This window comes from Phascolarctos cinereus, unplaced genomic scaffold, assembly GCF_003287225.1.
Source record: "Phascolarctos cinereus isolate Bilbo 61053 unplaced genomic scaffold, phaCin_HiC Scaffold_7;HRSCAF=346, whole genome shotgun sequence".
NCBI lineage: Eukaryota > Metazoa > Chordata > Mammalia > Diprotodontia > Phascolarctidae > Phascolarctos > Phascolarctos cinereus.
The window spans coordinates 122400882-122545060 of NW_027556180.1; the positions used below are offsets into that span (position 1 = coordinate 122400882).

At 36.0% G+C, this 144179-nt stretch overlaps 1 protein-coding gene and 1 pseudogene across 1 annotated transcript; one reads left to right on the forward strand and one right to left on the reverse strand.

Moving 5' to 3' along the window:
* Window positions 1-233: 233 nt before the first annotated feature.
* On the reverse strand, window positions 234-96498 carry LOC144454746 (E3 ubiquitin-protein ligase MYCBP2-like). Its single transcript, XM_078147205.1, has 13 exons — window positions 96095-96498; window positions 60813-60888; window positions 46161-46376; window positions 27831-27984; window positions 23613-23809; window positions 23160-23402; window positions 22802-22873; window positions 21354-21450; window positions 17971-18044; window positions 11929-12067; window positions 7076-7152; window positions 1900-2104; window positions 234-593 (listed from the first exon to the last, which is right to left on the reverse strand). Exons 1-13 carry the CDS (start codon window positions 96406-96408, stop codon window positions 391-393), a joined length of 2067 nt encoding a protein of 688 aa, XP_078003331.1. The 5' UTR covers window positions 96409-96498; the 3' UTR covers window positions 234-390.
* A 34190-nt stretch (window positions 96499-130688) lies between these two features.
* On the forward strand, window positions 130689-131868 carry LOC110198786 (mitochondrial fission regulator 1-like; annotated as a pseudogene).
* Window positions 131869-144179: the final 12311 nt, after the last annotated feature.

Genomic DNA, 144179 nt, shown 5'->3' on the forward strand with positions numbered 1-144179 from the left:
AAGACCAAAATGAAGAGTGAAATTAAAGTAGGAATGACATGTTAGTTTACTACAGATAATATGATTTTCACAGTGTACAATAAAATGGCTCATAAATGATAACACCTAACATTTATAAAGATCTTTAAGATATTTCAAAGTGCTTTACAAATATTACTGCACTAGATTCTCACCACAACCCTGGAGGTAGGTGCTATTATTACCCCCATTTTACAGGTAATAAAAGTGAAAGCATATAGAGGTTAAGTGATTTACCCAAGGTCACACAGATAACTGTTTGAGGCAGGATGTGAACTCAGATCTTCTGAATTCCAAGTCCTGCACTCCAATCACCGCACCACTTACTAGCCTCTGTATAGGCATTTTCCCACATTTTCTAATAGCATGTCCTCACATTTGTGCTATGTAACTTTTAAATGTTAACTTACTTGAACTGTCAGAATAAATGGCATCTTTCCCAAACATGTAGAGCTCTCCATCTTTAGATATGACAGAACTACTTCCATTATTGCATGCTGTATACACCACAATTTTTCCTTCCATTTTAATTATTTTTTTAGGCTTGTATGGTTTGGATTGCCGTCTGCTTTTAGCTTAAAAAAATAGGCAAATAAAGTAATTTAATGTGCAAAAAGAATCTATCTTGCAAATGAAACCAAGTATACACTATTAAAATCATTAATTAAAACACACTTTATTTTTACACTTACAATCAAAGCTAAGTCTAATATAGAGAAGGGGAAAGAAGAAAGAAAAAAAACCATATATATAGTGCCTACTATATGCCAGCCACTGTGTTAAGTGCTTTACAAATATTATCTCATTTGATTTTCACAACCCTGCAAGGTAGGTGTTATTGTCCTCTCCATTTTAAGATGAAGGAACTGAGGCAGAGAGGTTAAGAAACTTGAACAGGGTCATGTAGCTAGTAAGTAAGTAAGGCCCAGTGCTCCATCCATAGTACCACCTCACTGGCCCACAAGTACACAGGGCTATCGACTGACAGCTGGATGGGGACATTACCAGGTACCTAGTCCATCATTTCACAGAATAAAAAATTGGGTCCAGAGCCATGAAGAGATTCGCCAATGGTCACCCAAGTAGTATAATGAAAGAAATGGAATCTGATTCCAGGTCCTCCAACTCTGAGCAATGTGCACACTGAATCCTCATAAATACTTCAGAACGGACAGGACAGAGACAGGTAACAGGCCTGTGATTTCATCAGCACAAAGAGCTCCCCGATAAGGAAACTGCCTCTACCAACACATGTCAGTACCTGCTCTGTAACAGTCTTAGAGAGTTTCCCAAGGCATTGATGGGTTAAGGCACTTGCCCAGGGTCACAGAGTCAGTTCATGACAGAGGCAGGACTTTGGAGGTCTCCTAGCTACAGAAGCCTAAGACAAACTATCATTTTAGAATGTCTTCATCAATTACAATTCTTTGATGAACATAAAAGTTATACGTACTTTTTTATAGCTAGGCAAAAATATAAGCTTTTATACCACAAGCTTATCAAACAAATAAAGAGTAAGATATAAAGTATATCTACTAGGTTTAAGAATAATTTTATAAAAAATGAAAAATAATTTCAATTTAAAATAAAAATATGTCTAATAATTTAAAAATGTTTTTCTTTAGATCATTTATATATTTTATCTTCAATAATGTCATATTTAAAAAGCAAACCTTCCTGCTAAAATATCTGATATTTTAGGCATTATAGTGATTATGAATTTTTCTATTTTACAGCATTTTACAAATCAATAAAAAGAACAAGTAAATACAATCCTAATGAGATAGTAAACTTGTTATGTTAATAACAATTCATGGAATTAATACATTCTTTGATAAAATTAATTTCATTCTATTTCCACAGTTAACTAAGGCGACTTACTTGACTCTCCATCTTCTCCTTTACTGGCAGATCCTGTGAAGAATATGCTTCCATCCTCTGCAACTAATAGAGCATGGGAACCATCATGGCCAACTGAAAACTGAACTATCTTTGGAGATTTAGTAATCGGCAGCTCAACCCATTTTCCTGCTGAAGGCCCACCTTGTTTGATTCCTAAGCTCTGGTACTTGCCTGTGTAATATACCTTGGGAGAAAGGGATTACATTATTTAGGAATACCTCTTAGGATGCGAAATAGAACAAAAGCTATATAATAATCATAAATTAGGTTTAAGTCAATCAACCAGATTTTATGCTCTTTTAAGAAAGGAAAAACAGTCAAAAAACCCCACTAACTTCATAAATAAAACTATATGTAGTAAAAGTAATCAAAAGTATTATTTCTGTTAGATTGTCATGAAGTATATTAAAGAAGAATGTGTGTGTGTGTGTGTGTGTGCATGTGTAAATTCAAAAGAATAAACATTATCTATATTTTATTAAGGCCACACTTTCTATTTTCAAAAATACACCAAAAATCTTAACAGTGAAACATTTATAAAATTCTGAATCTGAAAAGCCCTCGTTTTCAAATTGGCTTTATTATATTATTCATTCTCATTTTCCAAATTATATATATCTAAAATGCAGACCCCATGGAACAAGAGAATGAGCAAAAGAAACCATAAGTCCTTATGGTTCTTAAAGAACTAAACTCCACAGGATAGAAGCATACATTATGGCTTTAAAGAAGTCCTAATATGATTCTCAGGCAGCTAGCTGGTTCAGTGGATAGAATGGAGGACTTGGAATCAGGAAATCCTGAATTCAAATTTGGCCTCAGACACTATTGTGTGAACTTGGGCAATTCACTTAAACTCTCTGTACATCAGTTTGCCCACCTGTAAAATGGGAAAAATAATAGCACCTATCTCCCAGGGTTGTTGTGAGGATATAAGATATTTGTAAAGCTCTTTGCAAACCTTAATGTGACATGAAAATGCTAGCTATTATATTATCTAAAGACTTTCCCATAAACTATAAAAGGTCTTGACCATTTTGAATCATGTCTTCTTTGGTTCTGCTTCCCCTTTCCACTCCATAAGTATGGGTGTACGATCTCCAAGTTTCTTCAGGTTTTATATCTCCATGCTTCAAAGTTCATTTCTATGCAGAGGGCTCCAAACCTTTCATTCCATCCCTGAACTCTTTTATGAGCTCCAGTTCTATATTCCCAACTATCTACTAGAACTCTGTATCAGGGTATCTTGCTCACACTTTAAATTCAACATGCCCAAAAGTAAACTCACTCTTTATCACCCCTAAACTTACACCTCTGAACTAACTTAGCCATTGTTTTTAGTGGTACCTCCATTTACCCAGCCACCCAACCTCAAACTCTGGAGCAATTTTTGACTCCTCCATTCCCTTGCCTCCCCACAGCCTATCTAGCCTATCAGCTGGCCAAGTTCCTTCAGTATTGTTCCACCTAACTTCCTTCCCTCCTATACTACCAGACTAGTCTGGGTTCTCATTACTGTCAATATAGAGTAGTTTCATGGCCTCTTAAAATGGACACTGCCTCTATTCTTACTCCTTTCCACACTGTCTTTCACCTACTGCTAAAATAATTTTCCTAATAAGCAGATCTGATAACATCTTTTTTATTACTTAAAAACTTTCAGGGGCAGCTAGGTGGTACAGTGGATAGAGAAACAGCCCTGCATTCAGGAGGACCTGAGTTCAAATTCGGCCTCAGACACATAACACTTATTAGCTGTGTGACCCTGGGCAAGTCACTTAACCCCATTGCCTAGCCAAAATCCCTCCCCCAAAAAATAATAATTAAAAAAAAACCCCTTTCATTGACTATTTACTGAACAAAAATACACAATCATGTAGTATTCAAAGTTCAATACTAGTCCAACCTTCCATTCTAGGCTCATTTCACGCTATTCTTGGTGCACCTCATGTTCTAGACAACTCATACTATGTTCTCATGTATTTCCCAACTGGAACTACTTCTCCTCCAATCTAGTATCTACCTGGAAAAATTTTTCATTCTTTTCTTTTAAGGGTTAGGTACCTATTCTGGTCTCCCCAAATCTCTAATTCCAGTCTATGTGACCACTTTTAGGCACTGAATCATATTTTAATTTATATTATAATTTGTAGTGTAATTATCTTATTTCTCCTACGTCTTAAGAACTAGGGTCTGTCCTAAGTCCCTTTCTATCTCCATACCCTCTTAGTGATCTCATCTACTTCTCAAGGTTAGTTATAATCTCTATGTGATTGCTATCTGTATCTATATACATCTATATAAGTCTCAAATCTTATCTAGCCTTACTTCCTTTCTCCTTGAATCCAGTCTTTTATCACAGAATGGCTGCTATATATCTCCTAATTAGGTGATGTTGGACATATACATTCTGACTTTCAAGTTCACCTGTAAAATGGAAATAATATTTGTACTCACTATTTCATAGAGCTATGGTGAGAGAAGCACTTTGTATACTTGAAAATGCTACAGAAATATGCAAAAGAAATAGTATGTTGTAGTTTAAGCCTTAATAGCTTAAAACTACACTAAGACTTCTGAAACAGATTATGTTGTTTGGACACAGAGGAACTGAGTTCAAATAGCAGCCCTGACTTTTATTACCTACATGACCTTGAGCAAATTATTTCTCTAATCTAGGCCTTAGTTTTATCACCTGTAAAATAAGGGAGTTTAACTAGAAAAGTCTTTTCCAACTCAAAATCTATGATTCTATCATCTCCACATGCTTGCCCCAACATTTCAAACTCAACCTAACCAAAATAGAGCTCTTTATCTTCTACCCTAAACCTATCTGTTCTCCAAATTTATCAATTTCTGATGAAGACACCATAATCCAACTTTTCAGCCACCCAAATTTTCATGTTAAGAGTCACTTTTGATTTCTCCTTCCCCCTGCATTCCTTATATCTCATTGACTATAGTCAATCCATTGTCAAGTTTTGTTATTTATACCTTTTCAACATCTCTTATATCTATCCTCTATCTTATATTATCCTAGTTCAGGCTATCACTTTTTACATGTAGTAAAAAAGTCTCCTAATAATTGGTTTGCCTATGTTGAAATAGTTGTAGTATGATATATTAAATAGAGATAGGCCTTGGAGGCAGGAAAAATACCTGCGTTCAAATCCTATTTCTGGGACCCCAGGCAAGCCACAACATCTCAACGCTCTAGGAAACTCTCTAAGACTCTGATGTACAGGGAAAGATGCGGAGCTGCACTGGTGAAGTGTCCTCATATAGGAGTTCAATTTATCACTGAAATTACAGGTTTCGTCCCTATCCCTATTTCTAGTCACTCCCCTCTCCAAACAGAGCTGCTAAAATAATCTTTAATGCATAGGACTGATAACATCATTCCTCTGCAGAAAATCTTCGGAGCTTCTTGACATTGCTTACATAAACTACAAGCTCCTGAGTGTGATACTTAAAGACCTCCACAATGTGGCTCCCACACACCCTTCTACACTTATTTTATATACTTTCTTTCATGCACTCTATGTTCTGGTCAAACTGGCCTACTAAGATGTTTTCAGATACCAGCATTCCATCTTACATCTCCACATCCTTGTAAAGCTCATCCCTTATAACTAGAATTCACCTGCCATTCATTACTCTGAATCTCTGTCTTTCTCTAAGCCACATCCCCATGCTACACACTTAGTAATTGTCCCTACCTAAATTGTTACTGTTTTTTCCATCTCTTCTGTGTACAAATATACTTATCTGTAAAAAACCCCTTCCAATGGAATGTAAGCTCCAGGAAGAGCACAGACAATCTTTACTTTGCATCCTTGGATTCCAAGATAGTGACATCTACATAATATGTGCTTATTGAACTGAATTTTTTAATCTCTGTATCCTCAGACTAGTAAAATAACTTTCTTGTAAGGACTTAATAATAAAGATTTAATTTATTATTAGATGGCAAACTCCATGACGGCAGGAACCTAATTTTATCTAACCTATGTTTCTTCCCTTTTGTCTGCCATATTTCTTTGCATGCAGTAAATGTTTAGAACATTTTAAAAATGAACATACATGTAGAAGCAAATATTTCTTCATATGATGATCTCTAGAATTATTTCCATCGTGGTGTGAACTATTAAAAATAAGCTTTAGTGATTTTTTAAGGTTTGCATTTATGTGGAAATTACAATTTGCAAGGAGCTTTCCTTTTAAACCCTGTGAAGTAGGCAGCAGGATCATAATCCTCATTTTGCAGATGAAGAAACAGATGCTGAGATATTACTTTCTCCTATTCTATCTACTATTACTTTCCAAGCAGCAAAGCCAGAACTCAGAACATCCAAGTCTTCACTGTCCTTTTCACTAGAACAATAATTTTCCACTCTAGCATGGCCCCCTCTCTATAAACGATTACAGATTGAATTATAATTTGAAAACACTTACTCCTAGTCTTCCCTTCCCATACACCTATAGCTATATATTCCTGAACAAGACATGAAGTAGACTGGTCCATTATTATCACTATTTTGTAAAATATTAATGCAAGAAAAGTAATTTATCTAATAATACCAAGATTTTTTAAAAAACATTAAAACTAGAACCCAGATCTCCTAACTCATGCCCTTCTGTTCTCGCCACCATATGATCATATTTCTTAACACAACCATATAGGATTATGACAACCACTACACATTATCATATACATATGTTATATGTTTTATATATACATATAGTCAAAAAACTAATCTTGTTTTGGAACATGGTCTATAGCAAGCCCAATGGAACAAATTTCTATTGCATTTCATAAATCTAGCATTTTGTGATAGGCACATTTTTTTCACAAGTACAACTACAAAACTCTTGTTTTTTTGCATTTCAGAATATTTCAATAGGCTTTAAAGTGGTGAACGCTCATTTTAAAACAAAAAAAAGTAAAACTGAATATCCATTCATTACTTTATAACCCATATTTCACATTAATGAATAGTAACCATGTAAAAAATATTCTGAAAAGCAAAGACTGAAAAGATATGTATACTACTTCAAATTATGCAGTAATCAATAACTGTTAAAGAATACATTCATTCCTTAAAGCAGCTAAATAAATGTCACTGTTTTGTTGATTTCCAAATAAATAATGTACCTTTCCACTAGCAGTTTTCATAAGTGCAAACTCACGTCCTGCACCCAATACAGCTGACTCCTCATCAAATCCTGTACCTTTAAATTAAAAATTTTAAATTAATATATGCACAAATAATATAATCACTTACGATTGTAAGTGTGCCTTTGCTTCTAATAAATAGGTCACATTTATGGTATGTCATAAATAGGAAAAAAAAAGATATGAAAGAAAACATCATGCTATATATGATACTTGTACTTTAGCTAAGACTTAGGGGTAGGGAACTGCAGCCTCGAGGCCACATGTGGCCTTCTAGGTCCTTGGGTGTGGCCTTTTGACTGAATCCAAGTTTTACAGAACAAATCCTTTTATTAAGAGGATTTGTTCTGTGAAGTTTAGATTCAGTCACAGCACCACGCTTGAAGACATAGAGGGCCACACGTGGCCTTGATGCCACAGGTTCCCAATCCTGAAGTAATTACATAAAAATAGCTTTAACTTTAGAAAAATCCATTTTTGTAATACCAGTCATGATTAAACTAATCACAAATTTCAGCACTTTTAGAAATTTGTAAGTGAATCTTTACTTGAAAAATTCTCCTATGAATAAAGAGTAGGCTTTTTAATCCACATAACTAAAACATACAAAACAAATCAATAATTATGTTTTATCAAAGTAAAAAAAAAATTAATTCAAAAGGGTATGGCTTATATTGCATCTCAAGTCACCAAATCGGGGCCCTGTTAGCCAGGACAGGCAGGCAAATCCAAATTCCCAGCATACAGAAGACATTTTGCTTGAGAAATCTTTCTGAGGAAAAAGTAGCGCATTACTTCTTACTGATAATGCACAAGTTCTAAATTAAGAGACTGAGCCTAGAAGATACTCTGTGACTAAGTTAAATTGTTGGTTGACTTGTAGATGTTAAGAGACTTTCATTCTAGATTTTTTAAAAATAACGTTAGAAAATCCTGTGGCTGTGAAAATCTCAAAAATCAATTCAAGTAAGGAAATGCTTCTGGACATTATCTAGTTGCTATGCCTTTGTCTCCAAATCAAACTCTTTTTAAAGATATCCTTAGTGTTCCCTATATTCTCACTCCATAATTCATTCTAGTAGTAAATTTTCTTTTGTAAATTCTGCTATACTTCCAACTTAAGTAAGCTTTCTTTTGTGATAGAATTTAAATTAACTGTCTTTTGTACCAGTCCCAATATAAACAGTAGTTCTACTGTGCCACAGAGAGTAATTTCAATGTAGAAAGAATGCCCAGAAATACACAATACAAAACGTAAATAAAACCCATGACTTCAAATGTCTGAGTAAATGCTGAAAGTAAGAGTAGTAGACAAAAATGAAATTGACTAGTCGAGAGAGACAAATTTGACCTAGTCATCATTGAAATTTGGTGCATAAATATGGCTCTAGAAGTATACATACACCTGTTCAAAAGGAACAGATCTTCAGGACTGAGGGCTGAGCAGAGTTTAATGTTAAGGAAAGAATTTCAAGTGAGGAAATTCAGGAACCAGAAGTAGTAAGTACAATGGAAAGATTTTGGAAAAAGATCAAGATAAGATACTATGCAATTGCCATTAGAACACAGACCTAAACAATTACCTAGAGCTGAGAAGTTAAGAAAAGGAATCACAGCCTAGCACAGAGGCAAGCTATGATAATGATGATACCTTTCAATCCAAGGGACATCTGTGAAAGCACTTTTCCTCACAAAAAACAGAGCAATTAATGTAATTCCTTTACTTTCCTTAGTGACAAATATATCCTTTAAAGGTAGAGGAAGCAATTAGGGGAACTTCCATTCGGGATTATCATCAAAAAGAAAGAACTGATTGCTGTGTGTAGAAACACTTCCCCCTCCCCTCTTAAAGGGTAAGAATTTGCATTAGAAAAGGGGAAACTCAGGCACAGTCTGATATGTGCCTTAGAATTTAAAAAAGGGTAAGTTCTATAAACATCACAGTTTTTACCAAAAGGACAAGCAGAAAAACAAAGATATTTAAAAAAAAAAAAAAGAAAATGGGAAGCTCTCAAGAGTTAAATTCTAAAGACTCAAAAAAAAATTAAATGATAATAGTGGGAGTTGGGTAAAAAAGAATAACTTTAACAAATCAGTTTTTTCAATGTACAACAAAACAGAAACAATGGCAGATTAAAAAAAAATGAATATAAATTCACAGCATAGCCCTTTTAAAATTGTTCAAGACAGGTAAAAATGAGATAAAGCTGGCAAGGAAAGGTGATAAAAAGGTTTAAAAAAAGTCACATGAGAAAAAAAAGGAGGCTTAAAGAAAGGACAGACTATTCTCTGGATGGATGCAATGATACTGAAAATGAAGAATAGACAGGACTGTTTAACTCTTATGTTCCTTATTTTCTCTACTAAAGCAAAAGGTCTTTGGAGTCGAAAGAACAAAATAATTAGGATTTAGGATTCACGATAAGTAGGAATATAGTAAGACTACTTAACTGCCTTTGATAATTTCTACTCTACTATCTTAGCATACTGAAAGAACTCGCAGACAGGCTGTTGAACCCTTTTCACTGTTACAGGACTGGAGAGAGGAATGTGGACCCAATTTTCAAATAAGGGAAAAGAATGGTTTCTGCATAATACAAGTCAGTAAGCTTGACTTCAATTCCTGAACAAATTTCTATAATATATTGTTAAAGGGAGAGTTAGTGAACATTTAGAAAGGGAATTGGTGATGACCAAGTGCTAGTATGGCTTCATTATGGGCAGGAACTTTCATTTTTATCTTTGTATCACCAACATTTTGCACGGTTCTTGACATACAGCTGAGTAGCTAAATTACATAGTGGACAGAACACCAGGTCTGGAATCAGGAAGCCCTGAGTTCAAATCTGGCCTCAGACATTTACAGTGTGACCCTGGACAAGTCACTTAACTCTGTTTGCCTCAGCTTCCTTATCTGTGAAAAATGAGCTGGAGAAGGAAAAAAACCTCTCCAGTATCTTTGCTAAGAAAACCTCAAATAGGGTCATGAAGAGCCAGACATGACTGAAAAAGAAATTTTTATAAGTGCCAGATGATAGACTGATCGAGAATAGACTGTGCCAGGACGAATTACACTTCCTTTTCTTTCTGAAAGGTTACTAGACTGATAGATGACAGGAATGCATTAGATATAGCTTACCTAGATTTTAGCAAAAAATTAAGAAAAAAATCTCCTATGTCATTCTTGTAGACAAGAAGCTGAGATGCTGGCTAAAAAGTTAAATGGACTATAAATTGGTTACATGGCAAAACACAATGAATAGTTATTTATAGTTCTATGACAACTTGGAAGAAAGTAAGTGGAGTGTCCCCAAGGATCTATGAATCTAATAATGATGTTTAATTTTATTATCAATGTCTTGGATAGATATGAATGAAATGCTAATCAAATCTGTGGATTACACAAAACTATAGCTAATAGCTGATTTTAGCTAAAATGCTGAATTATAATATCAGGATCTGAAAATATTTTGTAAGCTAAAACATTGGGTTGATGATAATAAGATGAAATTTAATAGAGATAAATGCAAATTCTTCCAATTCTGTTAAAAAAAATTGACTGCAAGTATAAGATGTGGGTATGGGGAATGGTCAAGCAACCATCAGTCTGAAAAATATCTGTACAGATGAACAGATGGGCAGTGACACAGAAACTACACACACACATATATATATATATCTATATATCTATATATATATATATATCCAAAATATGATCTGGCAAGCCAACGTATCCAACGTAATCTTAGGACAGAGGCTTAGTCCTCAAAGTTTGGAAAAAGCTAGTCCTGCTATACCATGTCCTATTCAGACCACATCTGGAGGAATGTATTCAGTTTTGGGTGCCACATTTTAGGAAGGACACTGATAGACTGGAAAACATTCAGAAGAGGGGAAAGTAGAATAGTAAAAGGTTCATAACATACAAGTAATGTCTGAAGAAACTTGGGATGTTTCACTTGGAAGAGTGAGAAAATTTAGGGAAACATAACAGCTGTCTTCAAGTATATGAAGGATTGTCATATGGAGGAAAAAAAAATGAAACTTGTTCAGTTTGGTTCCATAGGGAAGAATTAGAAGCAATGTGTTGAATATGCAAAAGAAGAATATTTTAAGGCTTAATGTCAGGAAAAACATCCTTTCAATTTGACTGATTCAAAAGTTCAATGGGATGCCTTGGGAAATATTGAGGTCTGCTAACTAGAGATAAAGATAGAGGATAGAGGAACATATATAAAAAGTGATATCACAAATAAGGAGCAACAACGTGGCACAGTAGATAAGTGTACTGGACCTGGAATCAGGAAGACCTGAGTTCAAATCCAGCTTCAGACCCTTACTAGCTATGTGACCCTGGGCAAGTAACTTAACCACTGTTTGCCTCGGTTTTCTCATCTGTAAAATGGGGATAATAATAGCCCCTACCTCCCAGGCTTATTGTGAGGATCAAATCAGATTATAATTGTAAAGTGCTTAGCACAGTGCCTGGCACATAGTAAGAGATAAATAAAGTTAGCTATTACAAATATATTATTAATTCTTATGGGATAAAATATAGATGGTATTTTTGTTCTGATATAAGGCTAATTGCCATCTAGGCCACTTCCAAATTTTAGCGTCTGTGACTACAGAACTTATACAGATTTTACATATGAAAACCCTTACATGCCTTACTCTTAGGCACATGTAAATCCTAGATTTCATTTCTGGCTACAGAATTATCCCCAAAATATCAAACTGCAGGGCTGTGAACATTTTAAAATGTTTTAAAAGAGAAGGCAGTATTAAGAATCAAAGTAGCTGGCAGAGTGATCTTCATTGCACAATCTTACTTATAATGTGCAAATCTTTCTCCAGATCAAACAAGGAGATGCCGCAAGCATGTAAACATTTTCTGGCAAGTTTGAGCTGCAATTCTTGCTGAAGTACAGGTTCAGTGCTTGTTGCAAATATTCTAACGACGAAGCCATCCTAAACAAAACAGAGTATTCAGAGTATTAAATACTGTATAATTAGTCATAAATTCATCTGGATAAAATGTCTGTTTGGCCTAACAACTCAAATGGAATTTTAAAAAGGGAAAACTATGAATCACACTGGAATTTCAATAAAAAGCTGGCCTTAGAGTAAATGCTTCATGACCACATTTTAAAGGTGAAAGCAAATTTCAAAAGGTTTCTCTTGGTACTTCTAATAATTAATTTACTTGGAAAAAGTTCAAATTAAAATTGCTTTGTAAGTTCTATAGTATGAGGGAGAGGATACTTTAGGCTCTTGTACCAGATTTAGCTTTCGGCTTAGAATCATCATTCCCTTTAGAAAGTATACAAAATCAAATATTTGTTGATTGTCCTTACCTCTGTAAGATAAAGATATATGGATACAATTTTATACAAATCTTAAAAATAATTTCAATATTAAAGACATAGGCTCAAATAGGCTGATAAATACTCTTAGGTGCAATAAGCAGATAACACTTTGTAAATTCCTAGTGAACAATTTTGACAGTAAGGAAGAATGAATGAATGAGCATTTATTAATCAATTACCATACGCCAGACACTGTGTTAGGGACTGGGGATGCAAAGAGTTTTAAAAGTATACTAAATTAAATATTTGCTGACTGTCCTTAGTCCTCTAACACAGATATATGGATATGATTTTATACATCTCTTAAAAATAATTTCACTGTTCAATGTTAAAGACATAGTCCCAAATGACTGAAATACACTCTTAGAGGCAATGAACAGAACACAGTTTATAAATTCCTGTGACAGTAAGAAAGAATGAATGAATGAATGAGCATTTATCATTCATTGATTATGTGCCAAGCACTATGCTAGGGACAGAGGATGAAAAGAGAAAAGTAATACAGGGCATATGGAAAAGCCTCATGCAGTGTTGTACTGAACTTCCAAAAGAATATTTTATGGAGCTAGAAAAATAATAATGAAAGTCACATAGAAGAACAAAGGTCAAGAACTGAAAAAGTAATAATGAAAAAAAGGGGGAAGGAAATAGGTTTAAGCAGTAATCATTAAATGTTTTGGTACTGGTTAAAAAAATAAGAGGTCGTTCAGTGAAATAGATTAGGTACACAACATACAGAAGTAAAAAAAAAAACAACACAGCAGCATAGAATTTGATTCTAGCTACTCGGGGAAGGACTCACTATTTGACAACTCCTAGGAAAGCTGGACATCGGTTTGGCAGAAGTCAGATTTACACTAATGCCTCCTGTCACCTACCATTGGAGCTATAAGCTCCAATGATAGATGACTGAGATATAAAGTCACGTCATAAACAAATTAGAAGACCAAGAGAGAAATTACTTGTCAGATTTATGGGTATAGAAAAAGATCATGAATAAACAGAGAGCATCACACAAAATAAAGACAATTTTGATTATATAAAATTAAGCAAGTTTGCACAAATCTAATGTAGTAAAAATTGGAAGGGGAATAGGAAAAAATCTTTGTAACAAGTTTCTCTGATAATAGTCTCATTTCCAAGACATATAAAGAATAGATTCAAGTTCATAAGACTAAATAAAAATATCTGTAAGACTAAGAGTATTGTTTTTTATGAAAAGGTAGTTCTCTAGGGAAGAAACCCAAGCTATCAACAATCATGACAACATTCCAAATTATTAATTCAAGAAATGCTGTAAATCACTAAAAATTAGAGAAATGCAAATTAAAGTAACTTTCTGGTGCTACTTCACACCTATCAAACTAGCAACAATAACAAAAGAAAAGATGACAAATGTGGGAAGATCTGGCTACACTATGCACTACTGTTAAAACTAGGAAATAGTCCTGCCATTCTAGAAAGCAATTTGGAACTCCATACCCTGAACATAACCAAACTGTGTATACCCTTTAACACAGCTATACCAATACTAGGCCAAGCCTCAAAGAAATTTATAAAAAAAAGCATATACACAAATATAGTTATAGTAACTCTTTCTGGTAACTAAAATTGGAAACTAAAGGGGTGTCCTACTAGGGAATACAAATTGTGGTACACAATGTAACAGAAGGTCATCATGACAATGATGAAATGAACAATTTTAGAGCAAACTCAGAAGACTTTTATGAACTGATATAGAATGAAGGGAGCAGAATTAGAACAATTTATTACATTGATAACATAACAGAGAAAATCAACTTTGAGAGACTTTAAAACTCTTATCAGTGCAGTGATAAACCACAAGTCCAAAAGAATAAAGACGATACACTCTACTAACTTCCTCAGAGAGATTTTGATAGACTTTACATACATAAAGAGACAGACATTTTCCAACATGGTTAATGGGGGGAATTAGTTTTGCCAGACTACAATAACATATCTTGAGGGATTTGGTTTTTGGGTGGTGCAGTGGATAGAATACTGGGTCTGGAGTCAGGAAGACCTGAGTTCAGATATGGTTTCTGATGCTTACTGTTGACCCTGGGCAATTCATTTAACCTTGGTCTGCCTTAATTTCCTCAAATGTAAAACTGAGATAAAAACAGTAACTACCTTACAGGCTGTTAGCATAAAATGAGATATTTATAAAATACTTAGAACAGTGCTAAGTAGTAGGCGCTATATAAATATAAATGCTTCTCCCTCTTCATCAAGTCTATTTTTTAATTTGTTCAATGGGAAGTGAGATGGAAGTGACAGGAGGGAGAAATATACATACATACATATACACACACACACACACACACATATACACATATATAACACGTATATACATATATACACATATATAACACGTATATACATATATACACATATATACATATATATATATATTTTTTTTAATGTTAGTTAAAAAAAAATTTAAATAGAAACAAAAGCTAAGGCCTGATGGTCCTTTAGGTACATGAGTTATATTGCAAAAGCCAGGGACTGAAAGACAATAGAACAGTAGATGTTAAGTTCCAGTGGTCCAAAGGGAGTAAAAGGGTAGATGGTAGTATCTGACAGGGTCTCATTTAATGGAAGGACTGTAGTTGATGATTCTTTGTTTAACCAAATGATATTAATAGCATTGTCACTGATCAATGATTACTAGAAAAGGGGTAGTAGCCCTGAGTGTCAGAGAAGTTGGCAACTGTGGTGGAGATAGAGTAAAGTTTGAAAAGCACTATTTTAAATGAATGGGCAAGAAATGTTGTTGCCTTTTTCCCTTTGTCTATTTCTTTTGTGATCCTGAGGTTTTCTTGTATGATTTTTTTCCTTTCTTTCCTAACTCTTTCTCACTCATTTATTCTCTTGCTTTCATGTTTCCCTCCTTACTCCACATTCATTTCCTCCTTACTATAATAGTAAAAGGGTTAAATTTGGAATCAAAGCAACCCTGGTTTGAATGCCAGAGGTGCTATGTACTGGACTTGTACTTATTTCCTCAGCTGTAAAAATTTAAGTCTCTTCTAGCTTTAAAGCCTATGAACCTAACTTACTTTCTCTCTGTTATTTTTCTTTACCTTTTAGTTACCTTAAAATGAAAGCATAAAAAGTCATAAATTCAGAGATAAAGGGGACCTTAGACATAATCCAGTCTAATGCCTCATTTTACAGTGAGTATGAGTCCCAGGGTAATTACCTGTCCACAGTTTCACAGACAACACAGCCAACTACATTTTTTGAAAGGGATTTAACACCTTATAAAAGCTAAATCTACAGGATAGCATGTGGTTAGTTTCACTGAGTAGAAATTACATTGGATTTTGTGTCAGAGGACTTGGTTTAAAATCCTAGCTTTGTTACTATCTATCTACCTAGCCTTGGGCAAGTCAATCTCACTGGGCCTCAGCTTCCTCTTCTATAAATTGAGGGGTACCTGAACTACATGATGTGAGGTCCCTCCCAGCTCTAAATTCACAATTCCACAATCCAACTGTAAAGGCAGAAATGATAATAACACTATATTACCATAAGCAAGGTTCTCTAGTAAACTACCACAGCTATACATTCTTGATCAATAGTAGCCATTATCTATTGTAACCTTAGAGGAAGAGACAACAGGTAGCATGTGCCAAGTGGGTCAAACCACGACCTCTACCTACCAATCCTAATGAAGATAGCCAAAAGCTTTGAGAAAAATACTATCCCCTGACCAGCAGCCCTGCTTCCAGTTCAGGCCACATAACATCAATGATGGGAGCAATCACTGTGCAAAAGAAGACCCATCTTCATCACTACCACCAATGCCAACCATTGATTAACTGCCATTGATGTGAAGATAAGCCCAGGAGCCCAAAGAATGCCAGTGCCCTCCAAACAACCATCCGTGCTTCTTGTCCAGTCCCACAACCATCCTCCTAGGAAGGCAAACTGGCAATTGCTTCTGTTGGTGCCCCAGCCCCTCACTCTTCTACCACCATAGCTAATAAAGACATAGAAAAAATGGTGGCAGTTTCTGAGGAGAAAAGAGGGCATATAGCAAAGCTTGTGAAGACAGAAATGACAGAACTTGAAAATCAATTGGACAGGCAATCAGAGAGAGTGAGGATGATCTCTATGTTTCAAGCATGGGTGAATGGGAGGATGACATCAATAGAGAAGTTAGGAAGAGGCGAGGGTTTTGGGGGGAAAGAAAATGAGTTCAGATTTGGACATGTTCAGTTTAAGATGTTTATGGGACTTCTATTCAAGATGTCAGTCACTTAGAGATGAGAGACCAGAGGTCAGCAAAGAGCTTAGGGCTGGACAATAAGATCTGAGAGTTATTTTGCAGAGTGATGATAATTGAAACTATGGGAGCTGATAAGATCACCTAGTAAAATAGTATAGAAGGAGAAGAGAAGATCTAGGACATTTCATTCATTCATTTTTCTCTCATATAACAGAAAATACACCAGAACATCACTATAACACATTTCTTACAGTCTATATTACAAATCACATTGTAAGAATGTTTTATCTTTTAGTACTTTAATTATAAACCCCCTTGCATGCAGTCCAAGAAATACCAATCCCCCACCAAATGTATTCTATAATGAAAACAACAAATATAATGAGTTCCATGGTATAGTTTTCTGAAAACCAAACTTGGTTAGATATGGTACTGAACAATATAATTAACCTTAAAAAAAAAACAAAACTAAACCTATGATTTGAATGGTGTAAGTAACTCCTAATGAAGTGCTCCCTCTACCAATGCAAAATGGTACCTCCTTTGCAACTCATAGTCTCAGAGACATTCCTGGAGTCATTAAAGAAGCTATATGACTTGCCCAGGCTCACACAGCCAGTATATATATCAAAAGTTGAACTTGAAACCTGACTCCTCAGCTCTGAATCCATTATGCTGCACTACCTATTATGTACTCATTTTTTTGTGCCTAATAGGGCTGCATCAAAACTTTTAATACATATTTTTAAAGGAAGTGAAATTTTTTCAAACACTTCTTACAAAGTAAAAGTACCTTCACATCATTATGATATCTTTTAGTTTCTTACAAATGTAAAAAATTTTAATGAAACAAATCTAAATAGCTAACATCGTTGCTAAACAACTATATGACAGAAAAATATCATCAATGATCCAGTTAATGATGTCATTAAGACAAGTACTGAGTTCTTCTAAGAACAGTGCTATATTTTCATTTTTCCATTTACATAATTTCAGTATTCTGCAAAGTTCTATTTACAATTCATGGCTCACATTTTGAAGATAGTTTGCTAAGAATGAAGATATTATAGGTAATTTTGGAATATAACAAAAATAACTGGCATGTGTAGCCAAACATGAGACATTAATCTTTTTTCTACAATGCTTTTTCCAACTAATTCAAGCTTAGACCACATATTTTTGTGTAGAGGCTAACCACCATTTTCCCTTGCAAAAATGCTATTTAATTATACAAAATTACTTACATCTCTTGAAGCAGCTATCTGATTAATATATTCTCCATCAGTGAATAAAATATTCTGTCCTTCTGTGTGGCAATCTGTACAGAAGGAATAAAAAATAATTATAACACAAAGACACAACCCAGAAAGGACCTTACTCCTCTGATGATGTCACAATGGGAGTTCTCCAAGGAATAAGTATATGTTTTAACTCAAAGGAGATTGAAATTTATAATAAAGAATTCAAAATAATTAAGACAAACTAAATAATTCATTTAATAATTCTACCTATAAATTTTTGTGGTCTTAAAAGTATTTCTTCAGTCCTTAATACTCAAAGATCTCAGTGTCAACCTAACTCCAAAATTAATTCTTATTAGGTACAGTATGGTAGTATTCATGCATCATAACGAACAAGCAATAATTTTGATTATCATTGCAATACAACCACATGCGATGTTGGCAACAATCTACCCTTTCACAGACACCACTGTGGTTGGTGCCATTGAAAAATACTGATGGACTTAAAGCTTTTTTGTAATTGGGGTCTATTATTGTCCAATTACAGATATCCCTTGTTTTATATATATACACATTTCAAAATCCAGTGACACTTCAAATCTCTACATATATTCATATTGGCATTCTATACCCTGAAGTTCAGATTTTCTTTGAATCATTTCTTATATTTTCCAGCACTGTCCAGAATCCAGGATTCTTCATTGGGAGTATGTGCTCTGCTTTTGTTTATTTATAATTTACTATTAAAAACAAGCTTCTATCATATTTTATCAGTAGTGTCCCTATCTAACATATGAATAACTGGAGTTTTAACCCTATATTTTAAAAATATGCTACATATCAAGTTTGCTTCTATAACAAGGGATACCTGCATTATAGAAGCACCAATGGGATCTGTATTAGTGATTGTTGTTGAGTAACACAGACCACAAGAAAATTTAGCTTCTAAACAGACAGTATTCTTTTGGAAAAACAAATTTCAGCAAGCATAAAGAACACACACACACACACACACACACACACACACACACACACACACACACAGTCTCTCTCTCTCTCTCTCTGTCTCTCAAAAATAACTGCTGACAACTGTACTATCTCTCCATTAATCACTGTAAAAACAGAATATTCCATTTCTAGCTTCACCTGAATCAAAGAAACACACAATTCCTTTCTTGGAATGCAGTAAAGGACCCCAAACAAGCTGAATTACTATATATTTTTGCCCAGGAGCTAGCATACTTCCTTATCATAAATATGCAAAACACAGGCAGACCCTTACCCAAACAGAGAATTTCAGTGATCACAAACTGGAAATAGAAACTGGGAGACAAGGCCCACTGGAAGCCCAAGAGACTTGATAATCAAAGAGAGGAGAAATCGAAAGAAAGAGTTCCTATTCCACTGTACAGAATACAAAGAAGTACAAGAAAGATGCTTCTCAAGCTCTAAGCAGTAAGATTTTAAACTAAAAAGCAAAGAAGAAAAACTCATTATTTCAGAAACAAGCAGGGACAAGGAATGGAGTGGCGCAGGAAAGCAGCTCAATGGTCTGAGGCAGCCCATCATCAGACATGGACAATAAAAGGACACGGGGACACGTAATATTAAAGCTGTTCCTGGATACAAAGAATAAAGTGTCAATATGGTTAGAGCTTTACACACTAAAATAAAACCAGAACAAACACTACAGAATGTTGAGGAACCATTCTTTTAATTATGGCATTTTCTGGCCATCTAAAAGGCCAAAAACATTTCTAGAAAATACAGGCTACAAGTGGCTGCATGAAGCTCAGTTAATATCCATTTTTAACAGGTAGTTCGCCAGCCGTAATCCTAAGTGAATTCTTCTATTTCTTGATTAGAAATCTAAAGATTACAGGCATCCCTGGTGCCAATTCCCACTTTTCCCCACCAAAAAACCTGACACTATCCAAAGAGGAGTTGAAGTGAAAGTATCAGAAAAATGAAAGCAGCAAGCTTCTTCTTAGGTTTGAAAGGCTGAGTCTTCTTTCCAACAGTTTCAAATTTTTCTTTTGTCCTTCTTAAAAAAGTGTAAGACAAGATGGATTTATTTTCCAAGAATGTTTCTAGAAGCTTCTATCAGTGCATAAGAAACAGAAGAATGGGGATTTCACTCCCCCCTCCACCACCACAGATTTTGTTCCATTCTTCCCCCTAAATATTATACACGCATATGAAATATGAGGATTTAAAGCAACCCCTTTATCTTACATAACACAAAATATAATGCAGAAGAATTTACAATTAATAACTGGATTATTCATCTTTATTTTCAGACAGCAAAATGATGAGGACAATTCTGGGAGGTTTTCAAACAGATAAGCAGTCATTCAAAAAGGAGACTTACAGACAGTAAAAATGTATAGTCAAAGGACTTAGGATGAAAGGAACCTTTCAATTTTATCTGAAATTGAATAGTAATTATCCAAAATAGATAGTTGTTCTCTATTATAGAGAGCAACTAACTATATGAAACAGGCTGGGTCTCAGTTGCCTTATGTATAAATGGAAAATAATCTTCCAAGATATCATTCAAATTAACCAATCAATATAAATATTTTTGAAATTTAAAACAGCATATAATAATCAGAACAGTTATTACATGTAGTAACAGGAAATAAAATGTAACAAAAAGCATAGGGAAAAGTAGGTTCACAATGTATTCAAAATATAAATGTCACTTCACAGATAAAGATATAAATTCATATAGTACTAATAATTAAAATTTATGGTAAAATGACCAATAGCAAAAATTTATGGTAAAATGAATCAAGTCCCTGAAAGTCAGCTTGATAGACTAAGTTTTCTTTTTTAAAATGACTGTATGAAATAGGTTTTAAAAAATTAAAAGCCTGGCATACATTTAACATTAATTTGTGGTTCCAAAAGCATTTTTAAAAGGAAAAAAAATCAAAATACCATTTGTCAAATCAGGTTTTCCAATAAAATCTTATTGTTAAAATAAAAATAAAGGCAGAAGGTGATTTGCCCAAGATTACATGGCAATCACTAATACACTACTAGTAAGAATTTCATAATATAAATTCAAATATTAAACCTCTCTTATTTCAACAGTTTAAATATTTTTGTTAAAACATCAGGTTTTAGAAAAAGAATAATTTAATATAAATTTTAATTAAAAAGCAATAACTTATATGTAGCATTATACATATGCAATATATACGTTTGAGTTAAATATATCAAATTTACAAACTCTTATCTTTATTCAGGCTGAAATAGTCCTGGAACCCCGTTTCAAGCATATTTTTTGCTAACGCTTCCTCATTTATATGACTAAACAATCTAATCCACAAATTTTTTATAAATCACTTGCTAAGATATAATACACCAGAATAACATACCTGGCAATGTTACAGTACCATCTTGTTCCAATGTTTCAGGATTTATTCTTATGGCTGTCATGCCGTGATTATTCATATCTCTATATAACAAATAACCCTGATAATAACAAAACATTTTAGGGGTTATAAAATATTTTTCACTTCTAAAGTATCTTGTTTTACGATTATATAGAACCATACTATATTCTCTGAAGATTATGATAAATAGATATTAGTTATATTTATCAATACATATCTATAGCTATTAAATACACACAAAAGAACATATATACATTTTAATAATGGGATAGATGCTATACTATTTAGTTATATACTTAATCATTTGAACCCGTGAGTGAAGAGGTACTTTTACTTGGCAAAGAGACACAAATTATGTCCAAGATTACCTTGGGTAATTTTAAAATAAATAAGCATACAAATTAGCATTATAATTTAACAACTATTTTGAGAAAAAGTGATTCAACAAATTATAAGAGACCATTTAAAAGAGTGAATAAAGCCATGGTTCTAGTTATAGTCATCATTAAACTAGTCATCTTGAAAAATAAGTTATATTCCCTAAAAGGAACTTTTTAGAAAATGTAAAGCATATTTAGAATGTTTCCCAGTAGAATATAAATTCTTTGGGGGTTACTTGTATCTCAACTTTCAGGGCAGATAATAATTATTCAATTCAAATTTCAAAGGAGATCCTGTTTTGGATTTTTAAAAAGATTTTATCCCAAATTTGGTAAAGTCAGATTATAGCTCCTTCTGGGGCATTATTTTTTATAAATAATTCTATTGAGAATGAAAAACTGCTATGAATGATTATTTAGATTGATTGTTAATTGCACAATAGATTCGAAACTAATGAGTTCACTGGGAAATCAATATAATCAGATACTTTAAAAGTATGTATTATATGTTGCTTTACTATATTTGAAAAAAGTAAACTTTCTGAGGATGCAATTAAAACCGATAAAGAATATGCAATAATGGCTTCCCACAATTCTCTTTTCAATAAATTTAATAATATCTAATTCACAAAACTGCTTGTTATGGACACTATTACTTTCACATAATTTATTCAAGTTGTTATTAGGTAATTCTTCTTTTAAACTGATTTTTATTTATAAATAATGCCAAAAGGAGTTTATTCTTCCTTCCCTGATACATACATATAAACTTTCTTCCCTTTAAAAATGCTTACAAAACAAAGAAAATATTAAGTGGAACAGAATGTTTGCTGTACTTTTACTTCAGAATTTCATAGCTGACAAAAACAACAATTAGATATAGTACTTTTTTTTTCTTTTCCTATACTGGGAAAGTGAGTATGTGTGATTTGTAACCAATAAGAGCCATACTTCTTTAAAAAAAGGAAGTATTTTTTTCATTCTTAATATATGTGAACAATAAGCTTCTAAGATTAAAAAAAGTTTGTCTTGTTTTAGACATTGTCCTACCTGAGCATAACCTAACCAAGACTTCTTTTCTTTTCTGTTTTTGATGCGGGATGTAGAATTGTATATATGACCCTGTAAGATAACAAAAGTTAGTCTAATAATTGTTAAAAAGGCAGTTCCATATGTTATCACTTAATCATCTAGAAATATTATAAAGACTATAGTTAGCTGAAAACAAATGAACAAAACAAGAATACAAAAAAAGGAAAACATTTAGCATTGAATTTTAATTAGTAGGTTTTTTTTTAAAATCACTCATCATTACTACTAGATTAAAAGGTATTTTAAAAGTCAAGCAAGTCACAAAAAAATATGAAGAATCTTCTATTGTGGATTTTAACTACAAAGAGTATATTACCCTCACTGTTCCACTGTATCCAGAGCCAATTTTGTATAATCCATCCTTGCATAACAGATAGAGGAAAAAACCATCATTCTGAAGTAGGCATTGGTCATCTTCATCTACAGAAATTTCTTTCAAAGGCCACTTGTGCATCAATGCTGCCTTTTTAATTCCATTACTAAACCAGTCCTGAATTTGAATTTTGCCCACCAAAACAGCTTGTACGCTCCTTTGGAGAGAGTTTAGAATTGTTGGCACCTATGTGGGTACAAAATTACATTACGTGACTTCAAATACATAACATAGATAAGGCAATTATTAAAACACAGCATTTTAGAAATATGAAAATGATTCATCATACATAATTTTGCGTAAGTTAGTGACTTAAAACAACTCAAAAGGCAAGAAAAGTAAGAAATCTAAAGCAGATAGTGTTTAAATATCAAAGTGAAAATACGTATGAAATACCTGAATAGTTTGGCAAGCATGGCTGCCATTGTTAGTGAGGATAGCAGATATAGCCTGAAGAGTTCTTCCTGTTTCCCCCCAGGAAGCTACCAGGCTAAATAGACAAGCACAAGAAAGTGCAGTCAGGGACTGTCCTGTACTATCACTCATTCCAGTACTTCGAACAGTAATTTCCAAAAGGAGCTGGAAAAGAGACTCTGTGGATAAAATAAAATTCTATTAAATTAGCACAGGTAAAATACATTTTACACATACTAACACAATTTCCTCCCCTTTACTCTTCTTTCCCAAAAGTCTATTTGAACAGAACTAAAAAGAACATTAAAGACTATCTTTGGTTTAGCTCGCTCATTTTAAATGTAAGTAAAATGAAACTTATAGCATCTATGAAACTTGCTTAAAAAGTCACTTAAAACAGAGTTATCAATTCACTTAAGGAAGAATTGAATCATGCAAGAAGTAAGCACAGATTTCATTTTACATTAATGGTTTCTCTTATAAAGTTGATGTAAAAAAAATTCAGTGGAGCCATAACTTTGTATGTACTTGTTTGCAAATCTTTAACATAACAAATAAAAGTTATGTAATTACTGTGATGCTAACATAGTGAAGCACAAACTGGCAAGATAATAAGTTTTTATTTTTATCACACAGCTTTGTTTTATTACTAATATCCCACCTATTTTTTGCATATTATTTTAAAAATCTTTTCAGCATACCTTTCCATGGCACTTTTCTATCCAAAACAGCCCTGCCAGACAAGGCAGGAATCGTTATCTTTAGATAAAGAAACTAGAGGTTAAGTAAATTTAAGACCTAGACATTAAGTAATTTGTCTGAGGTCTCAGGGTCAGAGAATTTTAGAATTTTAGAGGTAGATGGGGCCTCAGAGGTTATCTAGTCAAACCCTCATCTCAAAACTAATCCATTTGCTACTATGTTCCTTATGTAACAAACCAAAAAACACAAGTCTCTACTTGGAGCATCCAGGTTCTGCATGAAGACCTCTAATAATAAAGAATTTACCACTTCTCAAGAGCCCAGGCAGATATAGACTTCAGTACTACAGCATCTCTTGGTGAATGGCAAAATGTCATTCATTCACCCAGAACAGTAGTTCTCAAAGTGTGGTTGAAGAGCCCCTAGGGAACTTCAGGGAGTTCATGAGGTCAAAACTATTTTCATAATAAGATGTTTTAATTTCTAAATATTGCTCTTGGGGGTAGTGGTGGTGGTATTCCAATGGTTTGGAATACTAATCTTTGGGCATTATAGTTACCCATTAATGAAAAGTACAATAAAATTACTGAAAAACAGTGCTAAACAATTCAGGGAAGAGGAAAAATATGTCAAAAAGAAAACGCTGATAAAAGAACCTGAAAATTTTAAAAAACTTAATAAAATCTATCAATACAGCAAACTCATAAGTATGTGAGATGGATTTTGGAAGTTTTTTCTTGGTCCCGGCCTGTGATTTCATTGGAATAGGGAATTTCCAGTGAAGAAAATTCCTCTACAAAGGCAGAACAGCAATTGCTCTACAAGTTATAATATTAGCAAGTTGCCTGGGGCACTGAAAGATTGAGTGACTTGGATAATATCACACAGCTATTTACATGTTAGAGACTGGACCAAAATCTCAGTTGTTCTAACTTTGAGGCCAGCTCTCTACTACACCATGCTGCAACTCTGTAAGATATCAGAAGGGAAGAAATAAAGTGATTAATGAAAAACAATGGTTTTTTAATTTCTCTTCTTTCCTATAACTATTATCTGACAAATCACTTGGCAGGCAACAATGTCCTATTAACCATGTTCTTAAAATAGCACATTTCAATCCTTTCAGATGTTTCTGGTAACATAAAAATTCTTTTTAAAAAAGTTTATTTTTTATGTGGCATACAAAATTTAAATATCAAGGTATTAGTCCCACATGTAATAAAATATATATTCCATCAAATCATCTGGACTAGAAGGAAAACAACTGTACTTCACAATTAACTTGTATGTATAATGTTTAGTCAGAGAAGGAAGGTGAAAGGATTGCATTCATTTATTTATTCAACATGTAAGTGCCTAATATATATAAAATACTGTGTCAGGTGCTCAGGAAGACATGACAATTGAGAGCCTGTTCCTCCTTCAGCTTAAAACCTTGTCAGTAAGACATAAAAATAACTGCAACAATAAAACAGACTTTAGATAAAAGAAAGTTGCAAAATACTATGAGAGTTTCAAAGAAGGAAAGATCACTTCTAACTTGGGGATTGGGGTATGGATTATAGTGGAGATCTGGGAAGACTTCATTCAGAAAGCAGCATTTGAACATGCAAAAGATACACAGATTTTAAGTTAGATATGGGGTAGGAAAGTATAAGTAACAATGTGAGCCAAAGAAAAGACAGTAGTGAATGCCAAGAGGTCCAATTTGGCTGGAAAGTAAAACACACAAAGAATACTAATATAATTTTGCAAAGATAGGCTGGAGATACATTGTGGAGGGGCTTGAATGCCATACTTAAGGGATTCAAAATCTATTTGGTGGGCAACATGGAGTCACTTAAAGGTTTGAGGAAGCAGAGTAACCTGATCAGATATGTAAATAAAGAAGATAACAACTGAGATTTACACAGTGCTCTAAAATCTTCATAATGCTTTATATATTATCTCATTTGACCTTCAAAGCATCCCTGAGGAACAAGTACTACAGCTATTTTGATACCAGCGTAATAGATGAAACTACTAAGGCTCAGCGAGTTAGTCAGTGTTAGTAGCAGGATCTGAACCTGGGGTTTCTTGACTCAAAATCTTATACTCTGTCCCCAGTGCTATGCTGCCCTCTTACAGTGGTGTAAAGGGAAATAACCCTGAAGGAAGAGACTGCTGAAATGAGGTGTGAAGTCCAGGTATGAGATAGTAAATTACAATAGCTATAGTGGGGGAAGAAAGGGACAGCTGCAAGGGAAACTGTATTGGCAGGTGGACATGGATAACTGAATGGATGAGGAAAGGCAAAGAAGAGGAGTCAAAGATGAATCTGATCTGGGAGAAGAATAAACAGAATTTACAACACAAGTGAAACATTACTCAGTGCAATTAACTTTATTAAGCATGCTAATAGTGAACTACTTTTTTCAAGGCCTCATGCTTCTCTCTCTGTGACATTTATATTATATGTCTTGCATGTAATAAGTGACTGACAATGTCAACAGCAAGAGAAAACCATCTTTTCAGAAGCTGTGCTTCCGTTTATGCTTCCATTCTATTTGGTGTATATACCAAATTGTTTTAGGCTTGATTACAGAAATGCCTACTGACTGATTCTTTGGTATAAAATCACAGGATCACAGATTTGATTTGGTGCTAGAAAGAGACTTAAGAAATTATCCAGTCCTTCCCTTTCATTTTATAGATGAGAAAACTTAGCATTAATTAAACGTCTACAGTGTTCTAGGTACTGAGGACACAGAACAGAAACAAAGCAGTTCCTGACTTTAAGTAGCTTATACTCTACTGGGAGAAAAACATGCACAAGGGTAGACAAAAATGAAATGTACACACAATTATTTCAGGGTGGAAGAGCATTAGCAACTGAGGGGACTTGGATAGGCTTTGGGTACAAGAGGGCACTTGAGTTGAGCCTCATTGGAAGCTGGAGATTCTCAGATTTGCCCAGGGTCACAAAGATAATAAGTAATAGAGGCAGAATTTGAATCTAGGTCCTCTGACTCCAAATCCAACACTGTTTCTATGTGATATATTTGTGTATCATCCTAGTCCCTCACTCTTCCTTCTCTTTAAATTTTTAAAAATCATCTCACTCCATCACACTAGTGCTAGCCAGAGTCAGGGAGGGGGGAAGGGATGTCAAATTTTGCATAAATCTCATTTTATTGCTGTTAATAGTTCTGGTTTTAAAAAAAAGTTTTGATGAGAAAAGTTCAAATATTAATAACCAAGACAAGTTTCCTGAGTTATATGTGGATATTTATATTATTTTTAGCAACTATTATCACTATAAAGAAACATTTTCTATAACTAAATTGTGACTCCTAAATAGCACTTAAGTGACAATAATGAAAGAAGAAAGTCTTTAAGCCTTTTTTTAAATCTGCTTCATCACATCAATCAGAGATGACATTTTACACTATGTTGTATGCTTATTTAGAGCAAATGCTTAGTTAAATAAATCACCCATCAACAAGTATGAGATCTTACCGAGGACCTCGGGTGGCTCTGACTGGAGGCCTTCTGGCTGCTGACCCTGCAACACATTAAGCAGAGCTTGCAGACTCCTAAGACACAGGGATGGATGAGAAAACCGCGTCTCTTTGATCAACTCAAAAACTTCACAAAGTCCAACTTCAATGATCTAATTGAGATAAAAATATATATAAGATACAGAAAGTTATAATAAGCCTGCAAATAAAATATTTCTTGAATAATTTATGTGGTACAAGCATTTCCTTAACAGAATATCTGGTGGCAAGGTACTGAGACCAGTAAAAAGCAGCAATTCAAGTTCAAGGCTGAGGAAATCTCTCACTTTTGTTGTATGGTAGGAACCAAACCAGGAAGCCACTCACAATAGCTGTCACGGTTTTTGGGTTTTTTTTTTTTAACAAAAATTGCATTTATCCATTAATTTTTTTTAATCTGTGGGCTGTATTTTACAAATTTTACCTACAATGCAATAACAAGTGATAATGCTACTAACTGCCAGTTGTGACCAAAACCCAAGACTATATAGAGACAGAGATATGTATGTAGGTATACAGTCATATATGTATCACTATATGTATATACATGTGTGAATGTTTATATAGAGAGAGAGAGTGAAAAAATAACTAGGAGTCACCTTTGGCAACTCTCTCATGATAGTTTTTTAAGGATGATGGACCATGATGATTCTACTTTAGAAAATGTTCACCTGAATATTCCATGGGAATTTTATTCCAGTCATTCATTCATCTTTGGGACTTGGACAAATCTACTTTGTATTCTAATTTTAACAAGGACATTTATGAGTAGGCTGGGATCATTATTATTTGACAATTCTTATGCTTCCAAAGGTGCTTCTGTACAACAACAAAAATATACATTTGCACAGTGATTTAATGTTTACTAAGAACAGCATTCTTTAAGGTAGGTGGTACAGGTATTATATGCTCATTTTACAGATGAAAGAACTGAGGTTCAAAAGGGTGACATGTCATGAGTCATGCACTTAAGCAGCAGAATTAGGATTCAAACCCCGGTGTTTCCTGATTCAAGTTCAGAGCAAGTCCTACTCTGCCATGCTACCTACAAAGGTGATCAGAACCTTAAAAACTAAATATAGTGGTCCCCAGATTGGAAAAATAATAATCCTCATTTTAATTTCCTCTATTTTGTCTGAAAATTGCATCCAAACTATATTACTGAAAAGTGCTGTACTACAGAAAAGTTATGATACCGCCCTACCAATTCTATTAGTTAGAACCAGTATTTCCAGTGGTTCTGTGGAACCACACATATATTTTCATCTGAAACCACATCCATAAGAATTTCAATCCTGTTCCAAGGCCACAATCTCTAGGATCAAAGAATGGTAGATTTAGTAGTCATGACAGTAAACTACAGTTTAGTAGCTTCTGACAGTAGCTTCATGAAGTAGTTTTTTTTAAAGAGCACATACTCTGAGTCACAAACTAAAAAGAGAAAGACACAGCTAACATCTTCGATTCCCTTAATAACATTGTGGTTCTATAAACTTAATTATATTTTCTTCCTGTTCCTTTTCTTGGAGGGAACAAATTCTTCAAGTTTCCTACCTAAATTTACTTCTTTGGGGTTTCAACAATCCTTATTAATGTGAATGTTCCAGGATTTGGTAAGCAAGATAACAATCACCCTATTCATACTGTTCATGAATTACACAGACTTCAATATTATGCTCATTTAATACTAATCTTTAATGACTATGCTAATATGTCTCTAATATTTTTAGCAGCTTTTTTCTTGTTTTTTTTTAATGCTTTATTTGAAATATGCAAGGATCAGGGCTGCATCAAGTATTCAAGGTGAGAATGTACTAGTTTTGTAGAATTTGTCTGCAATGATGCCCAGCCTTTTGATGGCCTTTATTTATGTATTTTTTTGAGTGGGGAAGGGGTGAGGTAATCTTATACCTCCCTACCTGAAGCCAATCTTCCTTCAGTTCCATCTCGTAACTTTGGGTTTTCACTGCCTAAAAAATTTCAGGGTAATTTGCTAATTTAAAGACTTCAATATGTATTCCCTCACCCAGGATTAATTCATAAAATGTGAAATAAAGCCAGTTCCAACTCTAGCAATCCCTTGGCAATGTGTTCTATCTCTCAAAAAAAATTTTTATCTGTTAATAAATCTCTGATAGATCATAAAAAACTCATTCCAATTCTATGGAGATGGGAAAAAATAAGTCGGGGTAGAGAATGAGATGCACGCTGCCTAGAAAAATTCATTTTGAATGCTGCTCCTAATAGTGCATATGGCTTATGAAGGCAGCATGGTGTAGTCCTTATGAAGGCAGAAATGACATGACTGGACAGGTGACTGGATGGGAAAGGGTGAGAGGGAGGAAATGAGGACAACACCAAGGGATGCCTGTGTGAATGGGAAGATTGGTAGTGCTCTTAGAGTAATAGAGATTTTAGGAAAAGGGAAAAGTTTTAAGGAAAAGATCAGTTCAGCTTTGGACATTTTGAATTTAAAATGTCTGTGGGACATCTTGTTCAAGATATTCAACAGGCAGTTAGAAATGTAAGAATGGAGTTCAGGAGCAAGGCCAGGGCTGAATAAGTAGATCTGAGAGTCATCCACATACAAATAATAACTGAAATGGGAGCTGATGTGATCACCAAGTGAAACTGTGCATAAGGAAGATACAAGGACCCAGGATAGAGCCTTAGGGGCCAATCGCAGTTGGTGGAGGTGACCTAGTTGAAGATTCAGCAAAGCGCACTGAGAAGCAGTAGTCATAGGAAAGAAGAGAACTAGGAAAAAAGTGGTGTCATGAAAACCTAGAGAAGATAATGATCGGCTGTGTCAAAAGCTTCAGAGAGGTCAAGAAGTATTGACAAAAGGTCATTCAATCTGGCAATTAAAAGATCAGTGGTAACTTTGGAGAGAGCAGTTTCATTTGAATGAGTTAGAAGCCAACTTCCAAAGAGTAGAAGAGAGTAACAGGAAAGGATGCAGAGGCAATGACTGCAAGTCTGCCCAGATAATTCTAGTGGCCCGTTATTGCTACAGTCAATGGCAGGTTTGATCCTCCTTATCTATTTCCTTCTTTTGTCAAAACAATCTATAGCTATAGTTCCTTAACAATATTTCTGTTTCTCCTTCCACTGGTCCAGACCAGAGGTTCCCAAACTTATTTGGCCTCCCGCCTCCCTTTCAAAAAAAAAAATTACTCAGCGACTCCCTGCAAATCTACTTTTTTAAACCCTTTAACAGTTTTTTCTTAAAATTTGCATCAATTCAAAAAATAGAAAATATTTTAAAATGACACCTTAAATTTAATAATGTATTGTAAATTTGTGGGCTTTTTCTACATTGAAATTTTGATGGTGCTATTTTGTGTCATGTAACCGAACAGTATCATATTGTAAACAAGTCATTACGTGCACATATTCCTGCTGGTGCATGCTGGATTTCCCTACAATGCATGACAATGTGCACTTGTCAACACTTGCTTATTAAGACCTGTCAGTGGATTTGACCACTGATTGGTTATAACTTGCATTTTGTGTGTTTATTTGAAAAATAATGCAATCACTATGACTTCAACTCTGTTACACAACAGATGAAACATGTATGAATCAAAATTTTTTCTTCTTCTCTTCTTTCCTTATGCTTCCTTCTACCACCCCTTATTTACATTCAAAGCCCCCAATTGTACCCAAGGCTACTACCACCCCCCTGGATCATTCCAGCACCTCCCAGGGGGAGGTATCACCCACTTTGGGAACCTATGGTCCAGACCCAAATGATTTCCTATATCATTCTCCTCTCCCTCCAACCTTTGATTCATGTGTTTTTTTTCTCACAAGGCTATATCTTATTAATATGTAATTCTATACCTCTGCTCCATTTTATCTATTCGGTTTCCTTCTGTAAAACACATACCTGTTCCTTCCATAGCTATATTTCATTCATAACATATAGTTGCCACCTAACAATCCCAGGAGGTCCCATCAGGTTGAATTTGACACCTTGTAGTAAGATACCCAGTATACTTTATTACCTGTACTTGGTGTACTTGTGTACAGACAGCTGGGGACATAGGTTTTGCTGCTGGATCTTTTCTTAGATTCTAGCTCCTGTAAATTACTTGTCTTTTCTGCTGATACTCTACTACTCTCTTGGCTTCCTTTCTTTTCCTCTTCTCTACTTTTTACCTCTTGTCACCTGAAACCCAACTGTACCTATGATTCTGCTTACCATCCCTGTGACTCCCTGAAAAGAAATTCCCTTCTTTGGCCATTCCTTTACATGTGTGCTATAGGTTTCACCCTGCTGGAATTTAAGCTCCTTGAGGGCAAGGATTGTCTCACTTTTGTATCTGTATCTTTAGCACTTAGTATATTACGTAGTTAATGCTTTTTCATGCATTCATATATTCCTTTTCATAAAATCCTTTTGTCAAAATGACAAACGGTGACTTTAGTATACTCTTAACAAAGAATAACCAACCATTACTACTCATCTATCTTTTCTGCCTCAATTACTGCATGACCTTTCTTCTGGTAGCACCTTTAGAACAACATCGTTATCACTTGAAGCAGGAGGAAGAGAAAGGGGAGAAGGGGAAGGGAAGAAAAGGAAGAATAGCATTATTAAGTACCTACTATGTGCCAGGCACTATGCTAAATGCTTTACAAATATTACTTCATTCTACATGCACAACAACCTTGAGAGACAGGCATGATTATTATCTATCATTTCACAGTTAAGGAAACTAAGGAAGGCAGAAATTAGGCAACCTCCCCAATGTCACATGCTATTAAATGTCTGAGACCATATGTGAATTCAGAATTCTTCCTGTCTCCAGACCCAGCACTGCACCACCTAGCTGTTTCACAATAAACTCCTTCCTTAGAGGTTGTCTTTCCAACTTCGCACTCTTTAGGGCAGGGGTTTCTAACCTGGAGTCTGTGAACTTTTTAAAAAATACTTTTGATAACAGTATTTCGATGTAATTTGTTTGCTTTGAAAATCTATTACAATATTCTGAGAAGGGGTTAATAAACTTTACATGACTATCAAATAGGTCCATTAAACAAAAACAGTTAAGAAACCTGGCTCTCAAAGGCTCAAACATTTTTTTTTCAGTTTTGTCCAATCTTCATGACCCCATTTTCAGTTTTCTTGGCAGAGATACTTGAGTACTTTGCCATTTCCTTCTCCAGATGATGTTACAGATAAGGAAACTGAGGCAAACAAGGTTAAGTGACTTGCCCAGGGTCACACTGTTAGTAAGTGTCTGAGGATGTATTTAAACTCAGGAAGATGAGTCTTCCTAACTCCAGGCCTAGCACTCTATCCACTGTGATGCTTAGCTGCCCTTCAAACATTTTAAGTAACATCAAATATTAAATGGGTTCATCTTCTATCTTTCATCCTCCTGTTTGAGGTTATCATTACCACATGCATCTCTGGATAATTTTTATTCTTTATTTTCTTGCTGAAATACTTCTATTAGGAAACATCATTCTTGTTAACTTTAAATAGAGAATTGTTACTCCATCCCTTTCACTTTCTTAACCAGATAGGGAAATCAACGTACACTTTGTGTTATATATCGCTGTCAGAAACATGAACAATACTTTATTTGCAGTTCACTGAAAAAGTCTCTAGGCTTTCCAAACATAATGGAAGTCAAATCCTCATTCTTCTATCCTTGCATTAGAACAAATCAAGCTGTGTGGAAGTCTCTTCTATCCTGGAAGCTGCAGATTAAATAGGACATTAAGAAGCTAGAGTACTTCCAAATAAGGGTGGGAACTCAGAAAAGTACTTGGAAAAATGTCACATAAAATCATAGAATTTTAAATAGGAAAGGTCAGAAGCCATCAGGCCCAACTGCCTCATTTCACAGACGAGGAAATGAGACTAGGAGAGGCTAAGTGTATATGCTGATTAATGGTAGAACTAGGACCTGATCTCCAATTATCTAAGCCCTGTGTGCTTTTTACCTTTCCATAATGTCTACAAGTACATAAAGACTATATAGGAACCGGTAACATTTAGCCTGGAAAAGGGAAGACTCTGCTTCATTCACTAGGTCCTAACCCTTTGCACCAAAAGACCAATTAAAAGGAACACTTCCAAGCCACTGTCCCTCAAAGCACTCACTGACAAAGTCCCCTGGTTTCAGTGATATCCCCTCTTTCTGATATCCGAGTAAACTCTGCACCATATTCAAGAAGCCCCAATGATTCTCCAGGTGAATTAGAAATTCGACAACATGGGCCCAAGTATTTTCTCTGACATTTACTGGTCATGATTCTTTACAAGTGAGTTAACCTCTTAAAGCTTTGGCTTTTTCATTTTTTAAATGGGAATAATAATACTTAATAAAATGGGAAAAATAGTAATGTTATCTGTCAGCACTGACAAAGATGAAATAATGCATGGAAAGCACTTTGTAAAATAAGTTCTATATGAATTTTTTTTCAATTAAAAAAAAAAGATTTGTTCCTGGCTTGAAAAGTAATACTTGAGTACTCTATAGGCTTGTCTCATTCCCAGTTTGTACCTGATTGGCCATACCATATATAAGTCTTTATTTCATTCATTAAATTGTCCTTTAATTTTCTCAAAGATGACATTTTCTTTAGTCCTTTTGGTTTTACCACTAAACATGATGGATGGGGTTTGGTTGGTTGATAATTGTTAGGGATAAGCAAATGCACTTGTGTTTTTTTCTTGCCCTCAAATGCCTGTATTTTTAGTTTGTTTTGTTTTTTTCAGAGATGTGTAATTTATTCTGGTATATTTTAAAAGCCTCTAGTCTTCCTGTGGGTTATTGACTTTACAACTGTCTTTAAATTTTGGTCAGTTAATTTTTGTAGAACTTAATATCTGAATTTGAAGGATGAATTTCTTTGGCACATGTTCTTCAAAAAGAATACAGAATTTACCCGTGTTGTTATTATTCTCAAATAGTAACTCACACACAGACAAAATGGCCCTCTTTGAAGAGGACCCACAGCACACACCTTTTACTCTCTACTTCCAACCCCCCCTTTCCCTCTATCATAATTTAGCTACACTCCTAAAAAGAGAGCTAGAGAATATATCTTTAGTTTGTAGTGGCTAAAGGGTGCTAAACAAAACAGAGATACCATTTTTCTTGACAAAGCTACCCTAAGATGGGTAGTTACCAAGTTAAAAGAATTTAAATAGCAGAACATGAAGCAAATTGGCAGGAACTGAGTATTAGGTATGTTTTTCCTCATGTAGAATAAGTGACTTGGAGGTTTGAAGTAAGACAGAGAATTAAAGGATAATTTGATGCTTGTTGCTATATGGCTGAGAATCCTACTTTTCTTCTCAAACATGTACTTCTGCTCTCCCTGATATTTGATTTTCACATGACGATACCATTTCCAAACTTATTTTAAACTCAATTACCACTCTCTATTGGAAGATTCAAGGCTGAAATAAATTACCAAAACCATCCTAAGATAAATAGTTGTAAAAATATACTTTCTTTCCTAATATCCTCAAATCACATATTACTCTCCTTCAATCGGAGAACCTGAAAGCTAAAAAAAAGAACAGAAGAAACCTGCTACTGGGTACACCTGCCCTTTCTCACTATGAAAATTCAGGTTCTTCACCTCTGGGAGTATGACAGAAGTTATCCAGTCCTCAATGAAGTCAAGAGTAAGTTCAGAAAAAAATAGGGTATCTGTGATTCCATAATGAAAGAGGTAACATACTACTGTACTGAAAGAACTAACTGCTATTAGAATTTAGTTTCTGGAATGAACCTATCCTCAGATCACAGCATAAGGTATGATATTAGGTCTTATCAACTTAGATCAGGATCAATGATTGAATGGAGATCAGGATCAATGACTGAATGGTGCAACTATTGGGATCATATAACAAGCTTTAGCTGGAACAATCAAAAGGCAGTTAGAAGTTTTTCTCAAATTGGACAGCTTACATGTGGCACATTACCTAAGTGCTAAAAAAGATCTTTAGCCTAGAAGGAGATATAAGGAACTCAGTATGGCATAAACATAACTAGGAAGAATTGTTATAAGGTACCAGACATAGGGTACCTGGATTTACTACTGCTACTGCTGCTGCTACTACTACCACCACCACCACCACCGCTGCCACCACCTACCTTTACATAGCGCTTTAAGATTTACAAAGCACTTTACCAATATCTCACTTTATCCTCACAACAACCCTAGAAGGTAGGTACTCTTACTATTCCTTTTACAGATGAGGAAATCGAGGCAGACAGTGACTAAATGACTTGACCAAGGTCATACAACTATTGCCTCAGGTCTCAGTGTCTTCTAGGCACTAGGTGCAGTGCTTTATCCACTAAACCCTTAGCTGTCTGCCTGATTTCAATAAAGATGTGACAAAAATCCTTTTTCTAGTAAATATTTCTAGCAGCACACTAACATTTCAATGAGCTACTATGTAATAGAAAATTTTTAAAAAGCTCACAGGCTGGAACAATGGGCAAAAATCTAAAAGATGGAATTTAAGAGGAATACATGTATACTGTACACTTGAGTTCTGTACACTTGAGTTCAAGACAATCAACTTAGCAAGCACAATATGCTAAAGGAATGGGTAAACAAACATCTGGGGTTTTAGTGGGATATAAACTCTACATGAGTCCACAGTGTGACATGATAATCAAATCATATCAGAGAATATAATAAAAGATGTATAGAGAGAAGTCATTGCCTTGCTGTACTGCTCATACCATACTGCAGTATTGTTTCAGTTCAGACTGCCAAATTTTAAGAAAGGTCAATGACAAGATGAAATGCAGACCATGACCAGGATGGTGAAAGTCCTGACAGGAGACCTTGACAGGATGATTCAATTCAATGCACACAAAACACACATTAGTGCGTATTTTGACCAAGATACCACGCTAGGTGCTGAGGCCACACAGACAAAACACAAAACACCTCTGTCAACAAAGAGCTTACACTCTAGTAAAAAGATAAACCCTTCCCACAAATAAATAAATAGAGAAAATAATTTGAGGACGGAGGGGCACTAATACCTGGCAAGATAGCAAAATGCTTTGTATAAGTGGTAGTACCTGTGCTGAGCCTTGAAGATAAGGAATTTTAAGTGGTAAATTTAAAAAGAGTAGACCCTAAGAATGGAGACAGCCTTTGTAAAGGCAAAGAAATAAAAGATGAAATGCTGAACCTTAGGAACAAGTAACAAGTCTTGTTTAGGGGGAAGACAGAGATTGCATGAATAAGAGAAATTCTAGAAATGAAGGCAAGATTGAGAGTGTAGGTGATTTTAAATGCCAATCAGTCAACTAGCACTTATTAAGTATCTACTATATGTGAGGCACTGTGCTAAGTACTGCCAGGCTAAAGAGTTTGTGTTTTATCCTAGAGGCAATAGGAAGCCATTAAAAGCATTAAAGCAAAGGATTGACAAATCCTTGGGAAGATTACTTTAGCAGCTGTGTGAAGAATAAATTGAAAAGTGGAGAAATTGAAGTAGTGAAACCATTAAAGAAAATATTACAACAATGGAGATGAGAAGTATAAAGGTCCTGAACTAAAGTACTATCTCTGAACAAGGGAAGAAAAATTCAAGAGATGCCATGGCAGCAGAATCCAAGAAATGTAGGAGTGATAAGACACTGATATGAAGCAGGGGAAAGAGTCAAGAATAAAATCAATAAGCATTTACTAAGGACCTATGATGTGCCAGTAACTGAAGATGCAAAAACAAAAATAAACCCTTAAGGAGTTTACATTATAACAAGAAAATGAGTAAAACATTTTTGTATATAAGCATATATAAAACACATACAAAGTAACGTTAAAGGAAATGCCTTAGGACTTGAAAAGACCAGAAAAGGCCTCATGTAAAAGGTGGCACTTCAGCAGAATCTTAAAAGAAACCAGGAATTCTGAGAGGTGGACAAGAAGGAGTATATTCCAGACTTGGAAAATACAGTGCAAAGACATGGAGGTGGAAGACGGAAGTCATGTCAGGGACAGCAAGAAGGCCAGTTTGGGTGGGCTACAGAGTGCATGGAGAATAGTACACAATAAAGATGGAAAGGTTAGATGGGACCAAATTATGGAATTGTAAAGGTCAAACAGGAGCTAAGATGTTATCCTAGAGATGATCAGGTGTACTTTAGGAAAAACATTTTTGTCACTGTATGGAGAGTAGAGATGAGGCAGGGAAACCAATTAGGAGGCTACTTTTAACAGTATTGGGGGGGCATCTAGGTGGCACAGTGGATAGAGCACTGGCCCTGAAGTCAGGAGGACCTGAGTTCAAATCTGACCTCACACCAGACACTTGACACTTACTAGCTGTGTGACCCTGGGCAAGTCACTTAACCCCAATTGCCTAAAACTTAAAATAAAAATTTTTTTTAAAAAACAGTATTGGCGAAAAATAAGAAGAGCCTGAATCAGGGTATTGTCTGGGAATGGAGAGAAGAGGACAGATTTAAGAGATGTTATGAAGGAGAATCACCAACAACTAACTGGATATGTTGAAGAAGAGTGAGGAGGCAAGTGGGAGAGGATCTAGTAGGATGCCTTTGGATACCCATGAGTAAAAACACTTGATCACTATGCAGCTAGAAAGGGAGGAGGGCTATTATTCCATCTTTTCCTATGTTGTATCACTAAGAGAGGGAGACAAAACATAGACATGTGGTGGTCAAGAAAGGAAAAGTCTAAGGAGCCCCAAATATGATATGTTGAATGACAGGACAGTCAGTTAACACCTTTCCAGGAACACTGGTAGTATGGTAGTACTGATTTGATTACTGAACCCAGAAAAAGAAGTAGAAATCAGGAGGGGTGGAGAAACACATGTGGGTGGATGGGATATGAAGCATGCTTTGGTGGTCTGTATAGTGGTGGCCAGCCAGTATAGTGGGTTAGTAGAGTTTGTACTAGCTAGCTCATTCACTCACCAATTAAGACAGCTTGGGGTAGGATGGGAGTTCTGAAGATATGTAGATTAAGTTTCCAGTGGCTAGGGACATTTTTCTGGCAGTCTGGTCCCAGGCTGCCATTTCAGGTATGGGGAAGCAGTGTAATGGCACAGCAAATGGCAAGCTGGCTGGGATGTGTGAGGGAGTCTACACCTTTGCAAAAAGAAACTAATTCACAGGAATTAGGATATTCCAGATTTAAAGATGGAAGGGCTCTCTGATATTGTCTGACCTTATCTTTTTTAATTTCTGAAACAAATGGATATATGTTCAAATACAAGTTGCTGGACTTGTATATCTGATTTTGTAAGAGTTAAGTATGAGTTATTTTTTCCCCATCAGAATGTGAGTTCCTTGAGGGCAAGGGCTGTTTTACTTGTTTTCACTTGCATACCCAGCAATTAACACAGTGCCTGGCATATAGTAAGCACTTAATAAATGTACTATATATCTATCTACAAAGCACTGTGCTACTTTCTAAAAGAGAAAAATGAACAGCGGTTCACATTCTACTAAGGAAACACAACATGTATACAAACAGAGGATGAAAAGAAGATGAGAGAGATTTGGGGGGGGAGGTAAAGAAAGAGAGACAGACAGACAGACAGAGAGAATTAACAACTGGGGATAGCAAAGTCTTTACACAGTAGGTAGAACCTAAACCTAAGTTGATCCTGAAGAAAAAAGCATTCTAAGGCACAGAAACAAGGAGGGAAGAAACACTTGCAAATTAACCCTAGAAAATACTCACTTGGAGTATGGAATGTATGGAAATACATGATAAGAAAAGAAAAAAAGGCAACTAGGTGCAAGAACTGAGCACCAATACATAATAGCAGCAACTGGGAAAGAAAATTAATTACAGATTGTGTGACTCTTAACTCAGGCAATCATGTAGAGTCAGGGGTCAAGACATTAGTTATAGATCAGTGAAAGTCAAACACCTGGGTTTATGGATGAATGTTCTTTCACAAATTGCAAATGAAGGAGGTGGTGCAACAGGAATGCGACTAAAGTTCCCAAGTCCTAAATCTTGCCCTCAGGAGCTACAAAGAAAGTCTAATTAATTAAACTTGTAGATATGACTGCAATACTTGTATTTTTAAAAAGCTATTATCTCCCCTACCTCCCTCATCTCTTGTTCTCTCTTTTCCAGACTGAAAAGCCCCTACCATTTTTCTAAAACACTTTTTGAGATCCTTTACCAACTTCTTGATGGGTTCCAATTTGTCTATGATCTCTTAAAATATGGCACCCAGGATGAAATAATCAACAAGCACTTATTAAGCATCTACTATGAGTTAGGCAATGGGAACGCAAAAAAAAGAAGAAAAAGAAACAAATCAAACACAGTGACTCAATTAATTAAGACTTGTACCACACAGATGCAAAATTAGATATATAAGGTTCAAATACTTGGTTTCCAAAGAAAAAAATTAAATAAATATTTGGATAAATATTATTCTTAAGAATTAATTCCCTCGGGGCAGCTAGGTGGTGCAGTAGATAGAACACCGGCCCTGGAGTCAGGAAGGCCTGAGTTCAAATCAAGCCTCAGTAACACTTACTAGCTGTGTGACTCTGGGCACATCACTTACCCCAATTGCCTCACCAAAAAAAAAAAAATAAATAAAAAAGAGAATTAATTCCCTCATATACAGAAGGAAAATATACATGAGAATTCACTAGAGACCCTCTAGGGGCATTATCCAGATGAAAAAGGCAATAATCCTAGCAGGATAGTAGATGAAATGCTAAAACAGGCACCAGATAATTTGGGTACTATTTCTAGCTCTTTAAGTTCCTAAATACATAAATGGAGAAGTCAATATTGATTGTTTTGAACACTTGCTTTAGCCAATCTTTAAATGAAAACACATTCAATTGAAGTCAGGCATTTCCTTGCCACAAGATGATATTTGTGGAAATGTTATTTACATATTTCATCATGGCGGTGCCTTAAAATGACCAGATTGATAATGACTTCTTTACATGCAACTGTAGTTTCCATATGAGTTCCAATGAGTTCAGTGTCTGCATAGTCTGCCTTCCCACACCAACTTCTTCTCTCATTCCAGGGGACGTTGACAAGTATTTTAACTTTCTAGTTCCTTAGTCTACTCATCTCCCATTACCCATTCCTCCACTCCACCTCAGCTATGCAAAGGGATGGCCATAACCTCGATGCTGCCATACCTACAAATGTTCAATTTCAAGAACTTTTCATTTTATTTGTTTGAGAAAGCAAGGGAAATAAAGCATTTATTAAGCACCTTACTGTGATTCAGGAACTGCACTAAGCATTTTACAAATATCATCTCATTTGATCTCATAATAATCTCACAATAAGGTAGTTGTTATTATGATCCCAATTTTATAGATGAGGAAAGTGGGGCAAAGGTTAAGTGACTCATCCAGGGTTACACAACTAGTAAGTGCCTGAGGCTGAATTTGAACTCAGGTCTTTCTGACTTTATCTCATTATAGTCTTTTATCTTATCTTTTACTCTCTCCCTAATCTCACTCCTCAAACTCTTCATATTCACCATGCCTTCCAATCCCTCTATCCCTCAGTACTATCTCATGCTAGCAACTTCATTCTGGGTATACTTAATCCCCTTTCCAATCTTGAGCCCTTGATGAATTATTTCAACTCTATACCATCCTCTACTCTTGAACCCCTTGTTTCACTGCTGACCATGACTTGCCAAATTCTAATCCTAGATTACTCCCTATAATCTACCACTTTCACTCTTCCTCACATGTTCCTCAACTGACTTGGAAGAAATCACAAAACTTCTAAATCCACTTCAGATTTATGCTACCTAATCTCAACTGGGCCCTCACGATAAGGCAATCCTACTACTCCTGCCTAATTGACTTTTTATTTACCACTTGCTAAAGCTGTTCTTCCAAACTTTTATTTTCTCCTTCATTCACCAGTATCACTGTACCCCCAACACTCTGTATTGAGGACTTTATACATTCTTTTGCTCCCTCCCAAAAGTAAAGCCAATTGCTAACAGCTCCTCCTTCTTACCTCTTCATGTCATATCTTCGTGAGATCATCCCTCACTATTTCTTCCTTCACTCCAGTCTCTGATGAGATAAACCCATCTGCCAGAAGAGACCAACATCTGTATACGTTTCCATGGTCCCATCTCTTCCTATATTTGCCAGCAGACTGCCTCTACCACTTTCCACCATCCCCTGTCTCTCTTTTTACTTCTATCTACTTGCTCATTCCCTGTCACTAAAAGCACGGCCAAGTCTCCCCTATCCTGAAAAAATGCTTGTAAATTGTACCAGGCTAGACAAATATTATCCTTTTTCTTCGCTTTTTCAAAGTTAAACTCCTTGAAAAAAAAACTGTCTACAAATGGTGTTCTGACTTTTTCTTTTGGTCTCTGTAATCTGACTTCTGACCTTACCATTCAACTGAAACTATCCTCCCGAAAGCTACCAAACTCATTGTCAAAGTAAATGGCCTCATCTTTCCTGACCTCTCTGCAGCATTTGACACTGTTGATCATTTCCTTCTTTTGAATGCTCTCTCCTCCCTGGGTTTTTTGTGATTCTGCTCCCTCCTGGTTCTCCTCCTACCCACCTAACTGCTCCTTGTCAGTCTATTTTCTTGGATCTTTATCCATTACATAATTACCAAGGTTCTCTCTTGGCCCTTCTTCTCTTTTCTCTCTATACTCTGTCACTTGATGATGTCATCAACTTCCATGGATTAAATTATTTTTGTACAAATGATTTTCATATTTATACAGCCCTAGCCTGTCTCCCAATTCGCAGTCCCCCATTACCAACTATCTGTCAGATATTTCAAAGCGAATCGCCAGAGACATCACAAACTCATTATGTCCAAAACAAAACCTAACATCTTTCTCCTTCAATCACTCTACCTCCTAATTTCCGGGGGCACCTAGGTGGTGCATTGGATAGAGCACTCAACCTAGAGTCAAGAAAACCTAAATCCAGGAGGCAACACTGCAAGGGGCCCCAGGCAGATAAACACCCTGCAGCACCCATCTAAAAGGAGCTGAAGAAAGGTAAAGGAAAGGAAAAGCAGGAACCTAGAATTGCCTGAAAGTTCCTGCCTTGCTGATTCCAGCCCAACAAAAGGTAAGCTGCCAAAACCCTACAACCTCCAATTGCCAACATAAGAGGCCCCAGCACACAAAGCCAGTGACCAAGACCTAGGCTCCCAACACAAGAAGCTTGGGTCAGTGCCCTCTGTTCCCTACCAGGAGAGCTCAATCTCTTTAAAGGCCAGGGAATAAAGAAACCATGAGCAAAAAGAAACGTACCATGGATTCATATTATGAGAAGAGTGAAGATCAAGACAGAAATTCTGAAAAGGATAACATTGTCAACAAACCCACAACTGCAATGTCAAAAGGGAATATGAACTGGTCTGAAGCCCAAAAAGCCTTTTTAGAAGAGCTCAAGAAGGATTTTAAAAGTCTAATGAGAGAGGTAGAAGAGTCCTTCAAAAATACAATTGGCCAATTGGAAAAAAAAAACACCGAAGAAAACAAGTGCCTAAAAAACACAATTGGCAAAGTGGGAAAAAAGTACACTGAAGAAAACAAATCCCTTAAAAATACAATTGGCCAATTGAAGAAGGAGGTACAAAAACTAACAGAAGAAAACAATGTGTTAAAAACTAGAATTGGACAAATGGAAACTAATGACTCTATGAGAGAGCAAGAATCAGTCAAACAGAAACAAAAAAATTAAAACATGGATTAAAACATAAAATACCTCATAGGTAAAACAAATGACCTGGAAAATCGATCCAGGACAGACAATTTAAAAATCACTGGACTACCTGAAAATCACAATGAATGAAAGAGCCTGGACAGTATCTTTCATGAAATCATAAAGGAAAACTGCCTGAAGTCCTAGAACCAGAAGGAAAATAACCATAGAAAGAATACCAGTCACCACCTGAAAGAGATCCCAAATTGACAACACCAAAATATAATAGCAAAATTCCAAAATTACCAGATGAAAGAGAAGTGCTGCAAGGAGCCAGAAAGAAACAATTTAAATATCATGGAACCACAGTCAGATTACACAGGACCTTGCAGCTTCTACATTAAAAGACCACAGGGCATGGAACATGATATTCCTAAGGCAAAGGAGCTTGATTGCAGCCAAGGATCAACTACCCAGCAAAAATGAGCATGATTTTTCAAGGGAGGAGATGGATATTCAGTGAAATAGGGGACTTCCAAACCTTCCTCATAAAAAGACCAGAGCTCAACAAAAAATTTGATCTTCAATCCAAGATTCAAGAAGACATGAAAAGGTAAATGGGACAGAAAGATACAAAATGTTGATAATAAGGGCAGACTGTTTACATCCCTACAAGGGAAGATGACACTTGCAACTCTTGAGAACTGTATTATTACTACACCATGTTAAAGGAGTATACATAAAGGGGGTGGATATTAGTTGACTTTGATGTAATGATAAAAAAAATCTAATCAAGTGGGTTAAATGGATCCAAGTAAGTGGATTAGTCTGATCTTAGAAAATGTACTGAGAAAGGAGGAGGCAGACAGGGGTAAATCACATTACAGGAAAAGACAGAAAATCCTATTACAGCAGAGGGAAAGAAGGGAGATGTGTGAGCATTGTTTGAACCTTGCTCTCATCAGATTTGGCTCAAGAAGGGAATAATATAATCAGTTAGGTATGAAATCTAACTTGTCCTATAGGCAGTAGGAGGGAAAAGGGGAAAGAAAAGGGAGGGGAGATAGAAGGGAGGGAAGAAGCAGTAAGGGCAAAGGGGAAGAAAAGGGAAAGGGATAATAGAAGAGAGGAAGACTGAAAGAGGCAGTGGTCAAAAGCAAAACACCAGTGAGGGCTGGGAAGGAAAAAGGAGAAATAAAAGCATAAACGGGGGAAAAGGATGGAGAAAAAGACACAGATAACTGTGAAAGTTGAATCGCTATTTTCTTTTTCCCCTCTTCTGTTGAGTTTTGTTTCCTCTTTCTGATGGTTCTTCCTATTGGTTTTAACTTTTACTTATAACTTCACTAATGTGAAAATATGTTTAATAGGAATGTAAATGTATAGCCTATATCAGATTTCATGACATCTTGGAGAGGGTGGTGGGGAGCAAGGGGAAGAAAAATTTTAAACTCAAAAGCATATGGAAGTGATTGTTGATAAATCAAAATAAATTAATAATAATAAAAAAAAAGAAAACCTAAATCCAGTGTCTGACATATACTAGCTGTGTGACCCTGGTCAAATGACTTAACCTCTATTTGCCTATTAACCTCTATTTGATCAACTGTAAATGGGGATAATAACACCTTGCAAGGTTGTTCTCAGGATCAAATGAGATACTATTTGTAAAAATCCTGAACACAGTGAATGGAAAATAGTAAGTGCTATATAAATGCTTGTTCCCTCCTGAACTTCCCTAGTACTGTAAAAAGTACCACCATTCTCCTAGTCACCCAAGCTCACAACCTTGATGTCACCCTGGATTCCTCATATGTCCCCACCACACAGTCAATTATTTGTCAGATTGTTAAGTTTCTTTCTCTTTAATTCTCTTGCATAAATCATATTTTCTCCACTTGCCCAGCCATCACCCTACTTCAGGCTCTCAATACCTCTTACTTTGACTACTGGAAGAGCCTTAGAATGGATCTCTCTGTCCTGATTCTAGCCCTACTGAAATCCAACCCCTTCCAAAGTGACTTCCCTAAAGCATTAGTCTGATTATGTCATTTCCTTGCTCAATAATCTCAAATGGCTTGTAATTATGCCTACGATCAAATATAAAGTCCTATGTTTGGCATCAAAGTCTTTCACAACCTGGCCCCTTCTTATCTAATTAGTCTTCTTCAATTGCCAAGGAGTATTCCATACCACATAAAATTAAGTATTCATTATCATCACCGTTTCCAGAATGCTTCAATATCTGCATATCTACTACTTTGCAGTTTGCCTAACAGTTTTACTTGAAAAGAATAACCACACATATCTAATTTCTGTGTGGCAGCCATCTGCCTTTCCTGTTTATTCCCAGGAATCCAAACCTTTATATGGTCTATTCTGTTAAAGGTACTAAAGCTACCAGGAACTCAGATGAAGAAAATAAAGACACATAAGTAATCTGTAAAGGAAATAATTTCTCACAACTTCCTGATTCTGTCTTATCCATTAACCAGCTTATAATTCAAGGCTACATGTATTACAAAGGTGAGAGCTGACTTTACTGAAACGAAATAAACTCATCCATGTCACAGTAAATCAGGTATGTGTTCTGCAAAGTGATTAAGGTGGCTTACCTTGGGAAGCTTGACAGGTGGCTCTCTAGGTTCTTCTTCTTCGTCACTGTCTGAGTCACCGCTCTGCACAGAGCTCTTGGATGCAGCAGCCAGAGATGTTTCCTTCTTCTGCCACTCCAGAACACAATGGCGTACGTTGCAATAAACGTTGAAAGCAGATGGATTGCTATGCAGCTTGATATCTGGTATGACAATTGCATTCTCTAAGTTTTCAGACTGAAATACAAAGAAAGTATTTTTCAGTTTTTACAAATGACTCATTTTTGTTTGCCATAAAAAAAATTTAGACTACTAGCTCTCCAAACAGCTCAGTACCCACAACACTAAATTTGGTAGAGGCAACATGAAGGAGGGCCATGGTGTCAGACTGCCCTCTGCACACTGATTTAGAAAACAACAAACTAACATCATCTATGTTGTAAGGTGTTTTTTATTTATTTTGTTAAACATTCCCCAACAACATTTTAGCCACAGAGGCAAGTTGGACACCTCTGCTGTAAGGGATAAAAAGCCAGACTTAGAATCAGGAAGCTCTGGCTTCAAGGCCTGCCTCTAACAGACTAGAGAGGTGACTCTACATAGTTATTTGCCTCTCAGTGCCCCAAATAATTCTCTAAAATTTGAAAGCTTCAGATGCCAATGCATACTGGCAGAGAGAGTTATCTCACATAAGTGAAGTCACAGATTCAATAAATAGAAAGGTAGATGAATGAATATTATACGGTATATTTTAGAAAATGGTTCTTTTCTCTCAGAGATGATGTTGCATATCTTGCTAAATAAAATATAATCAAATGAACAATTTAAGATATGTCTATAATGTGAAATTAAACAAATTTAATGTCCATTTTTAGCATGTTTTACCCCACAGACATACCAACTAGTATCATCTGGTTTCTTAATTTCAGAATACCCTTAAGCACACTGTGTGTTTCCTACAAGGAAGACAGCAACAAAAAAATCAGCAATTAAATAACAGACTGAAAAAGAGAGATGAACTGAAAATAACAGAGGCCCGGAGACAAGAGGGTTGTGAGATGTGTGTATATATGTGTGTATGCTCGCATGTATAACCAAAAGATAGACAACACATCAGTGTCTCTCTCCTAACTCAGGTAGTCTGATCCTTATATGACAGATACACATAATGTCTATTGCTAGGCCTGTATTTAAAGTCTTTCTACCTTGGAAAGACCTATCAGAGTTTAACGTGGTAGACATATAATATGCGGGAATAGAAGAAAGAATAAAACACGGACGTACAGGAAAGAAAAGAGAAAGGCAGAGTCTTGGAAACAAATAATGTAGAACCAAAGAAAGACAGAAAGGATGATCAATACTGAATGAAACAGAGAGAATACTTTGTGTTCAATACTGTAAAAAATACAGGATTATACATTTTTAGAGCCAGAAGGGGCCTTCCAGATGATGAATGGAGCCACTTTGTTTTATAGATGAGGAAGCTGATGGCCAGAGGAGTTAAACAATTTGACCAATATCACAGTATGTAGGAGGACAAAAAAGATTTTTAAAAATCAGGTCTCTTAGCTTTCAATTCATTACAAAGGGAAGAAAAGACCCCAGTCCTGAGGTCTCTTGTTTATTTTCCCTTCAAATCAACATACATATTCTAAACAAGGGAGCAGCAACCTTTCAAAAGTAGTGTACCAGAAATCTGAAAGTAGAAAAGGCTAGTGAAGACAGTAGGTAACAACTTTCAAAAAGAGAAAGAAGGACAAGATAGCAATAAGAATTTGTCAAAAGCCTTCAAAAGTGGCAGATATCCTATTTTCACACTGCCCTGGAATCTCTAAAATTTTTTTTTCATTATAGCCACCAAAGAGACATTTGAAATGACAAAAATGTTCATATTATCAGAGCTCAAGCAGGTACAACTGCTGTCTTTAATCTTGTTTAACACTAGAAGGCCCAGAATGTAAGAATACCTCAAACGACTAAGGTACATTAATTGATGCAGAGAATTTTTTTTAAATTTTATTAATTTATTTTGATTTATCAACAATCACTTCCACATGCTTTTGAGTTGAAAATTTTTCTCCCCTTCCTTCCCCCCATCCTCCCCAAGACGCACAATCTGATATAGGCTTTACATTCACATACCCATTAAACACATTTTCACATTAGTGAAGTTGTAAGTAAAAATTAAAACCAATAGGAGGAACCATCACAAAGATGAAACAAAACTCAACAGAAGGTAAAATAAGTGATTCAACTTCCATAGTTCTTTCTTTGGATGTGGACAGCATTTTCCATCCCAAGGCCACTGGAGATGTCTTGGATCCTCATAATGCTGAGAAGGATTCAGTTTAACAATATTAGTCATCACATAACATTTCTGTTATTGTGTACAAAGTCCTCTTGGTTCTGCTCGCTTCACTCAGCATCAGACCATATAAGTCTTCCCAGGTTTTTCCAAAGTTAGACTGTTCATCATTTCTTACAGCACAATACTATTCCATTACATTCATATACCACAACTTGTTCAGCCATTCCCCAACTGATGGGCATCCTCTCAATTTCCAATTCTTTGCCACCACAAAAAGAGCTGCTATGAATATTTTTGTACATGTGGGTCCTTTTCCCATTTGTTTGATCTTTTATATAGCCCTAGAAGTGCTATTGCTGGATCAAAGGGTATGCACATTTTTGTAGCCCTTTGGGCATAGTTCCAAATTGTTCTCCAAAATGGTTGGATCATTTCACAACTCCACCAACAATGTATTAGTGTTCCAATTTTCCCACATCTCTCCAACATTTATCATTTTCCTGTTTTGTCATGTTGGCCAATCTGATAGGTGTGATGTGGTACCTCAGAGTTGTTTTGATTTGCATTTCTCTAATCAATAATGATTTAGAGCATTTTTTCATATGACTATAGATGGCTTTAATTTCTTCATCTGAGAACTGTCTGTTCATATCCTTTGACCATTTATCAATGGGGAATGGCTTGTGTTCTTATCAATTTGTCTTAATTCTCTATATATTTTAGAGATGAGGCCTTTATCAGAGAGACTGGTTGTCAAAATTCTTTCCCAGTTTTCTACCTTCCTTCTAATCTTAGTTGCATTGGCTTTGTTTGTGCAAAAACTTTTCAATTTAATGTAATCAAAATTATCCATTTTGCTTTTCATAACGTTCTCTATCTCCTGTTTGGTCATGAATTCTTCTGTTCTCCATAGATCTGATAGGTAAACTATTCCTTGTTCTCCCAGTTTACTTATGGTATCAGCCTTTATATCTAAGTCTGAACCCATTTTGACTTTATTTTGGTATATGGTGTGAGATTTGGGTCTATGCCTAGTTTCTGCCATAGTCTTTTCCAGTTTTCCCAGCAGTTTTTTTCAAAGAGTGGGTTCTTATCCCAGAAGCTGGGGTCTTTGGGTTTATCAAATAATAGATTACTATAGTCACTGATTACTGTGTCTTGCATATTTAACCTATTCCACTGATCCATCTCCCTATTTCTTAGCCAGTACCAAGCAGTTTTGATGATTGCTGCTTCATAATACAATTTAAGATCTGGAATTGCTAGGCCACCTTCCCCTGCATTTCTTTTCATTAGTTCCTTTGGTATTCTGGACTTTTAGTTTTTCCAAATGAATCTTGTTATTATTTTTTCTAACTCTATAAAATAATTTTTGGTAGTTTGATTGGTATGGCACTGAATAAGTAAATTAGCTTAGGTAGGATTGTCATTTTTATTATATTAGCTGGCCTACCCATGAGCAACTGATTTTTCCAATTATTTAGATCTGATTTTATTTGTGTGAAAAGTGTTTTGTAATTGTGTTCATAGAGTTCCTGGGTTTGTTTCGGAGGTAGACTCCTAAATATTTTATAATGTCTACAGTAAGTTTAAATGGGATTTCTCTTTCTATCTCTTGCTGTTGGGCTTTGTTGGTAATATATAGAAATGCTGATGATTTATGTGGGTTTATTTTATAGCCTGCAACTTTGCTAAAGTTGTTTATTATTTCAAGTAGTTTTTTACTTGATTCTCTAGGATTCTCTAAGTATATCATCATGTCATCTGCAAAGAGTGATAGCTTTGTTTCTTCTTTGCCTATTCTAATGCCTTCAATTTCTTTTTCTTCTCTTATTGCTAAAGCTAAGGTTTCCAGTACAATATTGAATAACAGTGGTGATAATGGACATCCTTGTTTCACCCCGATCTTATTGGAAATGCTTCTCTGTCCCCATTACATATAATGCTTGCTGAAGGTTTTAGATAATGCTATTTATTATTTTAAGGAAGACTCCATTTATACCTATGCTTTCTAGTGTTTTTAATAGGAATGGTGTTGTATTTTATCAAAAGCTTTTTCTGCATCTATTGAGATGATCATGTGGTTTCTGTTGGTTTTGTTGTTGATATGCTCAATGATGCTGATAGTTTTCCTAATATTGAACCAACCCTGCATTCCTGGTATAAATCCTACCTGGTCATAGTGTATTATTCTTGTGATAAGTTTGCAATCTACTTGCTAGTATTTTGTTTAAAATTTTTGCATCTATATTCATTAGAGAAATTGGTCTATTTTTCTTTCTCTATTTTGACTCTTCCTGGTTTAGGTATCAACACCATATTTGTATCATAAAAAGAATTTGGTAAGACTCCTTCTTCACCTATTTTCCCAAATAGTCTATAGTATTGGAATTAATTGTTCTTTAAATGTTTGATAGAATTGCATGTAAATCCATCTGGCCCTGGAGATTTTTTCCTAGGGAGTTCATCAATGGCTTGTTCAATTTCTTTTTCTGAGATGGGGTTATTTAAGTATTTTACTTCCTCTTGTTAATCTGGGCAATTTATATTTTTGTAAATATGTATCCATTTCACTAAGATTGTCAAATTTGTTGGCATATAGTTGGGCAAAATAATTCCTAATTATTGTTTTAATTTCCTCTTCCTTGGTGGTAGCTTCACCCTTTTCATTCTTGATACTAGTAATTTGGTTTTCTTCTTTCTTTTTTTTAATTAAATTAACCAAAGGTTTATCTATTTTATTGTTTTTTTCATAAAACCAGCTCTTAGTTTTATTTATTAGTTCAATAGTTTTCTTAATTTCAATTTTATTAATTTTTCCTTTGGTTTTCAATATTTCTAATTTGGTGTTTAGTTGAGGATTTTTAATTTGTTCTTTTTCTAGTTTTTTTAGTTGTATGCCCAATTCATTAATCTCCTCTTTTTCTATTTTATTTATGTAAGCATTTAGAGATATAAAACTTCCCCTAAGAACTGCTTTGCTGCATCCCATAGGTTTTGGTATGTTGTCTCATTATTGTCATTCTCTTGAATGAAATTATTGATTGTTTCTATGATTTGTTGTTTGACCCAATCATTTTTTAGGATTAGATTATTTAGTTTCCAATTATTTTTTAGTCTATCTTTCCATGGCCCTTTATTACATATAATTTTTATTGCATCATGATCTGAAAAGGATGCATTTAATATTTCTGCCTTTCTGCATTGGATTGTGAGGTTTTTATGCCCTAGTACATGGTCAATTTTTGTGTATGTGCCATGTACTGCGAGAAAAAAGTATATTCCTTTCTATCCCCATTCAGTTTTCTCCAGAGGTCTATCATACCTAACTTTTCTAATGTTCTATTCACCTCCTTAACTTCTTTCTTGTTTATTTTGTGGTTAGACTTATCTAGTGCAAGAGGGGAGGTTCAGGTCCCCCACTAGTATAGTTTTGCTGTCTATTTCTTCCTGTAACTCCCTGAACTTCTCCTGTAAGAATTTGGATGCTATACCATTTGGTGCATATATGTTTAGTAATGATATTACTTCATTGTCTATGGTGCCTTTTAGCAGGATGTAGTTTCCTTCCTTATCTCTTTTGATTAGATCTATTTTTGCTTTTGCTTTGTCTGAGATCAGGATTGCTACCCCTGCTTTTTTACTTCAGCTGAGCATAATATATTCTGCTCCAGCCTTTTACCTTTACCCTGTATGTGTCACTCTTTTTCAAATGTGTTTCCTGTAAACAACATATTGTAGGATTATGGTTTTTAATCCATTCTGCAATCCGTTTCCTTTTATGGGAGAGTTCATCCCATTCACATTCACAGTTATGATTACTATCTGTGTCTTTTTCTCCATCCTTTCCCCCCATTTATGCTTTTCTTTCTCCTTTTTCCTTTCCCCCTTCACTAGTGTTTTGCTTTTGACCACCACCTCCTTCAGTCCCTTCCCCCTTTTATTATCCCTTTCCCTTTTCTTCCCCTTTAGTCTTACTGCTTCTTCCCTCCCTTCTTTCCCCCCTCCCTTTTCTTTCCCCTTTTCCCTCCTACTGCCTATAGGGCAAGTTAGATTTCTATACCTAACTGATTATATTATGCCCTTCTTGAGCCAAATCTGATGAGAGTAAGGTTCAAACAATGCTCCCCCCCTTCTTTCCCTCTGCTGTAATAGGATTTTGTGTCTTTTCCTGTAATGTAATTTACCCTTGTCTGCCTCCTCCTTTCTCAGTACATTTTCTAAGATCAGATTGATCCACTTATTTGGATCCATTTAACCCACTTGATTAGATTTTTTTTTATCATTACATCAAAGTCAACTAATATCCACCCTCTTTATGTATACTCCTTTAACAAGGTGTAATAACAATACAGTTCTCAAGGGTTGCAAGTCTCATATTCCCTTGTAGGGGTTTAAACAGCCCCCCCTTATTAACAACATATTGTATCCTTCTGTCCCATTTACCTTTTTAAGTCCTTCTTGAGTCCTGTACTTGAAGATCAAATTTTTTGTTGAGCTCTGGTCTTTTTATCAGGAAAGTTTGGAAGTCTCCTATTTCATTGAATATCCACCTCCTCCCTTGAAAAATGATGCTCATTTTTGCTGGGTAATTGATCCTTGGCTGCATTCCAAGCTCCTTTGCCTTAGGAATATCATGTTCCATGCCCTGGTCTTTTAATGTAGAAGCTGCAAGGTCCTGTGTAATCCTGACTGTGGTTCCATGATATTTAAATTTTTCTTTCTGGCTGCTTGCAGCACCTTCTCTTTCATCTGGTAATTTTGGAATTTTGCTATTATATTCCTTGGTGTTGTCAATTTGGGATCTCTTTCAGGTGGTGATCGTGGATTCTTTCTATGGTTATTTTCCCTTCTGGTTCTAGGACTTCAGGGCAGTTTTCCTTTATGATTTCCTGAAAGATACTGTCCAGGCTCTTTTTTCATCATGATTTTCAGGTAGTCCAATAATTTTTAAATTGTCTCTCCTGAGTCGATTTTCCAGGTCGGTTGTTTTACTGATGAGGTATTTTACATTTTCATCATTTTTTCATTTTTTTGTTTCTGTTTGACTGATTCTTGCTCTCTCATAGAGAAATTAGTTTCCATTTGTCCAATTCTAGTTTTTAACAGATTGTTTTCTTCTGTTAGTTTTTGTACTTCCTTCTTCAACTGGCCAATTGTGTTTTTAGGGACTTGTTTCTTCAGTGTACTCTTCTGTTAGTTTTTGTCCTTCCTTCTTCAATTGGCCAATTGTGTTTTTTAGGGACTTGTTTTCTTCAGTGTATTTTTTTTCCAATTGGCCAATTGTATTTTTGAAGGACTCTTCTACCTCTCTCATTTGACTATTAAAATCCTTCTTGAGCTCTTCTAAGAAGGCTTTTTGGGCTTCAGACCAGTTCATATTCCCTTTTGTTGTTGCAGATGTGGGTTTGTTGACAATGTTGTCCTCTTCAGAATTTCTGTCTTGATCTTCACTCTTCTCATAATATGAATCTATGGTACTTTTTTTTACTCATGGTGTTTCTTTATTCCCTGGCCTTTTATTCCCTGGCTGGAACAGACTCTCCTGCTGGGGAACAGAGGGTACTGACCCAAGCTTCTTGTGTTGGGAGCCTAGGTCTTGGTCACTGGCTTTGCTGGGGGCCTCTTATGCTGGCAATTGGAGGCTGTAGGTTTCTGGCAGCTTACCTTGTTGGGCTGGAATCAGCAAGGCTGGAACTTTCAGGCAATTCTAGGTTGCCTGCTTTTCCTTTCCTTTAGCTTTCTTCAGCTCCTTTTAGATGGGTGCTGCAGGGTGTTTATCTGCCTGGGGCCCCTGCAGTGTTGTCTCCCTGCTAATGCACTGGAGATTCCTTTGCGTGAGTGCCGAGGCACCTGGTGGTTTTCTGAGCTGGTTTCCACCGGTTCCCCCCCCCACTGAGGCACTCGGAGGTCCAGGTGTTGGTGTTTGCCTGCTCCACCACCTGGGCTTCAGGATTTCTTCACAATTGGAGGCTGCAGGGCGTCAGCTCACCTGGTGTTGGGTTGCAATCAGCAAGGCTGGGGCTTTAGGAAGCCTTTAGGTTGTTTTCTTCACCTCCTTTCAGATGAATGCCACACAAGGTACTTATCTGCCTGGGGCCCCTTATAGTTCTGCCTCCCTTATTTTTGCTGAGGTACTGGGAGACCTGTTTGCTGGGCTGCTGCACTGCTGCTCCCTGTCTTTCTTCTAGTTCAGGTGTTCTAGGGTTTTTTTTTCTGGGGTGATATTTTCTGGGTTTTCAGAGGTTGATAGGGGAGAGTGAGAGTGACTACCATTTCACTCCGCCATCTTGGCTCCCGGAACGAACTCGAGAATTTTTTTATTCATAAAGAAAATAAAGTAATGATTGCAGGATCAAAATTTTTATTTCAAAATAAAAGTATACCACTTTTGTATCAATTAATACCCAATAAAAAGAAAAATGAAAAAGTAATAAGTATTGAGTAAGACACAAACAGGAAAAACCCTTTACCTCAGAAACACCTAAAGTATTGTTTTGTTTTTGCAAGTCTAGGAAAGGTATATGGGAAAAATTTTGTTGCTATAAAATACCCCAGTGTACAATGGGTTAGGTTATTCTGAAGAGCAGCCTACGTTCTGTGCATAGTAGTGCATAAAGCATTTCTTAAAATGTCACAGAAAGTCACACTATAGGTGCTTAATTTATCGCCTGACACCAGCAAAGTGATTTTATTATGCTAATGAAAAAGTCAACTGGAATATCATGATTACTTCACAGAATAGGACCACTTCCATAAAGTAAGTTAGGTAAATGCCACAAGGTTAGGTTAGAATGTTGACAAAACTGGGGGTAAGGGAGACAAAGAGACCTTTAGTGGGTTTTCCTTCACTAGCAGTCTTCAAAATATTATCATAATCATTCCTGTCCAGAATATGTCATAATTATCCATATCCTTTGAGGCAGTTAGATGAAACAATGGATAGAGCACAGGACCTGGAGTCAGACTTGAATTTAAATAGTGGCTTGGAAACTTTGTACCCATGTGACCCCGGTCAAGTCAATAAACCTGTTCTCAGTATCCCCATCTGTAAAATGGGGATAAAATAATAGGACCTACCTTTCAGGATTGTTGTGAAAATCAAATGAGTTAATATTTGTAAAGTATTTCACAAACCTAAAGTACCATATAAACACTAGCTATGACAACGATGACGGCAAATGTGTTCCATATCTAGTCACATTTAGAAATATCTAGGTATTTAAAATGAAAACTACTTCTACAGATGAGTTTAGTAATTAATAAGCAGGTCATTAATTTCTTCTATTTCATTTTCAGTACAGGTTTTTTTAAATTGGAAAACAAGAAAAAATATTATTTTGTGTATTTATTATCAATACCTCCAACTCTTTCATAAATTCAGCCACTGTCTTTCTAGATTAGAATATGAATATAAGTCCCTTATATTATTTTAATATTTCAAAAATAACCACCAAATATCCAAGGTTGCATTTCCTTGCAACTTATAGAATTAGAGTATTGCCTTTGACAATGAAAAGTTAAGAGACTTATTCTGGTTCACAGGGCCATACGTGTCAGAAGTAGATCCTGAATCCATGCTGTCACTGACTCTAGCTCTCTATGCATTACACTACATTGCTGATATTGTGTGTTTTTAACTTTCACAGACTGTTGAACTTCAAGTATAAAAACTTTACATTCAAATGTAGCAAGCAGTGCAATGACTCAATTCACTGTATTCTAAACCTACATTGCATTGGCAGTTTTTAATCCATGTATTTTATTTTAACTTGGTTATTGGTGCTATAAATGTAATATATCCAATGACCAAATAAGCAGAAATACTAGTAGAGCTGGAGTTCCCAACGTGAGGTGCACAAACCCTCAAGGGGATGGTGGATAGATTTCAGATCTGTGAACTACCCTTTGGTTCTCTTTGTAATCTATGAATCTTATTTCATTCATTTAAAAACATTATTCTGAAAGGGGGTCTATCAGCTTCAGCAGACACCCAAAGGGGCCCATAACACAAAAAAAGATTAAGAATCCTTCTACTAGAGTAACAAAATTTTATCAGTCTTGGCAAGTTCACTACACAGGAAATCAGAAGTTTCAGCTAAATCAAAAGATGGCATATAGGCTGTCCTTGGAGACACAGTTAGTTTTAGCACAGATCCAAAGAAAACAAAAAATACCATATGATGGAGTAGTCATCTCTTACTGCACTCCTCATGAGAAGTATCTGCAAAAAAGACCACCATGAACAGTTTATGTACCAATATCTACTTCAAAGGATGAAGAGGTAGGAAAATTTTTTTTCAGGAACTTGATAGAACTCTCTGAAATAAAACAGGGTACACTTTGAGTCCAGGTGACTTTAATACAAATATGGAAAAGATGGGTAGAAGTCACACTGTATAAGAAGGGTCACACAAAAGGACTGAGAGAGGCCAAAGACTTCATCACCACAAAAAGAGCTGCTTCAAATATTTTTATATCTTAAAGATCTTTTCCTATTTCTTTGATCTTTTAAGGGTACAGGCATAGTGGTGGTGGTTGTATCACTGGGTCAAAGTTAAATAACTTTAGCTCCATAGTTCCAAATTATGGTATATGAATGTTATAAAATACTTTTGTGCCACATAAGAAACAACAAAGGGGATGTTTTCAGAGAAACCTAGTAAAGCAGTACGAACTGATGCAGAGTGAAGTGACCCACACACTTCCCAACACAGAAGTGATAAACTCTCTGATACTCATTTCTGGATGCAGATAATGAGAATTTGTTACACATTTATTTCAAGGACCTTTTTTTTGTTTTTTGTTTCCTATAGTGGGGGAAGAAGGTAAGAGGGAAAGAAGATAAATGCCTGTTATGAGCAAAATAAAACATCTTGTATGGTATCACTGTTTCCCTGCCTTCTTTCCTGAAATGTTATGTACCATTTTGATACTATCATAGAGAAATTTATTAAGATTTATTACCAAAAACACCATCATTTTCTTAGTACTACATATTTTCTTAAGTACACATGGTAATATTTATAAAGTAGTTATAATTCTTTGCCACCAAAAAGAGAGCTGCTATAAATATTCTTTTTTTTAAATAGGAACAGTTTATTTATTTACTTGTTTTTTAGTTTTCAATGTTCACTTTTATAAGGTTTGAATTTCAAATTTTTCCCCCTCCCTCCATACAGCCTCCCCAAATACAGCATGCAATATGATATAGGCTATACATGTACAATCATATTAAACATATTTCCACATTAGTCATGTTGTGAAAGAAGAATCAGAGCAAATGGTTTGAAAAACCACGAAAAAGAAAAAAAAGAGAGAAAATAGTATGCTTTGATCTGCATTCAGACTGCATAGTTCTTTCTCTGGCTGTGGATAGCATTTTCCATCATGAATCTTTTGGAATTGTCTTAGATCATTGTATTGCTGAGAAGAGCTAAGACTATCAAAGCTGCTCATTGCACAATGTTGCTGTTATTGTGTACAATGTTCTCCTGGTTCTTCTTACTTCACTCAGCATCAGTTCATATAAGTCTTTCCAGGTTTTTCTGAAATCTGCCTACTCATCATTTCTATGCTATAATTATTCTTGAACATATAGGCTCTTTCCTTTTTTCCCTGATCACCTTGGAAACAGACCTAATAGGGATATTGCTGGGCCAAAGGGTAGACACAGTTTTATAACTCTTTGGGCATAATTCTAGATTGCCCTCCCAAATGGCTGGATCAGTTCTCAATTGCACCAACAGTGTCCCAATTTTTCCACATCCCCTCTGGCATTTGTCATTTTCCCCTTCTATCATTTTAGCCAATCTGATACGTATGAGATAGTACCTCAGAGTTGTTTTAATTTGTACTTCTCTAATCAAAAATGATTTAGAGAATTTTTATATGACTATATATAGCTTTGATTTCATTGGGCTCTCGGTCTTTATTAAAGTAGAAATCCAATTTTGATAAATCAATTTTGTACTATTTATTCTGTAATTCAGTTTTCAACACTACAATTAAAAAGATACTGAAGTAATTGAGAAAGACCTTTATCATGCAAAAAACAATATTTGTCTTATATTGTTCCAAAAATATGGGGTCCAAGAAATGAGTACATTCAAGATAAATAACATATAAAAATACTAAAACCTACTGGTCTCAAAATTCTATCCTGTTATTAACAGATTTGATGGTACATACAAAGTAGCAGGGAAGGCAGAACAAATAAAGCAATGGGCTTAAAATCAAGAAGACTAGATGGGTTTCAAATCTGCTTGATCTTTTTTTCTTTTTTTGGATAGGCAATGCGGTTAAGTGACTTGCCCAGGGTCATACAGCTAGTTAGTGTTCTGTGTCTGAGGCCAGATTTGAACTCAGGTCCTCCTGAATTCAGGGCCAGTGCTCTACCCACTGCGCCACCTAGCTGCCCCTAAATCTTCTTGATCTTAAGTAAACCACTTAACCTCTACGTGCCTAGGACCATTACTTTTTTAGGACTAATCTACTATATGTCACTTCCAGGTTGTGTCTGCATAGATAGAGTTTCCATAACAAGGATTCTCTATGTTGATGAAATTGTGGATGATGCAATCAACAGAGTACTGGACTTAGAGTCAGAAAGATTTGAGTTCATATCCTGCTTCAGACACTTAACAGCTAAGTCATTTAACTTCACAGTGTCTCAGTTTCCTAAACTATAAAACATGGAAGAAATCAGATTCAATGTCCTCCAAAGTCCCTTTAAGATCTAAATCTATGCTCCTATAACACTATATAGTTACATCAGAGGGCTTCTAAGGTCTCTTACAAGTCTAGTGATAAATTATATGCAAGATGTAATTGATAAATTGTGACAATGGCATATTTTAACACCACCATTATTATTCCACAAGCAAATTTCATTTTAAAATTATTCAGTAATCTTTTAAATAAGTTATATAAAGATAAAACAAAGTTTCTCTAAAATTAAAATTGAAAATTAAAAGGTATGTGAATATATTACCTCTGTACAAAAGGTATTTAATATCTACAGAGCAGAGAAAGCTGTTAACCCCAGCTCAAAACCCTGAAAAATCTTTTTTTCTCTCCCACAAAGAACTGCTGCCATATCTGACCCTTAAATTTTATAATATGTACATGCTTACATGAAGATTATTTGCCTTAGCTATCTGCAATGCAATCATCACTGAGCTGAGCTGTCTAAATGATTGTCATTGCTGCCATCAATTCATTCCTGTTTAAAAACAGAACCACTGAAGAAAACAGGAAACCTTCACGTTCCACCTGTTCCTTGGCCCTAACTGCTTTTTCCAGGGAAACAATAAGCTAAGAGAAGCTAAGGACTTGAAAAGAAGTTTGAAATTCATTTTGCCTACAGCCCTGATGATGGTTAGGAGGAAAACTCAGAATATTATATAATTGTGCGTACTTGGTACATACATTAAAAATAGTCCACACTTCTCTCTCTTACCCTAGAAAAATGGAATGAGATATTTTTTGAAAAATTCAAGTGATACACAAAACTAGTTTAATATAACTTTCATTTCAAAGACACTTCCTATTTAAAATTATAATAGTTTCCTATGAGATTCTCCTAGAGTTGACCAAAATTGAAATGGGTTGCCTTACAGCAAACTCTCTACCAATGATCAGTCAATGAGAATGAAAGGGAATCTGAAAGGTATAGTGTAGAAAGGATTCCAGTAGATATTATTAAACTAATCACTTTCAAGAACCTTCATCTCTCTAAGGTCAACGCTAAATATACACAGGGGCCTGTATTTTCTATCTCTGGAAATGAATATATAAATTAAAGTCCATAAATAAAATTTTGCTCTATTAACTAAATCATAGATTAATACTAAGTACAGTAGAAAAAGAATAAATAGATAATTCTCAATTCCAAGAGAAGGAACACTAACACTAAATACTGAAAAATTTTCCTTTTGTGAAGTCATCAAAAGTCACAAAACTGCAGTTTTTGAAGTGACATGAATAGTAACATCATTAACACACTGCTGAAGAAAAACAATGTCATTACAGGGAGCATTCCTACTTTCTTTTGCCTGCAAATAGTTATATTGAAAAGATGTAACATGATCATGTATAGTGTAGGGAAAGAATACTAAATTGTGATTCAGGAAACCTGGGTTCTAGTCCCAATTCTGTGACTATGTGACCTTGAATCACTTAACCTTTCTGTGATAGTGTTCTTATCTGTACACTGAGGTGATCACACTAATTTCTTTTCAGCACTAAGTCTTTTAAGTTTAGGAATGGCTCTTTACCTGTTTTTCCCCTATATTTTTATTTGTCTTTAAAAGTTTTTATGTCAAATAGAAATCTCAAGCTTATTTATATTGCCAATCATTTACCTTGCTTCTTGTTTTCACTTTTGATTTAGTCTTCTGTTTCCTTTTCAGCTTTTTCTTATTTAAAATTTTCTTACTCCTAAAGAAAAAGAAAAAACATTTAGATTAAGATTTCCACTAAAAAACAGTCATTAAAAGTCACAAGAATATGACACAAGGGCAGCTAGATGGTGCAGTGGATAGAGCACTAGCCCTGGAGTTAGGAGGACCTGAGTTAAAAACCTGGCCTCAGACACATAACACTAACTAGCTGTGTGACTCTGGGCAAGTCACTTAACCCCAATTGCCCCACCAAAAAAAAAATGACACAGATGCTAAATGAAAGTAAATTCTAATGTAATAATACCTTATATAGACCAAGATCTATTTATTTATAACACAAAATATATCACATAATCCATAAGTACAAAAACAAACATATGCATTTATATAGCTAAGGATGCAGAATTATAATAAATTACACTTTGTTAATATTTTTGTCAATTTAGATAATAAATTCATCAAATTTGTCAAACCCTTACAAGGTACAAAGTAACACATTAGGCACTGAGAAAAATACAAAGATAAGATGACACAGGCTCTGCCAATACAGATCACAATCTAGTAGAAGAAAGGAAAGCATGTTTGTAAATAATTTTAATACTACAAAATAGAAGATAAATATATAAGGGAAATATGGGAGTGTAGTGGGGGAGAAGACAGTATAATAAAAAAGAAGAGAGATCACCTCTGGCCAAAAGGATTAAACAAGGCTTCATACTACATAGAATCAATATGAGAAGATTGCAGGAGAAGCCAAACAGAAGAAAAACTGAGAAAAGTAGATAAGCGGAACAGGTTGGATAAGCCGCAATCAGAAACCACTGAACTCAGTAGCCTAAGAAATCCCAGAGCATAATCTTTTTGAGGAAGGACTCTTTTATTTGACAAAAACTGTTAGAAAAAAATGAAAAATAAGCAAAAAATAGATTCAAACTAGCATATAACACAAGTTCCAAATGAGTAAACAACCTACATAAGAGATCACAACACACACACACACACACACACACACACACATACTCTTAATGGAAGAAAAAGGGAGAAGGTAGTTTTTGCAGTTACAGTTGGGAGAGATTTCATTAGCCAAAAGGACAGAGATAATCCTAGAAAGAGAAATAAAATGGGTTAGCAGTATAGCATAAAGGAAAGAAAAATAACTCTGAAGTTGGAATATCTGAATTAAAATCTACATCTACTATTTGTGGGACCTGAGGCCTTCCACATTGAAAAATACATAGGCCTCAGTTTCTACATTTGAAAAATGAAGGGATTCAACTAGATAATCTCTGAAGTCTCTTATAGCTCTAGGTCTATGATTCTACTAATTTTTAACAACCATATAAAAGACTGCTACAAATCACTAATAAGCAAGCAACAAGTATTTATTAAAAGTTTACTATGTGCCAGGCACTAAGCTAAATCCATAAGAAAAACCAGAAGGAATACAACCTTCTACAGCAAACCTCTCCCAATCTCTCTTAATTCTAGTGCCTTCCCACTGCTGATTACTTCCTATTGAACCCATATATACATTGTTTGTATACATTTGTTTGCATGTTGTCTCTCTCTCCAGAGCAGAGAATGTCTTTTGCCTTTCTTTGTTTTCCTAGTGGTTAGCATAGTATCTGGCACATCCTACCTGGAGCTTAATATATGCTCATTAGTTGATTGCCCTTAAGGAGCTCCTATCCTAATAAGAACATACAAGTTAAACACAAAGTAGATAGAAGGTAATCTTAGAGGAAGTGACACTAGAGGTTGAGGAACAAGGAAAGGACCCCTGTCGGTAGGCTGACTTTTAAAGGAAACTAGGGATTTTAAGCTTTGAAGTCTGGGTGGGAGACCATTCCAGGCAGAGGAAAAAATCTTTATAAGGGAGATGGATTATTGTTTGTGAGAAGTAGCAAACAGGCAAATATAGCTGTATCTTAGAAAGGATCTTCCTTAAACTGGAAAGGTGGACAGGAACCAGCTGGTGAAGAACTTTAAATGCCCAACAAAGGACTTTATAATCGATCTTGGAGGTAACAGGAAGGCAATGGTGTTTAAGAAACAGAAGGAAGGAATGGTCAGACTTAAGATTCAGAAAAAAATCACTTTGGCAACTATGTGGAGAATGGATTTGAGTGAAGAGAAACTTGAGGCAGGAAAACTAATTAAAATGCTATACAGTCCAAGAAGAAAAGATCAGGGCCTGAATGCAGGTGGTAATTGTATGAGTGATGAAGTGGACATAAGGAGGAGATGCTATGGAGAGAGAAATTATTTGGCAGGTGACTAGATATGTGGGGTGAGCAAGAGGATGATACCAATGTTGTGAACCTGACTGGAAGGATAGTGCTGCTTTTGACAGTAGAGAAGTTCAGAAAGCAGGAAGGGGAGGGTTTGGTAGGGGAAAGTGCTAAGTTTTACTTTAGATCTAATAGAACCTGAAATATTTCTAGGACATTTCAGTTCAAAATTGAGGGAGGAGGGGACCACTTAGTAACAAGCACTTAAGTAACATGAAATTGGAAGTCAGGAGACAGATTAGAGCTAGATAAATAGATCTGGTTATCATCTCCATATAGTTGCCAATTAAACCAGTGAGAGCTGATGTGATCACCCAAGTGAGAGTAGAGAGAGAAAAGAGAAGAGCCCAAGACAAATGCCTTGGTAGGTGTGACATATGAAGATCAAGCAAAATAGACTGAAAAGGACCAGTCAGATATTTAGGAAGAAAACCAGGATAGAGCAGTCACAAAAACCTAGAGGCAAAAGCTCCCAAAAGAAGAAAGTGATTAAGTGTCAAGTGCTGCAGAAACATCAAGAGAATGAAGTTAGAAAAGAGACCATTAGTCTTGGCAAGTAAGAGATCAATGGTAGCTTTGGAGAATAATGTCAGTTGAATTATGAGACTGGAAACCAGATTGTAGAGAGTATAGAAGAGAATGAGAGAAGTTGAAATACCAACTATATAGAAAGCTTTTTCAAGGACTTAAGCAAAGAAGGGAAGGAGAGATAAAGGGTGATTGCTGGCTAGCTGGTAAGATCTAAAGAGAATTTTTAAAGGATTGGAGCAACTTTGATATTTTTTTTTTAAGCAGCAAGGAAGGAGGGAGTAGATAGGGAGACAGAAGATTGGAATAGGGATGGTGGTGTGAATAGTATGCTGACAAATATGGGAGGAGATGGGACCATGGAAGCATGTAAAGGTATTGGCCTTGACAGGGGCCACCTCATCATCAAAGACTGGAATGAAGGTGCAGATGAATAGGTGATGATCACAGTCAACACAGCTTCATAGTTTCCTCTAATTTCATGCAGCAATGTGTGAGTAGAAACAAAGGAGTATGACAAGGAGCAATCCAGGGATAGGGTGTGGTAAAGCAAGATCTGCAAGAGAAGGGTACAAAAGATTCAAGTGTAGAGGAAAATGTAAAGTCGAACAAGTTCAACCAGGGTTCTAGATTGGGAAGGGAAAATTGTGTAGCATGGGATAGTACTGAGGGATATAAAGATTGTAGGTCATGGCAAGTATGAAGAATATGAGGCAAGACAGAAAGATAAAAAACCATGATCAAATAAAGGAAATTAAGATTTCTGAACATGGATATGAAATACTCCTGATCAAGATTATAACCAATCTTAAGTGTAAGTGAAGTACACGGTAGAAGCAGGCCATGGAGTTGAATGAAAAGAAAAATTCAAATTAAACAACCCCAAGGTTTATCTCACACCATGAAAATCGGCCAAGATGAGAAAATATGGAAATAGTTGATGTTGGAGGAGCTGAAGAAAGATAAATGACTAGTGTTAAATTGGTCAAATATTTCTGGAAATGCTGACCCAGAGATCTCTCTAGTGAACATATATTCCCAAGGATGTCAAAGGCAGAGGCAAGGTCCCCATACATAGCAAAATAGTTACAGCAGCATTCTTTGTAGTAGCAAAGAACTGGAATCACAATGAGTTCATATTAATTGCAAAATGGCTGGAAAAATTGTGGTATATAAATGTAATTAAATATTATTGTACCATAAGAAAAAACAAATGTTAGAATTCAAAGAAACATGAGAAGACTTGTATGAATTGTGAACTTAGTGAAGTTACCAGAAAAAGCAAAAATTACCAATAAAACTTTATTTTTAAATGAGTGGATTAGCTTAAGTGATCTCTAAGGTTCCTTTCCAGCTCTAAAATTCTGATTTAATAATTCCATAAATTTAAGTAAAAGACTATTTTGTAGTAACAATGTTTATTTTTTAACAATTTATATAATTGTTTAGAATCAATGCATGAATAATTGTAATGTGAAGCACAAAATTTTTAAATTTATCAAAATGCTATTTAGTAATATTTAAAACTAATTTCTAATAAACACCTTTCTATTACAGAGGTAAATGATGCAGTAAAAAAGTTTGATTACACTTTACATCATCAAGCAGCCTTTCTATAGGTTAGAAGCAGCCAGGTCGTACAGTTGAAAAAGGACTGGACCTATGGAATTTTCTTAACTGGGTCTCAGACACTGGAAGTGTGTGTGACCCTGGACAAGTCACTGAACCTTTCTCTGTTCCAGTTTCCTCAAGTGTGAAATGGGGATGGATAACAATAGTACTGATCTCCCAGGGTTGTTGTTAAGATCAAATGAGATAGAGTTTTTAAAAAAATCAAATGAGATAGATATTTGTAAAGTGCTTAGCTCAATGCCTGGCATGTCATAAGTAGTAGGTGCTTAGTAAGTGCTGTTTTCTTCCTTCTTTTACAATATTTGACCTTCTCACATTTGCCGTTTTTAAAAACCTAAAGCTTCTCTCTCTCATTCTCTGAATACATGAAAATCATAAGATAATAGTTAATATAAATGATATTGTTCACAACAGAATTGCTATCAAAATGGCAGTGATCCCTCAAAGACTATGATAAAATGTATTCCTTTAGGGCTCCCTTCCTCTTCTCTATTTTTGTTTATATTACTGTTGATTACTAAAACACTATACACAAACTGAAACTTTCCTATATAAAAAACAGCCTCCTACTTCTGGGTAATTAACATAATAGAACTGTACTGAAACCTAGAATTTGAATTGTCCCTAAATGAATCTGGGAGGTGCAACAGTTTTACTACAAAATAGAAAATTGCTATTTACATATATCCTAGTCTAGTAATTAGTGATAAAAAAAGAAGGAAAGTTTAACAGTTTTAGTAGGAACAGAAAAAGAAATGTTAAAGGATATCTTATACGTACAAAGATAAAAAGTGCATTAGTTTTCCACAAAAGATTAGACCGATGCTAACATGAAATTATGGGGAGAGACAATCCTTTCCACTTCTTGCTTTGGTAACAACAATCAAACTATATAGTAATGCAACCATTATTTCTGGGAAGCACCTGCCATCCCACTCCCCTGTGGTTTTTACCCTAAGACTTTACCCAGACTACCACACTCTCTGTTGTTGTTGCTGAATCTCAAGTACTTAACACTTATCAATTAATCATTCCACCCATATGCTATAGGTTTTCTTATTAAGGGAATTCCTCAAAAAAGAGCTGGACAACTACTTGCCAGGGATGCAATAGAAGGGATTCTAAGTCAAAGGGGAGATTTTCCTGTAATATTTGCATAAGTGGGATGTGAAAGATGACTAGAATTCAAAAAGGAAAAGAAGCAGGAAGCATTTCAAGTGAGGTAAAATGAAGGCTATAGTAGAAGGTCTCATGCATGGGTTGGGGGGTAGTCAGGCGGCACAGTGGATATAGTGCCAAGCCTGAAGTCAGGAAGACTTGTCTTCCTAAGTTCATATCTGGCCTCTGACACTCACTAGCTGACCCTGGGCAAGTCACTTAACCCTATTTGCCTCAGTTTGTCATCTGTAAAATGAGCTTGAGAAGGAAATGGCAAACCACTCCAGTATCTCTGCCATGAAACCCCAAATGGGGTCATGAGGAGTGGAACACGATGGAACAACAGTAACTCTGAGGGAGACCTTTAATGCCAAGCTAATCTTTCTCCTCAGCTCCTGTCTTACCCACTGCCTTCAGATCATTTTGAAATGGGTGTCCTGGAAACATCTCAAATCCATCATGTCATTTTCCCCTTCTAAATTCCCCCCCACCTGTTTTTTTTAACTTTCCTAGTACAGTTGAGGATATTATTTTCCTTCCAGTTCCCTAGTTCACAATTTCAGTGTCATCCTTGACTTTCTGATAATTCCAAAATGTTCAATCAGTTGCCAAATCCTGTAATTTGTAACAATTTGCTGACAATTCTATGTCCATATTTGAAATAAAATGTTCTCTCTTATATAACACTAATCAAACAGCACTGATTAGCTTGAGAGAACATAACTGTTTTATATTGAGCATTAAACTTTTAATACTTTTAGCAGATTCTGATAGCAACAGATACTGAGGGGCCATGTGACCCAGTAGAGAGCATGCTGGGCTAATAGTCACTTCACCTCCCAAACCTATTTCTTTATCTGTAAAATGAGAATGAGAATGTCTAACTTCACAGGTTTGTTGTGACACTCAAATAAGATAACGTACATAAAAAATTTCAAACCTTACAGCAGTCTAATTGCAGGAGACACCATATATAATAAAGTTTATCTGCAAGGTGAAGGGGAAAGCCCAGAAATTCTCAGAGTGCAGTGACAAGAACTGATGGTCAACTTTAAGTTGACCAACCTGGAGTTCAGCAAATCTGGAGTACATTAATACAGGCAGATCATAAGGTCTAGAAGGCCATAAGGTGCAATGGCAAGGCAGATATCAAGGCCTAGTGGTCTTCCCGTCTGATCCAAATAAAAAGAGCTGATGGCATGAGCAGTCAAGCAGCCCATTTGTGGACTGGGAACCAGGGAAGAGAGAATGCTGAGTGGTAACAGATCTTTCCATGGCCCAGTCTGATGGGATTTAGTCAACCAAAGGCTAATAGAAGTCACAGAGGATGGCACCTCCAGTAGTGGCATGGTAGGATGGCTGGGTTATGATTAATACCTAAGGTTATGCTCTAAATATTAGGTAATATTTCCCTTATTGGAGGCAGCTAGAAGCTCAGTAGGTAAGAGTGCTGGGCCTACAATCAAGAAAACCTGAGTTTAAATCCTGCCTCAGACACTTAACTAGCTGTGTGACCTTGGACAAATGACTTAACTTCTGCATGTTTGCCATAATCCACTCGAGAGGGAAATGGCAAACCACTCCAGTATCTTTGCCAAGAAAACCTCACGGGAAAGTATGATCCATGGGGTCATGAAGAGTTGGACAAAACTTAACAACAATTCCCTATAGTGAACTGAAATTTGCCTCCCTTAATATCCCATTCATAGTGCTAGTTCTGTTCTCTAGGGTCAAGTAGAATATGTTTCCGATGTACTCCAAATGTCTGAGGCAAGTAATCATACCCCTAAGTCTTCTCTCCACTAGGATAAACAATGTAATTACAGATAGATAGATAGATAGATAGATAGATAGATAGATAGATAGATAGATAGACAGACAGATAGACAGACGGACAGACAGACAGAGAGATAGACAGATACCTCTACCTCCAGGATATACCACAGATAGATAGTACAGGGAGGCAAATTTCAGTTCACTATAGATAGGGAAGTATTGCTGTTGTTAAGTCATGTCCAACTCTTTATGACCCCATGGATGATCCTTGTCCATGAGGTTTTCTTGGCAAAGATACTGGAGTGGTTTGCCATTTCCTTCTCCAGTGGATTAAGTTAAACCAACAAAAGTTAAGTGACCAAGGTGTCACAGGACATCCCATAGATAGATACATCTCTCTCTGTCTCTCTGTCTTTCTCTGTCTGTCGCTCTCTCTCTGACAAATGAATGCAAAATTCGTTGAAACTAAGAACTCAGGAAAATATATGGAAACATCGTCAATAGTATTCCTCATTTGAGTCAGTATTCAAGGACTGTTATGAACCAATACTGGAAAATTCAGGAAACAAAGGCAATCCCACTCTCATCCCCAACCCCACCACACACAAACACTTCTGTATATAAAATGTTCAAGTTATGTGAAAGGTTTCACATAAACCCACATCCACTTAATCCCACTCAAACAACATACCTCACAATACACAATTAGGGACCAGGAGAAAAGCAAGGAAGAAAGTGAAGTTTAGTTTCAGAAATGTCAAGTGTCAAATAATAGTAGGTCCCTTGAGTGGATACGTCCAGTAGGCAAGATTGGAAATGTGGCTTTTGAGGTCACCAATTAGGATAGACATGGTAGCTAAAGTAATAAGAAGAGATATTTTCCAGAGACAAAGCATACTGAAGAGCTGCACAATACAGCTGGGGGATACACATGATTAAAAGGTAGAAGAAATAAGAGGACTCATACTGAAGTAAGCAGAAAAAGGACGTAAATGAAGCACAGTAATAATACCTCAGAAATCATGCAGAGATGTTTATAAAGTGATTTACAACATTTTAGGGTTTACAAAATGCTTTCTTCACAATAATCCTGTGAGACAGGTAGTTAAGCAAAGAAATGGGCATGGGAACAACTGCTTTTAGGATATCCATGGGACAATTATGGCCTGTTTTCATATGGGCCAGAGCTAAAAATGTTTTTGTATTTTTAAATCAAAGTCTTATTTATTAAAATGTAAAAAAAAAATAATCTTAGCTTGACAAAAACAGGTGGCTCTCAGGGGCGGTAGTTTGTGGATCCTTCTTTTAAGAATAAGGTCACATAAGCATAGTAAGCTTCACAGGAGGAACTTCATCCTCAAAGACTGAAAGAACGAGGAAATAAAAGTAGTAAAGACAAGAACTTTGGATGAAGGCAAATGTATAAACTCAATCTTCTCAATGAAGTAGGTAACAATTAAATTAAACAAATACTTCTTAAGCGACTACTATTAGCAAAATATGACACTAGGCACCGAAGATACAAAGATAAAAAATGATGATAGCACCTACGCTCAAAGTGCTAAAACTTTAGATTTGGGGAAGATGGCACAGTAGGTCAGAAATTTCCAGGCTCTTCAGATTTCCTCTACAAACAGGCAGAAAATCACCACAAAATGAACAGTGAACATAGAGCAGCAAAAATAAAGGGAGTAAAGCAGTAGTCCTCCTAAGACAACTTGAGAGGACCTCAGAAAAGACAGAGACTCCAAGGCTGAGGTTTGGCCAGACCGAAGTGTAGAGAGACCTCCAAGCTGACTGCACTGAATCAGCAAACAGCAGGCCCTGGGGTAGCTCTGTGAGGAAGCAGACTAGGCCTCAAGAAATTTCACCTCACAAACTTGTACCTCCCAAACGTTCATCTAAGGACTAGCAGATAGCTGAGTGAGAGAGAACTGAGGGACCTCCACTGATTCTGGAAGCCAGGTCTAGCACAGCTGACCAGAAATGATGCCTGGCTGTGGCTGTGGGTGAGGAGGAGCAACCACACCCCAAGTGAGTGCAATACCCGCAGGCAGAGATCAAAAATACTTTCAAGACAGCATGGCTGGGGGCCCTAACTGTGGCTTAAGTGAAGAGTCCTGGAGGTTGTGCCCCCCCAGACAGAGTTCAGAAAATAACAGTAAGGAGGACCTTAGGCCTAGGGCAACATTACCCACAACTAAGGATTAAAACTTGATCATAATAATAAGTTGCTAAAAATAAAATAAAACAAAATAAAAATGAGTAAGCAAAGGAAAAAGAAGATCTGGGTTCATATTCAGAGGAAGATAGTGAGGTTAAAAAAAAGGCCCTCCTACCCCAAAGAGTAACATCAAATGGTCACAGGCCCAAAAAGAGCTCGTGGAAGAACGTTAAAAAGGAATTAAAAAATCAAATACGAGAGATGAGGGGGAAAATTAGGAAAAAAAATAAAAGCAATCCAAGAAAATTATGAAAAGAAAATTAACCAGTTGGAAAAAGAGGTACAAAATCTTAAGGAAGAAAATAACTCCTTGAAAACTAGAATTGGGCAAGAGGAATTGAATGAAGCATCCCATTAGAAAAACAACTGATCAGGAGAACAGATCAAGAAGAGACAATATAAAAATTGTTGGACTACCTGAAAGTTATGATCAAATAAAGACTTTAGATATAATTTTATAAGGGGTTATTAAGGAAAATTGCCCTGAACTTCTAGAACAAGAGAATAAAGCAGAAATAGAAAAACCTACCATTCACCACCTGAAAGAGATCCCAGAAGGAAAACTTACAGGAATGTCACAGCCAAGTTTCAAAACTCCCAGGTTAAGGAGAAACTGTTGCAAGCAACAAGAAAAAAAGCCAATTTAGACACTTTGGAAATACAGCCAGGATTTCACAAGATGTAGCAGCTTCTATACTGTGCCTTCCTGGGCCTCATTTTCCTAATACGTAAAATGAGAAAACCAGGCAGAATGGCCTCTGAAGTCTCTTCCAGCTCCAGATCTAGCAATATTCAAAATGGCCAACATAATAAAAGACGGAAATGATAAACTGGGAAAATTATGGAAAGGATGGGGACACTAATACACTATGGGTACAGCCATGCATTGCTCCAGCTGATCTGGAAATTTATGCAAGAAAACTAGTTAGAGATCTCCCAGAACCTCCATTTAAGAAGGGTGCCCAAGATGTTCATCTCTTCATTTCTCATCCAGTTACACTCTCATGGACTATGTCATCATGCTTCAGGAACCTTATCATCCAGCAAAATCACTATATCACTGGAACTCACACAAAGATCCTTCTCCAAGGGGCTTATAAAATTTGTTGTCACTAGAATTGACATATGTATCATGGAGTTCAGCAAAAGTTTTGTGTTTGTTTTTTCTTAGGAGCATTCCACTCTTTCAATTGACATTTTATTTTTAGTCTTCAGAAATTCCAGACAGTTTTCTAGTATTATTTTTTGCATTACAGCATTCAGATTTTTTGACTTCTCACGTTCTGGGAGACTGATGATGCTTAAGTTATCTCTGTACATTCTGTTTTCAGGATTGATGTTTTGCTTTTACAAAGATCATGTGTTCTTTTAATGTTATTGTTTTTTGCTTTTCTTCTTGCTGATGGTCCTTCACTTTTGTATATTCATATTCCCAGTCAGTTGTTCTTGTTGCCTTCTTTCAAGGCACTGCCATGGATTCAGGTTTTTCTATTCTGCTATTTCTGGTATGCGAACCATAATTTTCTCTCAAGATTCTGCTTTTTCTCTTCAATTATTATTGCTTGTTTAGCAATCCATAGGACCCTCTACCCAGTCAGGTGCTGATTAATTTTCTTTTGTCTTACAATATTTATTTAACAACTCGCTAACTTGTACTCTGGAATCTACTCAGGATTTTCTTGCTGCTGTATAGTCCTTGCCACCATACCCTGTCCCTTCTCTCTACCATTCTGTGGAAATAAAAAACAGACCTTAATTCTCCTTCCCTTTATGTAGAAAGATAGAGTGCACCCTATCTGAGTGGTAAAGTGTAGAGAACTAGAGAATAGAGAGGAAATTGGGACAAAGTTTGGACTCACTTATAGGTCTTGGTGGCCATCTTCCCTTCTGTCTTAATATCTTCCCTATTGATTTATTTACCTGCTCTAGGTTTTTAATTGAATTTTCCTCCTCTTGTTTCTGCAGAATGGTGGAGTGAGGGAGTGGGCATAGCATGATGGTAAGGCCTGTAGCTTCAGCAAGAAAAGGCTGAATAAATCCCAGAGTACAGACTAATGGGTTGTGTTGTGTTACCCTGACAGAATATAGGAACTGGAAAATGCGAACTGATGGAGTTAGGGATAAGGAATTAGCCTTCCCTGCAACTAATTCATGAGGATGTTACCTCGATAGGGTCCTGGGCATTTTAGCCTGTGAAGATAGGGCTTATTACCATATCTCTTGAGCTTAATTCTTATTTTGGAGAGTTCTAATAGATTGTGAAGATCCAAGAAAATGTCTATTCCTCCCATCTCCACCATGTGACCTGCAAGACAGGCTAATTATATTTATTTTCTTTTCTGTTCTGATTTTCTTTTATTGTCCTTTCTTTTTAATAGCACATTAGACAGGCATGATTAAGAAAAAAAGATAATGATTTTTTAATTTGCCTCCAAAATATATACTGCTAGATATAATTCCCAGACTTCCAATTTTATGTTGTTTGTTTATTTTCTTCCATTAAATAATACATTTCTGTTTTCTTTTCCAAATTATTAGATACACTTTGGCCCTCAAACCGAAAAAACCTGAACTCATTTTTTTTCTTATGTATTCTTCCTAACCCTTTACAATCTAATCCTAATTTGTTTTGTTTTGGTTTTTTGAGGCCACTCTGGTCCTCAGGGTACTATAGTAATGAGGCTTGCTCAACAGATAGATACACACACACACACACACACACACACACACACACACACATACACATACATATGTACATACACACATACATACATACCTATAATTCTATGGTTGAGAGCTGCCATAAAGATTTAGTGTACTATTCATTTAAATGGCAAAACAATAATTTGAATTCTTTATGCTTATATTTGAATAAGAGGCAGCTAGCTTGGATAGAGAGTCAGCTTTGAATCCAGGAAGACCTGATATTCAAGTCTAGCCTCTGACACACTGGTTGTGAGACTCTGGTCACGTCACTTAGCCTCTCAATGTTTTAGACAACTCTTTAATAATTTAAGTGGCAGAAAAGGTACTGAATTGTTTTGGCCAAAGGAGTTTCCTTGTCTAGGGATTCCCTAAATCAATGAAATCAGAGGCTGAGAACTCATACTTTAATATTGGTTTTATGATTTAGAATAACACTAAGACTTTTGGGATACACTGTATCTATTGTATCAGGAAGCTGATATAAACTGAGAGGAAGGCATGGAGAGAGAGAAAGAAAAAATGCGAGAATAGTAATCATCAAAACAATTTGGTACTCATTAATTGATCAGGGTAACAGATTTACATACAAAAGACGCAGGAATGAATTAATGTAATGTGGTCAATAAATCTAAAGACATCAACTATTGGAATAAGGTCTTACTTCTATAAAAACTACTGGTAATGCTGGAAAAGTCTGGGAAAAGTTAGGTTTAGATCAACATCTCATATCAGAGCACAATAAGTTCCAAGTGGATATATGACCTTGACCTAGGGTGGGGAACCTGAGGCCTCCAGACCACATGTGGCCTTCTAGGTCCTTGGGTGCGGCCTTTTAACTGAGTCCAAGTTTTACAGAACAAATCCTTTTATTAAGGGGATTTGTTCTATGAAGTTTGGATTCAATCAAAGGGCACAGCTTAAGGACCTAAATAGCTATATGTGACCATGAGGCTGCAGGTTCCTGACCCCTGACTTAGACTTTCATATCACAAACAAATTAGAGGAGATAAGGAAATACCTTTTATAATTAAGGATAGAGAAAGAGTTCTTTACCTAACAAGGGTGTCTGGCACATAGTAGGTGTTTAATAAATGTTTACTGAATTGAACTGAATGCAGAAGATCACAAGAGATAAAATAGATAATTCTGAATACATAAAATTTGTTTTTTCACAAATAAAATCAATACAATTAAAATAAGAATGGAAAAAAATCTTATAGCCAGATTCCCTGAAAAGGCCTATTATTCAGGGCACATAGAGAACTAAAAATATATATAAGAAGAACAACTATTATCTAACAGATAAATCATCAAAAAGATATGAACAGACAGTTCTCAAAAAAAAGCAAGCTAACAACAAGATTTTTTTTAATGTTATAAATCACTAATAATGACAGAAATATAAATTAAAACAATTCTTAAGGTTTCACTTTACACCCAACAGATTGCTCAAAATGACAGAAGGGAAAAATAACAATTTTTATAAGTCAAGTGGAAGGACAGGCACATAGAATGTAACTGTGAAATGTTCCAGCCATCTTGAAAAGCAATTTGGAGCTATATCCAAAAAGTCACTTATGCATAACCCACTGAAACCACTATTCAATACAAGAATCAACTATAATTCTAGAAATTGATGATGAAGCATGATGAGGAAACTCCCTCGGCCAAAGTAGTTCATTACCTTCTCTGCTACTTACGGTGTTAGAGAATTGTCTAAAACAGTGAGAGGCTAAGTGACATGACCAGAGTCTCAAAACCAGTAGGTATCAGAGGCTAAACTTGAATCCCAGGTCTTCCTGAATTCAAGGTTGGTTTTCTATCTGAGCTAGCTGCCTCTCAGTCAATTATGGGCATAAAGAATTTAAGCCATAAATGGGCTTCCTAAGGAAAGAACAAACAAACAAAACCAGGACCAAATGGATTTAAAAATGAATTCCACCAAACATTTCAAGAACAATTCCAATACTACATAAACTAGGGAAAAAACAGGTAAAGAGGGAATTCTAACAAATTCTTTCTAAGACAATATGGTTTTTATACATAAAATAAAGAGAGTCAAACCAGAGAAAGAAAACTATTTGCCAACTTTCCTTAATAATATTGATGCATAAAGTTTAAATAAAGTACCAGCAAGGAGATTACTGAAATATATCACAAAGATCATACACTACAACCACAGGCTAGATTTATACTGGGAATGCAGTCACTGGATTAGTATTAGTTAAACTGTAAGTAAAATTGACCATAGAATAAAACAAAAATCATGATTGACAGATTCAGAAAAAGTTTTTTGACAAAATATAATACCCATTCTGTTGAAAAAAACAAACACTAGAAAACAGAGGAATAAAAAGAGTTTTTCTTAAAATGTTAATTAGTCTAAAACAAAGAGCAAGCATTTTATCTGTAATGGGGATAAATTAGAAGGCATTCCAATAAAACCAGAGATGAAGCAAGGCCATCTGTAATCACCATTACCACTGAACACTGTACTAGAAATTGTAACTATAGCAATAAGACAAGAAAAAGAAATTGAAGAAATAGGCAATAAGGAAACAAAACTATCACTCTTTGCAGATGATAGAATGGTATATTTAGAGAACTCCAGAAAGTCAACTAAAAAACTAGTTGGAACAATTAACAATTTTAGCAAAGTTGCAGGGTATAAAATAAACCCATATAAATAATACACACACACACACACACACACACACACACACACACACATTTAATATATTACCAACAAAATCTAATAGGTAGATATAGAGAAATTCCATTTGAAATAACTATAGACAGTATAAAATACTTGGGAATCTACCTGCCAAGACACACCCAGGAAATATATGAACACAATTAAAAAAAAGCCTCTTCACACAAAAATGCATCTAAGTGATCAGAAAATAATAATTGCTCATGGGTAGACAGAATCAATAAAATAAAAAATGACAATACAACCTAAATTAATTCACTTATTCAGTGCCACAGTAACCAAACTACCAAAGAATTACTTTATATAGAGATAAAAGCATTTTTTAAAAATTTATCTGGAGGAACAAAAAATCAAGAGTCAATGGGGGGGAAAAACCATAAAGGAATGAGGCTGAGCAGTACCAGATCTTAAACTATACTACAAAGCTGGAATCAATCAAACAATTTGGTACTGGGTAAGAAAAAAAATGGTTGATCAATGGAACAGATTAGGTACATGCATACAGAAGTAAATAACCACAGTAACCTAGTATTAATAAACCCAAAGATCCCAGTTATTGGGGCAAGAACTTCTTATGCTACAAAAAACTACTGGGAAAAGTAGTCTGGTAGGAACCTGACATAAACCAACACCTTATACTGTATACCAAGATAAGCTCAAAATGGAGACATGATTTAGACAAAGGGTTATATAAGCAAATTAGGGGAGCAAAGAAGAAATTACCTATCAAATCTATGTATAGGGGAAGAGTTCATGACCAAAAAAGAGAAAAAGAGGCTCATAGGAAGTATAAGGGAGAATTCTGATTGCAAAAAAACAAAAAAGTTTTTGCACAAACAAAACCAATGAAGCTAAAATGAGAAGGAAAGCAAAAAACTGGTTCAATATCTTTGCAACAATTTTCTGCTAAGATCTCATTTCTCAAATACATAAAGAAATGAACCAAATACATAAGAATAAGATCCATTCACTGACTGATACTGGTCAAGAGATATGAACTGGCAGATTTCAGAGGAAGAAGTCAAAACTATCAATGTTCAAAAGAAAAAATGCCCTAAACCACTAATTATTGGAGAAATGCAAATTAAAATAACTCTGAGATACTATCTCATCAGAGTGGCTAATATGGCAAGAAAGGAAAAAGACAAATGCTGGAGGGAAAGTGGAAAAATAGACACTATTGGGGAAGCTGTGAACTAGTCCAACCATTCTGGAAAGCAATTTGGAACTATGCCCAAAAGGCTATAAAACTGTACATACCCTGTAACCCAGTAATATCACTACTATATCCCAAAGAGATCCAAGAAAAATGAAAAGGACCTATATGTAGAAAAATATTTATAGCCACTCTCTTTGTGATGGTAAAGAACTGAAAACTGAGGGGAAGCCCATCAACTAGGCAATAGCTGAAGGAGTTATAGTATTAATTGTTGGGGAACATATTGTGTTGTAAGAAATGATGAAGAAGATAGTTTCAGAAAAACCTGGGAAGATTTATATGAACGGATGTAAAGTGAAGAAGTAGAACCAGACAATAATTTACACAGTAACAGCAATATTGTAATCAACTGTGAGAGACTTAGTGACTCTGATCAACTCCAAAAGACTCATGATAAAAATGCTATCCACCTCCAGGTGGAATATTGATGAATTCAAAGTAAAGATGTAAGAAAATTTTTTTCTTTTTTAAATTTGGAACATGACTAATACAAAAATTCATTTTGCATGATTTCATATTTCTATTTTTTGCCTTGTCAATGGGTGGGGAGACTGAATATAAAATAAAATTGAAAAGATTAAATTAAAAACAAAGAAGAAAAAGAAAAGGCCCTTAATAAAGCCCTTAATAACCTGGCTCCAAATGACATTTGCGTTCTTATTTCACATTACTTCATTTTATGAACTTTTTGTTCCAGTTGAACTTGCCTGCTTGCAGTTCTCCAAACTTGGCATTTCTATCTCCTGCCACTGTACTATACCCTACACACTACATGCATTCCCTTCACACCTTCACCTCTTAGAATCTTCATCATGATTCAAGATTCAACTGTAGTGCTATTACCTACAGAAAATATTTCCTGATCCCCTTTCATCTCCTTTCTCTGAACTAGATATAGAAAGCATTTCTGAACTGATCCCCATGACAAATTTCCTGGATCAGTTGTCGTTCTTATTCAGACTACTCTCTTAAACTGCTCTTGCCCATGAGAACAAGTCATTCACAAGTCAGCATGTGATCAGGAGTTAGAGAATGCAGGGAAGTCAATACCAACAGTCTGTATTATCTTACCTGATGACCAATTTCTCATGTATAAATTCCAGTTCCTAATCTTTTCCTCTAGTTCCCACAATGGTAAACTCTGTATTAAACCAATATCATTCTTTGACAACTAATTCCTCAGAATAATGTAATGAGGACTGGTATGTGCACTCCCTATTACACAAATGTATGTGTAGAAACATATATACATAAGAAAATTCGATATTTATAATATTTCTTTTCAATTACAAAGCACTTTGAATATGTTACATCATTTGATACTCACAGCCCTATAAGGCAGGTAATACAAATGGTAATTTCATTTTATTGTACATTAAAAGATACTAAGCCTTAGACAAAATATGTGAATAGTTCAAGGTCACATATCAAAGGGTGGAACTGGAATATGAATCAATCTTCTTATTCTACATCCAGTTATTCTTTATACCACACCATATTACCTCTTATCAGTCAACAAATGTTGCCTTTATGTATGTGTCTAAATTAATTTAAGTCTCCAACTTACTAACATTACTTAGCCACAAGACCAAATCTTACTTCTTTAGCTGATGCTACAGTAACCCATCACTACTTGTTACTAATCCTCCCTATAGCCTTTCCTCTTCAACACCACTGGCTCCACCGCTGACATCACCACCCCTACCTTGCCTTGCTGTTGACAGAGTCTCCTAAGGATCTCTCCTCAATCCTCTTCTGTCAACCCCCTTACCAATACCATTCATTTCACAGCTTCAATTATCAGCTTTATTAAAATGACTCCCCCCCACTTTTTTTAATCTCCAGCCTGGATTTCTCCCTTGAACTTCTTTCCTACCTCTCAAATATAGCCCTTTAGATTTCCAGCTTACCCTGCCCTGAACTCAACATAGTCTCATAGGCTTCACTAGAAGGAACCTTAGAGATTGGAGCGAGCTCTAGACTTACATCAACAAAGAAATGGGTTAGAATCCCACCTCAGACAATAGCGGTGTGACCCTGGACAAGTCACTCAATTTCTGAGCCTCAGCTTATTGATTCTTAAAATGGGATAATGTCTGAGGATGGACATTACTCCAACTTGACTTTATAGAAAAGGAAAATGGGACCTAGAGAAGTTAAGTGACTTAGCCAGCATCACAGAGTTAATAATTACAGAGCCAGAACTTGAACCTGTGCTCTCTAACTTTAAATTTAGTAGTCATTTCACTTCCACTCATCTTCCTTTTAAAAACTGCACTTTCTCTTATATTACTGTTTCTAAGGCTGGAGTCTCCCAGTTACTCAGGCTCAAAAGCCAAGTAATCCTTGACTTTCCTTCATGACCCACATTAAATCAGCTGCCCAAGTTCTACCAAATTTAATTCTGAAGTCTCTCTCTCAGTCCTCTATTCTCTACTCCTACTAATACCCACTTCCTCTACCAACCCTACCTAGAGAAATGGACCCTTCGTTATTGGAGTCATTCAAGTGACTTTTTAACTTCTCCTGGGCATTTAGTTATTTTCTAATTTGTGAGATACATACATACACAAATGTATATCTATGTATATATCATTGCTGAATTTTAAGTTACTTGAGAACAAGGACTGTATGTATCTTCATCTTTGTATTCCTAGTAGTTAACAGATTATCATGTTTATTCAGTAGGTACTGAATAAACATGTTTAAATAGATCTGTAAGTTCATCAATTAGGATGTTCTTTCCAATGATGCAGATTACAATCCATCCATGTCTGTCCATCATGCACAACTCTTGTTCATGTCTTCCCAACATGCTAAAGGATTCCCTAATCTTTGCTACATGTCTAGTACTTGTTCTGTTTCAATCATACATTTCCCTAATGTTGTATTTCATTCCAGTTCTTCTTCCCTATTTGTTATATATTGCAGACTACTCACTGCCAATATGCTCCTTTCCACTGTTCTTAGGTACTAATTTTCAATTCTTTAGATACTCCAAATCTTTAGATGCTCCATATCTTGCAGTCATATAACCAAAAACAACAGCAACAAAATTGATTTGATCAAGACATAAAATTGAGATAAAAAACTTATATGTAATTGAACAGAGGACAGAGGCATTGGATATAACAGATCATTTCAATTACATGAAATGGAAATGCCTTTACACTAATAAAATTAATTCAGCTTCAGAAAGGAAAGAAGCTGTCAACAGAGGGAGGAATTTTTTGCATTAAATAGTCCGACTGATATGTTGGTTAAGTGTACTCAACTGCCTTTTTTCCCTTTCTTTTTTATTCTTCATTAAAAAAGATGGGTCTGAGTAGCAGAAGGAGGAAGGATATAATTGGCGAGGAAGGTGATATGGAAACAATAGATATCAATAAAAATGCTTTATTTTAAAATTTTTATTTTCAGTTCTGAATTCTTTCCCTCTTCCACTCATTGAGAAGGCAAGAAATACCATACCCATTACACATTGAAGTCATTCAAAATATTTCCACATTAGTCATGTTTCAAAAGAAAAATAAAAGCGAGCAAGAAAAATAAAGTGAAAGAGAAATATGCTTCAAACTGTACTCAGTTCATCAGTTCTCTTTGTGGAGGTGGACAGCATTTTTCGTCATGAGTCCTTTGGAATTCTCTTGGATCATCATTTTGATCAGAGTAGCTAAGTCTTTCACAGTTGATCATCATCACTATATTGCTGTTACTGTGTACATTGTTCTAGTCTTGCTCACTTTATTTTGCATCAGCTGAAATCATCCCCTTCGTCATTTCTTAAGCACAATACTATTCCATCACAATTATATACCACAACTTGTTCAGCTGTTGCCCAAATGATGGACATCCCCTTAGCCTCCAATTCTTTGCCACCAAAAAAAAAGCTGCTACAAATATATGTCTTTTTACTTGATCTCTTTGGGGTAGAGCCCCAGTCGTGGTATTGCTGGGTCAAAAGGTATGCACAGTTTTATAGCTGTCTGCATGTAAGTCCAAATTGTTCTCCAAAATGATTGAAACAGTTCATTAGTGTACCTATTTTTCCACATCCCCTCCAGCATCTGTCATTTTCATTTTTTGTTATGTTAGCCAATCTGATGGGTGTGAGATGGTATCTCAGAGTTGTTTTAATGTGAATTTTTCTAATTATTAGTGATTTAGAACAGTTTTTCATATGATGATTGATAGCTTTGATTTCTTCTGAAAATTACCTGTTCATATCCTCTGACCATGTATTAACTGGGGAACGGCTCTTATTTTTAAAAATTTGGCTCAGTTCCTTGTATGTTTGAGAGATCAGACCTTTATCAGAGAAACCAGTACAAAAAGTTTCCCCAGTTTCCTGTTTTCCTTCTAATGTAGTTTTGTTTGTGGAAAACTCTTTAAATTTAATATAATCAAAATTCTCCATGTTACTTACCCCTTCTGTGATCCTCTATATCTTTAGTCATGAACTCTTCCCTTATTCAAAGATCTGACCAATAATGCCTTCCGCTCCTGTAATATGTTTATGATATCACCGTTTATGTCTATATCATTTCCCATTTTGACCTGATGTTCATATATAGTGTGAGATGCTGGTCTATTATGTTAAGTTTCTGCCAGAGTGCTTTCCAATTAATTCAGCAGCTTCTGTTAAATACTGAGTTCTTGCCCCATTGACTGGGATCTTTGGGTTTATCAAACACTAGGTTACTGTGGTCACTTACTTGTGTATATTGTATGACTAATCTATTCCACTGATCAATTACTCTACTTCTTATCCAGTACCATACTGTTTTGATGATTACCTTTCTGTAGTATGGTTTGAGATCTGGTATTACTTGGATGCCTTCCTTCACTTTTTTTTCCAATTGATTCTATTGTTATTCTTGACGTTTTGTTACTCCAAATGAATTTTATTATTTTTTCTAGCTCTATAAAATAATTCTTTGGTAGTTCAGTTGGCAAGTAAATTAATTTGAGCATTACTATAATTTTTTATTATATTGGCTTAGTCTATCCATGAGATATTAACATTTCTCCAATTGCTTAGATCTATTCTTATTTCTGTGAAAAGTATTTTGTAATTGCATTCATATAGTTCCTGTGTGTGTTTTGGTGGTTTGATTCCCAGTATTTTATACTGTCTGGAATTATTTTAAGTGGAATTTCTCTATTTCTTCCCACTGGTTTTTTTTTTGGTAATGTGTAGAAATCCTAATAATTTGTGTGAGTTTATTTTATATGCTGCAATTTCGCTAAAATTGTTAATTGTTTTAATTAGTTTTTTAGTTAACTCTCTTAGATTTCTAAGTATACCTTCATATCATCTGCAAAGAGTGATAGTTTTGTTTCTTCATTACCTATGCTTATTCCTTCAATTTCTGTTTCTTGTCTTATTGCTATAGCTAGCATCTCTAGTACAATATTAAATAATAATGGCAATAACAGATGGACATCCTTGCTTCACTACTGATCTTACTGAAAAGGCTTCTAGTTTATTCACCTTATAGATAATGCCTGCTCTTCACTTTAGATAGATACTAGTTAATACTAAAAGTTCCATTTATTCCTAATCATTCTAGTATTTTTAATAGGAATGTGTGTTGTATCTTGCCAAAAAATTTTTCTGCATCTATTGATATGATCATATGATTTTTTTGTTGTTTTTAGTATTGATATGGTCAATTATGTGTACAGTTTTCCTAATACTGAACCAGCCTTGAATTACTGGTATAAATCCAACCTGGTCATAGTGTATATGATCTTTGTGAAATGTTACTAAAATCTCCTTCCTAGTATTTTGTTTAAAATTTTTCAATCAATATTCATTATGAAAATTTGTCTACAGTTTTATTTTTACTCTCCCCTGTTTTAAGTATCAAAAACTATATCTGTGCAATAGAAGAACTTTGGTAGGACTATTTTTTTAAACCTATTTTTCCAAAGTGTTTATATGATATTGGAAGTAACTATTCTTTAAATGTTATGTTGAATTTGCTTATACATCCACTTGGTCCTGGGTTTTTTTCCTCCCCACCCCCTTTAGGAATATAATTTTTGACTTGTTCAATTTATTTTTCTACCATACAGTTATTCAAGTATTATATTTCCCCTTCTATTAATCTGAGCAATTTATGTTACCTAAATATTAATTTATTTCATAAATTGTCAATTTTACTGATATAGAGTTACACAACAGCTCCTAATAATTGTCATCTTCATTGGTTGTACATTTGTACTTTTCAGGTTTGATACTGGTAATTTTGTTTGTTTGTTTTTTAAATCAAGTTACCCAACGGTTTTTCTATTTTATTGTTGGGTCGTTTTTTGTGTTTTTTTTCCATAAACCTCACTTCTAATTTATTAGTTCATCTATTTTGATTTTCAGTATTTCCATTTTGGTATTTAATTGGAGATTCATCTTTGTTCTTTTTCCAGTTTTTTTTTAATTTGTATGCCCAATTTGTTGATCTGTTCTTTCTCTTTTTTATTAATGTAAGGTTTTAGAGATATAAATTCCTCCCCAAGTATTGCTTTGGCTGTGTCCCACAAATTTTGGTATGTTGTCTCATTGTTGACATTCATTTAAATGAAATTATTTTTTGCTTCTATGATTTGTTCTTTTTGACTCACTCATTCTTTAGGATTGGCTTAGTTTCTAATTAATTTTTTGTCTATGCTTCCAAGGCCCTTTACTGAATGTAATTTTTATTGCATTATGGTCTGAGAAGCATTAATTTAATATTTCTGCTTTTCTGCATTTGTTTGTGAGGTTTTTATGTTCTATAATCAATTTTTTTTGAAGGTGCCAAGTAAAGCTGAGAAAAAGATTGCTCCTTTCTATTCCCAATCAATATGCTCCAGAGATCTAACATATCTAGTTTTTCTAATGTTTTATTCATCTCCTTAATTTTTTTCTTATTTAATGGTTAGATTTACCTAGCTCTGACAGGGACAACCTAAAGTTCCCCAATACTATAGGCTTACCATTTCCTCCTGTAACTCATTTAACTTTTCTTTTAAAAATTTGGATTCTTGGGGCAGCTAGGTGGCACAGCAGATAAAGTACCTGCCTTGGAGTCAGGAGGACCTGACTTCAAATCCAGCCTCACAAACTTGACACTTGCTAGCTAGCTGCATGACCCTGGGCCAGTCACTTACCCCTTACTGCCTCACCCCCCCCACCACCAAATTTGTTTTGGATGCTATGCCATTTGGTTCATGTATGCCCCAGTACCAATATTACTTCATTCTCTACTCTATGGTGCCATTTAGCAAAATGTATTTTCCCTGAATATCTCTTTTAATTAGATCTACTTTTGCTTTTTCAGAGATCAAGACTGCTACTCCTGCCTTTTTTACTTTAGATGAAGCAAAACAAATCCTGCTTCAGCTCCTTATTTTTACTTTGTGTGTGTCTCTCTGATTCAAGTGTGTTTCATGTAAACAGCATATTATTGAATCTTGGGTTCTAATCCATTTTGCTATTTGCTTCCATTTTATGGCATAAATTCATCCCATTTACATTCACAGTTATGACTGCTAAGGTATTTCCCTCTAACCTCTTCCTCTTCTATTTTTTCTTCCCTGTGCCCTCCTTAAAAATCTGTTTAGCTTTAGATCATTTCCTCTCTTAATCTATACTCCCTCTTATCCCACCCCTTTTCTCTTATTCCCCCTTCTCTCCTACTTTCCTGTTAGGTAAAATTAATTGCTATAATCAACTCTGTGTGTGTATGTTGTTTGAATAGGTTCAGATTAAAGTGAGGTTCAAGCACTGCCTGCTCCCTTCCATCTTAAAAACTCTTCCTAGGGGCAGGTAGGTAGCACAGGGGATAGAACACCTGCCTTGGAGTCAGGAGGACCTGAGTTCAAATCTGGCCTCAGATACTTAACACTTATTAGCTATGTGACCCTGGGCAAGTCACTTAACCCCAACTGCCTTGCCAAAAACAAACAAAAAAAGCCCTCTTCTTGCCCCATTCTTCCTCTCGCTGTATTTACTTTCCTATGTACATGAAATTTTTTTTTTACAATTATACATGTATACATCAAAAGTACTCTCAGTGAGGCCACTAATAAAGAAAAGATAGTTTCACAGGAGATACTTTATATTAACCATATCATTACCACCATACAATTGACTGAAAGAGGTAAAGAATACAAGACTCTAAAAGTTGAACTGGTAGAATAAAGCTCAGAATTAAAGGATCTTTTCCAACAAGGGGTCCCCTAGTCCTATGTTTAAATCATTCAGGATTCTAGGAAAGATACGCCTACAGAAAACTTTCAATGCCTCTGATCATAAATGTTATATACAGCATAAACAGAAAAGCAAATGTTCATCAAACACAAGTACTAGTAGAAAAAGGATTTCTTATGTATGGGGAAGTGCTCCAGATGATCCCACTTAGAGATAATACACTGGTTACATCAAGCCCTAGTACACTACAGAGTACCCTGAAAGAGAGTCTTTATTACTCAAAAGATTTTGGCCTAACCATCCACACAGGAAAAGCTAAGTGGGTAAAAGATGTCTAACCCTCCCCACTGCTAATTTTCTTGTTCATTCTTCTAATCCCTCAGACTTGCAATCTATGTATTATCCTCAACTTCTCACTATCTCTCACCCCCCCCACCATGTTCAATTTGTTGCCAAGGCCTATCAATTTCACCTTTGCAACATCAAGTCTTTTCCTACTCCAATCCATTCTCCACATAGATCTGACCATCTCACCCCTCAGTGCCCAGTCCAACCCCATCCCACCCACACTCAATAAACTCCAGTGGCTATCACCTACAGAATCAAATTTTAAAAATCTCTATTTAGTCCTTCATAACCTAGCCCCTCCTATCTTTCCAGTCTTCTCATATCTTATTCTCTGCCACGTACTCTTCAATCCAGTGACACTGTTTCTCATGCTGTTCCACAACAAGATACTTCCTATCTCTTGGCTCTGGGAATTTTCTCTGGCTGTCCCCCTTGCCTCCTCATCTCCACCTACTAGTTTCTTGGTCTTTCTTTAAGTCTCAACTAAAATCCTTCTATAGGAAGCTTTTCTCCACCACTCTTAATTCTAGTGCCTTCCCTCTTTTAATTATTTCCTTGTTTTACATATTTGTTTGATGGTCAGTCTTCCCCATTAGATTGTGAGCTCCTTAAGGGCAGGGACTATCTTTTTGTTGCCCAGGGCTTAGCACAATGCCTGACACTTTGTAGGAGCTTAATAAATGTTTATTGACTGATTACTCAGAAGAAAAGACAGGGATTCTATAGAGCTTGTCTGTGTATATGTTTGTATCTGGGGCAGTATTAGGACCAGAATTAAAGAGAAAAATAAACTGAATTGCCTCCAGGAAATTGCCCACAGGACTCCAAACAACTGCTGAAACAAAAACCCATCTTTTTAATACCTGTATTTCTACAGATATGGTTATGACTGCATTGGACTGAATAAGTATCTGAGTAGTCACGTAAGTAATGCATATCTATTTATTAGGGCTTTGAATAAAATAGTGCTGAACTTTCAATGTGTTTTAGCCCTATTCTTTATTCCTCAGACATATTAACCTCATCCTAATCATAATAGCAGCAGCTCACATATATATTGTGCTTTGCAGTTTACAAAGTACTTTACTCATAATACTATAAAAGTGGGTAATAGAGTATGTCAGTGGGGTCAAAGAAGGTATTTCACAAAATCAAAGACAGATCTTTCAACAACGAACAATGAGAGAAGGCGAAAATAAGGAGGCAGGAAAAAAAATTCAAAGACTTCTGAGCAGACTCCAGGAAAAACTGGGTTAAATTCATCCAGGTAGGAAACAGGTATAACTGCAGATAGAAGCATTTTCATTGGACAAGCACCTCTGCTTCATATTATTTATTAATTTTATTTTTTTAACATGACCAGCATTGTTATAAAGAAGTTTAATTCCTAGAGAATTCTTTAATCAAGGTATCATTATATGTACGTAAGCCTGTACCACACATATAATGTGTTTCAAGTACAGCCATACATTCTAACAAACTCAGTTATTGAAATCGGTGTGTCTAAGGGGAGAAAGAACTCCCAGCTTTGAGATATTATACTTCTGCTACATTATAGGATAACAAGTCTTCTGCAGAACCTATGCTTATTAACCCAAAGACAAAACTAGAATTAACCAAGACTTAGAAATGGGATTCACAAATAGAATGATACAATTTATTCAAAAGAATCAGATTTGACAGAAGCGCAACAGAATAACATTCTATCAAGAACATCTAAACTGGAAGTGAAAATAACATGGATGATCAAAAAGAGAGAAATCATAAGTGATAATACTACACGAAATTATCATAGACATTCTGATAGATGGAAGAAATACAGGAGAACTTCTTGATTCACATCACAAAACTAGTTCAGAAGCAAGACACAGTGGTGATGGGAAACTTCTACTACCTGGACATATACTATCTCATTCATGAATTGTCTTAATGGTAGTTATATTTCTCAGAAATAAGTGGGAGAACTATTTCTCCCCATTTCTAACCAACAAGGAGGAAATGATTGGCTGGTAAAATGGAAACCACAGAACATTAGGGGGTAAATAAACATGCCATCTTAAAAAGTTTTTAGCCAAGAACACTAGACCTGGTTAGACAGTTTCTTGAAACTAGAGAAAAACAAATTTGGTATCAGCTAATATGGAGTTGTAGTGCTGCTAGACCATAAACCCCATAAGGAGGCAAACAGTCTTCTCTAAACCTTCTATGTCCCCTTACAACTATCATAGTGTTCTAGATACAGTAGGCTCTTAAGGAATGTTTGATGAATAAATGTTTTATGGTTTATAAATCACTTCATATAATAATACTGATAGTAGTTAAGCTTTTACATATTGCGTGAAGGTTTGCAAAGTGCTCTACAAATATTATCTCAATGGTTTTTTGTTTGTTTGTTTTTGGGGGGAGAGCTAGGCAATGGAGTTAAGTGACTTACCTAGGGTCACATAGCTAGTTAGTGTCAAGTGTCTGAGGCTGGATTTGGACTCAGGTCCTCCTGACTCCAGAGCCAGTGCTCTATCCACTGTGCCACCTACCTGTCCCTATTATTTCAATCTTGACAAAAACCCTGGGAGCTGTTATTACCCTCCATTTTACAGATATGGAAATTGAGACTGAGGGAGGTTAAGTGATTTGTCCAGGGTCACAAAGTGTAAAGATCTTAAACTCAGGCTTTCCTAATTCCAAGGCCAGCTCTCTATTCATTGCAACACCTAGCTGCCTCATTTCAACCTCACAACAAATAAGTCAGATAGTACTGTTATCTTCATTTCATAGTGAAGAAATTGAGGTTCAGAGAAGTCAGGTAATAACTACAGATTTGTAGTCATCGGACTGAAGGAACTTAAAGATCATCTAGTCTGACACCTTCATTCTACCTATGGAGAGGTGAAACGACTTGTCCAAAGACACAAAGGGAGCAGAGTTGGGGTTGGAATCCAGGTCTTTGGACACCAAATCCAGTAGTTTTGTCACTATACTGTCTACTTATATATCTCCGGGCAAGTCATTTCCTTTCCAATTCTCCTTAACTGTACTGGAAGGGGTTTCATCTAGATCAGGAGTTCTTAATCTTGGGTCAATCCACTAACTCTTATAATAATAACAATAATAACAGCTAGCACTTACATAGTGCTTATTATGTGCCAAACACTGTGCTAAACACTTTACAATTATTATCTCAAGTAATCCTTAGAACAACCCTTCCAGGTAGGTGCTATTACTATCCTCAGTTTACAGATACACAGATTAATGACTTGCCTAGGGTCACACAGCTAGTTAAGTATCTGAAGGCCAGATTTGATCTCAGGTATTCCAGACTCCAGGCTCAGGGATAATAGATAATAGGATAGGATCCACTGGGTCAACTAGCTGCTCAATAATGTAAATATTTTGTAACATCTGTATTTCAACATAATTGGTTTCTGTTGTAATCCCAATGCATTTTATTTTAAGCATTTAAAACATTAATCATAAGAAGGGTGCATAGGTTTCTCCAATACTGCCTGAGGGATCCATGACACACAAAAAACCATTAAGAATCCCTGGTCCCCATTAGTCAACATGACCATAAAAAATAATGGACATTTATATAGTGCCTTAAGGTTTGCAAAGCACTTTATCTCATCTGATCCTCACAAATCCATGTGGTAAATGTTAAAGTTACTATTAGCTTCCACTTCCCAGATGAGGAAATTGAGGCTAAGAGACTAACTGGCTTATCCATCTGGGGTCACAAAGCTAGTAAGTGTCAGAGACTGTATTCCAAGTATTGTGGCTCAAATCCAGAGCTCTATCCACTGTACCACTTAAATGAATCAAAGAGCAATGGGAAGATCATGAACTCTAAATTCCAGGGAACCTGACTGACTTATTTGCTACTTCCTATAGACAACACTGGGGGCAGTTAGGTGGAGTAGAGAATAAGAGTTCAGGGGGCCTGGAGTTAGGAAAACTCATCTTTCTAAATTCAAATCTGGCCTAAGACACTTACTAGCTGTTGTGTGACCTTGGGCAAATCATTTAACCCTCTTTGCCTCAGTTTCCTCATCTTTAAAATAAGCTGGAGAAGAAAATGTCAAATCACTCCAATATCTTTGTCAAGAAAACCCCCAGTGGGGTGACAAAGAGTTGACATCACTGAAATGACTAAACAACAAACGATTAACACACCACTTTCTCCCTTATTTCCTTCAAACAGACCTGAAATGCTCTCCCTCATCATCTTGGACTCATGAAATAACTTCCTTCCTTCAAGGCTCCATTAATTCATATGCAGAAAAGTAAATAGATAATACTATCAGAGCTTGAAAAGAAAAAGTATATAATACTGATAACTCTAATACCTACATTATAATTATGAAAATTTACATTAAATGTGTCTCTGAGAACACTTCCTTTAGTTTTGTAGCTGAAGACAATTGATAATGATGCCAGCTATTACACATGATGAAAGAGCAAACATTTTAGTAGGTGTTGGAGAATGATATAAAGTTTAGATAAGACACATGGTACTTATCAGTTAATGAGATATGATAAATACACAGATGACTATAATCATAGAATCATAGGATTATAAAGCTCCAGAGCCAAAAGACACTTTAGAAAGCATCTAGCCCAATCCCTTCATTTTATAGTTGAATAAACTAAGATCCAGGAAGGTTAAATAATTTCTCTAAGGACACAGTAAATGTTTGAAGAAAAATTTGAACTGAAGTCCTCAGATTCCAGAGCCAACACTCCTTCCACTGTACCATTTATCTCCATTCTTTGTAGTAGAATCTATGGCAATTTTCATGGTATCATAGATTTAGAGCTAGAAGAGACCTTGGGGGCCAACCATCCCCCCCACACACACACCTTTTTCTTGAGGCAAGCAGGGTTGACTTGCTCAGGATCACACAGCTATTAAGTGTCTGAGGTCACATTTGAACTCAGGTTCCCCTGACTCCAGGGCTGGTACTCTATCCACTGTGCTGCCTAGCTGTCCCTCCCCTTCTTTTACAGATAAGGAAAACTGTGAGGAGAGCTGGCTCTTCAAAGGACATGGGTTCAAATCCTACTTCTAAACTTAAATTTGTGACTTTATAAAACCAAGAGTGTGGCCTCTGAGGAAACTTTCTGCTATAAATCTCATCCTATGCTCCTCAGAGAGGTAAAGGAATTTGTCTAAGGTAACAAAAGCAGTTAATGACTGATCTAGAATTTGAATCTTTGACTCCACATTCAGTGTTTTTTTTCCCCACTATGCTATTCTTTCTCTCAAAGCTAAATGAGAGGCCAAATAAGAATGATTAAATTTAACTGAATAATAATTAAATTATAAACAAAGTAAATTCAAATTATGCAATTTACATTAAAGATGTAGTCTGAGATGTTTAAAAAAATCTATCTTTAGAGCAGATGAAATTAGAAGACTTATGGCTCATTAAGTCTAATATATCAATTTTCAAGGCACAGGAAATCAGCTTGACAACACACGGAAAACTTTTTTAACAAGTTGAAAGAAAAAATGCAAAATACCCTGTTATACATCAGAAATGATTACTAATACAGGATGCCACACCCAACCCTGTTCCTGAAAGAAGTTAAGAAAGTTAATACCATAAAAAAGTACAAGAGATGTTTCTAACCCCTGGCAGACTGATTATCTGAGTTATTAAGAACAGACACACATGGAAGGGAGTAAAATGGTAGAGTCAAAAGGGCATTAGATTTGGAGTCAGAGACCCTGGGGTCAAATTCTGGTTCTACTATTTACTACCTTACTTCACATTAAACCTCTCTAGGCCTCAGTTTCCTAATCTGAAAATATTAGATTAGATATTTTCTAAGGAACCAACTAGATCTAAATTCTATGGTTTTATGACAACCTCCAGATATGAGCAGAGTAATCACTATTTGATGACTGAATGTACTCCTGTCACCTTTATTAAATCAATAAATCCTTTCCCCCTCCCAGACAAATATTTCCATCCTAACCTTACAGCAAACTAAGATTCCCATTTGTTTCTGTCCCAGCATTTCTTTCATAGTCATTTATCTTGCATTTGAACTGCATGTATGAGGTCCACTGTACTGTTGTTGCCTAACAGAAAAAGACTGGGGCAGCGACTACTAGAAGTTACTTTGACCAATGTTCTTTGCATTTTCTCCACACAAAATGGCACTCATATGTGCCAAAACCAAGTTTGCATCATCCAATTTCACGACTTTTATTCACTCAACATTTATTTGCTGCATACTTATGTGCAAAGCACTTGAATCCGTTCAAAAGTCATCACAATGTCATCTGCAACATGTACAATTAAAGTAAAATTCCTTAGAACTAGACTTGAGCCCAAACAAAGATAACATGTTTTAAAAGTACTTCATATATGGCAAACCAAAAAAAAATAAAATCAGGCTTACTTATATGTACAAATAAAAATAATCATCAATGAATTTGCGGATGAGAATATTTTTCTGTAGCCTATTCTGAAGTAACAAATTAATTTCATCTGGAGCCTACAGATGTTTCTTTTTATTTCATACTACTGTTTTTACCATTTCATTCCCTATCCTGCATTATGACAATGTATTGTTCCAAAATGCTGCATCTTCTATTTCTTACTGCCTGCAGTGGTAATAGTTCTGGGTTCTCCTCTCCTACAAAGTCATAGCTTTTTCTCTTTAAAGACTGGAAATAAATCACACAACAAAGAAAGAGGTCTGATATACTTTTTGTGAATATCAATATGTGCCATTATTTACATCTACACATTTATCTATCCACATGAATGTCTACAAGCAGGCATTTGAACATCTGACCCAACAGAATCTGATGAATCTGGTATCAAAACATCTTCCCCACCATCATTTTCCATTATTGAACCATTCCCCTCTAGAATCTTCTTCAGGTCTGATCTACTTCTTCAGTTTCCTGGACACCCTATGTTTGGTTCCCCTAAATTGTGTCTTACTTCTATCGTTTGTGTCCTGTAAGTAAAGAAGTTTCTTTGACATTCTTGCAAGTCTACTTCTATCAGGCAGAATGACAAATAGGCACATCCATTGATGGATATGACAAATAGGTGAAATAAAGTGCCTTATCTTTAAGCATATATTTTATATAATTTTTAAATTCCTCAATCTCTATGATTGGAAATATAAAAATAATCTCTAAAAGTAATAGAAATCCAGGCCTTCCTAAACTACTAGAATCAGCTCTCATTTTATTAATGAAAAATTTTAAAATATAACACCAGGGCAGCGAGGTGGCGCAGTGGATAGAGCACTGGCCCTGCAGTCAGGAGGACTTGAGTTCAAATACATACATACATACATATATATATCACAACACTACTTTTACAGGATTGCCATGCTTAAGATAACAGTGAAGTGCCAATAACTTCCATATTTACATAATAACTGATGACAAAAATTTATAATTTCTAATATTCTAAAATTATCTGGAAAGTTTGGCAATTAAGAATATTAGTAAAAAACAACAACAAAAAAAGAAACTGATGCTTCAACCATTCTGAATATAATGTAGTTGAAAAACCAACATACAAAAATTTATCCAACTTTAGGAAGTGATATGGCATGATTTAACTTTGGTTTAAGACATTTCCTTAAAAATGTCATTCAGCATCTGAGATCATTCCTGCATTACTTTTAGCTAACAGCTGGTACAAAAAAAAATCACCACAAATTAAAGGCAAGTGAATCTTATACTAATAATGCTTACCTGGAGTTAAAACTGTTAAGTAGCTTTATACAGATTTTAATATTGAAAAAGTTATTTTTCACAGAATCTCAGAATTGGAAGGAATTCTGAAGTCATCCAGTTCAACCTCAATATGAATCTTTTCTTTAGCACACCTAGGAAACCCAACAGTTCATCTTTGACCTAAGGTTGTCTTCATGCCTCAATGTAAAATGAAGGTGACTGACTCTAGCTTTTCAAATGCTAGTCTTCAGCAAGCTGAAAAAGCATTAAGGACGGAACAGGGAAGACCAGACAATGGACTACATCTGTTGGACAAGACTAGCTAACTCTGGAAAAGTTCATTAACAAATTGGCTACCAGGTAATTAATTTTGTTTAAGCTAAAGTGCTTTCTGAAACTGTTTCATATGGCAACCTACTTCAGTACTGACCAGCTATAACTGGAAAATGTCATTAACAGATTAGCCACCAGGTGATTGATTTTTTTTTAAGCTAAAGTACTTCATAAAACTGCTTCACAGCAATCTGTTGATTCAAATCAATTCTATCTCAGGTCTTTGATTTACATGTGAAATATTTTAAATAGATTGTTTTAACTTTTAGTTTATATTATTAAAAAAACACGTGAAGCAGTTACAAATCACTGAAGGATTCTGAGCCAACTTATTCATGCAGTTTAGACTATGTGACAAAGGCTTTCAAAGATGCAAGATAACTGCACTACTGTAAACTATCCCAATTATCTGGGTTAAACACTAGCTGTGTGACTCTGAGCAAATCACTTAATCTGTCTCAGTTTCCTCATCTGTAAAATAGAGGTAAAAACAGCAGCTACTTCACAAAGTTCTTATAAAGATTGACTGAATTAATGTGTGAGGTACTTTGCGAACTTTAAAGTGCCATACAAATGCTAGCTATAAATATCAGGTTGAAATTACACTAGCCTCAGGAAAAAAAAATGCCATCTCTTTACAGAGCAGGTGTATGTTTCTCTCTGTTTTGAATGATACTTGTACAAGAATTGCTCCTTCTCTGTTGTTCTAGATAGCATAGGGTGCTACTCATACACAAAACCATGACATGCCAAAGTCATGTGCCCCTGATCTCCAACACCATAAATAAAAATAACAACAAAAGTTGACATAGTCATAAAGGAAAATAACAATACTTGTTCACTCGAATTAAATACAGAAACCACAATGAAATCTTCCTTTCAATTCAGCTCCACTCCATTTATTTCAACAGATACAGAATTGTACAAATACTAAATATATAAAATTGGCCATCTATTTATGGTAGTTCATTTTTTAAAAAAAAAATCTTTTACCTAAGTACAGGCTTACCTCAAAACAAGATACCCTGTAAAGTAAAAAGGTCAACTCCCAGTTACTGTTTTAGATTCCAAAATCAGTGAAATAAACTGTCACTCTCTTTCAGAGTAAGTGGCATGCAGGAACTAGGAGAAGAGAAACGATGGCAGATTCCTTAGCAAAGAAAGGCCTTAGTTTAAAGAAGAAAAAGAAAGAAAATGAAAGTAACTTAACCCTAAAGGCAACAAGGAAGCTTCAGAACCTAGAAACTGGATAAGGATCAAGGGAAGATCTAGAAGGTAGCAGATGATGAAGGAATTCCCACCAGCCACCCTCTATTTTAGTTGTCACATTTTCTGGCACTTGCATCCAATTTTCCCTTTCTCTGGTATAGTGTCCCTCCATTCTATCTGTCCAATAGTACCATAGAGAAGAGCACGGTAGAAGACCGAAAAGGCAGCAGCTGCTGCTGGGGCTGTCAAAACACAAGGGCAGCTGAAAAAAAAAAACCACCACTCCTGGTCCGGGAAAAAGCAAGGCCTAAGATAATCAACATTTACATTTACCTCTAAAATCTCTTTAAGGTGTCCCATACATTTAGATCACTTTCAGTCCTCATCTTTCTGTTTCTAAACCTCTCAAAATGCTACCTGCTATTCTTTTTAATATGTTTTATGCTCCAACCTTGCCACCAGCTCTAGCTTAAAATATCACTCAATCCCTGCCCTCTGCTCTGCTACCAAAACGCACAAGGAAAAAAAGGATGGTTACTCGAATCCATTCAATGAAAATGACAGTAAAAGAGGCAGGGGAGAAGGGGAGGCTCTGCTTCCTTGCAAGAACAAAACCTGCCGCCTCAGAACTGCCTCTCCCACCTCCACCCCTTCCTCGACTTGTCAATTTTAGATTTCGTGTCTTATCTCTGCATAAATACTACCAGCCCGTTCCCTACCCGACCCTCCCCCTTTGCCAAAGGCCAATACCAGCTTTTCTTTATATTTCTAAAGGAAGCATGAGTATGGGATTTATGCATCCACCCCGCATCGTTGGCCCCATAGAGGCTCCAATTTCTCTTCTTTCCCTCTCTTATTCCCCCATCCATCTTTGAGGGGGAGGAACTGTAGCCACTGCACCCTCTCCTCCCCAGAAGACGCCCGCCACCTCCAACATAAAGCGGTCTAACGGTGCACCACGTAGCATCTCTAGGGGCCAAGTTTAACTGAGAGGGAGAAAGCGCCCTTCAAGAAAGCGCTAATTCTCGGTTGGGGGGGGTGCAGGGTGAGGACACGCGCACAGATACACTCATGCATACACGCACTCACACACATGCACATATACACTCATGCATACAAACGCAACACACATGCACCCCCCCACACACATACATTCACGCGCGCACACACGGCGCACAGGCGCAGGGAGGGGGTCCCGTACCTGGAGCTCGGATGCCCCGCGCCGCTGCCTCCCTGCTCGCGATCGCTGAGCGCGGCAGTGTAGATCCTCCGGTAGCGGTCGGCCAGAGCCCGGCCCGACAGCAGCAGCTGGTAGTGGCTCCGAGAATCGGAAAGCGTCAGCCCCAGCCCCAAAGCGGCGGCGGCGGCTGCCGCGGCGGCCGCGGAGCCCTCGGGGCCCGACATTAGCAGCGCTCCAGGCGCCGGGCAGGACACGGGGAAAAAGCCTCCCTCCACGCCGAGACCCGAAGAGGCGGCGGCGGCGGCGGCTGGGGAGGCGGTCGCTGCACACATCATCCTCCTCTTCCTCCGCCTTCTCCTCCTCCTCCCCGCCTCAGCCGCTGCCGCCGCCGCCGCCTCCTCCCCGCCTCGGCGGCAGAGGCCCGCCGGGGCCCGGCTGCCCCTGCACAGGCGCGCGCACACGCACACGCAGTCCTTGCCCAACGACGGCGGCGGCGGCGGCTCTGGGGAGGGCGCTGACCGCGGCCTCTTCACTCCCTGCCAGAGGGAGCCGGAGACAACGACGACAACCTTCTCCTCCTCCTCCTCCTTCTCCTCCTCCCCCCCGCGCCTCCGTCGCCGCTACCGGAGCCGCTCATCTAACCCCGCCGCGCCGGGGAGTGAGAGGAGGAGGCGCCGCTATTCAGCCTGCTTGTGCTACAACCGCTGCCACACTGGCCGTGGCTGCGAGCAACCGCTGCTGCTGTTTCTGCTGCTGCTGCTGCAGCTGCTGCTGCCGCTGCCGCCGCCGCCGCCGCCGCCGTTGCTGCTACTGCCGTGCCACTGCCACTGCCACTGCCCGCATCGGGAAGCAGCTTGGTGCCAGGAGCATGCGCAAGACCCTCGCACATGCTCAGTAACACTAACGCGTCTCCACTCCCTTCCCCTGTGTTGGAAGCCTGGAGCTGGGTGGCTACGAAAGGAATCCACTTCTCCGGTATTTAGAGGCAGCTCGTGGACGAGAATATGGAAAGTGCCGGCGAACCACGGAAGGGTTAGCTGTCAGTGTTAGCCAGGGGAAAGGGGTGGAGGCGCCAAAGACTGGGACGAGGCAAGTGAGAAGGTGACCATCTCCCCAGTTCCTTGAGCACCTTTGTGCTTTGCAAAAAATAGGCACTTAATAAATGTGCGCCGAATTTAATGGAATGAATATCAACATTGTTATTCCACCTTAGATCCAAAGACCCTCCTTTACCATAGATAGACTGGGGGCCATCTGAAAGCCATCGATTTTTGTCATTTTATAGGCGATGCTACTCGGGCCCAGAGTGGTGAATAGGACCTGCGCCACTCAAAGTCAATGAGTTGGGGGACAGGGTAGGCTCAACTGGAGCTCAGATCTCTTGTCTGCCTAGCCGTTTTTCCACTACACAATACTGTCCTAGATCAAGTTTTGTCTTCTGAAAGCTTTGTAATTTATTGGTTTTAGTTTCTGAATGTGTATACACACACACACACACACACACACACACACACACACACACACGCGCGCGCGCGCGCGCGCAAACACATATAGCTTTTTTTTTTTTAAATCCACACTCACCTACCTCACCTCCACGGCTTCCTATCAACTGCTGTCATGCCCCATCTCATCCTCTTATCTCTCTGACCCCATTTCTTATTAGTCCCTAACTCAGTTTCTCCCATTTCAATCAAGCTATGTGCTTGGTATCTTCTGTGAAAAATCTGCTAGATAAATCTCTGTTGCCTCACTGCAAATGTTCTCCTCCTCATAGTGAATCAGCGTCCCTCCCTTAGTTCAAGACTAGGACAATTTCACCTTTTTCAAGAAGCCTTCTCGGATTAACTCCACTTCATTTCAATCATTCCTTTTAAATCTGTGTTTAAACTAACCCCTTACTACCCAATCTGTTCACAATGCATTGATTTGCATATGAGTACTTGTAGCTTTGGTACAAATTTTGTTCTTTAGCATTTTTTTCTGATGTGGATATTGTTAGATTCTTTGAGAACTAGGAGTCAGAGGACCTGAATTAAAGTCTCAGCTGTATCTCTACCTAACTACCTTGTGACTTGGGACATTACAACTTACCTGAGCTTCAGTTTCATCATCTTTAATATATGAGAGATAAATCATCTATGAAGTTCTTTCCAGCTCTAAATCCTACAACCGTGTCTTCTGTCTTCTACATATTTAATATCTCACTTATAAGACAGTGTCCTGTAGTTGAGAGATCAGTCATATTGGTGACTGATCCTCCTTCTATAATCAAGAGTATATTCTCTTTCATTCACAGTCCTGGCTATGGAAAACATAGCTAAAAAGAATCAAAGGGTGAACAACAGTCCCCATCTGGACACTTCATTTATTTCCCTATATTGAATAAATAAGGGACAGCGAGGTGGTGAAGTGGGTGATAAAGCACCTGACCTGGAGTCAGGAAGACCTGAGTTCAGATTTGACCTCAGATACTTACTACCTGTGTGTGACCCTTATCCCTGTTTACCTCAGTTCCCTCATCTGTAAAATGAGCTGTAGAAGTAAATGGCAAACCACTTTATCTTTGCCAAGAAAATCTCAAATGGGGTCATGAAGATCAGACATGACTGAACAACAACCAAAATGGATAAATAAGGCTAGAATGGTGAGTTAAGATCAGAGAAAAGACCTAAATCAAAGATAGCAAATCTTGTCAATTCAATATTAATAAGGCAAGAAATAGTGGACATTTTAACATATCAACTCCCAGTGCTGAATTATTCCATTGTGAGTTTGGTAAAAATACTCATACTTAGCCCTTTAATTGCCACCGTTATTTCTTACCCGACTTGTTTACAACCCTCAGCTTTCTCTACAATGATTTCCTGGCTTCCTACTAAACATCTCTCTTATTTATGCTTTTTTGATAAGGAGGCAGAAATTTTCCTTCCTTTTACTGGCATACAAGATCTCCTCTGTGAGTTTACATTGAAGATTAAATCACTCAGGATCTAAGATCTGTTTTCAACTTTGTTTTAAGTGGGTATATGTTTGCTTAGTGGGGCAAGGTAAGAAAAGTCTCTCCTGTCTTATTTTTACTATTAAAATCAGAATGGAGAATTTGCATTCGTATGCAGGCAACCACTAGGCAGGCCTCTGGCTTGATGGGAAAGAAAGTACCACAAATAATGCAGTTGGTTTTAGTAATCCACATACAAAACTGTGGGTATGGTTCTTCATAGATAGAGAAGCTTGACAGCATACAACTAAAAAGATAAAATAAATTCTAGGGGCCTTTTTGAAAGACAAGGTTGTAAGTTTTATGAGGAATAAGTAGACATGCCAATTAATGAGTCATTTTGACTTCACTAATTCAACAAACATTCATTAAGTGTTTGCTATGTGCAAATACTGTGTTCTGTGTTGGAGGAGATCTACAAAATAAGACATGACACATTCCCTCTAGGGGACTTTGTTAATCCCTAAATTAATGGGAGACTTTGTTCTTGTTATTTGTGTGCCAGCTAGTTAAAAATGAGATTTATTTATTTTTATAAATGTTCAGCATCTTTAGTTATTTGAAATGAAATATGTGTACACAGTGAGTAGAGAGTTGAGCATGCAGTGCGTTTGGGGAGGAGGTGAATAAATTCAGGTGTTCTAAGACTTAAATGCTCAACTCAAACATTGGGGTGAGGGCTCAGGTCCACTCATGTAGATCTAAATTCTGGAGACAGAAGCTAAATGTTTGGTGGAACTACAAATTGTAATTTTTCCAGGGGCTCAGGAATCATGTTCAATTCAATATCAAACACCCACAAGATGCAAAGCACTGTGCTAGATGCTGTTGTTGCTTAACACAGCACACTAGTCATTGCATTGTTTCAGTTTTGCCAGACTCTTACTGACCCCATTTAAGGTTTTCTTGGCAGAGATATTGGTGTGGTTTGCCATTTCCTTCTATACCTCATCTTACAGACAAGACACTGAAGCAAACAGGTTAAGTGACTTGCCCAGGATCACACAGCTAGTAATTATCTGAGGCCAGATTTTAATTTAGGAAGATTAATCTTCCTGACTCCAGGCCCAGCACTCTATACCTTTCACCTTCCAGCCTCCCATGCTAGAAGCTGGATTCAAAGATGAAAAACAATACAGTGCCTGCCCTCAAAGACCTTGCAGTCCACCGGAAGGATAAGACATGAAGACAGATAACAGTATATTGCAAGTTAGAAAGTAGTTAAATGCGTAGGACAGTCCAAAAAGGTTTCTTTTCAGGGAAGATAAGGGATCACTTTTTAGCTAGACAGATCAAGGGAGACCAAGGTAAAAGGTGACACTTTCATTGGTCCTTGAATGAGAACGAATTAAATGTGCAAAGACTGAGGAAGGTAGAGTCTGTTCCAAGCAGAAGCGGGATGGGGGGGGTTATTGTGCACAAAAACAGGGAGATAGGAAAGGACAAGATAAGATCCAGACGCAAGAAGTAGTCCAGTTGGACTGCAGACCAGACAGACTAGTCAGAAAGCTCTTCCGATAATCCAGTTAAGAATAATTAGCATTCGAATCCCGGATGGTGGCAATAAGACTGGAAAAGAGAGGTTGGAGAGAAAGGCTCTTTGAGAGGCAGGATAGAACGGATTTGACTGCATGTGGGAGGAAGAGAAGGAAGTGAGGAAGATTACTCCAATCAATAAACATTAAGCGCCTACTGTGTGCCGGTCACTGGGCTACTAAGGAAACTATGCGTATCTCTTGAATAGAAGTGCTATCTGAAGCCAAGGGAATGGATGAGATTGAGGACTCAGGGTAAGGACAGGCATGTGTCAGCAAACAGCCCATCCCTGCGATGAAGGTTGGCCTGTTGCAGGATTCAGATGAAGACTAATCAAGACTAGAGACATTTAACCCATAGTTCCTTCTATCCTCCTAGCTTCTTGCCTTTTTTTTTTTTTAATCGCCACTTCGATCACTGACGGGTGCTTTCTTCAGCCTTCGGGATACAACTAAAACCCGGTAAGTGGAATTTTCCCAACGAAAACTGCTGGGCCGTAGGAGGCTCTCCTGAGCATGCGTGCACTCTAGCACACATGCTCCCTTTGCTGGGCATCCGAGCCTGGTCGGTGTTGCGGTTGGCAAGGTTTCATACTACAGCAGCGGCAGTAGTTGATGTAAACTTGAAGCCGATGCAGCCTTTTCTTCCCCCCTCCTGTTCCTGACCCCCTCAGTGCTCTTGCTTTCAGTTATAACCGTAGCAGCAGGGCACCTTGAAAGACTTCCCACCAGGAAAGGCGGGGAGGGGAGAGCCTTGCAAGAATAAGAGAGGGAAAGCGGAAAGAAAAGGAGAAGAGAGGAGGGGCGGAGAGAGAGAGAGAGAGAGAGAGAGAGAGAGAGAGAGAGAGAGAGAGAGAGAGAGAGAGAGAGAGAGAGAGAGAGAGAGAGAGAGAGAACGATCTGTGTCACACCCTCTTTCCCAAGAGACATCCAAGGGTTGGAAGAACCAGGGGCCACGAACCCTGGTGCTCCTAGGGCAAGAGACAGCTGACGCTGCAGGGAGTAGCCCTCTATGTTCCAGACTGCAGCTGCTGCAGTCTAAGGGTGTGTTTCTCGTAAAGTCTCGGTTATATCTACCAACCAAACCTTCCACCCGCCCCTGAGAGCTCTTGCTGCTGCTGTTCCCGCATTCCTGACCACTGTGTACACTGACAGCTACTACTTCAGGAACGGTGGGAAATGGCAGGATGGAGACTGCTTTACTTTAATTTTTCCAACCCCGATGAAAGCTGCTGCTGCAGCAATCTCAGTGCTGCCATCTTAGCTTTATTTCTTTCGGGATCCTGTTTAAATATGTGTGCGTGTGCATGTGCGTGTGTGTGTGCCCAAGTGTGTTTGCCCTGAGAGAAAGCGCATGAGTAGATAGGAGTACTGGAGTAAGCTGAATGGATAGGATGTCAGAGAAATGGGTTAAGCATGGTTTAGGAATGATTTCACTCTATGTCCTCCCTTAAGGGATAACATTTCAAAAGCAGATTTCTTCTCAGCCTGAAAGTGATACAAGGTGCATCGTTATTTAATCTTTTTTTGGTTGTTGTTGAGATCAAGAGGATTCCCAAAAGATTTCTGATCGTGATCATATGATCATATTATGACTGGTCTTCACACAGTGTGTGCTTTTTCATTTGGCATTGCAAACCTTCTGGCTCAAATTTCTGAAACCCAGACATTTTGTTATATACACATAGTTACAATTCAGTAATGTGGTTATCTATCTCTCCACTTAAGATTACATAATAGATCATTAAAACTGACGTACTATGTATTACACAGAAGAAGCTACAATGTGTAAAGAGAGGTAAGTAGATAGGTAGACAGAGCATTTGCTAAACACTTACGATTTGCCATGAATTATGCTAAGCTAAAGTAACACTAAAGTTCATGTTACTTCATTTAGTGAAAAACTTTAATACTGTAACAAGGACTGGATGAATACATACACTACAAACGGGATACTATCGAATGTCCAAGGACACCTAGAAATGTTTTCTAGGGTTGAGTCAGATACAGATTTATCTCCCTAGCGCAGCTCCTGGTGTATAGTAGGCCCTCAATAAATAATTGCTGCATTGAATGTCCATTTTATGTAATAGTTTGTTATAGCTTTTGAAAAGCAAACTAGAATACCTCAACTTTGTAGCTAAGAATGGTAAAAAAGAAACATGCCCTGTCATATGAAGTGGAGGAAGGGCTTCAACTCACCTTCCAGTGACCCACAATAGTTATTCCAAGGGCTACAAAAAAAATTGCATTGTAGATTAGGATCCTTGTGACAAATTGCTTTAAAATAAAAGAAAACATGTTGTAGGAGGCAGTAGGAAAATTGTCAATATGACATTTGAAGTTCTGATACTTTGGGGCTTTTACCTACTTCATGCAGAATGGTTCAAAACATCTCTCAATCCCAACAAACTACGCATTCATATTTTGTCATCATTTAGGCACCATTTTTTTCATTTAGAATTGTTACTTTAAGAAGATGCTAAATGTCATGTTAGTGTATAAAAATATTTTAAGTTGTATTTGGACTGACACTAAACTTGAAAGACTTAGCCTTGAAAAATTAATTCTTAAAAAAAAAGAAAAGGCATTCTGTAATTCATGATTATATGCTGTATAAAAAAGGGTAAATGACAGCAAAAAATTACTTTTCATGATTGTGATGAATTTCATAAAATGAAAAATAGGCAGTGAAGTGTTCCTTATTTTCAAGTATTTAACTGAAAATTCTAATAGTATTTTAACCTACAGAATAAATATTATATATGAAGGTACACTTTGAATCTACTTATAACAAACTCCAAATATCATTAAAATTTATTTTCTTTATTGGAATTTTAGGTTGGCTTTTATAAAACATTACTTTAAAAAATTTCAGTAGAATATAACCTCATTAAGGTCAGAGACTGTTTTTCATTTTTGTCTTTGTATACCCAGCACCTCTGTCATGGGCACCACAATTTTTCTAGTCATCCAGGTTCACAACCTAGGAAGTTTCTTCAGCCCTTCTCTCTTATTCATCACTCATATCCATTTCATTCATTTGCCAAGTCTTGTCAATTCTACCTCTACAACATCTTTTGCATCTGTCTCCTCTCTACTAAAACCACAAGTACCTGGATAATAATAATGATAACAACAATGGCTGGCATTTATATAGTATTTTAACATTTGTGGGGCAGCTAGGTGGCACAGTGGATACAGCACTGGCCCTGAAGTCAGGAGTACCTGAGTTCAAATCTGGCCTCAGACCAAACACTTGACACTTACTAGCTGTGTGACCCTGGACAAGTCACTTAACCCCAAATTGCCTACAAAGAAACAAAAACAAAACAAAAAAAATTTGTAAAGCATTTTACAGATATCATCTCACTATCCTTACAACAACCTTGGGAGGAAAGTGCTATTATTATCCTCAATTTACAGATATGGAAGCCAAGGCATAAGGTTAAGTGACTTGCCCAGGGTCAGATAGCAAGTAAGTATCTGAGGGAAGATTTAAACTCAGGACTTCTTCATTGCATGTCCAGTACACTATATATTGTGCCATGTTGCTGCCTGTGCCGTCGCAGTAGATCCCCAATTGGTCTGAATCTTCCTTTCCAATCCATCCGCCTCATAGCTGCCAAAAACAATACCATAGAATACATGTCTTACCATATTACTCCATTGCTCAAAAGGATTCATTAAATCTAATTGTCTCTGATAAAATATAAAGTTCTCTTGGCAGCATTTATAACCTGCCCCTCCCATTTTTCAAAGTTGATTGATTCCACATTAGTCCCCCTCATAGTTGTTCTAAACAAACTGACCTACCTCTTTTTTTTTTCTGCACATGACATTCTGTCTTCCATACCCTTTCACAGTCTGTTCCCCAGGCTTGGAATACTCCCCCTCTTCAACTCCACCTCAGAGAAACCCCAGCTCCCTTTAGTGTTCTATTCAAGTGCCATATACTTCAAGAGACCTTTCTTCATTTGTTGTGGATTTGATGCTCTCCTCATTATTGTGCATTTATTTATTTGTGAACGTCTTTGAACTAATTTAGAATCTAAGCTCCTTGGTTTTGGTTCAACTCTTCTGACCTCATTTGGAGTTTTCTTAGCCAAGACATTGCACTGCTTTGCCATTTCCTTCTCCAGCTCATTTTACGGATGAGAAACTGAAGCAAACAGAGTTTAGTGGCTTGCCCAGGGTCACACAGCTACTAAGTGTCTGAGACCAGATTTGAACTCAGGAAGATGAGTCTTCCTGTGTCCAGGCCCAGCGCTCTATCCATTCCACTACCTAGCTGCCCTAAGCTTCTAGAGGCCAGGAGTTATTTTGATTTAATCTTTGCATATTCATATTTTATAAAAAAACTGTAATGTGCTATAGTGAAATTTAGAAATAAGCATACATTTAGAGGCATCAAGGGAAAGGAAAATGTGTTAGTTCATTTTGAGTAGTTTATGATATTGTACTAAGAAAAACAAGTAGTGCAACAGAAGCAGCTTTTCATTTGAAGTCAGACCTGGTTTCTAGTTTTACTTGTACCATTGACTCCCAACAGACTTTGTGCAAGTCTGTTGACCTTCTGAACCTGTTTTCTCATCTATACAATAAAGTAATAATACTAAATGATCTCAGGTCCTTATAGAACTTAGAGTCTTATAAATTATATAGTTTTCCCAGAGCATACTGAGACAGAAAGAGAGAGAGAGAGAGAGAGACAGAGAGAGAGAGAGAGAGAGAGAGAGAGAGAGAGAGAGACAGAGAGAAGAGACAGAGAGACAGAGAGAGAGAGACAGAGAGAGAGACAGAGAAACAGAGAGAGAGACAGAGAGACAGAGAGAGACAGAGAGAGAAATTCAATCTATTGATGTAGGTTTCATCATCTTCCTGGGACAAATATAAAAAGATGCAACTACACACTATGGGTGACCTGGAAATAATATACTATACTACCACCCTCCTTTTCCTGCAAACTCTACAACTTCTAATCAGTTAGTAATATGTATGCATAATATAACTTTGAGAAGTTCAGTACATTTTATTGAATTTAAATTTTTATTTTGTTTTCAGTTCAGGTAAACCGTTTAGTTTTGTCAACGCAACAAGAGCCAAGTTTCTGAAACAACTAAGAGCTAGAGAACAGATCCTTGGCCCCAAAGCAATAAATAAACCACCTTACACTAAACTAATTCAGTTAATTTTTCATTAACATCAAAATGTGTTATAATGCTTACACTGACTGATTGGAGTTTTTTTTTTAACTCTATTTTGGTAACTATCTTTTCTTTGTCATTTAATGTAACTAGTTTGTTAATTTCTAATGTTTAGAATACATGATTCGTAAAGAATACTTTGTGCCTTTTTTGTTCTCTTGCTGTATTTACAAAAGAGTTATGAAATTTTTCTAGTTCTTAAAAATATCTAATTGTTAGAAAATATTTGCATTTGTTTCTAAGGGACTTGTTGTAATTAATTAAATTATGAGCTTTCCCCTAGCTCATAAAATTGATTGTTCTCAATTCATATTTCATACTATTGTCATTCTAATTAACTTGTTAATTCTGAAATAGCTCTGTATGATTTCCCAGGTTTTCTTATACCTGAGTGGGCATGTACCCAAATCTAACACTATTTAATTTGTGCAAATGTAACTAGATATGACTAGTTTTTATATTTATCTGCAATGGATTTTTTTTTTGCAATAGAACTTCACTTCATAGCTTATCACAGATTGAAAATACTTTATCATAGGATAGCTAACATATAACTTAACATGTTTTATAATAGCTTTCAAATGTACATTTTAAATATAGCAAAAGTGTGACTACATAACCATTTTTGCATTTTGATATTGCAGAGCACCTCATCTCTTATCCAAATATTGTTGTATCTCTTGGTAAGCCAGGGTCTGCAAAAGTATGGTATTATCTTGTAATTATATTTAGAATATTCAATTGACTATGTAAATAGGCCATATTCACTACCTAAAAAACTGTGTAGAATTGTAAACTTAGCATATAAACTTAATATAAAGCTAATAGTTAACTTGGGCTAATAATGGCATTGTATTTTTATGAAATCTTCCTACTTCCCATGAAAGCACATTAGGATTAGGATTATGCTTTTATTCATGTACCTTAAAAATATTCTCATTATATATTTAGCACATTATAAAGATAGTATCCTACTTATTAAACCATAGATAGGCATTATCCACAATCACTCTTCCACAAGAGACAATTATAGAAAACACAAAACCAAACACATTCAGACAAATGTTTAGTTTCCCTGGGGCACTGGCCCCTTTAGAATGCTAATTTCAGGGCCCTAGAGATAGATAGTTCAGAAGCATGAACTTTCTTTCTTTCTTTCTTTCTTTCTTTCTTTCTTTCTTTCTTTCTTTCTTTCTTTCTTTCTTTCTTTCTTTCTTTCTTTCTTTCTTCTTTCTTTCTTTTTCTTCTTTCTTTCTTTCTTTCTCCTTCCTTCTTTCCTTCCTTCCTTCCTTCCTTCCTTCCTTCCTTCCTTCCTTCCTTCCTTCCTTCCTTCCTTCCTTCCTTCCTGGATCTGTCACAATCCTGACCATTATGTGTGTGTGTGTGTGTGTGTGTGTATAAAATTTTTTTTGTTAGTTTGACTTCTGAGTCATCTCCCTCTTTCCCTTTCAATCCCACATTAGAGAAGACCAATATTTGATGTAGATATATATGTGGAACCATTCAATACACACTTCTGTATAGCATTCTTTCTCTGGAGGTGGACACCGTTTTTCTTCTAAGTCTTTTGTAGTTGATTTGAACATTTGTATTACTCAGAATAGTTTAGTCATTCATAGTTACTCTTTGAAAACTATTGCTGTTACATATACAACATTCTCTTGGTTCTGCTTGTTTTACTCTACATTATTTCATATAAGTCTTTCATTTTTTTCCTAAAATCAACTGGTTCATCATTTCTTACAGCACAGTAATATTCTATCATAATCATATACCACAACTTACTCAGCCACTCCCCAATTGATGGGACTTTTCAATTCTTTGCAACCACAAAGAGAGATGCTATAAATATTTTAGAACATATAGGTCATTTTTCTTTTTTCCATGAACATCTTGGGAAACAGACCTAATAGGGGTATTGCTGGGTCAAAAGACAGACACAATTTTATAATTCTTTGGGCATAATTCCAGATTGCTCTCCAAAATGGTTGGATTAGTTCACAATTCCACCAACAGTGTATTAGTGTCCTAATTTTTCCACAACACCTCTGGCATTTATTATTTCCTCCTTCTACAATTTTAACCAATCTGATAGGTGTGAAGCAGTGCCTCAGTGTTGTTTTAATTTGCATTTCTCTAATCAATAATGATTTAGAGCATTTTTTAATATGACTACTCATAACTTTGATTTCTTCTTCCAAAAACTGCCTGTCCATGTCCTTTGAGACCATTTATCAATTGGGGAATGACATATTCTTATAAATTTAACTCAGTTCTCTATATATTTGAGATATGAGCCATTATCCAAGAAAATGTCTATAAAAATTCCCCTCAATTATCTGCTTTCCTTCAAATCTTGGCTACATTGCTTTTGTTTGTGTAAAACCTTTTTTAATTTAATGTAATCAAATAATCTACCTTATATTCCAGAGTGCTCTCTTATTTATTCATGAATTCTTTTTCTATCCACAAATCTGATATGTTCAATGCTCTTCTAATTTATTTATGATATCTCCTGTTATGTGAAGGTCATATATCCATTTTGACTTTATCTTGGCAAATGGTATGATATTGGTTTATATCTAGTTTCTGGTTTTCCAGTTTTCCCAGCAATTTTTACCAAATAATGAGTTCTTGTCCCAAAACCTTAGATCTTTATGTTTATAAAAATGCAAGGTTACTATAATAATTTACTACTACATATTGTATACAGACTGTATTCCAGTGAGCCACCATTCTTAGCCAGTACCAGATTAAAAAAAATAATAACCAACTTGAATTCTGAGTCATCTCCCTCTTTCCCTTCCAGTCCCACATTAGAGAAGGCCAATATTTGATATAGATATATATGTGGGATCATTAGCCAGTACCAGATTTAATAAAATCTGGTAGTGCTAGATCTCTTTTTAATTTTTTTCATAAATTCCTTTGATATTCTTGACTTTTTGTTCTTCCAAATGAATTTCACCATTATTTTTTCTAGCTCAACAAAATAGTTTTTTAGTAGTCTAATTAGGATGGCACTGAATAAATAGATTAGTTTAGGCAGAATTATCATTTTATTGTATTGGTTTATCCCACTAATGAACAATGAATATTTATCCAATTATTTAAATCTGACTTTATTTGTATAAAAATGTTTTATAATAATGTTCATATATTTCCTGAGTTTGTCTTGGTGGGTATACTCCCAGATTTTATATGGTTATCTTAAATGAAATATCTCTTGGTATCTCTTCTTGCAGGGCTTTGTTGGTGATATATAGAAATGTTGTTGATTTATGTAAGTTTAATTTATATCCTGCTACTTTGCTAAAATTATTGTTTCAACTACCTTTTTCCAAGTATAACATCATATCATCTGCAAAAAGAGATACTTCTATTTCCTCATTGCCTATTGTGATTCCTTCAATTTCTTTTTCTTCTCATTGCTACTGCTAGCATTTCTAGTACAATATTGAATAATATTGGTGATGATGGGCATCCTTGTTTCACTCCTAATATTATTGGGAAGGCTTCTAGCTTATTCCCATTACACATAATATTTGCTGATTGTTTTAGTTAGATGCTTCTTACCATTTTAAGGAAAAATCATTTATATATATATATGTTTTCAAGTGTTTTTTAATAGGAATGAGTGTTATATTTTGTCAAGAGCTTTTTCTGTATCTATTGATAAAATCATATTTTTTGTTGCTTTTGTTATTGATACAATCAAATATGTTAATAGTTTTCCTTATATTGATCCAGCTCTACTTTTTTGGTATAAATCCTACTTGGTCCCAATGAATAATTATTGTGATATATGGTCTCCTAGCTAGTATTTTATTTTAGATTTTTGCATCCATATTCATTAGTGAAATTGGACTATAATTTTCTTTCTCTGTTTTTGCTCTTTCTGGTTTAGGTATCAGCACCATATTTGTTTCATAAAAGGAGTTTTGTAGCACTTCTTTTTAATTTTTTGCCTATTATGCCAGATTATTTATTTAATATTGGAATTAGTTGGTCTTTAAATGTTTGGTAGAATTCACTTATAAATCCATCTGATCCCAATGCTTTTTTGTAAGAAAGCTCATTTATACCCTGTTCAATTACCTCCTTCCCCCCAAAAATAGGTTTATTTGGATATTCTATTTCTTATTCTGTTAATCTGGGTAGTTTATATTTTTGTAAATATTCTTCCACTTCACTTAGATTGTTAGATTTATTAGCATGTAATTGGGAAAATTACTTCTAATAACTTTTAATTTCATCTTCATTAGCGATATATTAATACTTTTGATTTTTTTATATTAGTGATTTGGTTTTCTTCTCTCTTTTTAAAAATTATATTAACCAATGGTTTATCTATTTTATTGGCTTTTTCATAAAACCAGCTATTACTTTTATCTATTAGTTCAATGGTTTTCTTGCTTTCAATTTTACTAATCTCACCTTTTATTTTCAGGATTTCCAATTTGGTATTTAATTGATTAACTTTCAAATTAAGGAATCCTGATCTTCTATTAGTGAGTTGAACAGTTCAGGAAGCCAAAGTAAATGCCTCTCAGTCAGACCATATTGCTTGGATGAAGAAAAAAAAAAAGAATCACTGGAGAAGATACATGTAAGGACAAAATAAAAGATAATTAATGTAAAAGTGAATAGAAGTGGACATGTATGTACTTCCTTATTCATTTAAAAATATTCATACAACAAATACTTATTAAGTTCCCTCTACATACATAGCACTGTGCAATGCTGCAGAAGGAAATACAATGATAGAAACCACAGGTCCCTTTCTTTAAGAAGGTCACATCCTAGTTAAAAAACTCAAACTTTTACATTAATAGTTATAATAGAACAAAAGTACATAAAAATTATACAAAGGATTATAAAAGATCCTACTTCTTGTTCATGATATGTATTAGTACCTTTTGATGAAGCAGAGAAAACTTATATCAGTTTCATGCCATCTTTTGACTCACCCCTGTCTCCCCCATTGACCTTTTTACATCTAAAAGTTGATGTTGGGACACTCCAAATGCTATTTAACAATGGGACAATCCTTTTTCTTTGCCCCAACTATTCTTCTTACTGAGGTTCTAGATTAGAAAGCAGGTCAGCCACAGGATTAGTGTGACAAAGAGAAAAGAAGTTATAGGCAGTCTTGTACCAGAGATGGGAACTGTCAAATAATATTTCTCCTTAAAGCTTTTGAAGTATTTCCAAAAATGTAATTAGAAAAAAAGATTGTCCCCCCCAAAAAAAAAACCCCAACCATCCACACCACTTTTTTCAGGAAAATAAGAGAAACATGGCATAGTGCAGAGGTATCATAGCCCTTCCCTTTTTCCTCCCCTTCCCACCCAAATGCACATTGCAGTCTGCAAAACTCCAGAGAACAGCAGAACCAGAATAAAATCTAATTGGGAAATATTTAACAAAATAAATAAAAATATAAAATAACAGATATTTTTAATGTGTGAGGTTTTTTTTTTAACAACAGGGATCCTTAACAGTTTAGTGGCTCCTATCTCTTTTTGAGTTTGACACCACTGGCAAAGTGAATAGAAAGAGAGCCTTGAAACCAGTAAGACTTGGGATCATATTCTGCCTGTAACAGATATTGGCCATGTGACTTTGGACAAGTCATTTTGTGACTCGGTGCTCTTGGCAACTCTTTAAGATGATAAGTCGCAGAGGAAGTGCCCACTGGCATTGGTAGAAGGAGTTTCCTCATGTGACAGTTCTCTACTCCAATGAAATCACAGGTTCAGTCCCTATCTCTAACTAGTAAAATAACAGGAACAACTAAAAATGTATCTATTAAACAATTCATGAATATCAACTTCCCACCCATGATGGTAAATGAGGCATACTGACTAGAGTAGGAAGGCTACAGGGTACAGTAGAAAGTACAATGGATTTAAGATCTCTGTAATATTCCCAGTCTGATACTTCCTAAAGCAAGGTAACTTCTCTTTACTCTTGGATTAAGTGAGGAGATGGTTACTATCACCACAAAGTTGTAAAGAGGAGAGTGATATGTAAATATTCACTATTATTTATGGTTCAGGTTTAAATTAAAAAGCATCTAGTGTAATCCTCTAATTAAGCCTCTCTTTTATGTGAAGAATAGATTGGTGCAAATGCAAATTAATTTTGCCAAAACATGTTTACATGAAAGAAGGGATAAAATAGCTCACCCCAAACACAGAGGGGCTCCTTACAATCATAATGTTGCCTCAACTTTGTATTGGGAATGACTGATAACAGAGTGAAGGTGCATTCAAGAGAAGTCTTTATAGCTTCCTTCATCTTTGCATTTGGATTTTTTGCATATGACATACAGATATAGCTAACCATTCTCACATAGCCATGAGCCAGATTCTGGGGTAAATTCTCCTTTTTCACATTGGCATATGACAGCGCCTAATAAGGAATCTACCTGCCTGTGTCTAGAAACTATGTGACATACAGTAAACATTTTAAAATGTTTGTATGGCTAAACTGAACACCTTTATATTAATTATAGCATGACCAATAGAAAATAATATTCTTATCAATCTTCAAAAAATACTTTTTATTTTAAAAATATCATTAACAATAAATATTGGTTATAACCATGGGTTATACAAGGATATGACAGTAAAAGAAAAATGCTGGCAGATCTTAGCAAGCTAGAAATGGAGAGCTACTGGTGAATTTTGTCAATTTTCTGAGAAGTAGCCTAGGTAAGTTTGGAGAAACACATAACCATATGACAAGTGTTTTGGCCATTGCAGTTATCAAAGACTATTAAGTTATAGAGGGGTTACAATCTCCATTGATAGAAGGAGTACCTATACTGAAAAAAAAATCATAGCTTGTTGAAGTCTTAAAGGATGTTAGTCATTAATATTTCTATGAAGGTATCTAGGCATTCAAAATAGTAGCAATATTCTGTGGGCTCTCCATTGTTGATGTTATTATTTTTCATGGTGACATAAAAATTATAACTAAAATGCCATTATCAGAATTCTAAACTTGTAACATATCATAATTTATGTACTTTGGATCCCATTGTAAAGATTCCATACTCTGCAGCATGTTTCCTGCATTTGGGAACTGTCAGGAACTGTTGTAAATTTCTGAACGTTACCCATTCTAGAATACAAAAGTGATGTACCACAATGGAAGGCCATTATAGATTTTTATAACAAATAGCTGATGGCTTCATGACCTATTGTTTGCCTATTCTGATCATTTGGATATTAGTCTTCTAATTTTCAGAAAGCCCAAACCCTGACTACCAAGGAGAGCTTAATGGGCCGGAGTAAGAAAATTAAAGGAAAGAGCAGATAGAAGTGTAACCACTTGTTCAGTACAACACATGGGTGACCTATTCTATTCTATTCTAATCTATTCTATTCGCTTTCATTCTATTCCATAGAGAGGCAACACCACAGCACCTCTTCTCTATGATAATGATACATTTTAAATCTAGAACTTCAAGCTATTTCAGGATACTTTATCCCCTTTACAAATAGTAATGAAAAGAAGGTAAAAACTAAAAAACACTGCATTTAAAATTTATGATCTGCTCTGGCATTAAAAAAAAGTTTAATGTAGGAGAATTTGAAGTTAAGTGACTAAAATAAGGTTTGAAGACTATGTGTAGATTTCATTTACGAATCTGATAACTGAGGAACTTACTTGATATAGTATTGGAACTTATTTTTATGCAGTTTTATATAAATTTTTCTTTTGTGTGGGTTATCTCTGGATGTGGTTTTTTATTTTATTCTTTATAGTCAAAGACTAAGAATAGCTATATAAGACCCACAATTCTTTCCATACTATATACTGAGCATAGAATCATAGAATCTTATAATTGTAAGGGGCCTTAGACATTACTTAGAGATTTGTAGAATTTCATAACTGGAAAGGACATTAGAAATCATTTAATCCAAGATCTTACTTGTATAGATAAGGAAGGTGAGGCTCAGAATGGCAGATACACAACTTGTTAATGGACAAGGCAAAAGTTTTAGCATTGCACAAGCCCTTAATTTTACAGATGAGGAAATAGAATTCGAGAGAAGTCACAAGACTAACTTCATGTTTAGTATTTGTCAAGCCTGGTACCCAGGCATGGTTTGACCCTCTTTTCTTATCCCCTGGTATAGGTAATGCTTTACTGTAAACAAGTCACACTATGTATGATTGCTAAGAAGGCAATTTTTAAATTTCTAGTTTCTTTCTAAAGATCTTTAAAAAATTTTTTGTTGTTTTATTTTGAACTTACCAAATGCCAAATAAAACAGCCATTTCCATATACAGAGTAGAGTAGAAAAAGATTATATATGAAGCTACAGATCTCTACAATGTATAATTTGCTTTTCTTTTAAAATATATAATTTAGCCTTTGGCTTTGACAGCTGGCCTATATGTCTGTGATGCTCCCTTCTTTCTTTCCTCCCTCCTTTCATTTCTGTCTTCCTCTCTCCCTTCTCCCCTTCCTCCCTTTCTTCCTCTTTTTCCTCCCTTCCTCCATTTCTTCCTTCCTTCTTTCCTTCCATGAAACTGCATAGCTACAAATAAAAATTCATTTGTGTTAGAGCTTATTTTGTGGGTTTTCCCAACATTAAGACCTAAAGGAAAGGGAGTTATGATTTTGGCAAAATAAAGATTTTAAGTAAATTGGAAAGGATGATAATATTCTTGGTGCTATAATCAGATAAACCAAAAGCATGGTGAATTTTAAGCTATTTTTTAAAAGACCCCTTTAATAGTATTAAATGTTAAATCACAGATTAATAATACATCTGAAAGTCTAGAAATTGGTGACTAGTGAAAAGAGGCTTAGTTTGTCTCTCTCTGAGTATGTTTACTTCATAAAACCTTTGAGATAGCTTTTCATTTCTCTTGTATATTAAAATTAAAAAAAAACACCTTGGGTGAGTATAAAAAAACCCCACTTTCTGAATATCTACTTGGGATTAAAAAAAAACCTGTTCCCCCTCCCAATTTCTTTTTATAATTAAGATTTGTTAATTTATAGCTATTACATGTTTTGTCAGTAGTAAAATTTAAACTTAAAAGATTAACCTCATATTCAATAAACCACTTCCTTTTCTTACTTCCTCTTTATCTAGGCTCTGAATCCTGAAACTAACATCTTCATCTGGGGTTTTTGTTGTTGTTGTTGTTCTTCTTCTTCTTCTTAATTTACCCAGTTTTCTGCCTGACTCATTAACCTTTCTTCCACAGAACTTTTTTGCTTATCTTTGAGCAGCTGGCCCTTTAATAATTACCCTTGAAGAATGTCAGTATTCTCATTTTCTGTCTATTTATTCTTTCCTGAGGACAGAGAGATCAGTTTCAATTCTGGTTCTTAAAACCTTTTTTCCCCCTCCAAATAGCAAATAAGTCTACTAGAGTACTGGGACAGACTTAGTCTTAAACTACTTCCTGTATTTTTGTAAACATTTTTATTTTGAAGATAATGAGACATTTAATCTAAAATAATGTTGATCCTTTGTTATGGAGTAGACCTAACACAGGTAGTTTTAATTTGATATTGGAACAAAATGAGATACAGATCTTTTCAACAGTGAACCAAAGGAGGCCTACTCAGCCATAGTAAGGGAAAAATATTCAACAAGGATATTCAGTGAGGACTCCACATTAATTTACCTGAGCACAACTTTTCAGAATTGCTTGTGCCAAAAACAATGAAATTACTTTTTTAATGTCACACAGAGCCAGGATTGGAAGCCAAGTCTTTTTTTTTTAAGGCAATTGGGGTTAAGTGACTTGCCCAGGGTCACACAGCTAGTAAGTGTCAAGTGTTTAGTCTGAAGCCAGATTTGAACTCAGGTCCTCCTGACTTAAGTGCCAGTGCTCTATCCACTGCACCACCTAGCTGCCCTGAAGCTAAATTTACCCCTCCCACCCCACCCCTGTGACTTAATAGTATTTTATTTTTTTCCAATTATAGGTAAAGATAGTTTTCAACATTCACTTTTATAAGATTTTAAGTTCTAATTTTTTTTCTTCCTCCCCCCCCTCCATGGCCTGCAATCTGATATAGGCTATACATCATGCACAATCCTATTAGACATATTTCCACATTAGTCCTGTTGTGAAAGAAGAATAAGAACAAAATGGAAAAACCACAAGAAAAAAAAGTAGTATGCTTCAATCTACATTCAGACTCCATCCCATACTCTACACCATAACAATAAAACCTAACTTTTTACCTCCATAATTTCTGCATTGTAGTAAATATATATTTTGCAGCAGTTATCCACCAAGTGAAGTGAGAGGAGATATTTCTCTTGTAACACCCAGCATCCGGGGCAACATATTGCCTTCCACAGCCCTGGTATAACTTTTATTCCTTTTTCAAGATTATAAAACTTTTAACTATCTACCTAACATTCCTGAAATCAAAGTGAGAAATCCAGTAATACCCCAATATTTATTCTAAATTCTGCATCTAGTGACTTACTAGCATAGAGCTAACTTATTTTTTTTTAGTTCCTTTGGAGAGTTGGTGTAGTGTATAACAGTAGCAAATTATCCTAAATCCACCCCTTTGAAAGTGGAACTTCTAAATCATGGAATTTCACCATGTAGATAGATATCTATTGCCACTGATGTTTAGAGTTCACCTCATGCAAGGACCAATAGAATTAAGGAGAAAAAAGGCAGGGAATTCACATCTGCAACTCTCAAGTTTGCCAGGACAGAGCATCAGAGAATTTCCATCTCAGAAAGGTAGCCTAAGCTATATCAGAAAGGTCTTATTATCAAAGATTTTCCTGTTCTTCAAGGCTGACACTGCAATTACCAGGGAGATACCAAGCGTAGTCACAGCACACATGTCCAGAGGGAGGGAAAATGTAAATGTCACACTTAGTTCCCTGGGCCTCTTCCCCAGGGGTCAGCATACCAGGCAAGAAGTATAGAAGCACTGCCATTAGAAATGTCTCCTAGGAATTCCAAATAATGCAGCCAGGCACTTCTCATGCCCTGGAGGCTCACCTGGGTTTCTACCATTCTCTGCACACAAACAAGTCTGCCACAAAACTCCATGATAGCAGCCAGTCTAATATCTATTGACAACAGTGCCAACACCATATTTTCCCCTTAAACCTCTCTGGGTATCTTTTGCATACACATAATGGAATTACAATGCAGACTGGTTTTAGCTGCCTGAACAAATTATGGTATTTGAATGTAATGACTACACATTTTCCATGGCTATGGTGCTGACCTAGCTAGGCCTTACTGAATTCTTTGCTATTCCATGGAATGGTGCTGATTGTGTCCCCTTTCTAATTACACTTTCTGCTCTATCTTGGAGCAGGTGTTCAGACCGTTGAAGTTAATTCATGGTTCATAGGATTAATAGATTTAGAACTAGGAGGGAACTTAGAGGTCATTTGTTCAACCTTCTCATTTTGCAGATGACATTCAGGGCAGAGAGGTAAAGTAATTTGCTTTAGGTTATATAGGTAGTAAACAGCATCCCAGATTTAAACATATCTTCTCTCTCAATTTAGCATTTTGTTTCTTTCATTTTACCACACTGACTCCCACAGGTAGTCAAAGGCAACCTTGCTGTGGGGTGAGCAACAGCTAAGTTATTCATTTCTTTTTAAGTCTTCACCAGAACTTAGCTAAAAACTGGAGGCTTCCTATCTGAGACAACTTGAAAGGGAAATCTATGTTCCTTTAAAATGGCTCCTTTTAAAAAATACTAATAGTATATTGCAGCAGATAGCAGGTTTGGACAAAAGACCAAGTGGAACTTTCTTGACAAATCAACTGCTTCTAGTAAAGTTTGTAAAGCACTTCTAAAATCAAGCTCCACTGGATATAAGGTCATGGAGGTGCCACTGATGGATGTAAATAATTCCCACTTCATGTATTGGACTATCTTCATGAGTTAACACAAATTATATTCTTGAATATATATGTCCATCCATATATTAGACCACATAGATAGATAGATAGATATAGATGTAGATATAGATATACATATACATATAGATATAGAACCATTCACATTTGTCTCCAGTTGAACTGGTTAAGTTTACTCTTTCTTGCAACTATTTCTTCTTTATCCTTTAGAATCCAGCTGATCATTGAACTGAGTGGTAAGATCTATTCTTTTGATCAGATCTGCAGGATGCAAGTATCCTACTAATTAATTCTTTAGTTTAGATCAATTTTTTATTTATTTTTAAAATTTTTATTTTATTGATTTTTTTGTTACATTTTAACTTTTGAACTGCCTTCCTCCCTCCCTCCCCATACCACATTAGAGAAGGTCACCATTTCACACATACACACACACACATATACACATATACATGTAAAACCATACTGTGCATACTTCTACCTACCAATTCTTTTTTTTTTTAGGCAATTGAGGTTAAGGGACTTGCCCAGGGTCACACAGCTAGTTAAGTGTCAAGTGTTTGGTCTGAGGCCAGATTTGAACTCAGGTCCTCCTGACTTTGGGCTGGTGCTCTATCCACTGCACCACCTAGCTGCCCCTCTATTTACCAATTCTTTCTTTGGAGGTAGTATCTTTATAAATATTTATAGTTGATTTGAGTATTTATAATACTCAGAATAACTTAGTCATTTACAATTATTCTTCAAATAATATTGTGCTGTTATTGTCTAAAATGTTCCCTGGGTTCTGCTAATTTCACTTTTCACTATTTCAGGCAAATCTTTCTATGTGTTTCTAGAATCAGCTTGTTTATCATTTCTTACAGCACAGTAGTATTCTATCACAATCATATACTGCAACTTGTTCAGCCATTCCCCAAATGATGGGCATCCTCTCAATTTCCAGTTCTTTGCCACCACAAAGAAAGGTGCTTTTTTTCCTGATCAGCTTGAGAAGAAGATCTACTAGTGGTGTTTTCTTGGGTCAGAGGGTAGACACAGTTTTATAATTCTTTGGGCATAGTTCCAGATAACTCTCCAAAATGGTTGGCTCAATTCACAGTTCCACTAACAATGTATTATTATCTCAATTTTTCCATGTACCCTAGGTCAAGATTTTTTTAAACTTTGTGCCACAGACCTCTTTGGCAGTCTGGTGAAGTTTATGGCTCTCTTCTCATGATAATGTTTTAAAATACATATGATTACAAAAAATCCAACTATACTGAAACAATTATCGAAATAGTTTAAAAAATAAGTCCAAAGACTCCAGGTTAAGAATTCCTGGTTTGCAACACAATCAAAGTTAGAAGGAAAGCAGAAAGACAGGAAACAATTTTTACAGCAAGTATTTCTGCCTCATTTCTCAAATATATAGAGAAGTGAGTCAAATTTATAAGAATATGAGTCATTCTCCAACTGATAAATGGTCAAAGGAATGAACAGTCAGTTTTCAGATGAAGAAATTAAAGCTATCTATAGTCATATGAAAAAATACTCTAAATCACTATTGATTAGAGAGATGCAAATTAAAACAACTTTGAGGTACCACATCACACCTATCAGACTGCCTAATTTGACAGAAAAAGGAAATGATAAATGTTGGAGAAGACATGAGAAAACTGGAACACTAATGCATTGTTGGTGGAGTTGCAAACTGATCTAACCATTCTGGAGAGCAATTTGGAACTATGCCCAAAGGGCAATCAAATTGTGCATACCCTTTGATCCAGTATTACTACTACTAGGTCTGTATCCCAATGAGATCATTAAAAGGGGTAAAGGATCTACATGTAGAAAAATATAGCAGCTCTTTTTGTGGTGGCAAAGAATTAGAAATTGAGAGAATGCTCATCAATTGGGGAATGGCTGAACAAGTTGTGGCATATGAATGTAATGGAAGACTATTGTACTATAAGAAATGATGAGCAGGTGGATTTCAGAAAATACTTGGAAAGATTTACATTAATTGATGCTGAGTGAAGTGAGCAGAACCAAGAGAACATTGTACACAGTAACAGCAATGTTGTGTGATGATCTACTACGATTAACTTAGCTCTTCTCAGCAATACAATGATCCAAGACAATTCCAAAAGACTCATAATGGAAAACGATAGCCACATCCAGAGAAAGAATTGTGGAGTCTGCATGCAGATCGAAGCATATTATTTTCACTTTTTCTTGTGGTTTTTCCCTTTTGTTCTGTTTTTTCTTTTGCAACATGACTAATGTGGAAATATGTTCCCATGATTATACTTGTATAACCTATATCAGATTGCTTGCTGTGTTAGGGAGGGTGGAGGAAAAGGAGGGAGAGAGAAAAATTTGGAACTCAAAATCTTATGAAAATGAATGTTGAACACTATCTTTACATGTAATTGGAAAAAGTAAAATACTATTCAAAAAAAAGAAAGAATTCCTGGTTTAAATCCTTTGTAATTATTTGCACTTGTACTCCCTCTTCCCAACTACAAGTCATTTACTCCCTACTTGCTGAAATTCATTTGTAGACTTTTAGTAGCTACTGGTTTTATGGTGTTTCTAACATCAATATTACTGCATCTCATTTCTGATATATGTGCCTAAGCAATACTAAGTACTCAACCTGTCTCCCAATATGGGGCCTCCTTTTTTTCTATCAAAGGTGCTGCCCATTTGAAAAAGGCTCCTTCCTAGCTTCCTCATAAAAAAAAAGCCGTCCATAACTTACATTTTGGGAAATGCAAGGTTACTTAAAATGCTAGTTCATACGGTTTGTTCTCATTGGTCTTTGAAGATAAGCAGGAACATGATAGGAGCCTCAGACTAGAATAGAGGTGTAATGGCTTGTGGTGGTGCTGAAGGCATGGTAAAGACTGTATGAATATTACTGCGAAACTACCTTGGTAGTTATCATAATTCATTCACCTTCTCCTTAAGCTTGTGAATAACTAAATCTCAGCATAAGGGAAATTAGAGGTTAGCTAGAACAACCCGGACAGGAATCTCCCCTACAATATCATCGATAAGGGAAAAATCTACACCAGAACCTCAAGAAAGAGAGGCAAGAGTGCATGAGTATCAAAGATGTCAACAGTATTTCACATGCTTTATGCTAGATTCTGGGAATACATTTATCCACGAGGATTAAATAGGGGCTACATTGACAACATTTGGCTTAGTGATTATTCCAGTGACTCTCTAGTCTTTACTCTATTTTCTGATAGCAACTTCCTTGTGCTAGTTTTAAGTAATATAAAGAAATTATTTCAATATTAAGATGAACCTAGAAATAAGGATTTTCTCCCTTCTATTCTGAAAGTGCCCAATGCCATTGTATTCCTGGTCATAAATGTGAGAAACAAGATGACTGTATTTTACACACAGCATAGCACTGGCACATAGCAAATGCTTAATAAATGCTTATTGCATGAGTGATGACATAATATGAACAACTAGGCATTTCTTTCTTTTTTTTTTTTCGAATTCTTCAATGACTATACATATGTTTATTTGAGCTCCCGTAGTAGGTATAGCAAGGCCCTAGTATTAAGAATTAAGTTGACTTTACTGCCAATCAAATTAAATTAGACATTTATTAATTTATTATTGTTCATGGCACTGTGCTAGGCACTGAGTATTCAAATACCAATAAAACCCTAGACCTTGCTATAAAGAAACTTATATTGTACTAGCCGCTACTCCGCTATTTGGTAGCATCTTTATGCTACTTTCAAAGTGGTGTATTGGATGTAATCAATTATCAAATGTCAATGAACCATAGAATTATAAAGTTAGAAGAGATCTTAGAGATCATTTAATGAAAAGTTCTCTTTTATAGGTTTGGAGACAAAGACCCAGAGAGTAATTTACTCAACGTCTCTTCACCACTCAAGTGCTTTCACTCCAGTATATTATATAGCCCATCATGAATTTATCAAGCAAAAATAAATAAATAAATAAACAAAGCCAGAGAGATCATGAACAATATTATCCACTAATTACAAAATTTTAATTTGTTAAACCTTCAGTTCTTAGAATAGCCAAAGCTAGTGTTTGAACTTAGGGCTGATTATGTAATTATAATTGCCTGTGTTTTTAAGATAATCAATAAATTAAATGTTTTATACAATGTATCTGGAAACTAAATGACTGCAGATGCAGGTCTCTGGAAACAGTAGAAATTTAAGTTTCAAAAAAACCCTGGATCATTTTTTTAGGTCTTGTCAGATTTTCTTCTTAGAAACTTATTCTTTTTTCTTTTTCAAGGTTATCCTGATTGAAATGTCCTCTTTCTTGTTAACTTCCTCAACATCAAGAAAGCCCAAACTTAGTTACCAAATTCTGTGTCAAATGACTTATTGCTACTGTCATTCCTTTTTCATTTCCTGTGAAGTTATTTTATATTCAGCTAAGAAAAAACAACCACTAGGACAGTTCATCTAAGAAAATCCAAATGCTTTATATTACTGACCTTTATCAATATAACTAACTCAGATTATCAAGGAACCCTTCCTTTCAATATTCAGATTTATTTTGTGGATCAAACTTGGACTAAAAGGTCAAGAAACTTGAATTATATTTAATATTATTATTAGTGAAGAAAACTACTTTTATAACTCTGATTAGTTGTCTCTTTCAGGAAAATGACATATAATTTATCTTAATTTTCCCCCTGCTTAGAGTAGAGTAAATTCAAATTAATCCAGAAAAAAAAGTTGTCTAGATCCTATTATTTAAAAAAATTTTTTTGGCTTTTTGGTGAAGTGATTGGGGTTAAGTGACTTGCACAGGATCACACAGCTAGTAAGTGTTAAGTGTCTGAGGCTGGATTTGAACTCAGGTACTTTTGACTCCAAGGCCAAAGCTCTATGCACTGAACCACCTAGATGCCCCCTAGGCCCTAGTATTTAAAGCCAGTAGTGACTAGTTCCAGTTCATGTGAGCCTAGTTTTGGGTCATGTGACCAACAATATGGAGTACTAGATATTTTCTATGATCTTCACAATTTCTCAAACCTCACCAAAACAGAAATTGCATGCACAAAAAAAAATTTAGAAAAATAGCAATCCATGAACTGATACCTTCTTTAAGCATACATGACACCCCCATCCTCACTACCATCTAACAGACAGTGAGGTTGCAGCAGTTGACCCAAGGACCTGACCCATGGACCTCCAACAAAACTCAAACCTATATCCTGGTCTTCTGTCCTTCGTTCAAGTGCCATGGAGATCTGGGCTCTAGGCTGAGAGCTAGGGTTTTGGTGTCCAGTGTAGTTGCATTCTGTGCTGCAAAAGATTTCAGCAAGAGAGTAGAAGAATAAGGAAAGGGAAAGGATCCATGTCTAGGCTTGTAATAGAGCTCATAGTTATACCCCAACTCCCTGTGCTCTGTCCCTTCATTTCAAAGCCTTGGAGACCCAAACTCCAAATAACAGAAATCACTTCCAATTGCAATAGCATCATTGTGGCACTACTTTGAACTGCCAGGCCAGAGAACTAAGGGACCAAAGTAACACTATGTGTGTATGGGGTGGGGTGGGGGTGTATGCTATGTAGCACTCCACCAAATATAAGAAAAAGAATTAAGCTGGGCCTAGCTCTATACCCTCAAAATGTCAGAGGGCAGAGGCAGAGGCTGGTGAACTGTGAATTGTTGTGTGGGAAGAGGTTGAGATGCTTCAAGAACTAGTTCCCAGAGAAGCTACTATCAGAGGGGAAAGAGTCAGAAAGTGAGTAATAGGTGAAAATAAGGGGAAAAGATTGAAAAAAAGACAACTTACCAAAGATATCAAGAGGAAGAAAACTCAAAGACCTTGAACATAAATTGACAAACAAACAGGGAAAACATTAATTAATAATAGAAGGAAATATAGCATCAAGATCTAGTAAATGAGTTCAGGCATCTATGATTAAAAGAAAATGGCACAACAACTGATGAAACAGAGGACTCTTTCAAATCTGAGAACATGAAACTATAGCACTCTGTTCTTGAGCGACTTAAAAGAGAAAAAAGTCAGAGTTGTAAGAGCAGAATTTTTGGCATGCAAAGAAAAAATAATGAGCAGAATAGAAAAACAAGAATCTGTGATGGCAAGTTTCACCAAAGAAACAAAAGAGAGAACAATAGATTGGGAATGCAAAAACACAAAAGTGAAGGACAATCTAGAAGAAGAAAAGCAAAAAATGAAATAATAATAACATTAAAAATATGTTCTTTATCCAAGCAAAAGATATTGATCTCAAAGATAGGATGCACAGAGACAAACTGAAGAATTTTGTTCTTCCAGAAGAGCATGACAAGTACGAAACAAACAAACAAACCAAAAAAAAAAATGAACACCGTAATAGAGATTTCTTTCTAAATGTACAGAAGAAGACAAAGGCAAAGGTGGAAGTCAGGTGGATTAAACAGTGGAGAGGTGGCCTTGGGGCATTATGGACAAGACCTTTGATACCCTACCTACAGATGAATCAATGTTTTTTGTATGACTACATTACAAAATGGGAGGATGAATGAAGGGGGAAAGGAACACAGGGACAGAAGGTATGTGTTGTGTGCCTGGGTCACATCAAGTGATAGAAATGAGGAAAAGGCAATTCTTGTAGTCTCTCAAGAAGAAAAGATCCTGAAAGGGAGTGGGTGAGGAGGAGAGGTGAAGGATTGAGAAGGGGGGAGGGGAAGAGGTCTTGTTTTGGTGGTGGGAGAGGGTTCCACTGATGAATGTTCCTATAGATCAGAAGAAATATTCTATGAATACATGTGGGAACCCTGTGCTTGGTGAGATCTGAGAGATATGGTGCTTAAAAAGACCACTCATCCTACCTTGGGGAGGAGGGGAGTTAGAATTTCTGGGGGATGTGGAAGCTGGGAAAGTGAGAGGGCACAGACCCAGGCAAGAGAGTTTGAGGCAAATGGTGAAAGGTTACCAGGTAAAGGGTATAAATTAGTAGGAGGCTGATTAATCTGGGATGTGGGGAGGGGGACTAAGCCATGGGGCAGTGTTCACTCTGTTACCTGCAGAAATTGGCATTATTCTGGGAGTGAGATATAATGGAAAATGGGCATTCACAAGGGAAGCTCAAAAAGGCAGTGACAGAAACAGCCGAGAGGGGAGAGCCTAGAATGGATCTTAGTAGTTTTGATTCCATGAGAAATGAAGACAATAGAAAGGGATAGATAATTGTAGGGCTCATGAAGCAGAAAATAAGGGTATAGAGGATAGATAATGAAAAGAATGAAACAAAAACAAACAAGAAAAAGAGTGAGAGAAATCTCAGGAAAGAGGCACAAAGTAAAACTTAAAAAATGAATGACAGGGCTGCTAGGTGGCACAGTGAATAGAGCTCTGGCCTTGGAGTTAGGAGGACCTGAGTTCAAATCCAGCCTTGGACACTTAACACTTACTAGCTGTGTAAAAAACAAAACAAAACAAAATAATGAGTAGAACTAGTTAAAAGAAGATGAACAGGAGAAGTAGGAATCTACTTAACTGAGAGTTTAAAAAGAGGGAAAGAATTACATAACCAGACAAAATCAAGAAAGAAAAAGAAGTTAATAAGTAAAATTTATTAAAGGGAAAGGGGTAACAAATGGGAGTCAAGACTGAGGGGAAGAGAGCCAGTGGGAATAGGGTCATCTTAAGAAAGAATAAAGTACCTGAAGGAACATAATACTATGTTTGCAGCCAAATAGGAAAGAAAAAAGCATTACTGGAAAACAAAAATCAAAATGGGAGAGAAACAGAAGAAAATATGAACCTAACTCTCATAATTTAAATGTGAATAGATTAAACAATAAAATAAATTGAAAAAGAGTGACATTAAATAAGAAAACAAAACCCTACCATCTATTGCTTACAAGACACACATTTTAAAAAAAGACAAAGACAAACAAAACAAAGCTAAGGGGCTAGAAAAAAAATTGCTGCATATAAAGTGAATCCCAAAAAGCAGGAGTTGCCATCATGCTATCTGACAAAGAAAAAAAAATTTGAAGGAGTAACCAAGAAAACTACTTTATGTTGAACAACCAACTTAAGAAAACCAACAAACCATCATCAGTTATAAATTTAAATGCTCCAAATACCTTAAGATCCAAATTAATAAAGGACATGTTAATTAAGCTACAAGAAAATATATGCAGAAATACAATAGTGACAAGAGATCTGACACTCAGTCTTAGATAAGTCTAACAGAAAGATTAACAAAAGGGAAAATATGGAACTGAAGAAATTGGTGGAGAAAGCAGGGCTAAAACACTTATGACATCTTCTAAACGAGACTGCAAAAAAAATATACATGTATTTCAGCACCACAACAAACTTGCACAAATACTAACCGTGTGTAAGGGCACATAAACATTGCAGACATATTCAAAAGGCTGAAATAGTAAATCTTTCCTTTATAGACCTTACTGCAATATAGTCATTGGCTTGGGGGCTATGAACAAGACAGACCCAAATGGAAACAGTAATGAAATACTAAATAATGAATGGGTCAAAGAACAAAACATATAAGCAATTAGTAATTATGTGAAAGAAAATGGTAATGATGAAACAACATACCAGAATTTTTGGGATTCATCTAAAGCAGTCTTCAAGGAAAATCATATACCCATAAATATACATTAACAAAATAGAAAAAGGGAGAATTAATTATGTATTTAAAAAATTAGAAAGCCAACAAATAGACAAACCAAAAATAACCATAAAATAGAAGATATTAAAATATGGTAGAACAGATAAATTGGAAACAAACATACATAGAAATGATAAATAAAACTAAAAGCTACTTCTTTGAAAAGATTAATAAAATGGATAAATAAACCTTAGCTAATTTGGTTAAAAAGAAGAAGGTAGAAAATTCAATCAACAAAATAGCAAATGACAAGGTAAAATCATAACAAAATCAGAAGAAATAAAAAGAATAATCAGAACTTATGTGCAGTTATATGCTAACAAAACTGAGAACACAAGAAATACAATACCTTCAAAAATATAAAACCACTAGTGAAGGGGAATCTGTAATTATGTATCATAGAATCATAATTCAGTGTTTCATAGTCCTAATGTCCCAACTAAATTCCACCAGTTATAATTTAAGGCAATTCTCTTTTTCCTCACATGACAGAGAATAGTTGTTTCCTAATATTCATACAGTAGCCTTTGAATCTTGACACTGTGATTAAATCTCCTACTTACCCTTTCCTTCTTTAGGTCATAAAAACTTAGTTTCTTTACTTTTAGGGATTGCCACTTAAACCTTTAATTACTGGTATTGCTTTCCATTGTATTGTATCTAAGTCCTTAATAGAATATCTAGCAAAGTTCCAACAAATATAGAGTATTATTCTATAGTATTAAATAATAAGTTTTGTTATTGTTCAGTCTTGTCTGACTCTTTGTGATCCCACAAAGGCTTGCCATTTCCTTCTTCAGCTCGTATTACAGATGAGGAATTGAGGCAAACAGGATTAAGTGACTTGCTCAGGGTCACACAGCTAGTAAGTGTCTGAGGCCAGATTTGAACTCAGGAAGTGAATCTTCCTAACTTCAGGGCTGGTACTTTATCCATTGCAACAGCTAGTGGCTCCAAATAATCAGTACATTTGTGGTATCTAGAGCTTCCATATTTCACCATAGTTCTTACATTATTTTCAAAACCTTGAATGTAAGCATACACATGGGCATAAAGGAAATCATGAAGATCTAAGAAATATAAGGTTATTTTTCTTTTTTTTCACAAGGCAATCAGAGTTAAGTGACTTGCCCAGGGTCACTTGGCTAGTCAGTGTCAAGTGTCTGAGGCTGCATTTGAACTCAGGGCCTCCTGACTCCAAGGCTCATGCTCTATCTACTGTGCCACTTACCTGCCCCAATAAAGTAATTTTTCTAAAGAAAAGCAGAGAGATGAATTGGAGATCTCAATGATATATTGAATTTTGAAACTGGAATGCTGTCCCTAACTTCCTTGGGTGCTTCCAAAAGAAGGCCATGATCTTCCCGTAGAATGTCCTATCCCAGCCTTCTCTATTCTGCTACAAGTACCAGTATACATATGAGGGTCACAAATTGAAATTTTTGGCAGCAGTATAATTTAAGGCTGGATTGCTCCACATTAAATAGAGAAAATCACTTCATTCCAGACATGATTCTCTGTTAGTAAGGCTCTAACACTTCTACAAGAGCTATTGAAGATTTATTACTGTTAATTGACCAGGTATCATGTGTTTGACATCATGGACAGATTTTTTTTTTACACATACCTGTTTCATGGAAAATTTTTGTCATGCTCATGATTGTTCTTTCACCCTAAGCAGACTCAGTTATAGGGACACGTCATTTAGGGGAGTCAAGTTCTTGATTACTCCAAGTGGACTATTCTACCATCCTCCCCCCACCCCAGAAATTCACTGTGGTTCCACCCCTGGCTCTGCCATATCCTCAGCTCTATGCCCCAGCATCCAAACTGCTTCAGTGCCTTCCTTCATCCTCAATCTGAGCAGCTTCAGTGCTTGGAGCAGATAGACCCTGGCTTGGGGCTGCAGCTGTGTTGGTGTTAGTGTTGCTGCTACTGCTACAGCCAATGCCTCTGCTGCTGCTTCTCCCACCACCTTCCAGATCCAGAGCCCAGCGTGCCCATGGGGGAGTCAAATTTGCAAAATATGAATTTATAGAAAGAGAGAACTGTCTATATCTATGATTTGCCTTAATTACAGTCCCCATCATTAAGCTAAGAATGATATTGTTCAGTCATTTCAGTTGTGTCCAACTCTTTGTGATCCCATTTGGGATTTTCTTGGCAAAGATACTAGAGTGGTTTGCCATTTCCTTCTCTAGCTCATTTTATAGATGAGGAACTAAGGAAAACACAGTTAAATGACTTGACCAGGGTCACACAGCTAGTAAGTATCTGAAGCCAAATCTGAGCTCAGGTTTTCCTGACTCCAGACCCAGCACTCTCTCCATTGTACCACCTAGCTATCCCAAGAATGAATCAAATATATCCTTTATAAATCATGGTACAACAAACCATAACCATCACTTCCCACTACATTGACTAGTGGCAATGGGAGGTGACAGTTATCTTAGGATGGACAGTCTGCTCAGACGTGGATACTAACAAACATCCTGAAAATTACCATGACAAAGCTACTATTAGACTAAATTGAAGATGGGGAGGAGGCAAAGCATTTTGGAGAAGTTAGAAAAAAAACCAACTTACCTTTGACACACAAATTTTCAAAACTAATTTTCTGTAAATATCCTGTAAAATTGTGAAGCTATGATTTAAATAAAACTTAATTCAATTTGTAAGCAAAAAGGAATATAATAAACCATATTTAGTAAAAATGTGTTTCTACTTGCAAAAAGAGTCTTCCAAAATTCAGTTTTAGCGTACAATAAGTAGTAATAATAAGAAGAACAATGCTGATTTGGCCAGATTTATCTTACCTAATCTCACTTCTGGTAGGATTTCATGTGTGAGTAGTACTTTGATTTGTGATGTTCACAGCAATCAAAACACAGTACTCTGATGAGAAGAAAGATCGCCTGACATAAATGCTCATGTTCCTTTGCTTTTGTCATAAGGACAGCATGAAAATCATGCAAAAATGGCTTCATTAAACACAAGTTGTTCCAAAGCAAAGTTTGAAGACTGGGTTCCCTGCCTGTCCCCCCAAATGTTAGCTTATTTCTAGGATTTAAATGACATTTCAGTCAGTGAACTAGGTTAATCCTATATGTACTGCATAGTCTTTTGTTATAAAGACTGTTTAGGAGACAGAGCCAAGATAGTGAAACCTGAAGCTTGGGACAGTTCCCCTTCTACCTCAGAAGCAGAGGACAACTCTAACTGAAAATTAAAAGTCAAGAAATAGGCTGGAAAATGAGCAAACAATAAAAAAAAGAGAATCTGACCATAAAAAGTTACTATGGTGACAAGAAGCTCAAGACATAAATTCAGAAGAAGACAATGAAGCCAAAACAGCTACAACAAAACCTAAAAGAAAAATGTGAATTAGACATAAAAATTCCTGGAAGCATTTGAAAAGGATTTACAAAATCAAATAAGAGAAGTAGAGGGAAAAATGAGGAAGGAAATGAGAATAATGCAAAAAAATTATGAAAAGAGAGTCAACAGCTTGGTAAAAGAGGTACAAAAAATACTGAAAAAAAACACCTTAAAAAAACAGAATTGCTTTATGGAAAAGGATGTACAAAAGCTCACTGAAGAAAAGAGCTACTTAAAAATAGAATCGATCAAATGGAAAAAGTACAAAAGCTAATTGAAGAAAATAATTCCTTAAGAATTAGGACGGGGCAAGTGGAAGTTAATAACTCCATGAGACATCAAGAAATAATCAAAGTCAAAAGAATGGAAAAATAGAAAAAAAAAGTGAAATATTTCATTGTAAAAACAACTGACTGGGAAAATAGATCACAGGGAGATAATTTAAGAATTATTGGACTACCTGAAAGCCATAATTAAAGGAGCCTAAATATTATATTACAAGAAAATTTCAAGGAAAACTGCCCTGATATTCCAGAATCAGAGGATAGAATAGAAATTTAGAGAGCCCACCTATTACCACCTGAAAGAGATCTCAAAATGAAAATTCACAGGAATATTATAGCCAAATTCCAGAAATCCCAGATCAAGGAGATGTAAGCAGCTAGAAGGAAATGGTTCAGACATTTTGGACCCTCAGTCATGTAAACACAACATTTAACAGCTTCCACATTAAAAGATCAGAGGGATTGGAATATGATATTCTTTGGGGGGGAGAGCTAGGATTACAATTAAGAAAGACCTATGCAGGAGTGACTGGGCCAAGCAGAGCATATCCAGGTGACTTAGGGAGAAGTTGTGAGTGAGAGAGACCTGCTACTTACTCCCAAAGATGGCCTAACATGAGGAAACCCTGCCAGGTGGGAGCCTGCTGTGATATCAGAGATGGAAACAGATTCTACTATACCAATCTAGCAGAACAAACCACATGGGACTGCTCCAAGAGTAGTGAGAAGGATTGGGACTAACCTGCCCTTAAAGGCATGTCCTCAGGCATAGTTTCAGTCACTGCTTTTCCCCCTTTCTCCCTCCCATTTTATATCTATTTTCTGTTGGACTCTCCAGTATACCTCCAGCCCTGTGGAGTGGTTGTGGTGGTTCTTTTTTCCCTGGACCAAAAACTTCATGCCAAAGACTTAAAAGGAATGGAAATTCTAAATGTAAATGATGCCTTTCAAGCTCTTTGCAAATGGCTTCTTTCTATTTCTCTCACAAATATAATAACTGTATTTTTTAAAAAATCACTACTAGGAAAACATTTGAAAACTTAGACTCCAACTGCTCATTTCATTGACTCCTCTGGGTGATACTACTGATGGGTCACTGCCCAACATTTCTGACCCATATTTGAATGATGCTCCCCCTTGTCTCTACTTTGGCTGATATTGCTTAGGTAGCAGCAGATGAAAAGGAAACTTATGCTCAAATCAGGAATAAACACCTAACCCTTATGGCATAAATGGAAGCCGAGCCCACTGTGTATCATGCAGCCCAATACCTCAGTGTTCTACCTTCAAGGGCCAGAGGAGAAGCTCCTGGCCTCAAAAAAGCCTGCTTTATCAGCCCTGAGCCAAATCACCAAACTACAAGATGAGCTAAGTCACCTACATAGACAAATTGCCAAGATTTTGGCAGCAGATGCAGCTTTGACTTCATGTACATCAGATTTTTTATCTTCAGGAAGTTCAAATGTCTCTTCCTTTTTCTTCATTTTGGAGCCTCATTCCACTCTACAACTTCCTTCGTTGTTAGTGACATCAGAGAGGAGGCTGAATTAGAAGGCCCTAAGCTTCAATCAGTTCCTCCACTTTGTTCTGCTAGCTTTGAATGTTGCAAACTAACTCCAAAGCTGCCTGCCACTTTGCTGAATATGAAGACTGTATGTCTCTCTGCAAGACTAGCAGCTTTGCAAAACATGACGGGCATCCTGAAGGACATTTAGATGAACCAGAGCCAATACTGGAGTCAGAGTTTGGTGAGATAAGACTCTGATGTTCTCATGTCAGAGGTATTGAGAAAGTTTGCTCTGAAGGAAGAAGATATCAACAGGAAAGGAAACTGACAACCCTTTCTATGGAACTGTTTACATGGCCTTTTCTTTATAAGCTGTCTCATAGCAGATACTTCTTTGCCTTGCAGTTAGAAATGTCCTTCCACAATAGAAAACACTGACAGGCTAGAAATACGGAGAAGAGAGAAAAGCTGAAGTGCTTCTCCACATTCAAACTTTAATAAAACTTTTGAGGAAAATTTTCTAAGCATAATTTTTAGTTAAGTATTTTCAGGTAATCAGTCATGCTGCCTTGGTTGTTTTACATTGAAGAACAAGATTGGAGTTTTGTCCCAAACTGATGACTAGTTTCACTGTTCTATCTACCCAGCTTCTGGTCTTTCTGAATACATGTAATATGTCTGTCACACTCAGCTGCTTCTTTTCAGGGGATCAGGGTTTTGGGGAACCCTGAGGTCTTCACAGTGCTAGTCTTAAACTAACACTTGCCTCCTGTTTTCATGAAACAACACCCTTTGATGCACTACAGTTAAATTTCACACTGGAGAAATATGAAAAACTTCATGTCAATTGTAAAAGACTGAACTGAAATGCCAAATGTTACCAGATTCCCATCCCTTGCACATACCCTGCACAGGTATATAGAAACAAATAGAGAAACCAAAGGGAGAGCCTCTATCTGGGGGATAGAGCATATATGTGACTCCTACAAGCAAGATGTATACCCTGACAACATGAGGAAGTTTGGAGCCACATTTCAAATGAGATGGTAATAAGAACACACAAAAGATTGTTTCTTAGAGAGCTCATGAATGGCATCAGTTACCAAGGTCACTGCTCTGAGCTTTCTTGTAGTTCTAACAAGTTAGTAATATGTCATAATTTGCCAGTATTTAACTTTATTCCTCTGTTTTATATAGATATAGGTAGGTGAACCATTCCTATTCAATCTTGATTGAAATGGAATAGAATGGGGAAACATTTCCTCAACTATATTCCTCCCAATATTGACCTTAGTTACTGAAGGGGATGTGGGATGATAATGGCCTAATTTGAGTAAGTTGCTATGAGAACCTAATAACCTCCTCAGAAAGGATTAATTCACAAAAGCAATGTAGGTTTGATGTATCCATATCAGTCTTTCTAGATGTAGCTCATGGGATGGCGTGAATACATATCTCTAAAGTCTCTTCTACCCATATTTCCCCAAGGAAGACTGATTCCTTCCAGAAAGGGAGCCACAGGTTGGGATCATGAGGTTGGTCACTTAATCTTATCAGATAAGGGATGCAAGGTTAGAATTACATCTATCCATTCCCTGTACTCCAGATTACTATTCCTGAATAGGGAAGGATTACCCCAACCTACGTATTCAAAAGCTTAACTCCTTTCTTGACAAATGCCAGTTATGCAAGCAACATAGTGAATAGCAAATAAATTCATTCATCCAAGCTAATAGCAAATAGAAATCAGAGAAGTTTTACAAATTGGGATCTGTCAAACAATACACATATTGAATGAGATCTCCCAGTAGAAGCAAGACATTTCAAGTCACCATAAAAGAAAGAAAAAGCCTCCCATATCTCATTCAAGGGGGAATTCCCTGAAGTCTCTAGCATATTAAGCTAGGGTAGTACATGATTAAGTCACTGGCTCCTCCACATATTGACTTCTTCTAAGAGTTTTTCTTTCTCTTCAGGGATCTTCTGAAGAGAATCTAGAACCAAATATCTCCTCTCTTGAAGCTAGAAGACAGAAGGACAAGTATCTCTGCTCACCTAAGCTCTTACCAATCATACCCTTCATGCAGGCATGGACCACTGAAGATTTTAATCACTTTCAATAAGGAGAGTCTTATGCAAATGGTCTTGAAAAACAGTTTGTACATACAATATAGGCCAAAGGAGGCAGACATGGGTAAAGTAGCAGAGAATATTTATTCTTGATCAACTTGGGAAACCAGGACCTCATTTGCATATGAAAACATTTTAAGCTAGTAAGGCGCTATTTGCTTCACTACACTTTCATATCTTAGCTACATTTATCAGCACTAACCTGAGAGAACTTATTTCTTTTCAAAGACAAATGTAGATTTACACTCTGTCTCCTTTCAGCAATTCCCTTTGCCCTTGTTAAATCAGGACCACAAACAGCTCCAGATCGCCTGTCAATACCTCTGCAAATAGCCTATTTTCCTGCTTGATCAAAATGACTAGCAATTTATACTTGTGTCACTCTAGGAGCACAGTATTTAGACAGGACAGAGATAGTACATTTTTATTAAAAGATTGCCATTTAACAACAAAATTCTGACCCCCAATGTAATCCTTTTGTTAGGAAACTCTGACGGTATCTTGCAGAGAAGATGCCAACCTGCTTTGGTAGATGGAGTTTTCTCATTCAGGAGTCCTCATACCAATGAAATACAATCCCACTCCTAAGAACTGGGTAAAATAAGTCTCTGCCAATTCATTTTCTGGACAAACATCTTGCCTTCATGATTACTAGCTCCACTTAGTGCCCCAAACAGTGCTAGAAGAGCAGTGACATTACCTAACTTATCATCTTACACATTAGGTAAGGCTGTTTCCTTAGTGTTTGTTCTTCAGGATATGATTGAGTGAGTAGGGGATAATTTAAGAAAGGGAATGTCACTGTCAGAATCAATTCTTATTAAACTAACTTTAAGCAAGTTCTTATCAATGACCATGGCCTCCTAGCAATCTTACTGATTCAGACCAATCTTCTCAACTTCAACCCAAAGAGCAGGCAGTGTGGTGCAGTGGAAAGAATGCTGGATTTGGAGCCAGAGGACATGGATTTGAATTCTTCTGTCACTTTCTGTCACTTTATAGATAAATTTATATCATAGGTCCCAAGGCAATTGAAAAACAAGTGTATCAACATAAAGATAGAACAATGAAAAAGATCATGCAATCATATAACTCAAGAGTGCATTAACTGATAGATGATTTAGTAGCATCATTTTCACATACAAAAATAATGCATTTAAACATAGGATTCATCTAGGAAACATCAGGCCCATCTATGCAATATTTGTGATACTTTCAGCTTGCTATGCACCTGTGCCTTGGTTTCCCTAATATTTTTCAGTAGTGAAGGCTGGAACATTGGAAAGTAACTAATTGATGGGTATGGTTTTATCTAAGTGGATGAAGACCTATTTATATTCTGCCAGGTGTCAGTACTCTTGATCTCCACTGCATTTCTGTTGTAGGGCTGCCTCTATTAACAGCTGTATAAACTCTGAGTTGATAACAATGAGAATTCAATAAATATTTGTGAGATGAATGAATGAATGTGTCTCAGTAGTCCCACACTCCAGGTTTTAATAGATCAAGTAATCACAGTAAGCTGCCATCTGAGTTACTAGTCCATAGCACAAACTTCATCCATAGGCATCTATGTTTTCCACACTGAAGATAATCTAACAGCTGACCTACCTGTTGTATTTACACAATTAAGTAAATTTTTTCATGAGTTCCACAAAGAAATCACAGTTCCCTAGAGATGCAGAAAAGATAATTCATCCAAGACCTATGATCAATTTCCAAGCTTTGGATAGAGCACACAAACAAACATAAAGAAGATACAAGGCAAGGTGCCAGACAATTACAAGGAGGGAGCCAGATTGACATGGTAGGGAGGGGGGAAAAACAGAAAACAATGGGCTAAAGACAATTCAGCATTTAGCACACTACACCTTGAACAACTAAAGAGGGTGAGAGTCAGAATATCTCAGAAGCAAAAATAGGAAGGAGGACCTTTACTCTACATCAGTCCTCAGTTATTTGTAGTGTTGCTACTTTTTGGGGAGCATCTGCTGATTTTGATCAGAATAACTGATCTATAGTGTTCCAGGGATGTATTCTAACTCCTGCTATGTCAACATTTTGAACACTGCAAAGATGTATGGAGAGATGAGCTATATGCTAGGTACTCTGAAGAAGGTTTCTTAAGGGATCAATAGGAATTGCTCATTAAGGTAATTGTGTATGCTTCCAATTAAAACAAAGGCCATTCAACAAGAGTATAATAGCATCTAGACATTATAGAATTGTGAAACTATACAGAAATATGAGAGGGGTTTAAACATCCCCCCCCCAATCAATCAGTCAATCAACCAAAAGATATGATTAGATTTTAAAAATGTGTAAAGAAGATTTTCTATAGCCTTTGAACCCTTTATCCATATGGTAAGCTCCCTGGGAGCTACCAGGCTATCTAAGGGGTGACCAGGTGAGAAACAAAGCACGTCAGAGCTTCCATGCTCATCAATGCTGAGGTTGGCTGTGAGTAGCCCCTGAACTTCCATCTTAGTCAAGATAGAGAAAAACAGTCTCAAAAAAAAGCATTGAACTGCCTTCTGAGTTCAAGTTACCTGGTTTGGATAAGTTACTTCCAGGGGAAACAAAAGATTTTTCAGATATGATTTTGTGAAACAGTGACCATGATCACTAAGGAACTGTGATTAGGGATGTGCTAAAAGACTAGAGATACTCAAATGTAGTGATTTGTGTGTGTGTTTTCTCCTCTGATGTCTCTCAGCTCAGTCCCCACAATCTAAGCTACTCCCTTTTTCACTGTGGTCACTCAAAGGCCTCTGCACAAAAAAACATCCTTACTTTAGAAGAACTTTAACTAGAGGAACAAAAGAAATATATGAAAGTTCATATTACAACAACGACTGCATGCACTGCAAACTTTCATGCAGCTAGTGGAAAAAGATTCCTCCATACCCCATGATAGGTGAACTCTGAATATATGTATATATGCTCCAGTCCTTGGGGCAGTTCCTCTAATTACTTCTACTTGGGTAACAACATCATGGGTGCTTTAGGAATCCTCCAAACCACCTTACATATAAAATATCTGACATGTTGTTAAGTGCCTAAATAGTTGTGTTTGGAAGCTGTTTTCCAGTGTATCCAGGACTGCTTCCTTTCTAATTCTCTACTCTACATTCTAGTGAAGAAAACACTTAAAGCAGACATTAATCAAATTTTGTTGTAATATTGATGCCTGAGGTCTCATGCATGTATCATTAAGGGAATTTCCTTTAGTGCTCATAACTAACTCAGATCACCTATCCAGATTTCTCCTATAGGCCAACAACAAAAAAAGCAATGATTGTCCTTGATCTGACCCCCATTGTTTCTCTACCTTTCTCCTATACCTTTCTTCAACCCTTTTGCATTCTCTGGTAAGACATTGAAGAAACACCCTCCAATGATTTGATTCACATAGAAGTAACAGGGATCCACATAGTTTGATCAAGGTAATCTGATACCATCATGAAAAATTGATATTGCCGTTACATTAAATTATAATTCTGAATTTTTGGACAAATGGGAAGATCATATGATGAATTATAAAGGATCTTATATGTCATCCAGTTCATTTTTTCTCACTTTACAGATGAGGAAAGGAAATTGAAATTGATTTGAGCAATGTAATGTAGGTGGCATGTGGCAAAGTTAGGATTTGGAACCCAAATTCCAAATGCAATGTTCTTTCATCCATGCCCAGCAGAATTGTTCATGTTGTCTAATATTTATAAACATAGATATAATTATGATGCAGTCTCTCAAATTTTTTACTTCTAATCATTGATATGAGGCAGCAAATGAGAACAAATGACCCCAGGCTACAGATCAGTATTTCCCTTGAACTTAGGTATTCGTTTCTGAGCTGTTGGCACCTCTGTTATTGTAGTGAATATGACCACTTCAGCCTATACATAGGCTAAAATCTGTTTTCTTGACACTTTGTCTATGGAGTCAATTCTGTTAGGTAAGCAATATTCTGTTCAAACCAGGTAAAAGGCTAATTCAAAGAGAAAATCAAGAAATGTTGCAAAAAGTGTATTTCATTGGTGTGAGGTCCAGAATTCTCCTGGCTGGAGAACCTTGTACCTCCCCTATAACCATGGGGTGTTTTTTTTTTGTTTTTTGTTTTTTGTTTTTACCAAAGGAAGAAGCCATGGAGCTTTAGATTGATGATAGATGGTAGTTTAGTCAATCATTATGAATACTTACAAATGGGAGAATCTTCATTCTGAGGCAGCAACCATACAGTTCTGTGGATCCCTGCTCCAGAATCCCTCAAATCCCCATGGTAATTATAGAAAACAAAAGCAGGAGGAGCTAGAGAGGGCATCACTACTGATAGATGAATATTTTTGGTTTTCTGCTTAGTAATGAGTTTGGGAGTTAAGCCAATGTTCTGTCCAGACATTAGTTTGTGTATGGATCATATACCAGCCACATATGTTTCACAATATTCTTATTATGGCTTTCATAGGTCATAGTATCTTAAGTTTTGACTCAGTGCCTAAAACATGATTTAAACAGGTAACCATGTTGGGTCTTCCTCCTTTCACAGAGTTTAAGTTTTTATGGCTTTTCACTTATTGCTGTATTTTAGGGTTTTCCCCCCTAATTCTAACCCTACAATTGGCTTCTAAATCTGTGGTTCTAAATATTGCATACTGTAGGACCTAAAGTGGAAATTGAGATGATTAACTACTTTTTAAATAGTTTCTTCACCCTAGGACCCATTATGTTCAGTATTTTGTTCCATTTTAAATGTAACAGTTTGTTTAACATTATTAAATCCAATTTCCTTTGTCACATGATTTTTTGTCAAGTCAAATGGCATTTATTGAGTCTTCATGGAACCATCTGTTTTCTCTCTTACAACTTACCAGACTCAATGTTGGCTTGCCAAGGAAGGAACATAAGTAGATTCCATTGGTATATTTTAGAAACCAAGAGAATTATAGACTCAATTCTTGAGGTGGAAAAATCCATTAAAAACAGAAGTTATGTATTAGTTTTTTATTCAATACATGATGAACCCTTTAGACAAGCAAAAGGGATTTTTCTTTCATCATTCTGCTAAGTGTCATCCAACATACAAATTTAGAGTTATTGGGAAAATAATATATTCTATTACTATATTTGTTGTACTTTTAAAAAGATACAGCACAGCATAGCGGGTAAAGAATTGGCCTTGGAGTCAGGTGACCCTGAATTCAAGTTCTATTGCTGACATATTAGCTATGTAAGCATGTGCAAGTTTCTAAACTTCCCAGTGTCTCCAGGCAACACTCTAAAATTATAAATTCCTAAAGAATTACTCATTTACATCATTATTTTCTATCTCTTGAATTCCTGATGCTTACAAAAATCATAAATTTGAACCCTCCTCACAAAAAAGTTTAAAAAATGTTGAGAAGATTCCTCTGGACAAAGCTTTTTCTCCTAAAGAAAATAATTAGTCATTATGTGTTTAATAAAAATTTTTACTCTCCTATGGGGAGAGTCAATGAGTTCAACTTTTAAAAAAAACTTTATTATTATTATTGAATTCCAAATTCTCTTCCTGCCTCCCAAACCTTCCTTATCCACTGAGAAGGCAAGCAATATAAGATCAGTTATACACATTGTCATGCAAAACATGTTTCCCTATTAACCATGTTGGGGGAAAAAACAATAAAAAGCAAGAAACATAAAGAAAGTGAAAAAGTATGCTTCAATCTGCACTCAGACTTCATAAATTCTCTCTCTAGAAGTAGACAGCAATTTTCATTATGGGTCTTTTTGAACTCTCTTGGATCACTGTTTTGAGTAGAATAACTAAATCTTTCAGTTGATCACCATTATAGTATTGCTGTTACCATGAACAATATTCTCCTGGTTCTACTCAATTTGCCTCAAAATCTTCCCAAGTTATGCTGTGATCTGCATTTAGATACCATCAGTACTTTTGCTGGAGGTAGAAAGCATTTTCCATCATTAAGTTCTTTGGTATTGCCTTACACCATTGTATTGATAAGAATAGTAAGTCATTCGTAGTTGATCATCATACAACATTACTGTATACAATGTTTTCTCGGTTCTGCTCATTTCACTTCACATCAGTTCATGCAAGTCTTTCTGGGTTTGTCTGAGGGCATTCTGCTCATCATTTCCTATAGCACAATAGCATCACTTTTTCTCTCCTAAGCTCTAATCTCAAATAAACAATTGCGTATTGGACATTTTTAATTGTCTGTCCCAAAGTCCAAAACAGAATGTGTCCTCTTTTCCTCCAAATCCACCTGTCTTCCAAAATTCCCTATTTCTGTCCAGGGCACCACCATTCTTCAAGTTTCCCAGACTTATAACTTCATTCTACCCTCAATTCCTCACTTGTCCTCACTCCACATATCCAATCAGTTTCTAAATTGTTTCTACTTTTTCTACCATCTCTGTCATCCGATACCCACTCTTTATTTTCCCTTGTCACCTCTCTTAGATTTTACAATAGACTCATAATTCATCTCTATGCCTCATATCTCTCCCCACTCCATTCTATCCTCCACTCTGCTGCCATATTGATTTGAAGTTTAGATATGAGCACGTCATTTCCCTATTCAACCGACTCCAGCAGCTTCCTACTGCCTCTAGGATCAAATGTAAATCCTATTTAGCTTTAAAGCCTTATCCAAGCAGATCTCAAACTATCTTTCAATCTTATTGGATATTACTCTCTATCCTGTACTCTGTGATCCTACCAAACTGGCCTCTCTCTTCCACACACAAAGGCACTATGCCTCCTATTTTCATGCCTTTGCACTAGCCATATCCTGCGCCTACAATGTGCTCCTTCTTCACCTCCATCTCATAGATTTCCTCTTTTCCTTCAATACTAAATTCAGTTGACACTTCCTACCTCTTCTGTTAGAACATAAGATCCTTAAGAATGTAGTGACTAACGTTTTTTCTTTTTGTATACCCAATGCTTAGCATGGAGTAGACCCTTAATAAGTGCTTGCTGATCAATTAGCAATTCATTATGTAAACTCTCAGAATACTACTTTAAAAATCACTTATTTTAAAAAATCATCCTTTTTTTATCATGAGTAGCTTAACCTTTTTTAGACAAAAATCATTAATGGTTCTGGCATTTGACATATCTTACAAGGACCAATTTAATTGTCAAAATGACAAAACATTTTATTTTCAGAATAGCATACCAAAAGCGTACTGACATAAATTTAGTTAACAAATACCTAAAACTGATTTTTCTTCTCAGGGATCCTCTGGAATGAGTCCAATATTTCTTGGTCATCCTTGAATGGACTGCACCACTGAGGTTAGTTTGTAATTGAGTTGACCTTTAGACATTGGCAGCTAAAATGGACTTTGATAGGACACTTGGCACATAATTATATTTTAGAATTAGAAGCTGGAGGGAACCATCTAATCCAACTTTCTAAAACATTTAGAAATCCCCTCTATAGCAGCCTAATAGATGATCATTCAGCCTTGGCTTAAATACCTCCAGTAATGGGGAGTTAGCTACCTCCCAAAGCATTCCACTCCATTGTTGGACTGTTCTAGACTTAAGAAAATCCTCTTTATAATGAGCTGAAATGGTTCTTTCCATCTTCCATGCATTTGGTACTAATTTTGCCTTATGATATGACTTTTTTTTCTGCTTTCCTAGTATCTGACACAGTTTGCAGCACATTGTAGGCACCTAATAAATGCTTATTGGCTAGTTTGACTGACTTCTGCAGTTTTTTAAAAAGCTTTGGTTAGGCAAATTTCCACATTGTCAAGCCACCACATAGTTTCCAGGAATTCCAGTTTACTTGAATTCTCATTCCACCCTCTCTCCCCAGCATAGTCTCTCCTAGCTTATCAACAACTTTGTTGCATTTAGGAAAATGCAAAACAAAAAAATAAATAAAGATTAGATCCCAGGAGGATGCCTTTTGAGGGCAATCTTATCCTGTTTGGAGTCATGCTTTCAGCACTTCTGGGGATTTGTTACAGTTCTATACTTTAGTATAAATATTCTATTTCTTTTATTTTAATATGTCTTATCTCCCCTATTAGATTGTAAATTTCGTATCTTATGCTCCTTTGTATCTTCTACAGTGTATAGGAGAGTGTCAGTCATATATTTGTAGTACAAACTTTTTAACTACATGTTTGATTAATTGCTTTGGATACAGTTGAAATCCAGATAGTTGGGGGTAAAAACTGAGAAAAGCCAAGTTGAATGAGTATAATTGGGAAAGGCAGGATTATAGATCTAGATATGGAAGGAATTTTGAGGTAATCTATTCCAGTCCTTCATTTTATATATGAGGCAATGGAGGACTGCAAATTTTAAATAATTTGCCCAAGATCACATAGGATTACATAGGAAGTGACAGAGATAGATCTTGAATCCAGTTTCTCTGACTTCAGAAACAATACTCTTTTCATAGTCATATTAAACAACAACAACAATTTTCTTTTTTTTATGGGTGTATTTTTTAATTAATTAATTAATTAGTTTTTAGTTTTCAATAATCACTTCCATAAGCTTTCAAGTTTAAAATTTTCTCCCCCCTCCCTCCCCATCTCCCTCTCCAAGATGGCATGCAATCTCATATAGGCTTTACATATACATTCTTATTAAACATATTTTCACATTAGTCATGTTGTAAAGAAGAATTAGAACCAATAGGAGGAACCATAAGAAAGAAGAAACAAAACAAAAAGAAGGAAAAAAAAGTAAATACTATGCTTTGATCTGCATTTAAACTCCACAGTTCTTTCTCTGGATATGGATAGCATTTTCCATCAAGAGACTTTTGGAGATTTCTTAGATCCTTCCATTGCTGTGAGGAGCTAAGTCTATCCAAGTTAGTCATTGGACAACATGGCTGTTAACTATGTACAATGTTCCCCTGGTTCTGCTCACTTCACTCAGCATCAGTCCATACAAGTCTTTCCAGATTTTTTTGAAGTCTGCTTGCTCATCATTTCTTATAGCACAATACTATTCCATTACACTCATATACTACAACTTGTTAAGCCATTCCAAAGTTGATGGGTATCCCCTCAGTTTCAAATTCTTGGCCACCAGAGAAAGAGCTGCTATAAATATTTTTTGTACATGTGGGTTCTTTTCCCATTTTTATGATCTCTTTGGGATACAGCCCTAGAAAGTTCTATTTCTGGTTAAAGGATATGCACATTTTTATAGCCCTTTGGACATAATTCCAAATTACTCTCCAAAATGGTTGGATCAGTTCACAACTCCACCAACAATGTGTCAGTGCTCCAATTTTCCCACATCTTCTCCAACATTTATCGTTTTCTGGTTTTGTCATATTAGCCAATCTGATAGGTGTGATGTGGTACCTCAGAGTTGTTTTAATTTGTAGTTCTCTAATCAATAGTGATTTAGAGCATTTTTATATGACTATAGATAGCTTTAATTTCTTCATCTGAAAACTGCCTGTTCATATCCTTTGACCATTTATCAGTTGGAGAATGACTTGTATTCTTATAAATTTGACCTAGTGCTCTATATATTTTAGCAATGAGGCCCTTATTAGAGACACTTGTAAAAATTCTTGCTTGTTTTCTGCTTCCTTCCTAATCTTGGTTGCATTGGCTTTGTGCAAAAACTTCTCAATTTAATGTAATCAAAATTATCCATTTTGTATTTCATAATGTTGTCTATGTTTTGTTTGATCATAAATTCTTCTGTTATCCATAAATATGACAGATAAACAGATAAACAGTTCACTTATAGTATCAACCTTTTATATCTAAATTGTGTACCCATTTTAACTTTATTTTGGTATATGGTGTAAGATTTTGGTCTTTGCCTAGTTTCTGCCATACTCTTTTCCAGTTTTCTCAGCAGTTTTTGTCAAAGACTGAGTTCTTATCCCAGAAACTGGGGTCTTTTTATCAAACAGTAGATTACTGTAGTCATTGACTACTGTGTCTTGTGTATCTAACCTATTCCACTGATCCACCACTCTGTTTCTTAGCCAGTATGAAGTAGTGTGATGATTGCTGCTTTATAATACAATTTAAGATATGGAATATCTAGGCCACACCTTCCATAGCATTTCTTTTCATAACTAGTTCCTTTGATATTCTTGACCTTTTGTTTTTCCAAATGAATCTAGCTATTATTTTTCCTAGCTCTATAAAATAATTTTTTGTTAGTTTGATTGGTATGGCACTGAATAAGTAAATTAGCTTAGGTCGAATTGTCACTTTTATTATATTAGCTCAGCCTACCCATAAGCAACTGACGTTTTTCAAATTATTTAGATCTGACTTTATTTGCATGAAAAGTATTGTAATTGTGTTCATATAGTTCCTGGGTTCATTTTTGGCAGGTAGACTTCTAAATATTTTATAATGTCTACAGTAATTTTAAATGGAATTTCTCTTTCTATCTCTTGCTGTTGGGCTTTGTCGGTAATATATAGAAATGCCAATGAGTTATGTGGGTTTATTTTACATCTTACAACTTTGCTAAAGTTGTTTATT

What these genes read in the sequence shown, in the direction of transcription:
- LOC144454746 (XM_078147205.1), bottom strand. Translation starts at nt 96,408, where the DNA reads ATGATGTGTGCAGCGACCGCCTCCCCAGCCGCCGCCGCCGCCGCCTCT. An exon ending in GATACAGTGGAACAGTGAGG is followed by an intron (nt 22,874 to 23,159) that starts GTAATATACTCT and finishes GTTATCTTACAG; the next exon opens with GGTCATATATACAATTCTAC. An exon ending in AGATAGCTGCTTCAAGAGAT is followed by an intron (nt 12,068 to 17,970) that starts GTAAGTAATTTT and finishes TGTTTTGTTTAG; the next exon opens with GATGGCTTCGTCGTTAGAAT.